Source organism: Oryza brachyantha, chromosome 6 (assembly GCF_000231095.2).
Source record: "Oryza brachyantha chromosome 6, ObraRS2, whole genome shotgun sequence".
Classification (NCBI taxonomy): domain Eukaryota; kingdom Viridiplantae; phylum Streptophyta; class Magnoliopsida; order Poales; family Poaceae; genus Oryza; species Oryza brachyantha.
In genome coordinates, this window is record NC_023168.2 from 17,113,386 (window position 1) to 17,252,129 (window position 138,744).

Genomic DNA, 138,744 nt, shown 5'->3' on the forward strand with positions numbered 1-138,744 from the left:
GTCGATAGAAAGGTGGGGGAGGACCTATCGTCCTTCTGCATGTTGACAGGGAGATGGGAGGGCCTAATCGGCCTTCTGCAGTCGACAGGCCTTCAACAAGCCGCTCCATGTCAAGTGGTGTGCTCAGTCGAACGTTAGGTGTTTGATAGGCCCCCTGTCGCACTTTTGCTGTTTGATAGGGTCCTATCGGATACCCATCGTCCGAAGGCCACTAATTTTACGATTTTCAGCAGACGGCCTTCAATTTTACGATTTTCCGTTAAAACAGTAATATTTCTCAAAAACCCTCTTCGTCCTGTAAATCTCTAGCTTCTCCTCGCTGTGGCAGTTGACGATGCCATGCCATAACCTCACGTACACCCTCGCGCACTGGACAGAGACGCCGTGCCTGCAGGGTTGAACAAGACTGGGATGCAGCAAACGCGGAATTTTTCAGTAGAACGGCAGGAGTTCATCCTGCAAACAATTTCTGAAATATTCTTCCATTTAATTCGTTCTTTCCAAATATTCCACCAGCTGGTAATCAGGCTTCCATATATGACTTCGTCTTTCTCTTGCGCGTGTAAAGATGTGTTTGGTTCGTGGACAAGGTCGGTTAGGTTGGCTCTATCCCTAAATTATAGGATGAGTTGGTTCCATTTTTCTGTTTGGTTGGATGGATGGGTTGGACTCTTTTTTTTGTTTGGTGGAAGGGATGAGATGGGATTGGTTGGATCTGTTTTTTGTTTGGTTGAAGGGACGAGAAAGGATAAAGGTTACCTCTCATATCCAAAATAAAATATTAAATGCTAGGATTAATATATGAATAACCTAAAATAATTGAATGTATATTTATACCAGTAATATATTTTAAATAAATTTAATAAATAAAATGAACACCCCTCTGTGCATCATGGTCGTCCCAGGACGGATCCGTCCCACCGTCCGTTTTGATGGGATGGGTTAGACCTGAATCTGGGAGGAATATTCCTCTCCTTGGTCCAACCCATCCCACCTATCCACCAACTAAACAAGGTCAGAGATAGGTTGACTATGTCCCAACCCATCCCATCCCTAGAACCAAACACATCCTAAGAGTCACCATGCGAGTATGCGACTAGAGGCAGAAGGTGGAGACATGGAGGAGCCTCATGTAGCTCATCGGTGAGCCACACTTGTCACTCGGCCCGTCGGAGCCAAGGCTGGGCATATTTTCGAAAAGAGAATAATTTCTGAATAAACTTTTATATTCATGTTCTTAGCCCGTGCCGCTTTCGGTGTTTGGTAGTTTTGGGGTAAGTTATCCGATGTGAAAAACGTAGTAATAGTTTAGTGCATGATTAATTAATTATTAAATATAAAAAAATTAAAAAAAGATTAATATGGTATTTTAAAACAACTTTTCTATAAAAAATTTTCGTAAAAAAACATACGTTTAGCAGTTTGGGAAGCGTACGCACGAAAAAAGAGAGTAATATGGGTTATTAGTCATACTGTCGAACGCGGCCTTAGCCGTCTAACAACTAAGGCTTAAAAATAAACTATAATGAAAAACCTCAAAATCAACTCTAAATTTAAGGTTAAAAATTTAAATTTTTGCTTATAAGTGTAAGCAAAAAGATAGGATGTGTTTTGTAACCTTTGATAATATAATACTCACTCTGTTTTTTTATTTCTTGTCGTTGAATTTTAAGTTCATGTTTGGCCTTTTATCTTATTAAAAAAGTATAATTATTAATTTTATTATGATTTGATTTATTGCTAAAAAGAACTAATATGGCTTATAATTTTATATGTTTACACAAAAAGTTAAATAAGATAAATAATAAAACGTAGATATTAAAGTTAACTGCTTCAAATAAAAAAGCCCAAAGGTGTACAGAAGAAACTAACAGTGGTCAAAGTTTTTGGTGCTATAGCTTCTCAATGAGTTTAGGACCGGCTGCACTCTCTCTTTATGTAATCACTACTCCACGTAGAGCTGTGCCAACGTGCATCACGCTTTATATAAAAGTTTGCAGTTGAGCTGACGCAGCCAAGATTTCAATTCAAAATTAGCTGATTTTGATAGTTTATTTTTTCAATTGGTTTTTAAGCCGCTAAAATTATATATAAAACTTTTATTTATAATATTTTTTGTTGCTAATAAGCATTATGGCTTATAAAAATTAATTAAGGAGATTTGTTCCAGTATAACAAAAAGTATATTAAGTACTGGTAACTTACAATGCCAAATTATTTCTGATAGTTGAATCTAACCATAACGATACTGCTCAACTGGATCCAATGACGAGAAACGATTTAGTATCATAAGATACCGGTGGCGGAGACAGGAGTAGAGCAACTGGTTTGCAGCCCTACTCCTGATCCTAAATATGTATTGAAATTCTATTTTAAAACTTTAAAAACTAGAAGGTAAAGACAATTTTATATGCTCAACTAATAGCCATGTGTGTGAAAAAATTCTGGTTCCGCCACGATACTTCAAGATATTTTTTGTTGGACTCAAGCAAATATCTGAGAATCGATCATCACGGACTGAGCCATCTCCTCTAATATATAGTGCACACCCACGCAGATGAGCCAGCCGCGCCGCTCAAGCATGGCGAATGACACGAAAATGGCAGGTGCGTCTCGCAGTTACTTGTACCTCAGCATGGCCGTCGTGCCGTTGCTTGTCGTGCTGCTCGCCAGACGCAGGCGCTCGGGCTCGGCCATGGCGCACGGCGGGCTACGGCTGCCTCGCGGGCCGTGGCAGCTGCCGGTGATAGGCAGCCTGCACCACATCGCCGGGAAGCTCCCGCACCGCGCGATGCGCGACCTGGCGCGTCGCCATGGGCCGGTCATGATGCTCCGGCTCGGCGAGGTGCCCACGCTGGTGGTGTCGTCGCCGGACGCGGCGCGGGAGGTGATGAAGACCCACGACGCGGCGTTCGCGACGCGGCCGCTGAGCACCACCGCACGCGCGGGCACCAGGGGCGGCATGGACATCGCCTTCGCGCCGTACGGGGACCGCTGGCGCCGGCTCCGGAGGGTCGCCGCCACGGAGCTCCTCAGCGCGCGCCGCGTCCTCTCCTTCCGCTCCGTCCGCGAGGAGGAGGTCGCCTCGACGCTGCGCGAGGTCGCCGGCGCCGCGGCGGCCGGGCGGCCCGTGGAGATGCACGCGGCGCTCGCCGCGCTCGTGGCCGACTCCATCGTCCCCGCCGTGATCGGCGGCCGGTGCAGGGACCGCGACGCGCTCCTCCGTGAGCTCGAGCGCTCCAACGAGCTCGTGACCGGGTTCAACCTGGTGGACGTCTGGCCGTCGTCGCGTCTGGCCGGCCGTCTCAGCGGCGCCGTGCGCGCGATCGAGGAGAGCGTCGACAGGGTGTTCGGCATCCTCGACGGCATCATCCAGGAGCACATGGAGAAGGCTACCGCCGGCGCCGGCGCCGGCGCCGGAGCCGCCACCGAGGACTTTCTCGACGTGCTGCTGAGGATACACAAGGAGGACGGCCTCGAAATGGACGCCATCAAATTCGTCATTTCGGTAAGTGACCAACTTCCGCATGGGATCGATTCGTTTTTTGTCTTTTATGAAGCTTATTGACGTTAGGTAATTTATGGTCAAAACTGTTATAAATATATTGCTAGATACATTGAAAGAAACTACGATGAAAGTATCTTAAAATCAACACTAAATTTAAATTTTAACTTATAAATGTAAGTATAAGCGTAAAGATACATCGTCACCGATGTGAGCCAGATACAAGAAAAAAAAAGTCAATTCGCCTTTTGTCAAATTTATGACAGATTCATTTAGTTTTTTGAAAATTTTCTTCACAAGTAGACTCAATAAATATATATCTATCATCTTTTCTCTTAATTTTCCATCAAAATTTTTTAATTTGAGTCTTTAAGAAGGAAACCGTCCAAAACTATTATCGTTTCTCGGCGCATGCCTCGATTATCAGGATAATCATGATGATTATCGTGATAAGAAAAACTCTGATTATGACACGTATCACAGCAATAATATATATGAACGAGGCTCAACTGTTCATCTTGTCGTCCTGACTTTGGTTGCGTTATTACGTAAAGACGGAGATAAAGTTTTCTAATTCTTGGATATTATAAATAATAAAACTAATTATTATAAAGTTAAAAAATATACTTTATAAATATAACATAATAAGTTTTTTATATATTTTTATGAAAAGATTCATCATTCAGTAGTTCGATAAAAATATATTCACTCCGCTTCACATTAATTATAAGACTTTCTGGCCTTGGTTAGATTTATATGTGTTAATGAATTTAAACACAAAAACAAAACATATACATTGATACATGAATGATTCTATGCAAACACAGAAAATCTTATAATATGAAACGGAGAAAGTACATCTTTCTCACCTTAACTAGTGTTTGCCTATTTCGTTTGTTACTTACTCATTTATCTTTTAGCACCACTGCTGCCACAAGTAGATTGCCCACCTCTCGTGGTCTCATTCTAAAACAACGCACAATCTTATAGATGACTGTGAGTTGATTCGCGAATATTTAAAATCGACTCTAATTTAATTGTATAAACTAATTTTTAATTTACGGTAAAACTTAGTTTATTTTTGTTACCCTAATTTACTTGTGGTCGACCCGTGCAAGCCATACATTGAGCGCTCATGCTGGCAAGAGGATCCTCGTGGGGGCGTGGGTTAGGCCGACGTGAAGATGATGCCACACTGATTTAATGAGGCTGACGCACGCTTACTCGTTACCCTCTCCGCTCTCTGCTATATTATAAGATTTTTTAAATTTATCTAAATTTATTTATATCTTAATATATATATATTTTATATATGATATAGATTTATTTATTAACAAATAAATCTAAATAAAAATAGAAATCTTATTATATATAACGGAAGCGATACATCGGTGCACTCTGAAACGTCGGTGCACTCTGAATAGTGCAGTTGTCATCTACTCGTCTCGTCTCTTGTTATTTAATTGTGCCACGAGGACGTGACTGGAACGCAATGGGCGAGATTGGAATACCACATCGTGCGCACAAATAGCCACACGTATGCTTGGTTCCAATCTGTTTTTTTTCTCTCCCGTGATGGTCAGCTAAAGAATGATATGATGCAACTTAACAAAAAAAAAATCGCTCCAATCTGTTTGTTTTCCTCATGTGACGTTCAGTCTGTTAGAACCAGCTCAGGAAGACAAGAACAAAACTCTTTTTCTCACACACAAGAAAGGCTAGAGGTTGAAGATGAACAGTGGAGTTGCAACGACGAACGCCACGGAGCCGATTGCTCATGTATCTTGGCTTTATTACTCACTAAAGATTAACTCGGTACTTAATACACAAGGTTTACATGGCCATTTATAGCCCAGCGACGTCGCAGCGTCCACACGGTCCACTACGGCGAGCTTAGCGCGCACGCACGCACCACCCCGGCAGACCCAGCCTCTCTGCGTTGAGCCACAAACTCGGTCTTCACCTTCACTCGCACGCGTCGCCGTGATGCCTTCCACTTTTGACGCTCGCAGCTCCCACGACCACCCCTGCACTAACTAACACGATCAAACTAAACTAATGCGTGCATGCATACAAGATGCAACCAGCAGCTAGCAGAGGCCATGCATGCAGCTAACAGGCAATCCATGCAACAAGCAGCCACGCACACAACACACTGACTCTGCCACGCCGGGTACACACCCATATGACGTGTTTATTTCCAACACAGTCAGCTCACGCAACTTTCACACAAAAAAAAAAAAATGGGTCACATGGCCCATGCAGGACGTGTTCGGCGGCGGCAGCGAGACGCCGAAGACTTTGCTGGAGTGGACGATCGCAGAGCTGATCCGGAACCCGACGGTGATGGCGAAGGCGACGGCGGAGGTGAGGCGCGCCTTCGCCGCGGCCGGCACCGTGTCGGAGGAGGGCGGCGCGCTCGGCGAGCTCCGGTACCTGCGCCTCGTCATCAGGGAGTCGCTCCGGCTGCACCCGCCGGTGCCGCTGCTCCTCCCGCGCGAGTGCCGTGTCCATGGCCTGCAGGTGCTCGGCTACGACGTGCCGCGCGGAACGCAGGTGCTCGTCAACGCCTGGGCGATCGGCCGCGACGAGCGGTGCTGGCCGGCGCCCGAGGAGTTCAGGCCGGAGCGGTTCGGCGACGGCGAGGCGGCCGCTGGGGTGGATTTCAGGGGCGCCGACTTCGAGCTCGTGCCGTTCGGCGCCGGCCGGCGGATGTGCCCCGGGATAGCGTTCGCGCTCGCCGGCCTGCTCTTCCACTTCGACTGGGAGCTGGCACCCGGCGGCGGCGTCGCCCACCCGGCCGAGCTGGACATGACCGAGGTGTTCGGCGTCACCGCGCGCCGGAAGGCTCCCCTCCTGCTTCGCCCCATCCTCTGCATGCCCGTGCCCGGTGTCTAATGCCATATATACCGACTGAAAACACCCTCCGTCCAAAAATAAATAAATAATAATTTCTGACTACGAATTTAAATATAGTCTATGTGATTATGTCTATATTTGTAGCTTGAAATTGATTTTTCTTTAAACAGATCCCAAAACAATATTATATAAGTCATCAATAAAATCACTGTATGTACATATATATATATGCTCATCAAATACAATAAGATTCACTGGTCTGCATCCATGTAGGTGGACACGACAGCCACCAGGGTTACCGAAACCGTTTTTTTGGTGAAAACCGCAACAAATTTGAAAACAAATTTGAAAACAAAAAATTTGAATTCAAAACCGTACGGTAAACACGGTTACCGCGCGGTACGCGGTAACCGCGGTAAATATGTGCTGAAACAGCACACGAGAACGGTGGGAACCGTGGTTTCTCGCGCAGTTTTTGCAGCCGAAACCGTGGTTACCGCGAGAAAACCGCGGTGTGATGTCAAATGCAAAAAAACATTAAAAAATCTTTAAAAATACGTGAAAAATAGAAAAACATTTTGTAACTATATTTGTGAGTTGCGATATAGGAAAAATAGGAAAATAGAACATGTTTTAGGAAAAACAACAAAATTTTCATATGACCTTTTCTAAATTCTTGCTATTGTAACGTACAAACATACACCGTCATATGACTCATATCACCTTCACCAATAATTCATACCAATAACAAGTAACAACTTCATTTTGATTGCTGCGTCACAACTATACCTACTACCAATTATTACTAATGCACACGTATAATTTTTCTCCATACATATTTTTCATATATCCATCGTTGTATATTTGTATTTCAACATTATGTACCCTAGTGTCTAGTGTAAATTAATGATGATTTAACAACAAAATATTCTTAACCATCTTCCTATGAAATATTATTTGCTATAGGCTATTTTTTAATTTTGTTTCCCGAAATTCTCGTTTATGATTTTTAATTACGCCGAAAATACATTTTTTTCATAAATTTCTTTGACAAAACTACACTATATATCAACATATACAACACATATTTTTAATTAAATTTCCTCATTTTTTTTAAATTATCCTCAAATTTAAACTCGGTTACCGCGGCTTACCGAAACCGTGCCTTCACGAAGGGCACGGTTACAGTGGTTACCGTCACGGTAACCGCGGTTTCGGTAACCCTGACAGCCACTGCCTGTTCTAGCTCTGTTGGAATGCGAATATGTGAAGTGAATAAAGGAGAAAAAATGCATACTTCCGCATCCCAAAGTTGGTCTCTGATGAGTTCGCCCGATTGACCGAATGTATGCAAGATGCAACTGTTTGATGTAGAGTCCAGGTCAAGATTGGGTTAATGCCATGCTTCTCTTCTCAGGTCATTCGCTATCAAATCGAGTTATCTGACTTGCTTCAAAAATATAACGGATAAACAATACGATGACTTTCAAGGTATTTTGACTATTTTTAGTCATCCGATTCGCAACAAACGTTTAAGATTAATCACTACGGTAGTGATGAACAATGAATATGCACAATAAAGTTTCCTGTTTGTTACTGTTTTCTATCGTTGCTATAGTGTTTTGCTGCACAATGCTATTGATTAAAACTCGTTTTACTATTCACTTATGTTACTTTTGTAAAGAAAGTTAGAGAATCTGGATTGATTCCCCATGCGTGCCCCTAGCTAAATAGCACCAAGGGCATCTATGCTTAGATAGCACGTCTGACAGCGAGCGGGTTGCTTTGGAAGGTGTTTCCCTTCGCTGGGCATGGGTGCTCCATAAGAGGGTGAGGAATGGAAATTCCTCTCTCGATAGGAGATATCCTGGATTGTTGGAAGCTTGCTATACCGATGTAATAAGGTATGACTTAAAATTGTAATAAATTGTAGATGTGTGGGATAAAAATAGAGTTAGAACTCATTTATATGCTCTCATGTCTCTTAAATACAGAGACAACACTTGTTGCAAACCGAACTACGATAATAGCAGAGACAAGAAAACTACTGGCCCACGGTCTAGCTTGGTTAATAAGGATCGTCGATACCATGATGCATTGTAATTGTATTGGATTAAAGAGAAGCATCCGCCATCAATACCTCAGCCTCAGGGATATAAATTTTGGCTGAACCACGTGAAGAAATATCATGCCTCCGTACTGTTGTCACCATGTTTTGATCGCATACGTTGTTCTTCCGTACTCAGCTATTGAGGTTAACATCAGTGCTAGTTTTATAACAAATGATTATAGTCTTGCCATGAAGACAGATCATCAAAATAGTTATTTCATCCATTCCGTATTATAAAATATTTTGGCACTATTGATTCATTCATAAATCAAAATTCATTACTATACATATGAATCTAGTGAATATCATGATAACTTTTAATTAAGAGTAGGTTACAATGCCAGTCCTTAAACTTGTGACACTGTACCACTTAGGTCTATCAACTTAGAAAATACACGTTTAAGTCCATGAACTTATTTTGATATACCATCCAGGTCCATAAACTTGTTTTAATGTACCATCCAGGTCCATGAACTCGTTCTAATGTATCATCCAAGTCCATGATTTTAGATGTTAAAACGAGTTCATAGACCTAAACGTGCATTTTCTAAGTTTATGGACCTAAGTGATACCGCGCTATAAGTTTAAGTACCGGTCATGTACTTTACTCTTTAATTCATATGAAATAGATCAAGGTAATATTAGGGTAGTAACCCACGTCACGTAGCCTATATATAATACTATCAAGGAGAGGCATTCACACAAGGTGAGACGCGGCAGTGATCAATGGGAGGCCCGGGCTGGTGTTGACTGGGTTGGGCTGAGTCCATTAGGGTTAGGTTTTGGGATAGGCCAGGCCCACTAAGAGAAGGGTTTTGAGAAAAAAAAAACAGTTTCGAAATAGGATCTGAATATGGATTTAGTAATTTGGAAATTGGTTTGCTTCTCAACAAATGCATTAGGTAAATTTATTTGAGGATTTCAATTTGAATGAAATTCTATCACTGGAAACAGAAAAGAAACTCATAAAGAAGCAGTTTTTGAAAGTTTCGAATTATGAGGATGTCGCATTCTCCCTCCACTCTCTCCCCAATCCTCCCAGGCTCCAGCTTTCACGTGTAGCCATTGCTATGGATGAGTCGAGCATGCATTTTAAAGGGGGTGATGAAAAAAACCAAACAATATATTTACAACCAAAAATTAGTTTAGAAATAAATTTTCATATATGCGTTCTTAGCGATATAAAAGTAAAGAATGAAAAATAAATAACAATAAAAATCCCAAAATCAACTTCAAATTAAAATTTTTTAAAAAATTAAATTTGACTTATAAACAAAATCGAAAAGACGAAGGTGAAAATATTTAGTTGATGAGTAGCAATTGTGTTTTCTTTTCAACTATGTTCACACATGTACACTACCCCTAGTTCTTCGATCACTTTAACTACTCCGCAGCCTACTCTGCTACAGAAGCTTAATTTCTACTTGATTTTGATCGTTAATATGGTGAATGCTTTCTAGCTACTTTCTACTTCTCTTGCTCTCGTTCTGTCGTTCTAGAGCTAAACCAACCCTTGCATGTCCATGGTTAAGCTAAGCTGATTCCATTCCTAGCCGCGCTGGTAGTCGGCTGCCTGCTGGTGGTCCAGAACAAGCTGAGGGCGCGGAGGCGGCCGAAGTAGTCGTCGACGGCGACGAAGCAGCGCGCCGCCTGCCTCACCGTCAGCATCTGCCGGAGTGTGTGCAGCGTTCGCAGCCTCAGCTCATCCGCCTGCACATGTGCACACAACGTCGTCAGATCATCAGCTTCAGCTCAGATGAAATCCAGATGAGACGAAGCAAATTAAAGAAAAAGAGAAGAGTATAACGACGTCTAGAAAAGATTATTTACTTGTCGTAGGAAGGTGGGGAGGGAGGCCAGCTTGTCCATGGCGAGCTGCAGGCTGTAGCTGCTTGTGCAGCTCTGCCCCGTGAAGCTGGCGGCCATGGCGGCCGCGGCGGGATGGTGATCATGGTGGTAGTAAATCATCGGCGTCTGCGGCCATGGCGGCGGCGCCGTTGCAGGCGAGTCGGAGGAGACGGCGTCGGCGAGTGACCGGAGCAGCGCCTGCAGGGCGCCGTCGAGCGCGTCCTCCTCTCGCCTCGCCGCTTGCTGCGCGCTGTGCACCGCCGCCAGCTGCTGCTCCGTCAGGGGCTCCACATGCCGGAGCACAACCTGTGTACGTATATATATGCAGTTGATTCAGAAAATTAGTTTACGTAATGAAGCCATATATATTCAGAAAAGTTAATTAGAGGGAACGGAAGCAGTTTTTTAGCACACGGGTGTGTATACATCCGTTGCTTGCATGTCATCTAAATAGTTATAAAAAATTGTGAAAAAATCTAACAAGATAGTTTAATATGAGTTATATCACTTCACCAACATGCAAATTTAAATTCAACTTCTACAAGTTGTAGCAAAAATAACAAAAACAATTATGAATATGCGCATTTGTTTTTTTGCTACAACTTATAGAAGTTAAATTTAAACTTGCATCTTTATGGAGTGATATAAATCATATTAATCTATCTTGTTAAATTTTTTCATATTTTTTAATGATTATTTAGATGACATGCAAGTATACGGGTGTACCTATACCCGTATGCTAAAAATTGTTTCCCTCGAGCGAACGTGTGCCGACGTGAATGGCACCAGCTGATCCTATAATCCGATTTTGAATTTGACTTTAGGGGTAATTGTGAGGAATTTTCTCGTTATTTTCACAGCACAGTGCTCTTTTATGATTGCTAAGAAGATAGAGAAAACTGAGAATTTTTCTGATCCTTCACAAAGTCGCTATTTTTTAATGAAATTTTGGTACTTGAAGTTAGTAATACTCGGAGGTATCTAAATTTTTTACGGTAAAAAAACGTGGTATCTCAAATGGTAAAAAAAAAACTCGAGAAAATAGTATTGCGGATACCTCAATATATGCGAAAACTCTGTAAACCACGCCAAACAGTTACGTAAAATCACATTAAAAAATCATCATGAATGTGAGATAATGATGTACAGTTGTGTAAAATATATGGTCCAGATTCAACTTCATTTATGAGATAAAAACTGACAAATTTAACATAAATCGAGAAGATATTCTATACGTTTGTTCATCAATCATCATCATCATCATTTTATTTTCATGTGGGGGGTTTTGTGTGATTTTTAGATGACTTTTCAATTGTGCTTTACATGAGTTCTCACCTAGGTTGGGTTTTCACCGTAAGTCTTCAATATAATTATGAAACAAGTCATGAAATATTTTAAACATATGTCACTCCATGTATATACAAGTCAAATTCAATTTACATCTATATTAAAGCAATAAAAAGAAGCCTCTACGGTCATATTTAATTTTGCAATCGTGGAGCTGTATTTGTTTGTTTTCATCTGATCAAATTTAACGTTGCATGCATGTAAGCATGTTCCCACGTCCGGAGCGATTGTTTGGTTGTTTGAAAGAAAAAAAAGACAAAGGTACATTTATAAATAAAAAATAATTTACTGGTAAAACTTTTATATACATGTTCCTAGCGATAAAAATAAATATAAAAAAGTAAAATATGATTAAAAACCTCTAAATTTTGCTCTAAATTTAAAATTAAAAAAAATTAAATTTTAGTTTATAAACAGAAACAAATTAAACGGACGGTCCACACGTACAATATGTCCGGGCAACGCAACGTCTTCATCGAGAATGCAACTCGATCTCTCTCCACCTACTCCTCCCTTCCGTGTGCCACCCTTGTGCATGCACACGTCTCGATCGGCTTCTCTATCAACTGTGCCATCATCTACCTACTACTACTTAGTACTTAGGCCATGGTCTATACAGTTTTTTAATTTTATTGGCATGCTTTTTAAGTATTTAAGAGGTATGTTTTGTATAGAAAAATTCTATAAAATTTTCTCTGATCTTTTGAATGCGACATTTTTAACTCTAGAGCAGTAAATTTATTTTTCTATATCTTTAAATAGTTATAGCGAAAATTAGATAATTCAAAGGTCCAAAATCTTCGTAAGAAGCCGTCTTGCTTTGGGTAGCTAATTAAGCACAGGCAATCAATCGAGCAGCCATCCTGCATTCCTGCTCCGGGAGTCCGGGGCATTAGTTCTCCGTGCTCTGAAGATTACTCCTTTTTTTATAAGATTAAGTTCAAATCATTTTAAAATCCTGAAATTTCTCTATTCCAAATGGCTGGGTGTGTTTGTTTCTGCCAAATGACTGAATAGATAATGATTTGTGATAATTATTCGGGGATAGAAATAAATTAACTATTATAAAGTTTAGAAATAACTTAAAACAATATTATAAGAAATACATACATAGAAAGATTTTTTAAAATTGTACCATTTAGCAGTGCATTAGTCCATCAATCCGTTCATTACAAACGAACAGGCATCTATATGGTGATCGACTTTGTGGTGTACGTGTTTATGCTCTCCTCTCACATCCACTGAAGAAAGTCGGGTTAGCATGGTAGTCGGCTAAATACTACGGTGGAGGAGAGATGGAAAAATAGACAGTCGAAGCGGATTGTAAGCTTATAGTTTACTCGGACACAAAAACCAAAAAAGTCTATGAGAGATTAGTGGGCCATATATTAATGATAAATAGTTAACTGCTATATACGTGGATTGAGAAAAGACGGTAAAAAGTCTTACAGCCGGCTTACTGGCTATATTATTAGTCTATAATATGTATTTTTGACACCTACAGTAGTTGTCAGCAAGGCACCTACAGTGCAGTCATGGCGGAAAAAAAGGACCTGGCCGAACTACAGTGATCCCAATATCCAAACTATCACAAATAAATATATTTTACTTGCAAGTAATTATTTTGTTGAAAGCATGCAAGCTTATTTATGCAAAGTTACACCTTTCTTAGCCTTGTATTGGTTAAAGTTAAAAATTTTGCTTCACAAGATTGATATGGACGATTGAGATTCCAAAATTAACAAGATTTTATGAAATTTCAAATTCACGGCAATAATTTTTCTTTCGTTGCTGCTTTCAATCAGGCTTTTGTAACGAGGAAAATATATGGAGGCAAAATATTAGAAAATTTTGACCTTCATCTACAGCATATGACAAGTCCGAAATTTTAAACCCAAGTATGAAATTTTCAAAATTCAGGACCCACCCTTCCCCAACTAACAAGAAATAATTTCATGCGAAAATTATAAAGTTTTTTTTTAAATTTAGCAAAATTTGTTCAATTAAATATGGACAAATTTCAGATATTTTCATCACCCCTGATGTTTATTCTTTATTCTTTTCGCAATATTGAACCCTGAGTTAGTTGAAGTGCAGACAGACCAATGAGCAACATTCCTAAGATATATCAAAAAACACGTTAGATGGTGTGGGAGGTGTGTCCATTTACCTCTTACTAGTATAGACCACCAAACAAGTTGTTTTATAGGATACATGTTATTTTGTATGAATGATGAGCAGATTTGGGCCATCTTAACAAATTACGTAAAATTCTCCCGTTGTTTTATTCTTACTATTTTCAGTTAACCTCCTCCTTCTGTCCTCTCCTTCCAATATCCATACGCAGCACGAGAGATAAAAAAACAAAAATACTCTATTTCTAGTCATAAATTTTAATGGTCGTGCAACCCATTCCCAGTGGTACGAGCTTGTAGCGCACGGACATATTACTATTTACTAAGAAAAAAACTAATGATTCTAGTTTAAAAATATCCAAAATTTAAACCCTTGGAACTTGCAAGAGAGAGCGTGGCCTACCTGGACGAGGTCCGAGGGGCGGAAGCCGCCTATCCAGAGGAAGCAACGCTCCACGGCGCCCTTCCAGGGGCCGGTGAGGAGGTGCAGCGGGTCACCGCCGGCTAGCCTGGCCTTCTGGCCCATCAGCGCCCCGTAGTGCGACAGGGCCTCGTCCACGCGGCGCTGCAGCTCGCCGTCCGGCCGGTGCTCCTCCACGGCGGCGCGGAGCCGGCCGATCACTCCGTGCTGCGCCTCCTGCCACCGCTGGTACTCCAGGCTGAACCACGCGGCGTCTGGATGCCCCTTGCATGATGTATATAAAGGCAAACTTTTAGATTGTAAATAATTTCATAAACGGTTCTGGTCTCAGCTGCATTGAGAGATACAAATGGGAAATAGTTTATTAATAAAAAAATTATATATGTGCTCTTAGCAATCTAAAAGTCAAAGTTGAAAAACAAACCATGATGAAAAAACTCTAAATCAACTCTAAATTTAAGGCTGAAAATTTAAATTTTGGTTTATAAACATAATCAAAAGTGAAAGATGTGGATGACACGTAAGAGCGATCATACTTGAGAAATTAATAAGAGGTATTGCATTTGTTACGTAACATTTAGTATATCCAGTTACTTTATTTTAAATATAAATTTTAGTACATTGGGATATTTTTTCAAATACGGTAAAATTGCCATAGATATGCAGACAATTAATTCTAACGTGAGATGAAGCGGTGCTAATTCTATGGCTAAACCGTGGCTTGGGATCGAGTTTTGACGTACCTGGGCTAGTTCCAGCACCCCAGAGTGCACCCTGCAGAGACGATACAGAAGCTCGTCATAACGCAGAATTATTTGTTCAAGTTGTTTTGTTCTTAATTTGATTAGATTATCTGTAGAAAATTTGGAACTCCTCCACGAATGCCTGTGGTTTATAAATTGCGGAATAACGTTTCTTCAATCCAAATACGTTGTGAGATGATTCAGTTTTTTTTTTCATGTTAATTTTCACCTGAGCTCTAGTGAACTGCATCTCCTGTTCAAGATGCGCCAGCCTGATCCTGCCTGTCTCTAGCTGCTGAATGTAAGCCTGATAGAAAACAAACGATAATATGCAGAGAAAGTATCAGATTCCGTGAAGAAAAACAAATGCAAAGTCCATGCATGTGTCTAACACACACAACTTCCATTAGGTGGCAGGTTAACTTCACTAGCTAGCTGCTTCCACCATCTCTTTGCTTTTCTTGCTCTAAAGACTTAGATGTTTCTTCTTATAGGTTTTGAGGTTCGACTATTTGTTCATTTGCTAACTGATATTAGTCTGAAAGTAGTATTAACTTACAACTCTAGTTCCAAAATACAAGCATTTCTGGTACTAGATTATAAACATTTCTAATACTATTTACCATACTATTTATCCCATCAATCACGTCTCATTTAAAATTCTTCTTATTTTATCTCCACTTATTCTCTTACATCCATTCATTCCTTATTTATTAAATAAGAGACACTACAATATTTTATCTTCAACCTTAACCCCTACTAAATAACATAAAAATCCTTATATCATAGAACAGGGGCAGTAACTATGTTCTTCGTCCTAAAATATAGCTACTTAGTACATAAAGTGACATATCCTATGACTATGAATATCGATAGATGAATTCTATCTCATCTAAGGTAGTTACGTCTTAGGATAGAAAAGAGTAATATGGTTAATTAATTAATTAGTGGATTATATATAGTGTAAGAATTATGCTGGAGGGAGTCTATAGTCAGTGTCCTTAGGGATGTAGTCTTCTGCTAAACTCTGTTACCAAATATCACCCGTCGATATCGTCATTAAGTTTGGATCTTCTATCATGTACAGTAATTTTGTGCATGATTTCTGATGGTGATTTCAGGATCGGTTTTAATAACACATAGTACTAGTGATTAGTAATTAATCACCTTCTTCCTTAGCCTGCTCTTCCTTGCAGCCTCCCTATTCTGGGCCAGCCTTCTCAGCGTCCTGGGGTCAGGCGTCCTGGGCCCCTCGAGCTCTGAACTTGTTGACGCTGCCGTCGCGCCGCCGCCGCCATTGCCACCACCACGGCGGCTGCCTTCTCCCTGCTTGCGATCACAGGTTTCCTTGCCGACGGCGAGTGGCCTGCCTGCCGACGGCGGCGGCGATCGCCTCGAAGACGATCCGGCGACGGGCGGTGCAGACGATGGCGTAGCCTGAAGAGGAGAAGTGGCAAAATGCAGTAGTAAATACTCCATATAGCTGGTTGAGCTAGCTAGCTAGAGATGTAGCAAAACATATGAGCATATATACCGTTGGAGTTGGCTCTCCATGCATTGGCTGAGAGGGGAAGATGTTGAGAGTCTCTGCAAGCACACATGAACAAGTACATTCAGTGATTGAGCCTTAGTTGTTACAGTACAGATGATTTGTAGACAGGAGCATGCATGCATGCATTGCATGGATGCTCATATGTAGCTGATCTCATGTCTCTAATATACCTGTGCTAATTTTCTCTATGTGTGGACAAGATCTTCAAAAATGCAATTTTACTCTATTTTTCTCACTATACTACTCCCTCCGTTTTTTTTTATTTAACGCACTTGATTTTTAAATCTACGTTTAATCATTTGTTTTATTGAAAAAATAATTATTAATTATTTTTTTATTATTTGATTTATTACTTAAAAAAGCTTTAAGTATGACTTATAATTTTACGTATTTGCAAAAGAACTCAAACAAGATGAATAGCCAAACAGATATCTATAAGTCAACGGTCCAAAAAAGAACTAGAAAAGGTATTATAGTAATCAAGGGCTTTGAAGAAGTGGTGATGGGAACGAAATGTTCTTTTGCAACCATATCATGTTTTTTTTTGTTACGTGTCACTCTTCTACAATAGCTAAGAAAATCATGTATGACGACAAAAATGACCATAAGGGATTGACAGGGAATAGAAGATTGATAACCATTCTTAATCTTACGCATCTAGCTATAAGCTAAATCAAGTCAAATCATGTATGCATGGCATCCTTTGTGGTTTTCTTCAAGACATGATTTTAATGTACTATATATGACAAAATACTCTTCACAATAGAATCGACCTTTTACAAAATTAAGTGGCTTGTGGGGCTCTTCTTGACTAGATTGCTTATCTTGTTCCTGGCAACCAAAGTAAAAGAAGAGAGCTTGATCCAAATCAGATGGCATGTCAAATCCTTGAGGGTTCCTTCTGCATTTACACATATGACAGTAATATATATCATTAGTCTCTAATTTGCATTTAGTAGCTCTACTAGGACAAGTTTAAAGCTTAATTTTTAATTAAAAAATAATTAGGTTGATTATTTTAATGTGGTCCATGGAATTAGAAAGGAATAAATTGATGTTGAGAAAGGGGTGCAATAGTTAAACATACTCATTGCTTAAAGTCTCGAATGACAAAAGGGGAAAACAGGTTCGATGTTTTCGTCATGAAAAAAGGTTTTAATCGATCAATAAACAGCTAAAAACAGAGAAGAATTAAACATGTGGGGAAAGGTAAAACTCCTTAAGTGATCTTCACAATCTCAACAATTACATGTATATATAACACCACCTTACTCCAAGAAATCATCGTATGCATGAGCAAACCGAAAAAAAAAAAGCAGATATGGTGAAAAAGGAACTAGATTGATCATAATTAACCCATTTCAGGCTAATCATGATGAAAAGCATCAGCACGGAAACTGATTAATTTTGCAAACAAGAACACACATAACTCCTTTGTTTGGATGAATTAGAGAATAAAAGCCCGGATGAAACTTGAAAGAGATAGTCAGGTAAAAGGCTGAGGGAAGAAATGGTTGGGTTTACATGATGCTGCCATGGAGGGAAGAAGAAGCTTGGATCATGCCAGAGGTGAAAGGGTAAGCCATGCAAACACTTCCTCAAACTAAACAGCTGTGCTTCAGGATTCCTTCTTTAATCACTTCTGACATGATTCACCAAAGCCATCTCCTTTTAATTTCTTCCCCATCTGGTGATCTGCTATGATCCACAGATGAATTTATCAATACCTGCAAACCTGTTTCTTCTCCCAGTCTTGCCTGATGACCTGCTCAAATCAATCCTCTTTGCAAGCAGGGCGTGTGGCTGTTCTTCCTACCAGAAGCTGGAGGAGGACTTTTGGCTAGAGGAGTAGTTGTGCAAGAAATGGAACGGGAACCAGTGGTTATAGAGAACTCGGAAAGCAAAACGTACATATCATCGGACAGGAAAGAGAAAAGAATTGTGATCAAGACCGTGTGAATCAGACAGATTTGGAGCAGTTTTGCATATTAATGTTTTCTAAAAGTGGGTTTGGTTAAAAGAACCACACTTAAAGAATCAGTCTACTACCACTATGTTTGAATGTACTAGAATTACTGGATACAATCGAATTAGGTGTTAATCCAAATTTCTAATGATATATATGAACTTCAATTTATTTAGGTTTTGGAAACAAATAAACAACAAAAAAAAATTCTGCTGATCTACTTAGGTTTCCCATGCTTTACCCATCACTCGAGTTGCACAAATCTTGAAGCACTGGCAACGGGCAAGCAGATAGATCATTAATTATCAGTTTGTGTTTAAAATTTGTGTAATTCTCAAATAATGAAAAGTAAATGGATTTGAGCAATACATAATCAGGAAAATATTTTTTCCCTAAATATGCTTGTGTATTTCTCTAGTAGGACCCATTGTTATGTTACAATATGAGTTGCATTATTCAACCTACTGTTTTGGCCTACATATCTAGGTTAGGTGTTGTGTCATCCTCCAGCAGAGAGATCCATTTCACTCTACCTTAATCGTGTTATGCAATTATATTATTAATTCACAAGATTTGGTCAAGAGAATGAAAAGACCTCCTAGGAGAACGAGAGAATGGATGAAAAGACCACCCTTACTAGCATAACTGAATTACTTGTTTTTATCTGAACAAGCAAGCCAACTAAATTGGATGGTGTCTGCTCAAGTTCAGCATTGCATATCTTGTTGACTAGTCTGAAGTTCCAACCCAGGGAATTAGTCAGGTCATCTTGTAGTCGTCTCCAAACAGCAATGGAAAAATGACCTTCTGGACATATGGAAATTGACTAACTGAATTATGATTAATTTCTGATGCAGTGTAATTGAGTAATGATTGAATTATCTAGATGCACTGCTAAGCTCCGAGTTCACCTTAATTAGAACAAAAAACATTCTTGTTTTAAGGGCTGGCTTTTGCTTACTTCTTGCTTCGATCACAAGGAGAAAAAAGAAGTCCGTCTATTGTGAAGTAATGCGTTTCAATATTTTTGGAACTTTCTTTGTCAATATCAGGACAATATCTTCTCTCCTTGACATTGGGCATTAAAACAGAATTTGTGTCAATGACTGATTTGTTCAAATTGACTGCATATCTATGTCAGTAGTTTAATATCTTATGCACATGACTACAAGAGTGGTGCCATATTTAGTCTCAGCAACTTACAGTCAAGTCTTAGGCCTTAAGTTATTACCATGGTTGAAATCAGTTATCAGTATGTGGTAGAACTTGAACCACAAATGGGCCAGCTTGCCCAGCTAACAAACTAAATAACACACATGACATTTAACTGTGGATTGGCCAGCTTTGCCTGGTTGATTAATGTAACAACTATCAGCACGAAAAACATACCTGTGTGGAGTTTTCAGCTACATCATGTGTGCCATCAACCGTGGAAGGCTAACCGACCCTTTCTGAATTTTTCACCTGCATTCGTACCTGCACTGAAGATAAGGATATGGTCCCTTCATGCACTCTCTAATAAACTAACTAAACTAGATAAAGGAACCTTAGTAACAATTGAAACGAATTATAGAGAAAATGTTACCCTTAACTCTTCTATTCCATCGGTTCCAAAATCTAGCTACCTTTAGAATAATACTAAGTTAAATATTTTAAAATTTTATTATTAGTTAAAAACTTTAAAAAATCGATTACGTAAGAACGATGTTACTAGATTTATCATTAAACAAAATATCGTAAAACTGTCCAGGCAGCTTGTGCCGTCTCAAATTACCAAGATTTTGTAATCTTCATGAGCATCAACAGAAAAAGGACGTAAGCTCCAACTGAACTTAGAAAGTAATTTGTCCAGTATGTATGCTACGCCTTAATTGGGAATCTTATGGTTTGCTTGGCTGGAGACTGGAGTACAGACTAAATAATTTTGTGCAGGTGAAATTATAGATTTGGATGAAATCTTCAGAAATTCTTGAATGGTATTTACTCATTGCTGGAGAAAACAAAAAATGATTGGAGAAATAGAGACTAGAGAGGAAATATCATGGGCACCTCATCGTAAATCCTCAATCCCACTAACACCGCTGACTTGCCATCGCCGTCGCCGTCGCCTCTCTCCCGGACACACTCCGCTCACCCCCTCGCCGGCGCGGCGGCGCCAGCCAACGCCGATAGCGCCCCGCGGCCAAATGAATCTCGTCCGACGGCGACTTCTCCGAGTGCATCAGGGAGGAGGACGACGCGGGGTCGCTGACGCTGGACGCCATCGCCGACCGTGTCGGGCCGCCGCTCGGAGCAACGTGGTGGCCGTGGCTCGCCGAGAGCGGAGGATGCCGGTGCTGCAGGGACGAGGACGGAGAAGATACGAAGCAAGGCCAAATTGATTGGAGACGTGGGCCTAATTCTCTATCGGGCCGAAATCGTCGATGGGTATTAAGTGGGCTAAATTCAGTCGAGGACCGAATTCTTTGATGAGAATGAAGTGGGCTAAATTTACTATTGGGCCGAATTCATTGACGCTGAACAAGTGGGCTAAATTCATGCGAGGGCCGAATAAGTTGACGGGGATTTAGTGGGCTAAATTTATTCTTGGGCCGAATTCATCGACGCCGAACAAGTGGGCCAAATTCAGGCGAGGGCCGAATAATTTGATGGGGATTTGGTAGGCTAAGTTATCGTGTGGGCTGAATTTATTGGTGGTAATTTAGAAGGCCAAATTCATAAGTGGGTCGAAATGGTTTATGGACTTCGGTGGGTTACATCAGGGTCCTAATTTGTAGAGGATAAATAAATCGGTTGAATTGAATTCATCGATGAGAAATTGGTGGGCCGAAAGTTATTTTGGCCCATAATTGTCGGAGCAAATTAGGGCCAAATTCTGGAAGTTAAATGGGCCAAAATTATTGGTTGGGTCAATTTGTTGTTCGAAAATTAAGTAGGCCGAATTCCGTCGTGGACTTTGGTGGGCTAAATTTTGTTGTCGGTGAACTATGGGCCAAATTTATATAGTAGGCCGAATTCGGCTGTGGACTTTGGTGGGCTAAATTTTTTGTCATAAAACTATGGGCCGAATTTATACATGGACTAAATTGAACAGGCTGATTTCACTTTGTGGCCATTGCTGGGCTGAGTTCTTGGACTGGAATGAGGTGGGCCAAATTTATTCGTCGGCCGCACAAGAACGATTCTGATGAGGGGATTTTGACTAGTAACGATTATAATCTGGTGTTTTGTGAAAAGGAATCCCGAGGGGAAAAATTGTGGCCGGACTTATATCGCCGGCGACTCGCCGTCGCTCCCCGACTGGAGCCACGCCCCCCTCACCCACCTCCTCCACAGGGTACAGCGGCCGCTGCTTTCGATCTTGCTCCGCCCATCGAGGTGAGGGGAGGACGGTCGCGCCCAAGCGGCAGCTCTCCTCGCTGCCGCCGGCGAGGGACGTGACTTGGTAGGATTCAACAGCCGTGCTCCCGCTGCAAAGGGCAACGCAGCAGTGTAACTCTGTAAGTATTTCCATTCCATGTCGGTCTGTCTCCGTTTTGTAGGATCTATCTTTGGATGGAATCAAGTTGACGTTGGTGGATTATGGTCAGAAATTTTTTGTTCTTTTCTCCTTTTCTGTAGAACCTAATCAGACAAATCGTTTCAAAATTTGCGATGCACAACAAATATCAAGAACATGGTAGATTATGGTTGCTTTGTACAGGCTATAGTTTCCAAAATTTTCATTAGCTACTGCCTGTTTCTTTCAGCTTAGCTTTGTGTGGCAGAAAACTAATTAAATTAGTACATCTATGTTGTCTTCTGCCCATGGTTATCATGTGAGAGCTTACAGTTATGTACCTGCAACCTGAATTTTGGTTATTGCATATAATTATGTAGTTTTTTTTTGAAGCCCCAAATGGGGTGACTTTATATTGAGGAGGAGTGAAAATAATTACAAGGTGCCGTGGTTGATCCATGGCAGATTACATATGATTATGTAGTGAAAACCTGTTCTGCCTCTTATCTGAGATGTAATATTTGCAAAGGAGGAATCCTATATATGGCTGTCAATTGTTTAGCCTAATTTGATATTTTGATGATAGCCCAAAAAAAGAAAGAAAGAAAGAAAGAAAGAAAGAAAGAAAGAAAAGGCAACGACCAACCATATCTGAACTTGTGCTCTGCTCGTCCCTCGCCGGCGCCAATGCCGATCCCTTCGCCACTGCCTTCGGCGAGAACACCAGGAAGAATAAATGCCATGGACGACACTGACGTGGGTGCGGCGGAAAAGTTCTGGCCCGGTGGCCGGTGCCGATCGTGGTCGGAGTGCCGGTGGTGGCTCGCCGCCTTCGAGTTGCGGAGACGCGCTGTGGGGACGAGGAAGGAGAGCATGAAGGGATCGCCGGCTGCGGGAACGTCGGCGTCGAGGCGGTAGGACGGCGGCGGCAACAGCAGCTCGGCATAAATGTGAGCGTTCTTCGAGTGCATCAGGGAGGACGACGCGGGGTTGCTGAAGCTGGACGCCATCGCCGACCGTGTCGGGCCGCCGCTCGGAGCAACGTGGTGGCCGTGGCTCGCCGGCCGATCGTGGCACGCTGAGAGCGGAGGCCAGTGCTGCAGGGACGAGGGCGAGATGATACGAAGCTGGGCCAAATTGATTAGATACGTGCGCCTAATTCTCCATCGGGCCGAAATCGTCGATGGAAAATAAGTGGGCTAAGTTTGTTCTTGGACCGAATTCATTGACGCCAAATAAGAGCCAAATTCATGCGAGGGCCGAATAAGTTGATGGGAATTTGGTTGGCCTAGTTATCGTTTGGGCTGAATTTGTTAGTGGTAATTTAGAACGCCGAATTCATAAGTAGGCCGAAATGGTTTGTGGGGCTTCGGTGGGTCACATTCAATCTAGGCTGTAATTTTTAGAGGATAAATAAATTGATTGAATTGAATTCATTGATGGGAAATTGGTGGGCCGAAACTTACTTCGGCCTGTAATTGTCGGAGCCAATTAGGGCCAAATTCTGGAGGTTAAATGGGCCAAAACTATTGGTTGGGTCAATTCGTCGTTCGTAATTAAGTAGGCCAAATTCTGTCGTGGACTTTGATGGGCTAAATTTTGTTCTCTATGGGCCGAATTTATATAGTAGGCCGAATTCCGTTGTGTACTTTCGTGGGCTACATTTTGAGCTGGAAAACTATGGGCCGAATTTATATGAGGACCAAATTGAAAAGGCTGATTTTATTTTGGGCTGAATTCTTTGACTGGAATGAGGTGGGCCAAATAGATTCTTCGGCCACAAGAGTTTTATGCGCTGAATTGATAATGATCCTGATGAGTGATGAGGGGAAAAATTGTGGCCGGACTTATATCGCCACCGTCGCCGGCGCCACCGCACTCGCCGTCGCTCCCCGACTGGAGCTCACCCACCTCCTCCACAGGGTACAGCGCCGCTGCTTTCTTGCTCCGCGCCATCGAGGTGAGGGGGGGATGGTGGCACCCAAGCGGCAGCTCTCCTCGCACAGCCCCTCGCTGCCGTACTGCGGCCGCCGCCGCCGCCGCCGGACGTGACTTGGAAGGATTCAACACCGTGCTCCCCCTGCGAAGGGCAATGCGGCAGTGTAAGTAATTTCATGTCTGTCTGTCGCAGTTTCGTAGGATCTAGCTCTGGATGGAATTAGGTTAATTGACGTTCGTGGATTATCAAGACCAGAAATGTTTTGTTCTCTTCTCTTTTTCTGTAGAACATAATCAGACCAACCGTTTCAAAATTTTCGATGCACAGCAGATATCAATAACTTAACACATGGTAGATTATGGTTGCTTTTTACAGGCTACAGTCTAAGAGTTTCGGTTCTGTAGTGTGAGGGTTGATTCATTAGCTGCTGCCTGTTTCTTTCAGCTCTAGTTTTCTGTGGCAGAAAACTAATTAAATTAGTATGTCTCTGTTCTGTTCTGCTTCTGCTTCTGCCCATGGTTATCATGTGAGAACTTACAGTTATGAACCTGCAACCTGAAGTCCTGAATCCTGGTTATTGCATATAATTATGTAGTGAAAACCTGTGCTGTTTAGCCTAATTTTAGTTGCTTTACTTCCACATCTTCCAGGTTCAAGCTGTTAGACTTCACAAAGGAAGATGTGAAAGAAAAAAAAAAGGTTAGACAACAAAAATAAAACATCATCCAGCAAGCGCCATTTGATGATAACCAAAGAAAGAAAGAAAGAAAACGCAACGACCAACCGCATCTGAACTTCTGCTCTGCTCGTCCCATCGCCGGCACCAATCCCGATCCCTTCGGCGAGAACACCAGGAAGGACGGCATGGACGACGCTGACGTCGGTGCAGCCGAAAAGTTCTAGCCCAGTGGCCGGTGCCGGCTCGCCGTCGCCGGAAAAGCCGTTGCGGAGACGCGCTGCGGAGACGAGAAAGGAGAGCATGAAGGATCGCCGGCTGCGGGGACATCGTCGTCCAGGCGGAAGGACGGCGGCGGCAACAGCAGCCCGGCCCCGGCATCGTCGATGGCAATCTCGTGATAAGGTGAGCGCTTTGTGGATGGGCCAAATTAATCGGAGGCCCACTCATGAAATTTAACTGGGCCAATTTCAAGTGTGGTCTCAACTCGTTAATGGGCACTCGGTGGGCCAAATTCTATGGCCCACCGAATTCATGTCTGCGAGTGAAATTGGCCCACATTATATGATGGGCTGAATTTAGGTCTGGTCTGAATTTGTCGTCGAGAATTCAGTGGGCTGAATCTAACGTCTGAGTGCAATTGGCGGGCCAAATCAAAATTAGACCTGAGTCCAAATTACGACGTCGGCCGAATTCACCTACTGGATTTTAGTGGGCCGTAATTTTGTTGATTGGAGTTTCATAGAGCAAATTTATTACTGGGCTGAATCGCACACGGTAAGTAGGACGAATTCATCTGTCGGGAGCGAAAATATGTGGGCCGAACTCGTTCGTTCGCCTGGGTGAGAGATGTGAGTTTAGTGGATTGAATTAATCTGTGGGCTGAATTTTCCGACGTCAATAAAGCAGGCCGAATTCTTTCATGGACGTTGGTGGGCCTAATTCGTGGATTGGGTTGAGATGCGCCGAATTCTTTCATGGGCCAAATTCTACGATAAGAATTAGTGGGCTGAATTAATGTCTCGTTTGATGGGCTGAAATGTTATTGGGAATTTGTTTGGTCCGAATTCATTAGTGGGCCAAATTAGTTGATGTAAATTAAGCAGGCCAAATTTGTATGTGGGTCAAATTTGTTGACTGGTACGATACGGGCTGTATTCCCCTGCGAGCCTTATCTTTCTGACGTAAAATAAGTGCGCTGAATTCATTCGTGGCCGTTGGTGTCCGGAAGATACTGCTTGGTCCGAATTCGTCCATGGACCAAATTTAGCACTGGGCTGAAATGGCTGATCGGAGTTACAAAGGCCGATTTTATTATGGGGTTAAATATACGCACGTTAAATTAGCAGGCCTAATTCTTTCATTGCTGTCGGTGGTCCGAATTCATTAATTTGGTGAGATGCGATGAATTCTTTCGTGGGCCTAATTTGTTTATAAGTACTAAGTAGGCTGAACTCATCCGTCTCGTTTGATGGGCTAAATATGTTAGTGGGAAAAAATTAGGGCGAAATCATAAGTGGGCCGAAATTTTCGATTTAAATCTAGCAGGCCAAATTTATTTGTGGGTCGAATTTAATGATGGGGAGTAGGTGGGCTGGATTCCCTAATGGGCCTTATCTCCTTGCTCAAAATAAGTGGGCTGAATTCATCTGTGGCCGTGGGTTGGCCGAAGCGTCACCTTTTCGGTCACGCACAGCCAGGTGGAGCATTTTGCTGAGCATGACCGTGGGCCCCACGTGTCAGTGGAACACCCTTCCAAATTTACCTGTCAAAAAGTAGTAAAAATAAAAGAAAAAAAAAGGCCAAGAAAAAAAAGGCGAGAGAAAACACGAGACTCGCCGTCCCTTTCACCGTCTCCGCCTTTCCCTCTCAGATCTCTACTCGTCTCTCTCCTGTCGCGCGCGGCAATGGCCGACGAGGCCCTGGGCGCCGCGCCGCCGCCGCCGCCGGCGGCGGAGACGGAGACGAAGGCGGCCACGCCGGTGCTGCTGCGGCCGCGGCGGGAGGCGTTCGAGCACGGGCTCCTGCCGATCCCCAAGCTGGTCTTCCCGGAGGCGGCGCTGACGCAGACCCTGGCCCAGATGAAGGAGCGCCTCGCGTGCGCGCGCGCGGGCGCCCCGGCGCTCGCGGAGGCGCTGCAGATCCCCCTCGACCAGGCGGCGCTGGTGCTCGGGACGCTCGCCGCGGTGCTCCCCGCGGAGGACCCCGCGCTCGGGGAGGACGGCACCGGGGACGCCGACCTCCGCGACGTGCTGCTCTTCCTCTACATCCAGTCCTACAAGCGCCTCGTCCCGCGCGCGCACAAGGACTCGCCCGCGGTCGCCGACGTGTGGCCATCCACCTCCGCCTTCGATGGCTACCTCTCCGCGCTCTCCCCGATCAAGGTTAGGTATCGATCAATCCCTGCTCTCTCCCTCCATCCCTACGGGCTCTCGTTTGTGCATAATGGTTTGTGGCAGCTGATTATGACCAACTTTGGTGGATTTGGGAGCCATCGACTGACTCATTTCATTGTAGTTTAGTGGATTTCCGTGGAGGGATGGTAGATGTTTCTGCAAACTGAGGAATACAATTATGGGATCATAATCTAGATGTGATATATCCATAGTTGAAATGATTGCTTATTTAAAAGATGGGCCAAAAATCTTTAGTCTGAAATGTTCTTTGATTCCTAAAAGATACTGTATTGGCTTCCGTATGAAATTCATCGTATGAACTAATAAAAGCTTCAACCCTCCAATGCTATTGGCACTTCACTTTTAGTGTTAATTTTATTATCCATATCTGTTGGAAGACTTTCCTTTGTTCATTATGTTAAACTAGTAATATTTATCGTACTCTCTCCAGTAAAAATATTTGTCGTTTAGGACAGTATTTGGTCAAACCTTTAAAATTCTAATGATGAATCATTTGTTAAATGCTTAGTTGAAATGCAAAACAAATGATATACATAGATTTTCTCCGAAAGGTAATATCATAAATTTATTTGATTATATAAATTTATTCTAACAAAAAAATGGTTATTGGAATTTTAGAAGTTTGACTAAATCTTATCCTAAATGACAAATATTTTTGACCGGATGGACTAGTACTGTACTGGAAACCAGCGTGTCACTGCTGCGGGTCACAGGGAGTGGGGCATTCGAAATGATTCATTTAATGATCAGGTTGCCTGGAGCTAGATAGCTTGCTGGAGATGATTGGTAATTTTGTAAGCCTTTCCCTGTGGGTGATTCAGAATCTTGCAGTAGTTAGATTGTTCCTAAAAATATTTTTTCCCAAATTATAACTTCAAATATATGATGACGACAACTATTCATATGGACTGCCCTACACTCTAGATACTGAAACAAACAAAATGTTGATGCCTCGCGCATCATGCATGTGTTGGTTAAGTGTTGTACTAGCTGTGAAAAATACTTCAGCACAAAATGTGCACCTAGTGCCACAATTTATTTGTAGTTGTCACTGTTACAAGGTATAATTTTAGATGTGAGAAGCTTGACCCTTGGCGCACCTGTTTCCTTTTCTAATATATCTTAGTATGTACTCTATATTCATCCTCATCCCTGCTTTTAGAAAATCCATTTCACCTTCTGTTCATATTCTCCTTTGAAATAATGTTTACATGTATAATTATATCCTTCTATCATGTCACATAGGTCTAGAGATGCCTCATCTAGGCCTAACAGCTCTTACCCCTGCCATTTCCATTACATGTGCATGGTCCAGTACACTAGCACAGAATCTTACTGTTACTCTTTTTCATTACTGTGAGTTATGCAAGCATCGGGCTATTGACTGTTCAAGTGTCCTCCTTCTCATGATTGCCACTATAACGCTTTTCAATAACTTACTTTACTCTTGCTAGAACAGAGACCAACAATTTCTATATTTGTTACTTGTCAAGGGCCTTTTAGATCTTAACTTTCGTTGTTTATGTTAATATGCAGCTTGTACGCAGTAACAGTCGCCGGTTTATGCCTTCACAAGCAGATGAAGAAACTCATCAATTATCTTATTTGCAAAAGCATATGGTCAACATTCTAAGCCTTTTGGCAGATTCTGTTGATGGAGAGGGTGATGAGTCTATGGTTAGTATATCTATTGTTTGTTCCATAAATGTTAGTTCTCCTGATCTGATGTAGTTGTTTGTGTGAATAGCAATTAAATTTGTACCCTTTATTCCACATATAAGTCTGTTTTGGCTTGCGCACAAGAGTTAAGAAAATAACTATTTGACCTTGTTGCCACATTGATAAATATGAGAAATTTATTTGTGAGACTAGTAACATTTATTTGACAAGGGCTAGAAGCTCTAAATGACTTATATTTATGAAAGAGTTGATAAAACTATTTCGACTTGTATTTGGAATCACATGATGTAATTAGAGGGAGTACAACTCAAAGCTTTATCAAGCAAATAAAGGAATGGAAAAGGTCCATCACTTGAGATAAGATATTAATATGGGAATATGATCAGTTAAAAGTAGATTCTAGGCTAATTTCTGCAATGAAATGCATTTCTATTGGATTAATAGGTTCTTATATTGAAGAGAGTTTGTTCATCTTTTCTACAAATACATTCATAGAACAAAGATCCTGATGTATAGGTCCATGTTTGTGTACTACTTTCGAACTCCCAGGAAAATTTTGGTACTTTCTGTCATGTAGGATTGACTATTCCATTTGAAAATTAGATTTGACTTTGTGGTATTGTTACTCTCAAGATCCCCTGAATCCTTATGTGTGCATTGTTTTGTTGCAGGTATTGACGGCAGAGACTTTTGAGCATCTTGGATTTTTATTGCAGTTTTCTGAAGGAACATGTTTAAGCCAAGTGGCTACATTTTTTGCAAATTCTGATCCAGACATGCCTGCTGCACCTGTTCCTGCTGCTCAGGTCCTTGATTGGATTCTGCAGAATATAGCTGCTTCATTGGACAATATAGCAGAAAAATTGACAGCAAAGGAAAACAGCCAACAGAATGCATCTGATCCTGATGTGACAATGGCTGAGGCTGTGACAAATACAAGAATTCAGAGCAGTTCACCAACTGGAACTGCTGTACCAAACAATCAAGGACACTACAGAAATACAACTTTTCTAGAGGGTTTCTCCAAAACTTCCGTTGTGAAACAAGCATCAGATATAAAAGGGCACTCAATAAAGGTATGCATGTATTAATTTTGTTAGTTAACAATGAACACTAAAAGAGGCAGAATATGACCTTACTTACTGATATCTCCATGTGTTGTTGTTTTTCAAAAACCAGAAGCTATCTGTTTTACACTGAAATGTGAAAGTTGAGACTTTGTCAGCCTACTATTGATACCACCCCTAATTTTTTTTTTGTAGGTTTTGAACTGCCATGATTCTGTTATCTACATATTAGCGCCTGTAAAATATGCCACTGTCTATGGATGTTCTGACACTACTATCGTTCTTGGTGCTGTTGGTAAGGTATGTATGTCATGTATCTTTTTATAACTGTCTATGGATGTTGAGCAAAGGAATCAATATAACATCCATAGAAAAATGTTTATCGTCTAACAACCGACACACTTCTTCATTAGAATTGTGCTCTATCACGGGGCAAGCCAGTTTATGCCACTGATGTCTATTGCTGTGTGGGTGGGCTCTGGGTCCATATATCAGCATCGCAATGACACATTATGGATATAGATACAACTAAGTGGCCTGCACATTCTAGAAAAGGATATCCATCACTTTTCTCTGTTCTGGTTGTAATCCTAACAATTTTCGTGCCATCAGGTGGTAAAAGTGGAGCATTGTGAACGAGTGCAAATCATTGCAGCATCAAAGCGAATTTGTGTCGCCAATTGTCGTGAATGTATATTCTACCTGGGAGTAAATCACCGACCACTTATTGTGGGTGACAACCATAAATTACAAGTGAGTATATCCCTTTGTAATCAACTATTTCTATTTTATGAACAAGTAGTGTATACTGTCATATATACACATATTCTTGTTATAAGATGATAAGTGGTTTTATGGGCAGTTAAAAAGGAAAGTAAGGAACATGGAGACATACAGGACATGGAAGTTTCTTAACAGAAACCTATGTTGAATGTTTGCATATCCTCTAAACTCCTTGTTAACAAATAAGAAACCATGCCATCAATTTCAGACAACTATATCGTTTGACAATAAACCAGTGCATGTTTAACCTATGCCATTATGGTTATTTGGCAAGACTTGCTAGTTGGCAAGGAACCATTGCTAGTGAAGAAACACAAATTTAGTTATCCCTAAAAAATGGCAAGGGTTGAGGCAAACCTTTGAGTTTATAATTTGATTTATTGATTTTGGTTCGCTCACATAGAAAACCCGTTTTCTTTAAAAATATGGAAGTTACACTTCACTGATTCAATGTGAATCTACTTTGTATTTCATCATCCACAGAATTTTTATTTCTTGCTTTATCAGGTTGCTCCATTCAATACTTATTATCCACAATTGGGAGAACATTTGGCGCAAGTTGGTGTGGATCCTAACATCAACAAGTGGGACCAACCTTTTGTGCTGGGAGTTGTTGATCCACATGATTCATTATCTCATCCTGCAGGGGTTTCTGATGTCCAAGCTGAATCTGCTACTTGTCTAGATCCTGATCTATTCACCAACTTTTTGGTATGTGAACTATATGTTACTTCTCAAATTGATTTGCCAACTTTAAAAACACATGGATTTTATGAAAATCTCAGCTTCTTGTACTGAGCAAATGTCAGTCTTTTCATTTGTTGGCCTATGACAACCTTTTGTACATGTCATGTATCCAATGTTGACATGTAGACGTAGCAAGGCAATTGGATGATTAATCAGCCTGTAGGGGCTACTAGCTGTACATGGTTGGAGACTCAGAGGCCTAGCTTGTATAAAGATCAAAAGCTTGGGAGAGAAAAAAAAGTTGGAGACTTGGAGTCACTAAACCCTTCAAATAATCTTTTATGTTCTCATGCTGTACCTGTTTACCTAGTTTTTAGCCTAGCTGTGGTTGACCAGTAGTATTCATTTCACGTTTGACTATTAGAATAAGTTGAATTGGACATGTTTGCCTGAATACCTGGATGTATCTGTATTAAACTTGTCATGTTTATTTTTGGGCCTTCTTTGACTTATCCAAATCATCTTCAGTAAGAATGGGTGAAGCTATTTTTCTACATTTTTCGGTTGTAGCTTATAGGAAATCGAGAAATTTTTCCCTATTGCTCAGCATTTGATGCAGTTCAAAACTTTGAATCCATGTCACATTGTCACTATTTTCTCTCTAACAAAAATGTGATTGGTGCCTAATTTTCCATACAGATTCCGAGTTGGTTTGAGGCACAAGGGCCTACAAATTATAATCCATTTACACTGCCTGAAATTTATTGGGCATCCCAAAGGAAAAAGGTATGCATGCACTGCAATCAAGCAACATAAGTTTCATTTATTTCTAACAGTAGTTTAGTCAGAAAGTGCTTATTTGGTGAAATGCTTGGTAATACTTAGGGTGGTTATCTTGGACGCAACTGTGGACGATAGGTGAATTCAATAAAATCATAAACATATCCATGCATGATTTGCCTATTTTATTTAGCTATATTCATAGAATAAAGTTGTGGTGGATCTTCTGTGATTATAGTTGGATTAGGATTGATCCAAATTATGAAATGTAAGAATAATTTACTGCAGGTTGTAGTTGAAACTAATCCAAACCATTCACTTCATCCTAACCAGCTCACGTACTTGATCGGTGCTTATCTAATTAGCTTGACGAGCAGAAAATGTGAGGTGGATATATGAGCCCTGTTACTGGCCATCTGTCCATCTCTCATTCTCTCTGCAACTGTCTGAACTCTCATCCTCTCTGATAAAATATCAGTATGGTCCTGACTATCATATTTATTTCTGAAGTTGATTCCTTTCTGTACAATTTCAGCATGTCTCGCTGGAAGATATACAAAAGAATATCCGAGAATTGAAGCTTGATGATAACCGGAAAAAAGAATTGGCATCTGCTCTTCATGCCCAATTCAAGGACTGGCTATATGGTAATACTCACCTATTGATACAATTTTATGAGAGAATATAGGTTAATATATAAATAGTCATATGCCTATTTTTTTCAAACTTATTTGTCTTATTAACTTTGACACAGCACATTATATTTACATGGTTTGCCTTTTTTTTTCTTAATCCATAGAATCATGTTTATCAAGTACTTGATGCTCATGTAATCTTGACTTTATCACTCTAATTGGTGGTGTTTGAGCACATGAGTGATATGATGATCTTAAGCTGGGCCAATATGTTAGCAAGCTAGACAAATGTGCCATGTGCCACAAGTGGACCAATTATGGTGCTGGAATTGTTTAGAATGTACTCTTCTCATTTACATCACAGCTACTATTCAATTGATCTTAAGTTCTTGACCACCTGTTAAACAACAAACGTGACCATCACTTCCGCTGCCAAGTGTTAATGCCCAAAAATGGTACTCTGTATTGGAATTCTGGACCCTGTTTGTATTTATGTCTAAATTTGGACAGGACTAATAGTGCAGTGCTTGATTCTTACCATGGTTAGAGGCTTGATGATTAAAATGTTGGATACAATTATTTAATGATCTTCATTGCATGCATAAAAATAGTTTGAGTGAGTTGTACTGGTCGCTTAATTGGTAAACTTGACAGATGATTTCCATGAGAATTTATGTATCCTATTTCACTGTTGACTCAGTCTTGTTCACGCAAAGGGTGGTTTGTTTGATTTTGTAATAAACTATTTGAATACCTAATAACAGTTGTGTATTCCATTTACAGCTTCAGGAAATATCCGCCAGCTATACTGTTTGCAAGGGGAGTGAGCATCTGGCTTTCTTCAATCTTCATTCGCACGTGCTTATTTGCACCTTCAAGATCGTGTACCCTCACCCAACTCCGTCTATCCAACCACATTGTCCGAGCTGACTCTCCAACTGAGCCTGATCCACCTGGTCTTCAAGCTACTACTATTATTTAGGGAAGAATGTAAAGAAAAAAGCGCACTGCCTATTTTTTGCCAATTAATTTTGATTATTTGGTATGTGGTTGGTCGATGGACTGCATCTCTGGGGTTTTTGTTGTGGCTTTATTTATCTCCTCGATAGAATCTACGAGGATGAATAGGGATTATTCCTTTTCTTTTGAAAATAAACATTCTTTTTTGCTGATATGACGAGGCCATATCCTGTATTTTTGTACCCTAAGATCCGGCTAGTGCAACATATGTGCGCCCATAGATGTTTGCCTTAGCTGCAGTGTTACTTTGTTTCTGACAAGGGGTTAAGCCTGTAAATGTAACTTCAAAAGCATCACATGATGATAAACCGAAGGCAAACCTGGTAGAAAACACCCATTTTTCTTGGGCATTTAACTTTTTGCCACTCTTGAAAATGGTACATAATATATTTGCCACTCGTTGTCTATGACATGCATGACATGTGAGCTCTCATGTATTTATGACATGTGGGCCTAGTCAAATATGTTCGCAGTGATAAAAAGTTAATTATTCCTATTTTTCTAGGGCCCTGTTAGATGGTAAGGTACAGACATCAGGTGCTGTTGGACAACATCACTTGAACACTCATTTTGGGGGCCACCATAAATTAAATTGTTTGGATCACTTGAAACACTTGTGATTTGTCATGGATTTGTCCAGATCGCATGCAGTTGGTGTTGCGCAACAGAGCCTGTTCTGTGCCTGTCGCGCTTGTCCGGATATTTGCCAGCCGACAAGTGTTCAAGTGGTGTGCTGGAACTGTCATGCCGAAAGCAGTACACAGTTCGGCGACTGCATCCCATCCTTTTCGCAGCAGCTTCGACAGATGCATGCTTCGAGGACCAATTTGCACGTCCTCTGCAGCTAGCTCCGACGCCATTGCCCCATCTGAGAATGACTGTTACTGTGTAGCGTGCAGGAGTATTGGAGCATCAAATCAACCGACGTAGCTACTTCACCTTATCTTTTCGTTTTTCGTTTATGCTTATGTTTATAAATTAAATTTTGAATTGGAGTTAATTTTAATTTTTTTTTGGTCCTGGTTTACTTTTCAGCTTTGTCTTTTTCGTTTGCAGGTATATATTTTCACTTAATCGTTGAGAAAGCTAAAAGATGGACACCTTGGTCGAGGCCTCCTCGCTGCCTCGGTTTGGAAAAAGTAATTCTACAGGATTTGTTAGGAAACAAATTAATTTCTATGAAATTCGTATAAATTTCTATGTGACAGGTGCCCTCAAATTTTAATGTTTTTTCTCCTGAAATGGTGGTTTTTGATCCATAGCGGAATTTGATCAAATATGTATCTACATTTAGTCGTCATATGGTTATTACCTGAACTCCTGCAGGTAGCAGGTGAGAACAAGACATTTCCTTCTGATTACTATTTTCCTTAGATACTAGTACCATTTTTTGTTTTCAACTTTTTCTCACCCCATTCTCTCCGCTCAATTCCTATCCATCTATATAGTTCCTATGATTTTCCCTCGATTATAGTGTTGCTGATGAGAGACACAAAGGTCCTACTTGGGATAGGAGTGTTGCTCACGACACAACGTTGAGGGCATGTTTGGGATAGATGGATTTCAAAGGAAAATCATTTTTATTAACCTTTGGGGGTGTTTTGGAATGGAGGATTGAACCAAGTATTCCTTTGAAGAACATTTCTAAGTTTCTCTATTGTAGTATTATTCTAGTTCAAATCAAATGAAAGGTCCTGTTAAGGGAAAATTTCCCTTGGGAGTGAGGAAGCTGAATGAGTTGATCTTGAACCTATAAAAAAAATATTAAGGGCTCTTTTGGAATGCATGATTTTAAAAACACAGGAATAGAAAAAAATATATAGGATTGAGATGACATGTATAAGCAAATCTCACACGAATGTAAAGCACAGAAATTTACAAGATAATGTGTTTGATAACTCAGAAAAGTGACACATGAATTTGTGTTGCTTTTAGAGATAGAGAATAAAGATAAAGGGGAAGAAGCATTGAAATTCTCAAAGGAAAATTAAAATGAAGGTGGAGCTCATGGGCAAAGTATACGATTGCAATCCAAAGGAATTTAGCTAGCTCAATCCCATGTTCCAAATAAATCTAGTAAGAAAATTTTCCTTAGGATTTAAATCCTTTGAATGAAAATACTCCATTCCAAAGGAGGCCTAACATATATAATCGTAGATGGCCCTTTATATATCCTTAATAGGTGTGCTGCATGCACCATATTACCATATTTTCGTGTGTGTATATGTATGTATGTATGTATGTATGTATATGTGTATTATATATATACACCCGCCCAACCACACCCACACAGTGCAGGGCTATATAGCTATAAATTAAGTAGGACAGCCTCTTCTCTATAGAGTATGCAACTATGCCTTGTGCACTCCAGTACTACTCCGTAGCTAACTAGCAAGTAAATATATACCGTGTTCCTTGCGAAGATTAAATATTGCCATTGATCACTTGGGCACACAGCAAGATGGCAGCGCCGGCGCGACCACCGCCGTCGTCAGCAGCACTTCTCTCTGCGAACCATGGCTCTGCTTGTCGCTTCACCGCCACCGTCTCGGCGAGCCGGGCGCCGGCCGCCGCCGTTAACGTTGTCCACAGTCGTCGCCGGAGCGGGACCTGCGCCAGACGATGGATCACCGGCGCCCGCCGCCGGGCTACTGAGCTCTCGAGGATAAGGTGTAGCGCCGTCGACGGTGGCCGTGGCGGCGAGGCGACGTCCGCTCTCGCCGCGGTCACCGCCGTGGAGCAGGATCACGCGGCGGTGATCACGATGAAGGCCACGGTGACGGCGAAGGCGCCCGCCGGCGCCCGCGGCTTGCTGTCTCACGTTGGGGTGGACGGCGTGCGTGACGACATTGCTGACTTCACCCAAAGGAGCTTGTTCCTTGAGCTCGTCAGCTCGGAGCTGGAGCCAAGTGAGCATGTGCCTTGTTTTCTTTTTAATTGTTGTATCACACACCATTAGACCAATGCACACGCAAAATAATATCCACATAACCACATACAAATACACACTCTACTAAATACTTAAAACTTAAAAGGAGATAAAGGCTAGCGGCAAATCACCCAACTAACTAAAATACTACTGAAAGCTAATATGAGTGTACGTACTATGTAGATACTCGTCCGATCCAGGATTTAAACTATCGATTTAATCTTTTCACTTCTAATTCTGCTTATAAACTAAAATTAAAACCTTCAACATTAAATTTAAAATTAATTTTAAAGTTTTTTTTATCGTAGTTATTTATCATTATTTACTTTTTGGTCGCTAACAATACACACATATATATGTATATGTATACCTGGCATATATATATATATATATAGGTATATGTATATATATACATATACCTATATATATATATACATATACATATATATACATACATATATATATATACACACACTTCACAGAAAATGCTTGTTTCTACTAATTGCATAGAGCAGAAATAACTAATTGCATGGAGCAGAAATAATTTTTGAGATTGTTCTGGTTGTGATAGAAGAAAGTATGCTTGTTTACGATACCAGAGTCTATATATAAAAGCAGAAAACAGAGATTGTAAGTTATTGCTTGAGCTACGTTTTTTTTCTGTTGCAATCCAAAGAAGCAGCCAACAACGAATTTTTTCTGTTTTTCAAATCCGGAGAAACAACAACGAACTAAAACACGATTTGCTATCTATCCGGAAGCACACTAACGATATTGGATCAAAGAATATTACAAACAAAAATCCAAACCCAATAATAGAGGGGAGTAACTACCTACCTATAATAGTAATATCTAATTTTCATATATATATATATATATATCAAAGTTTTATTTACAAACTATTTTTTGTTTGTAAATATATCGTTTTGCTTTTTTCCTATAGAAAGCAAACGATGACAGCATATAAATATCAGTAGTGGTGGTCTCTCATCACAATCATCACTTTTAAGTACGTCATTACATTAGTACGACATACCTGAATGCTTTGACTACTCTTTGTACTTGTATATACATCTGCAACTCATTTATCTAATTACTGTATTTTTGTTTTTGTTTTTTCAGATGAAAGATTTTTGTGTATTTTTTAAACATTGTATATATAACACACACGATCTTGTTTCAATCAATTAAAATATTTTCCCAATATGACTTATTTTTTCTATTTCAATAACATGTTGCAACATACAAACATTAGGTAGTAGTTGAAGGTTTAAAAAACTTTTGACAGAGTTTTTAGTAATTTTGTTTTGGTGATTGAAATAAGTATAATAAGTGCTTTCATTGTTTTTATTTGACACTTTTAACTTTAAGCATGACTTATAGTTTTACATATTTGAAAGCGTCCATACCGTTGAAGAGATATTCTTTGGACCCAAAAATTTTGAATAAAACGAACAACCAAACATAGATTTAAAAATCAACGATGTCAAATGAAAAAATAAAAAGAAATAATTATTTAAATTATTTAAATAAAACGAAAAAATAAATAGTATCAAATAAAAGAAATTGAGAAAGTACATCACTTCATCCTCCCATAAATCTTTTGAGTTTTGATCAACAATATTATGACACTGCACATATGTTTGTCGTCATCCACACGGTCTGACTGACATGTGGGCCCGTAATTACGCACCGACCCTCGCAGAAACAGGGGAGGAGAAGTCGACCATCTCGGGGTACGCCCACGTCACGCGCCGCGACGGCGCCGGAGCCACGTACGAGGCCACGTTCGCCGTGCCGGCCTCGTTCGGCCCCGTCGGCGCCGTCCTCGTCGAGAACGAGCACCACCGCGAGATGTTCCTCCGGGACATCGTCCTCACCGACGGCGGCTCTTCCTCCTCCTCCGCCGCCGTCTTCGAGTGCAACTCCTGGGTCCATTCCAAGTTCGACGACAGCCGCAAGCGCGCCTTCTTCCCGCTCAAGGTCAAAAAATCACCTCTTTTGCTGCGCTGCGCTGCCCGAAGCAAAGCTTTTAATGGTGTGCGTGTGCACCGTGCAGTCCTACCTGCCGTCGCGGACGCCGCAGGGCGTGGCGAGGCTGCGCAACGACGAGCTCGCCGCCGTCCGCGGCGACGGGCACGGCGAGCGCAGGAGCTTCGAGCGCGTCTACGACTACGACGTGTACAACGACCTTGGCAACCCCGACGCCGACCCGGCCACGAAGCGCCCCGTGCTCGGCGGCAAGGACCACCCCTACCCTCGCCGCTGCCGCACCGGCCGCCCCCGCAGCAAGAAAGGTATACACTAGAGCAAATCCGTGGACGAACACCTGAATGGCGACGGCGAGCTTCGCGCATCCAACCCATGTCGATCACCTACCGGCTACCGTGCAGACCCGTCGTCGGAGAAGAGGAGCAGCAGCGTGTACGTGCCGCGGGACGAGGTGTTCTCGGAGGTGAAGAGCGCGACGTTCAGCGCCATGACGCTGCGGTCGGCGATGCACGCGGTGGTGCCGTCGATCGAGACGGCGCTCGTCGACGCCGCCATGGGCTTCCCCCACTTCGCCGCCATCGACGCGCTCTTCGACGACGGCATCAAGCTGCCGGGGGGCAAGAACGGCCTCGACAGGCTGCTCACCCTCGTCCCTCGCCTCATCAAGGCCGCCGGCGAGGTCTCCGACTTCGTCCTCCGCTTCGAGACGCCGGAGATGATCGACAGTACGACGACGCAGCTCCTGCAGATTAAACATAGTTTTCTCAGATGATTCTTGAACGAATTCTGAAACTGCAGGGGACAAGTTTGCATGGTTCAGAGACGAGGAGTTCGCGAGGCAAACGCTTGCAGGGCTCAACCCACTGAGCATCCAGCTAGTCACTGTTCGTCCGTTTTGATTCAGATTAGCTGCACCTGCACGCATGCTTGCCTTTTTGATCAATGCAGTATGATTGATGCAGGAGTTGCCCATCACCAGCAAGCTGGATGAGGAAATCTATGGCTCGCCGGATTCCCTGATCATCAAGGAGCTCATCGAGGAGCGGATCAACGGAGCCATGACTGCACAGGAGGTGAGCAGATCGAGCACTGAACCACCTCATTATTACAGCATCAAAATGCAGCAAATCTCACAGCAAAATCCCTAGGGAATTGAAAGTCTTTTGAACTCTCAGTTAAAAAATAATCAAATATAACTATAAATATGTACATATTACTTTTAATAATTCCTTCGTAGGAATCAAATATAACTATACTCGATTGATCAGGCACTCGAAAGCAAGAAGCTGTTCATGCTGGACTACCACGACCTGTTCCTGCCGTACGTGAACAAGGTGCGCGAGCTGGACGGCACCACGCTGTACGGCTCGCGCACGCTCTTCTTCCTCACCGGCGACGGCACGCTCAACCCGATCGCCATCGAGCTGACGCGGCCCAAGTCTCCGGCGAGGCCGCAGTGGAGGCAGGTGTTCACCCACCGCTGCGACGCCACGGGCTCATGGCTGTGGAAACTCGCCAAGGCGCACGTCCTGGCCCACGACTCCGGCTACCACCAGCTGGTCAGCCACTGGCTGAGGACGCACTGCTGCGTCGAGCCGTACATCATCGCGGCGAACCGGCGGCTGAGCAGGATGCACCCCGTGCACCGGCTGCTCCGGCCGCACTTCCGGTACACGATGGAGATCAACGCGCTGGCGAGGGAGTTCCTCGTCAGCGCCGGCGGCATCATCGAGAGCTCGTTCTCGCCGGGGAGGTACTCCATGGAGCTCAGCTCCGCCGTCTACGACGCGCTCTGGCGGTTCGACATGGAGGCCCTCCCGGCCGACCTGATCCGGCGGGGGATGGCGGCGGAGGGGGACGACGGCGAGCTGGTGCTGGCCATCGAGGACTACCCGTACGCCAACGACGGGCTGCTCGTCTGGGAGTCCATCAAGGAGTGGGCGTCCGACTACGTTAGGTGCTACTACTCGTCGGCGGAGGAGATCGCCGGCGACGAGGAGCTGCAGGGGTGGTGGACGGAGGTGCGGACCAAGGGCCACGCCGACAAGAAGGACGAGCCGTGGTGGCCGGTGCTGGACTCGCACCAGAGCCTCGTCCAGGTGCTGACCACCATCATGTGGGTCACGTCGGGGCACCACGCCGCCGTGAACTTCGGACAGTACCACTTCGCCGGCTACTTCCCGAACCGGCCGACGATCGCGCGGCGGAACATGCCGGTGGAGGAGGGAGTAGGCGGCCGCGAGATGGAGGCGTTCCTGGCCAGGCCGGAGGAGACGCTGCTGGGGACGTTCCCGTCGCAGATCCAGGCGGCCGTGGTGATGACGGTGCTGGACATCCTGTCGGCGCACTCGCCGGACGAGGAGTACATGGGCGCGCGCGCGGAGGCGGCGTGGGCGGCGGAGCCCATGGCGCTGGCGGCGTTCGAGAGGTTCAGCGGGAGGATGAAGGAGATCGAGGGGATCGTCGACGAGAGGAACGCGAGGGAGGAGCTCAGGAACCGCTGCGGCGCCGGCGTCGTGCCGTACGAGCTGCTCAAGCCCTTCTCCGGCGCCGGCGTCACCGGGAGGGGCATCCCCAACAGCATATCCATTTGAGCTCCAGCACAAATTATCCATTTGGGCGACTATATTATATATATCGTTGATTGCAGAATAAATTTGGCTGCTTAAAGGGTTTTTGATAATTCAGTGGCATGACATACTCTACTAAATGGTTAGATATTTTTCTCCACGGTCTTCGAGATTCGTGTAACATTATGCTAGTAACATCACTATATGCTACGGATTACATAATAAATTGGGCTCCTTGCAGTCATATTCTACTAAATGCCTCGATATTTTTCTATGTTGGCTTGCATTAGTTTACTATGTTGGTGCTATAGATGGTCATATGGGCCGCCCGGCCCTGCATCAGGGGCGAAGCTGTATGTACGAAGGGGTTCAAAAAAAAAATTTAGCTAGAGTTTATCAATTTTTACTGTATATTCATTCCTTCAATCCAAATTTAGTACCCATAGCATTGAAAAATAAATCAGTGGCACCCCTCTATCTCGCTCTAATTTCGTCTTTGCCCGGCATGATCCAGACACGGTCGGATTCGTGCCTAATTCCATCGGGTCGGCACGACCCGGTGTGCTGATTGGCCCGTGCCATGCTAGACCACAGACTGCACCGAGCGCCTAGACACGACCCATTAACACTCAGGCCGTGTTGGACCAGCCCAAAGGCACGATGGCCGATCATGCTTATTCAGTAAATAAGTCTATATTTTCTTCCATAAAGTCTTTGGGATGTGTCTTGGATGGCTAAAATAACTCTATTTTATATGCTTCTTCTTTTTGGGCTAACCCTTATATGACGAAATTAAGTCTATTTTAGATCTTTTAACATTTTTTATTTCTATTAATTAAACCAGGCCATGCCGGGTCAGCCTAGCGTGCCGAGGGAGTAGCCCAGACCCAACAACAGTTAGGTCGTGTCGTGCTTGGGATGGGCCGTGACGCCATGCTATGGGCTGAGGCATTGGGCCTCGGACCTTATGGCTAACTATAGTTGGCGCTCTTCTCACGAATAGGAAGTGTTAATTATTTAGTACATAACACCAAGGTTGCATATTTCTGTTATTTGAATCACAATTAGAATTGATTGAGATAAATTATCCAAAGATGTGAAAGTATTTAGCATTTCCTTTTTTTCTGGAAATTACATAGACTCACTTTAGAAATTTATTTAGTTAATGCTACCATTTTTTTTTGCTAGCCTCACATTTTTATTAATCTTGTGGTACCGCGGTAAATTGTTTTAGTCACAAGTTACTATTGCCTAGGGAAATCTTGCTCCTTATTTCCATCACGAAAATGTCGTTCATGTAATACTTGATTATATTCCACTTACACCCAGTTCCATCGAAGTAATTAATGATCTCTTTTAGTTTCATTTTTGTACAAGTTTAAGTAATGGTACGGTGTGACCAAGGGAAATAGTTTGTCTTTAGCATACGCTAATCATGGGTTTTACCTTGCATGGACTAATGTCTTCTGTCATTTAATTTACTAACAAGAAGGCGACAATTGCAAATAAATGTACCCACAGGAAGTTGGAGCTTTTATCTATTTAAGAATATACATGTTCACTAAATAGGAGACCCTTTCAATGTGGTAGCTAGCCGCTCTTCGTTGCTAACCCATGCTCATAATTTGTATGAGTAATCATTTATTTGGTTAATTCTGCCTCCTAATGTCATCATGAAGCAATTTGTATGAGTAAGATATGTAATGGAATATTTTCATCATGCTCAAGTGCTAAGAAAGTGAAGAAGCTTCAATAAGGTCGCTCCATGTTATTGTCCTGTAGTTTCAATGCAATAGCTATCATTGTAGTTTCCACGCGACAATTAAGCTAATCCTGAAAACATACATAACTAGCATATGAAGGGTTAGTTAGTTATCTGATTAAAAACCAATGGCCTTTTCTTTTCGCTTCTGTCTATACTTATAAATCAGAATTTAATTTTTTAAACTTAAATTTAGAGTTGATTTTAGGGTTTTTTATCGTACTTTATTTTTTAGCATTTGCTTTTAGGTCGCTAGAAACATACGCGTATACAAAATTTTTATTCAGAAATTATTTATTATTTACAAATATATTATTTAACCTTTTCTTTTAAAAAGCCAAGATAACCCGTCTTTATAGGCGGCACGCGAAGCCACGTCTGGGTATCTAGCTAGTTGCAAGAAAAGGGTGAAAGAAAGAAAGGAGACACACCGTCATCGAAACTCAATTAGGGTAGGAATTGGAGGCATCAGGTACACTAGCTGCTACCTCTTCATTGTTAGCAGATGGGTTGTTTTTGGTCACGGCAAGATGGAAACATAGAGCCACCCATTGTCCTGCTGTAGTGTTGATTTCGGCAGCATCTGTGTGGACGAAAGGCTATGAATGTTGGCCCTGATAGGATGACAACTATGGGGCCGTTGAGAGAGGAAAAGGAAAGCTAAGACATCCGGTGTTACAAATTATATACTCTCTCTATTTTATATTATAGGATTTTCTAGGTGTTCAACTAGATTTATCCATATATTAATATATATATATATATTATATGTCTAGATTTAATAGCATACGTATGAATATAATCAATGTCATAAAGTCTTATAATATCAAACGGATGGAATACATGGCTAGAAATATGTGCATGCACAACAATGTGCAGCAATATGTCGTGATGGAAAATTCAAATTTCAAGCTTTTTTTTTCATGCATTTGTACGTTCGATCAATCAAGTTCAAAGAAGTTTGAGCCGTTCTAAAATTTTCATCTAACATGAGAAAAATCTCGAGAGGTTGATATATATAAGGCATAGTGAGTCTCGGCGAGATTTTGACCCTTCGCAGGAGAACTCTACATTGATGATATATTAATGCGGTTGGTGGATAATTTATGTTATAGACCATGATATAGTACATGTCTACCTATCTACGTGAAAAAAAAACATAAATAGCACACACGGACATATATGAGCACTATGAACGAGGCCAACATCAAATTTCATCCTGTCTATGCTACATGAAAAAAGAGAGAGAGGCTGCGTATAAGAAGAGCAGGAGGTTATACACATGACCATGCAAACTGAGTATGATAAGAATTAGAGTGAGAGAGGCTGCGTATAAAAAGAGCAAAGAGGTTATACACATAACCATGCAAACTCTGAGTATGATAAGAATTGGAGTGGTCAGTAAGAATTGGAGTGGTCAGGAACCGGAAATAATAACATGAGAACGTCGTGAGAGCGTCTAACATGTGAACGTCACGGGAGCGAATCAACTGCCTCCCAACTGCTGCACGTGCTACGATGCTCGGTGAGATGGAACAAGCCACAATGCCGGTTATCAGTGCCAATGGTGGCCAGACGATGATGATATCTTTTGATCTCTAAGCCCAAATTATATTTGATTTTAATCTATTTATTATTTGATGATAATAATAAATATATTAGTATAAAGTTTATCTCATTTGCTTACATAAAGTTTATAAGTAGAAAAGATTGGTCTTTTAGTTTAACTATTTCTATATAGAAAATTTGTATGCCAAATGTTGATACGTAAACAGTTTATGTAAAAAAAAATCACCCAATGGACTCTGTTCGTGAAAATGAGATGTGTTCCCTACTCCATAGGTAGTAGGGGTATACCCTGCACTGTATACCCGATATATATCGCTACACATTTATATTTCCAAAACAACTTACATGAATACAAATACAGGTTACTTAATTAGTGCATATATTGAATCATGTTGTTAATTTTATAATTAATACCGATTTGCTAAAATAATTCTTGTGAATTGTATACGATAAATTTTTTGACAGCTTATCCATAACTATAACAGGCCCATCGATGAGAGCAGGCGAGGTGGCTGGCTGCACAGGGCCCCCAATTTTTTGGGGCCCCCTACCCCACCTATTTTTCATTTGTTCTCATGGGTCTGTGCTCATCTCGTCGCTTCGTCTTCGTCGCTTCGTCTGGACTCTGGACTCTAGAGCCTCGTACGCGTCGGCGAGTGGCAATGGCGCGTCACTTCGTCTTGCTGTCTTAATTGGCCGCTTCCTTGCTTCGTCACTTCTGGTTGTTTAGATAGGGCTAAACTTTTTAGCCTCATATCACATCGAATGTTTGAACACTAATTTAAAGTATTAAACATGGACTAATCAAAAAACTAACTTCATAAATAAGAGCTAATCCGCGAGACGAATTTTTTAAGCCTAATTAATCTATAATTAGCAAATGTTTACTGTAGTATCACATATGCTAATCATGGATTAATTAGGTTCATTAGATTCGTCTCGTGAATTAGTCTAGAATTATGAATATGTTTTATTTATAGACTACGTTTATTATTTATAATAAGTGTCCAAACATCCAATATGACTAGAAGGCTAAAATTTAGCCTCTAGAAACAAACATCCCCTTAGTCTTCGCAGGCAGCAACCAGCAAGGCGCAAGCCAGACACTCAGCCAGCAACCAGCAACGCACAGCGGCACACGCACAACGCACACGCAGGTATTACGATGATTGATTATTTGTTTGATTAATAGTGAATTAGTAATTTACTTACAAAATCACAGGATTTTGAATGATAATTGGGTCAGTTATTAAATTAAAAGTAACGTGAATGTTTTCTTTTGTTTACAGAACAGGAAGGAATTTTTTCTTCAATATCAAGGGTATGAAAAAGTTTTTGGTTTCTTGTTTACTTCAGATAGGTTGAGATCCTTGAATGATACAAGTTTGATGGATGATTGTGTTAATCTTGAGGATGCACTTAAGAATGATGAACATAAAGATATTGATGGAAAGGAATTGTTTGGGGAGTTACTTTTTATCCAGGATTTAATTGTGGACTCAATGGGTCCTCTTGATATTCTAAAGTTTTTGAAAGAGCTTCCCTTTTATCCTAATGCTACTGTTGTATACAAAATCTTATTAATTATTCATGTGACTGTTGCATCTGCGGAAACGAGTTTTTCTAAACTCAAGTTGCTGAAATCTTACTTGCGTTCTACTATGACACAAGAAAGACTCAATGGGTTGACGATAATTGCAATTGAAAATAATGTCTTGGATAATATTATTTATGAAGATATAATTGAAGATTTTATTTCAAGAAACAGTTTCCGGATTATGTTTTTCAGCAGGACGTAACTACGTAAGGTCTCAGTGCTATCCTTACTCTTTTAGCATTAATGTTTCATATATATTTTAAAATACTCGTGCAATGCTGTATAAAGTAATATATATTTTAATTTTTAAGAAATATAGTTAACTCAAATTATTCCTCGTTTGTATTGACACATTAATTTTCTATATTAGGGTCCCAACTTGTATTTTGTTCCGGGGCCTCTAAGAATACCCAAATTCTTGGAGACGGGCATGACTAAAATCATAGGTTCGCTAGGCCTGACCCAATCACGCGTGAGGGACACTGGTTGGTACCTCTTTCTCGTTAGCAAACGGGTTATGTTTTATCGTACCGAAATGAGAACATAGAGACACGCAGAGCTCAAATATTCTGGGTCGAGCACCTAGTGTGTTGTTCTTTGCGGAAGGGCTACAATGCTTTGGGACAGGGAACCAAACATCATCGTTTTGCTTTTAACAAACACAAGAGAAATCACTTATTAACAATTAAAAATATTATATATATATATGGCAATTGCATAACTGGTCCTACTTTAGAGGCCAATTGCAGATTTAGCCCTGTTTTTTTCACTTTACAGATTTAGTCTCGGTTTTCAAAATTGAATCTCCTGTTTGGCCCTACTCCGTTAAGTTAGGTTAACGGTGTTAAACGAGGAAAAAGTAGGCGTATTTACCGTTGCACATTTGACCATGTTTTGTTAGTATTATTTGCATATTTAGCCTTATTTTTACATACGTGTGTACTGTAAGAAATATTTGTAGGGCCCTATTTTTACATATGTGTCTATTTATACTACTCACGGTACATTAACAGTAGGGCCAAACGAAAACTTCAATTTTGAAAATAGGGGCCAAATTTGCAAAGTGAAAAAAACAGAGCTAAATCCACAATTAGACTCTAAAATAGGGCTAGTTATGCAATTATCCATATATACATATATATATATATATATATATATATATTCTTAGCGCTCTAAAATCAAACACTAAAAAGAAACAATGATAAGAAACTCTAAAATTAATTTTAAATGGACAATTTGGTATATAAATATAAGTATAAGCGAAAAAAGATAATGACAAAGTTGCCGGTGAGGGGAGAACCATCACTGCTTCAGTTAGCAGATTTTGACGTGGTCGATCGCCGTTAATTTGCAGCAAGCCAGCAACAGTTGGCGGTGGCAAATCTTAGCGCCAACTTATCCTTCGTCCCTTCGTGAGCATATTAATTAGAACTACAATAGAAAAATAATTATAGTTCATTTTTTACAGGTGGATGGAAAATGAACAGGCCGGTGCAGACTTTATACGAATGGCTAATGCCCACCGCTTGCATCCTTACCCAAATAGAACCAAGTTAAACCGGTCTATGTTGACACTAGGAACTCGCCCTGTTTTATATTATAAATTATTTTATATTTATTATAAGTTAAAATATTTCAATTATATCAAATTTATAGAAAAAATATATTAACATACACGGTATTAAGTTAGTTTAATTAGATCCACTATAAAATATATATTTATAATACCTTTAATTTGTATTAGCATGTCGCTAATACTTTTTATAAACTTGATTTTTATCCTACTAGAGAGCTAAAGTAACTTATGATATGAATGGAGGGAGTATAATTTTCTCTAGTGGACATTAATATGTGCACCCAAGCTTTGAGTTTACATACCATACATTAAAAAGAGTGTACATGGCTAGAAATATGCGCATGAAACAACAATGTGCAGCAATATATCGTGATGGAAAATTCAAATTTCAAGCAGGTTTTTTTCATGCATTTGTACTAGTTCGAGCAAAGTTCAATCAAATTCAAAGACGTTTGAGCCCATCAAAAACTTTCATCTAATATGAGAAAAATCTCGAGCGGTTGATATAAGGCATAGCGAGTCTCGGTGAGATTTTGATCCTTTCACATCTCCTGTATCAATTTTATATTAATGCAGTTGATGGATAATTTATATTCTTGACCATGAGATATATATAATACATATCTACCTATCTACATGAAAAAAAAGATAAATAGCACACACGGGCATATATGAACACTATGAACGAGACCATCAAATTTCCTCTCTTATAATACTACATGAAAGAGAGAGGCCATATATAAGAGCGAGAGGTTATACACATGACTATACAAACTCATATATATATATATATATATATATATATATATATATATATATATATATATATATATATATATATATATATATATATATATATATATATATATATATATATATATATATCGGAGTGGTCAGGAACTAGAAATACTAACATGAGAACATCATGTGAGCGTCTCAACTGCCTCTGATTGCTTCTAGGTGCCAAACGATAACGTTTCTGATTTCTAAGCCCAAATTATATTTGATTTAAATCTATTTATTATTTTGTGTTTATACACACACACACACACATATATATATATATATATATATATATATATATATAAGTATAAATTTTTTCTAGTTTACTTGCATAAAGTTTATAAGTAGAAATTAAGTTGTGTTTTTAGTTTAATTATTTCTATATAAAATTTTTTATACCGGATGTTGATATGCAGATAGCGTGTGAAAAAAATACCCAGTGGATATTGTTAATAAAAAGAAAAGGACACATGGTACGTGTTCCCTACTCCCTAGGTAGTAGGGGCGGCGCTACATGTATGCTAGATGGCATACCATGCACTGCATACGTACACATTATATATCGCTATATATTCATATTTCTCTAAAAACTCACTTAAATATGAATACGTGTTACATAGTATATATATTGAATCACGTTGTTAATTTTATAATTATTTACCAAAATGGATTTAGTGAATTATATAAGATAATTTTTTGGCCGGTATATCCTTAACTAAAATTATAGATTTGCTACTGCTAGGTAGGCCTGACCCGATCACGCGTGAGGGACACCGGTTGGTTCCTCTTCCTCGTTAGTAAATGGGTTTTGTTTTATCATAGGGAAATGGGAACATAGAGCCATGTAGAGCTCAAATGTTGTGGGTCGAGCACGTAGCGTGTTCTTCTTTGCTCAGGGGCTACAATTCTTTCGGCCAGGCAACTAAATAACATCATCATTTTGCTTTTAACAAGCACAAGAGAAATCGCTTATTAATAATTAAAAAAAATTATATGTGTTCTTAATGATATAAAAAAAGACAAAACAAATGATAAAAAATTCTAAAATCAGTTTAAAATTTAAAATTTGACATATAAGCATAAATATAAACGAAAAAAATAAGAGCAAAGTTGCCGGCCGGTGAGGCAAGAACCATGACTGCTCCAGTCAAGACATTTTGACGTGGTCGATCGTCGTTAATGTGCAGCAAGCCAGCAACAAGCGGCGTTGCCAAATCTTAGCGCCAACTTATCCTTCATCTATTCATGAGCATATTAATTAGAACAATAATATAATTATAGTTTATTTTTACCGGTGGATGGCAAATGAACAGGCTGGTGCGGACATACTCTTGCCCAACCCGGTTCCGACCTGCCGCCAACCCTAGCGTAGAGAAGTTGTTAAAAGAACATGGAAGGAGGAAATTCATATTATTTTCTGGACTTTTAGAGTGTTCAATATAAACTAGAAAACATCAAGGATTGTCATGTAAAATTGAGACCAATTTTAAACATCTAGGACCATGGCATTATGGGAGAAGCCAATGTTAAACATGTAGCCCTAGCTTGCCTACGTCGACCTAAAGATTCAAGTTTTTGCCTCTTATGAGTGAGTGGTAAATTCTGCTCTCACAAATGTTGTGAGCTCTTGGTAATGAGTGGCAAAAGGTCAGGTCAAAGTAGGATCCAAGACAGTATGGCTTGCATGTTGAAGCCCTAAGGTAGAGAGTGTATACTCACTGCCTAGTGGGACCCACACATCCCTATGTGACCCCACCTGTCACCACTCAGCAGCCATCTCCATCAAACCGAAACAAAGCCACCACCGCCAGCTCCAGAACTTACCACCTACGCACATTGAAGGCAAAACCAGAGAGTTTCGAGTATATCGCATTCTTACATGAAGATAAAAGTGAAATTTTGAACCAAACAGATTAGACCACCTGTAACAAGTCTCAAGTTTTTACTACAATAATACCAATCATGGCAGGTAGCTTAGCATAGTGAAGCTGACAACATCCATAGGATCCATAATCCTCCAAGACAAGTGGATAATGGAGCTGTGCAGCAGATGAGTAAAAAATCTAGCATATGAGCTTTAGCATGGTCAGTCAGCTATCCAGAGGAAAAAGAATTGTATCTATGGCTCCTCGAGGGACTCCTTGATCAGCTTCTCCGTGAGAGATTTTGGAAGTCCCATTACACTGTCGATGGTTCCAACCTTCATAAGGTTTTTCAAATGTCAGGCGGAAATTTTATTTTATTCTTCTGGAATAATGCCAGTGTGTCAAAGGTTTCTATTTTCATTGCTCAACCAAGAAGCAGAATATGGAAGAAATACTCACAATGGCTTCCACAAGAGGTGAAGTCAGTGGGTGCTCTACCAATAGGCCACCGGCAACATAGAAGACATTGCCCTCTTCAATCTGAAATATAAACAGGCGAAAAGATGCTGATTGAGTGAAAGCAATCAAAATCAACAATCTTAGATATATTGCAACAAATAAGAAAAAGTTAAACTTTACGAACAATTGTTACTGACTTACCAAACTCTCAACAACCTCATCAGGTATCTTGTGGAAATAAACCTGATTGGAAACAATTATAGCGGAAAGTTATTATGAGGCTAAAACTCAGGTTTGGAACTCAGATCAATGGCAACATATGGTCTTAACTGGGGTGCAATCATTAGGATTAGTTTGAACTTTAAAGTTGTAAGTTTCTAAACAATTATAGTGTGATCTGATTCTGCATCTAATTTCTACATGGAGACCAAATACCTAGAGCCAAATCAGATGCAAAATAACTGGCGTTTGACCAACTAGTTTAAACTTATACATCAGTCTTCATTTTGGCCCCTCACTTTACAAAGATCACAAGTGACCTGGAATTTGAATGCTTGATACAAGTTAGACCACAATATTTCAGAAGTGATAAACACTAAACAACCCTTAGAACTTGAGGCAATTGGCATGCTAGTTCACTTTAATTTAAGATTAAAAGCTGGGGCAAGTTTAAAGAGTAAGCTAAAATTACACACACTAGAAGAACTGATTTGAATCTGTTACAGTATAGCAATAGAGTTTAAGTTCAAATGAAATCTAATAGTTTGATCCCAAAAAAAAAATCTAATCTCTAAGAGTTTATGCACGACTTTGGTGTTAATACTTAATAAAACATCAAGAAATCAAGGAATTACTTCAGCTTTGTCCCATCCTTCTTTTCTGGCTCCACTCTTCACATTAGTAACAAGCACAGATCCAATTGTCGCTGCATGGCTTTCAGAGTATCCTGTAAAAGAATATTGTCAAGCAGCAACACAGGGCAAGGACTATCTGAACAAAATTTGAGCTTATACACAATCACACAGACCTTTGATGAACTTTCGTGCCTCTTCAGGGGTGCTAGGTTTTTCTCTAATCACACCATCATGAACCACAACCTCCATCAGAAAGGAAAAAAAATGAGAGGATAAAAAAACAAGAACCAAAATGGTCATGCAAATGCATGTGAGTTGAGTTCTATTGAGAATGTATTTTGCTACAGAACCATCCCTAGTTAATTTGGTTAGAACTGGCATATGATAAATATGGTTACCACGAAGCTGAAAATCACTAATGTCAGAATAACGTGCCCTACAAAAACTAGGTTGCCTCCAAAAAAAAAAAGATGAAGGTAATTAGCAATGGCTAAGGAAGGTTCAGTATGCATTACAAATCACAAATTATCTATGAATTGGTGCATAAATACCCAAACATGACATAGAGATCAAAATAACCGTGGTGAGATGCCAAGTATGAATATGTGTTTGCGAAAACAACCACTTATGCCTCTCAAGATGGATCAATAACATTGTACAGACACGTTCAGAGGCCACCCTAAACTATCCTAATAACCAGGGGACTGCTCATATAATCAATAGATATTTTTTATGGTCAATGCTTAATCCTTTGAGCACTATATAAGTTCAAATCAAACAATGGCCTCTATTCTGTAACAGTATTTGAAAGAAAAAACAGTAGCAGCTAAACTAGCACTGTTAAAAACATTAAAATACTAAATCTTGAAATACAATGGTAATATAGTTAACCATGCAGCCAAAGAAACACCTTTAACAATAATTCAGCCTAGACTAGTGATATCCACACAAACCATTTAACAATTGTTCTACCATAATACATTACTGATTATTAAGTTTCCATCTCTACGTCGATGCAAGCCACATACCTGGTCAGCAGTTATCAATAGTGTACTCTCCTGAGAATCAAGAATTTCCTTCATCATCCCATTGTTCTGCAGCTTCTCCATTATAGCATCGGCCTGCGACATTAATAAAGCATAGTAGCATAATAAATAGTCCATGTCTAATCAGAATGCACTGCACAGTGAACTGGAGTCTACACTAAATAACTGAAACAAAATTGTAATCCAGAACCAAGGGAACACAAAACTTTAAACCAGATACAATAAATTAAAAGGCCTTTTGTTGAAAGGACAGGTCTTTTCATGCTCTAACCGCCTAAATTGTTTCTCTGACAGTAAAAGTGAAATGTCCTGCTGATCCACACAACTTTGTAGCTACTGGCTAAAAACTAATATACTGTCCCTCTGAAAATTGATTTGCTATACAACTTTATGCTTACCGATGAATGTACAATTATACTAAATAGTATAAATGGAAATCAGTCTACATTATCATAATCTAAACCAACCAAAATACTTATTTCCTCTATCCATAGCAGAGTTTCTAGTGCTGTAGAGTGAACATGTTACATTTACTTCCTACCTATCTAACAGATCCTTAATAAGAGACTCCCCTCCCCTCTTTTCTATCTCTCAAAATAATTACCTCCCCTCCTTGTGAACAAACTAGATACCCCAGTTATTCAATAATAGGAGGAAAGCAGTTACTTTTGCATGAGCTAGCGCGACCACCAGCTCCTCTGGCTTCTCCTTTCTGATCTCCTTCTCATCAATATCCGCACTCTAATACACCAGAGGAGGGTAGAAGGGAAACAGGATTAGAAAGAACAGAACCATAAGGAAGACAAACTACTCAAGTAAAGCATTCCAGAAAACATGGGGGGAATCACCAACAAGAAGTGTGAATTTGTATCCCATCTCAGAGAGAATCTGGCGGCGTGATGATGACGAGGAGCCCAGGATTAGCTGCATTGTCAACCACCCACACGAATTAGAGAACGTGATAAACAAAGAAAAAAGGATAGATTCAGATGTCATGATTACTCTAAGAGACGATGATGCTGCCATTCTTCCCTGTCTTCTCGAGTCAGCGAGTCCCAGCAAAATCCCAAGAAAGCTGGAAGAAAAGGGGCAATACATTTAAATCATTTGACATAGAAATTATGCATTCTGATCTGCTCAGTTCACCTTCATTGCACTGTTAGTACTAATGATGACCATTTGCTTATATTCAACTAGGCTTATCAAGTCTATTAAGTGTCTGAACAGTTGTAAAGTCTTTTTTCGAAACAAATATTCTCAATCTTCACTTTGTTTTTACGTATACTCGTTTTGGTAAATATCTTTGTAAGCATTTTATAGGAACACAAGGTGAACAGGTTGGCATTTCTCTTATCATAATTCCCAAAAAATAAGTCTTGTTCCCGATTAGATGAATTGCAACCCAAAGTGGAGCACAGAAACTCGCTTGGTTATTCCAACTGTCCTACCTATGCAGCCAAGAGCTAGGGACCAAACAGGTCACCACTCCACTATATATTCACCATGCCTAACACCTTAAGCATCCCAACCACAAACAAAGCTACCAAATCATTCTGGTTCCCAGCCTATGCATTATTTGCAGTTGATACAATCCAACCCAATCCCGCTTATATTCCAGAAGAGAACCTATCTAGGGTTCATGATGCAAATTCCAGAAGAGAAGAAAAAAAGTAGAGCGCGTGGATAGAAAGAGAGGAGAAAAGAGGATGTGGATGGATGGATGCTCACCGAGGACGACAGCGCCCCAGCTCGCGGGAGGAGAAGCCCGCCGTCGGCGGAACGAGCGCGGGCGGAGAGGGGAGCGAGCTCGTCGGAAGATAGGGGCGGAGAGAAGAAAGATGTACTGGGGGCATTTGGGTCTTTTCAGGTGGTGGCAAATTCTTTTCGATTAAGAAAAGCTCGTGCATTTAGAGTTACAACCGAATTTTTGGTATTACCATAACTAATACTATTGTTTTATTTTATATATATGTCGAGCCGTGAAGATATTAATTAACCAACTTTAAAATACAAATAGTGTAGTCATTTGGCTATTCGTCTTATTAAAAATTATTACGAATTATCATGAACCCTTATTTTAATTATAACTTACATTTACGTATATTTGAACAAAATTTTTAAACAAGATAACAAGATGAATGGTCACATGTATGAAAAAAAATTCACCGATGTTATCTATTAAAATATAAAATACTATGTTACCGAGGTAGTATGATTATATGCATCCTGATACTATAAATGAGTTCTCGTTGTGTTGTGATTATGTAGTTTGTTACGATCGTTCCTTGATGTTTCATGGAATGGATACAACACCTTGCTTTTATTTTTCTTTCATGAACAGAGTTCTTGGCGTGCTGATGTAGAGGACAAAAGTGGTGGCCACGGGGAGGACGAGACGAATGCGCTGTCCTGCTGGAGTTGTTCTCCTCAGAGATGCGATCTGATTCTTCGACGCCAACCTCGGTCCACCAGAGTTGTGGCAAGGTGACGACGGTGTTGTATCTGTGACTGGGATGGGGATGGGAAAGCACAGGGGAGGAGGAGGCGATGATGGGGATGTGGCGATGATGGGGATGTGGAGGCGGATGAGGCAGTTGCAGAGGGTCGGACGATGGTGATGGAAGATGTGGTAGTAGTGGACGCGGCGGCAGAGTACGGGCTGCGCGCCTGTGCCCACGCTCTCCCTTTTTCCCTCGCGAGATTTTTTTATATTTTGATCATTTTAATTTTATTAAGTTTTGATGGGTCTAGTTTTAAAATAAAAAATAAAAAAGCTTGAAGAATAATTAAAATTCTTCTTGTGGTGGATTCTATAGATTAGACCTTAAACCTAGTATACGCTATATAGGACAATGATTGCAAATGGTCCTCCACGTGAAATAAAATAGGGGAAAATATATCCCCATCGCCCATCGGGTCCAGTGGAGTGCAAGGATGATCCTCAATCCCTCACCCTTGTTCCCCATGAAGACCCCAAAACAATCAAAATCCTAAAATCAAACTAGATATGTACTGTAATATGTTAGAATAGGAAAGAGAGGCACCAGGAGTTCGAGCTAAAGTTGTTCATAAGGATAGAGGTTCGACATGTTACGAGCCTAGAGCCGTAAGTGAATTGCATGCCGTGAAGTAGCCATATCAGGGTGTGCAGTTCGTACTAATACCACCGATCAACTACTCTGTGCTGATGTATATCTTGCCTGCTATTCTATGGTAGTTACCTTTCTTGATTTCTCATGGTGCACCAGATGTGGATGATGCATTACTCAGAGGCTGAAGGTTTGGAGTTTCTAGACTATCACAATCATCTTTTCATAATCAAATGATTTATTAGCGACTTTGGATAAACCTTTTATATATGTATTTCTAGTGAACTAAAATTAATAGCTGGAAAATACGCCAAGATGGAAAAACTCTAAAATCAACTTCAAATTTAAGTTTTAAAATTTAAATTTTTTGGTTATAAGTATAAACATAAGCGAAAAGATGGGGTTTATATCATTCGAAACCTGGTCCAGACTATATTTTCCGATGAAGCAAATTAAACAAGATCGCAGGTTCGGATAGGCAAACCAAACCACCTCATAATGAATTTGACTACTATCTTGTTTAAAAAGTATCAATGATCAATGCTTGCTTTTTTTTTTTTCTAATTTACCTCTAATACTTTCAAACATGGTGAACAGACCTCTCATGGAATGGAACACACCTATACACGAGTACTGACGACTATCAAGCTAACTTTGATTACAATTTAAAGTTGATTTTGAATTTTAGAAACTTATTTTAAGATTAATTTTAAGTTTTGTCCACAACTTTGATAACAGAGCTCTCTTTTCATAGAACAGGGTTGGAGATAGCTGGTGTGTTTTTTAATGGTGTAGGCCATAAGCTAGTAGACACCAGGCAGTAAATACCACCCACATGTGTATGCGCATTATGAATGACACCAACACGAACCAACACAAAATTCCATCCTATCATATAAGAGCAATTTTACAGTCCAATAAAAAATAACAAAAAGTACCTCGAGCTACCGGTACCTCGTGGTACCAAATCGTTCCTGATCATTGGATCTAACAGCGCACATCTTACTCAGCTAGATCCAATGGTGATAAATAATTTGATACCTCGAGATACTTTTTGTTGGACCAGAGTAAATCTCATCATGTAAAGCTGAAAGAAGAGAGAGAGAAGAAACAGATGAGGATGCAGTTGAGAGAGAGTTTTTACAACCGTGTAAACTTGTGTAGTGTAGGAATTGGAAACATCAGCAATACAAAATGGTTCTCTTCGTTCATGACTGATGAAGACAAAGCCGTATCTGGTGTGACCTTTGCGAAATTGTCATGCTTCTATGTCACCTCACCAACGATGATGCTGTTACGAGAAGAAAGGAGCTGACACCTACAGTAACATAAATTTTAACGGTATATGTCTCAACTCTAGGCAAGTGCAAGAGGAACCATAAGTGTCAAGAAATTGAGCACGCTAGAGTCCTGAACTAGGAGGGAAAGCATTTTTCTGTACAATTTTATTTTTCTACAGAATTCGGTAAGATAGAAGACCATAGATACAGTTAAAAACAACTCAAACCTGAAGTTTGGTGAAAGTTAAGATTTATTTTGGAAAACAAAATAGAAACGTTAGATATTGAACTTCAAATTTCATACTGTGTTTCACATGAAAACTTCAGTGAGAAACGCATGAATGTTTGATGCTAGGAGTAGAGCTCTCAGATTCATTCCTGCCACTGGTAATAGGGATGAAAACGGATCGGAAACGGTCGGAAACCATCTTTACCGTTTCCGTTTCCATATTTTTTTGAATCGAAATCGAAATCGGAAACCTCGGATACAAAAACGAAATTGAATATAATCGAATACGAAAATGGCTTAAATTCGAATCGGAGCGGATACGGTAACGGATATTTATTGTATTGTAAAAACTTTTAAACTGAGGTTTCAATTTTTTCTAAAACAGTAGATTAAATTTCAAACATTAGCAACTAACCACAACATTTTTTACCATTACAACCAAGTTCATAAGTCACCTTGTTAATGATGGTCTAAATACCAAATAAAAGCTATAATTTACAAATTATTATAGTAAATACAAGTCACGTAGATTATTATAAAAATTCACATATCATATTATAAAATAAAATATGTGTCGTACAAGTTGATACAAAGTAAAGTGATTTTATGTTTTTTGATTAAGGACTTAAGGATAAGTTGCTGAAGTGGGCTGGGCCATTTTGGTTGATATTCTGAATTTATGTCATATAGGCCTGCAGAAAAATTCCGAAAAAAAATTCTGGAAAGTTTCCGAGAAAAATTCCGGAAATATTCCGACCGATTCCGATTTCCGGCGGATAGTGCCCTTACCATATCCGTTTCCGTTTCCGAGAAAAATATTCCGAATTCGTTTCCATTTCCGATAAATTCTAAAAAAAATTCCGATCGACGATTTCCATTTCCAAAAACTGGTCCGGAATCCGGAAAGATTCTGAACCGTTTTCATCCCTAACTGGTAATCAGGCTAGGTTAGCAGGTCAATCCTACCTACATTTTTTTGATGCTGCCGATTGGACAGATATGTTTACTTTGCTCACATATCTGGGATGGGGATAGCAGGTGGATTATTTATGTTGTAGGCAACGAGTTAGTACACTATATTTACATGCTCGTCATTTATTTTTTTCCAAAGAATAAGCCAAATGACATATTTAAAAATAAAAATAATTTGAGAATACAAATTTTATATACGTGTTGTAGTGATGTGAAAGCAAATGCTAAAAACAAACTATGATGAAAAAACACAAAAATCGACTCTAAATTTAGGGTTAAAAATTTAAAATTTTAGCTTATAAGTACGTAGAAGCGAAAAGATATGCACTTTCTTATCTACGTCAGGCAATAAGTAGCACCCACATGTATGTGCACATTATCACTGTGAATATTCCACCCTCTCATATAATGTTGCATTGAAAATAGAATAGAGACAGACACATGATATACAACTAAGAGTATGTTGCTGGTGTGTAAATTCAAGTAGGATATATAGAAATTGGAGACATCAGGAATACGGGGTGCTCTTCCATCATGGCGGATGGATTTTCGCTTTGATCTCAACAAGATAGCCATCAGAGAGCCGTGATGCTGCAGAAAACATTGGTGAGCACTCACTTGCTCTCATGTTCTCCCTGGAACTGTGGAAGTGCTATTATTTCGTCCGTGTCGCTGCTGATGCTGCTACGCGGAGAAGAACAGTGCAGGCAGCTAAGTCGGCTGCTACACATGATTTTGACCATATAAATCTCAATACAATTCTGGGTAAGTACAGAGGACCTGGGATCCTTACCATGTGAAGAAACTGAAAATGGTTGAACTGCCAGTCTCTCAAATTGGTACATAGTGAAAACATTTTCGCAGTCAGTTTTTTTTAGAGCACAATTGAAACAACACATGTATAGTTCAAAAAAAAAAAGAACTTGAAGTTTAGCGTAAGTTTATTTTTCTTGTGAGAATTGTTGTGAAAAAATATTGAAATAAAGTAGATATTGACCAACAAATTTCACCTAACAACCTTTTTAGCCACATTAAAGAATGAGAGTTTACTATCTTTCAAATTATACTCAATATTGAAATATGTAATTGTTTTCGTATCTATGTCATTTTTTATGTTTAGTCACTGCTTGCACGTTCCAGTATGGACTAACATTATAAGAGAATGACATTCGTTAATTAGTGATTTATAGTATTTGAGGGGGTACCGATGGAATGCATCATAATTTTTATTGTAATTTTGATACCTATCAATACCTTAGATACCTTAGATCCTAGTAAGTTAAATATAACAGAAATTCTAGTGAACGAAATGCCCGTCCCACCAAGGACATAGTTTATGAGTTCTATTTACTCAATGATAGTTTTTTTTTTCCTAGCATGCAGGGTACTGATTCTTTTACCTGAAGATTATCCTGCATCTAATTGAAGTCCTACAGTTCCTGTATCTTTTATCTACTGGCTTGATGTGCAAACTAATTAAGCTGAGGAACATTAGGCAAGGAGCTGAAAAATGGGGTGATCCTGGCTTTGTGCCATGCATGCGATCACAAAGTACTCCCTCCATATTTTTTTTAGTATGACACCGTTGGCTTTTAGAATCACGTTGGACCATTCGTCTTATTCAAAATTTATATCAAAATATGCAAAATTATAATGCATAATTAACGTTTATATAATAATAAATCATATTATAACAAAATAATTAATAATTATATAATTTTTTTGAATAAGACGAATGGTCAAACGTGGACCTAACAGTCAACGGCATCATATAAAAAAATATGGAGGGAGTATATCGCAATAGGGATGCTTATAGATAGCATATCCATTAGAGCAAAAACTATGTAGAGTTTTCACCACAAGCATGCTACTGAGCGCACCAACGAACTCATTGCAGCTAAACTTGTTTGCATTAGTGTAGTATCACCAAGGGGTTCTACATCCTTCAAGGAATTTTAGCCTAGCTAGTGTTGCAACGTTAATTTGTGGGATCAAGCCATGTTTCAAGCCCCAACAAACAAATAATATCTACTCTTTAAACGGTACCGAGATCTCCTATTAGTTGAGGTGCTAAGAGGTAATCGAATTTTGTAAAAATACCTTTTTAGAGCCATAAAATCAATGTGTGTGTTGTCTCTCTCTCTCTATATATATAAACATTTGTACAATATGAGCAAGCCCAATATTTAACTTTGTTTTGTCTTATAAATTAAATTGTATATGGCGAAAACAACGTGAACGATGGGAGTGCATGGTCAATATAGTACAAACTCCAATAGGAAACATGTGCATCAAGTACTATATTTTTAAACTTAACCTGAGGATAAATCTTACTAGATATACTGATAAACAGTACGAGTATATCTATTTTTATATAGAGGGCCCTAAAAGAGGAAAAAAATAGAACTAAAGTCCAGAAAAATAGCAAATGATGATTTCTCTGAGGGTAGTTGTTTTGTCCCTTTGTCCAATAGGTTGAGTTGTGTTTTTTATACCGATAATTTTTTCCTCTACTTTGTGCACAATATTCCTAAACCACTAAATGATGTGTTTCTGTTTATAAAAAGTTCTTACATATAAGTTCATCATCTCATCTTTTTAAAGTAGATGTTTAACTTTATAGTAGCAAATTTCATTGTTTATATCATTATATAGCTATAAAAATAATAATATAATCTTTCATTTTTCAGGAACAAAAGAACTCAATGGAAGTCCTAGACTCCTAGATTGAGCCTAGAAGTGAAAAAACATCAGAGGCACCAGCATGTTAAACAACACTGTGCTTCGAGCACTCTCTGGGATACCTCGATATATTTTTCACATGCATGATTCAATTATTTTTTCCAGAAAATTGCTTGTGTACCTCTGAAAATTTACCTAATCCATTGTGTACCCCTAAGTTTTGTTTATTCTCTTATATACCCGGAATTTTAGTTTCAATCCCTTCTATACCCTTTCCGTTAATCAATCATGAGTTGACTGTTAAATTCTTCGAAAAATTCCATTTTTCCCTTTGGTATGAAGAAATATATAAATGTATGAAGTATATTTTTGGATTGTAGAATTTTATTATATGAAACTATAGTATCCATGAGTTTGTTCTATGAGATATATTTAGGAAAAAAATATTTTTAGATATCACATAAGAAGTTAATATTAATATTTTAATTATTAAATTTTTTTATGAACCATATCTTTTGATAGTAGTACAACAAATTCTTATATGTCTTTTATACATATATTTATTTTGTATTACTATTTAAAATACTACATACAAAAGTTTTAATGATTAAAAATAAATATTAACTTTTGATGTCATATCTAAAAATTTTTGCCACAAAAATATCTTGCATAAACAAACTAGAAAATAGAATAGTATCATACAATAAATTTCTGCAATGCAACAATACACTCCATAGATTTATATATTTATCCATACCAAAGGGCAAAATGGACTTTTGCATAGAATTTATCGGTCAACTAACTTTTGACTAATGGAACTAAAATTCGAGCGTATATAAGGGAATAAGCAAAACTCAAGGGCACATAAGATATTGAGTAAAATTTTAGGGCTACACAGGGAATTTTCTCCAAAGAGATTGAGAGCAAAGACAGCTCGATCAGATTGAGAGCAAAGATAACTCAACCCCTAGCCTCACTAAATCATGTTGAAAGCATGCCTACATGTGTGTAATATTCCTAAGAACCATAATTTGAAAAAAACATAAAACTTTATTTACTGGGCGAGTAACTTTTTTGTTCTGTTCTATGTTGTTGTAGATATTTTATGGAGTATATATTGTTACCATTTCATTTTGCCACCGAAAGTTTAGTATTCTCTATTCCAAAGTGTAAGTATTTTTGAGATTTAAATCTTATAGCGAAAGATAAGTATATTTGGTGTTATTCATAGTACTACTTGTTATATCAATCACTTCCCACTCAAAATTCTTTTCATTTTATTTTCACTTGTCCTCTCACCTCCATCCATCATTCATTTATAAGGAGCATTGTATTCTTTTCTTTTAAACCTTAATTACTTGTAAATAACCTAGAAATGCTTATATTTTTTTGACGAATGTAGTACTTGAGATTTTGCACAGGGCCTCTGAATTTCACATGACGGCCTTGGTTCCACCCTTGCTTGTGAGACTATGTAAGATCCGCATTATCCCATGTTATTATATATAGTTCCCCAAACAAAACAGCCTCATCTATCATGATTGATTCAAGAAAGATGAGAATGACATCCGGTGCCTCACTTATCCCAGATATGTGCATGATGATATATATTTATATTAGGAAAAGGAAGCACCGGAAGCTTGGTACATAGTCTGCCCTAATTTCATGATGAACTGTCATGGCAGCTATCGCCAGTAATAGAAGGCACATATTGGAGAAGTGTGCTGGAGAGTTTCTGAGCATAGCTTGTCCATGACAACACCGTTCCTCCAGTAGTCATGGATGTTACTGTATAGCTTTCACTTTTACAACTGCATACAACAATACATGCATGGATATGTGGTCAGGTCTGGAGTGGAGGATTGATAAATGATTTTTTTTTGAGGATTCAATTTTCTTAGAACTGTTGCCTATGACAACCATAACACGTGTCCAGTGCTGTTACAAGCTTGTGATGGATGGTAGCTTGCGCCTGAATACGTTTAGTAGGAGGAGCACACAGTGAAACACTGCGTGTCCAGTAAAGTGACCGGAAGTGCTACCGATTAATTATGGTGCTAAACTTTTTTAGTCCCATGTCATATGGATGTTTAGATACTAATTTGAAATATTAAACATAGACTAATAAAAAAACTAATTTTATAAATGAGTGGTAATCCGCGAGACGAATTTTTTAAGCCTAATTAATCCATAATTAGAGCATGTTTACTGAAGCATCATATAGGCTAATTATGAATTAATTATGCTTAATAGATTTGTCTCACGTATTAATCTAAAATTATGGATGATTTTTATTAATAATATATATTTACTATTTATAATAAGCGTCTAAACATTCGATGGGACAAGGACTAAAAATAAGTCCTTTGTTCCAAACACCACCTTAAATCATAAAAAATAATGGTGTTGCTAGCAGCAAAAGAACCGATCCACGATTCAGTAGCTAAAGATTATACGCAACGACATCCTCTGCCAAGTCAGATCGGTGGACGAAATTGAGAGCTCCATGCAAACAGGTGAGACGTAAGATGGTTATGCATATGCGTTGCAAAGCAAAGATGAAGTTGAAAAAAACCGTTATTTTTTTTTCAATAACAACCACAAGCTAGCTACATCCTGACAAACTTGCATGCTTAACAGTGTCATGTAATATACAAACTCAGGTAGGCGTCCAAACTATTAACCATGCATCCCTTGCTCGTAAATCATTTTGCAGAATGGCTATGAGGGCAAGTTATCAAGCACAAATTATTTTCACATGATGCTTATCAAAGCAGGGGATTGAACTAGGCATAGGAAAAAAACTGTCAAGATACACAAAAATCTTCAATACACATATATAACTAATGGAGCAATTTTACGATCCTTGAGTAGGTACTGAGAGTTACTAAAATTTCAGTGTAAAATTTCGTACCTCCTATCTAGTACCTAGGTACCAAAATTTTACACTAAAATTTTAGTACCTTCTGATACATTCTCTCAAAGATCGTAAAATTGCTGTAACTAATGTAACAACATAAACTCTAGTACCCTATTCTAACGGTAATGGAACCGTCTGGGCTGAGAAGGGCGTCGGCACACTGTGCGACTTGGGCCGAGCCTATCTATACCAATCACATGATAACAGAGGATTTCTATAATACCATTCCACCTTAACAAATAAAACGCCTAAAAGACCCATAAAATCAGCTCGTTGTTGGTTTCACTGCACTACTGATATTGCCGGTAAGGGGTACACTAAAAGGGCCCTAAATTAAGTATGTAAAGACCACCAGTCTTATATGTATAGGAGTTGACTCTGGTGCATTCTACTGGTGGTAAAATTTAATCACACCGTTAATCTATTTTTATCGGACCGTTGTGATTAAATTATACTACTAACAATATTAGGTGTACTAGAAATTTAAAAGGGCAATATTGACCTTTTTATTGTGATCTTTATTGCCAAAAAAACAAAATTACAACATATTACTAATCAATTAATTAAAAAATACCAAAATACTCTTTCAAATCAACGGATGAGATTAGTTCTACTGGTAGTGTTGGTGCAGGGTCACCTTACCCCTATTCGCCTAAGCACGTGAGTAGCATGTTGAAGTATTCCACTTAGTTAAGCACGTTGAAATAGCATGTTGGAGTATTGTACCTAGTGACATATTGGAGTATTCTACCTATTAGCATGTTGGAGTATTTGATGGCATATTGGAGTATTCTACCTAGTAGCATGTTAGAATATTCTACTTGCCAGTCATAAGTTGTGGTGTATATACATATTGATATAGGGTCTCATTTACCCTATGCACCCGAATGTGGATTGAATATGCTCGTTTGGCATGTTGAGACAATACGCTCATTTGGCATGTTGGGGCAATACGCTCGTTTGGCATGTTTGACCAAGGTGCCTTGGTATTCGACTATCATGCATCCGTGGCATGTTCGATCAAGATGCCTTGGTATTCGAACATCAAGCTTTCGTGGCATGTTCGACCAAGATGTCTGGGTATTCGAGCAGGACACTTAGTACTACCAGCACCCCTCGGCAATTTGGTCCAAGACGAAGTATGGAGGAAACTTGCTCGTCACGAATTTAAGGAATATTTTCGTCAAGAAACCTGAGGACCAGCACTCAATTGCACTCGAGTACTGAAGACAGCTGGCATTGTGGTTTCCAAAAAGCTAGAGATTTTACCCTAATACCCTTAGACTCTATTAGTAACTACCCACGGGTATTTAGATAATTTTAGAAGAGGTTCTCCAAGGCTATAAAAGCTCGTAGCCCCATCCTATAAAGATCAAGGTTAATGAGATGTACAAAGCCGAGACATTTCGAACATCGTCTACTTGAACTTCTTATGTGTATGTGCGACTGACTTTTTCATAGCTGCATATATGTTTTTGTGTTCGTGATGCAAGGTCACAACAGGTAGTATAATACTACCGGTAAAAATGCACCGGAGAGGGACTCTATGTATATCCATCAGGAAAAAGTGCAGGACAGATGTATTAACTAGCTAGCAATTGTTCCAGTCCTATTAATGCTAATTCCTTTTCTTTTGGCACTATATAGATTTGGTGTTGTAAATTAATTAACCAATCTGCCTATTATAGATCGAATAATGCACATATATAGATGTTAGGTATATGCTCTGAATTTTTCCTAACAATATTTGTGTGCAGTGCTGTTAGTTAGTGGATGCTAACAAACGCTGCCTAAGTTATCATCCAACTGGTGCATATTTGTGTGCAGCCACCCAGCTAGCTACTCGCTGTTATAAATAGCAAGCATATGTTTATATCCACATATATTGCAAAAGAGGCCATGCAAGCAGAGGATATGTGCATGAAGAGCAAGTAATTAACCATGGCCGTGGTAGCCCAGGTACAGTTGGAAATGGAGGCACTGGAAAATTAATCTACCGTTTCATCCACCATTCGTACATTTGTTCTTGATCCTAGCAAGAGAATGTCAGATAAGCACAACGAAGTAGCGGCGAATGAAGTGGGCAAATGGTCTAGTAAGACAGCGGTGTGTTATCACTAGTCACGTGATTTGGTTTTGGAACGTGAAATGCTAATCAACATTGCTAAGCATGGGGCATAGGCTGATTATTGTGTGTCCTCTAAATAGAGCTGAACTGAATGCTTTGATGAGGGGGTTTCTATAGCTAATAATAACATGGACGATCTGGAAGTAGATGAACACTATCTTTCTTCCCATGTTATGTTTGTAGCCTTGTTGTAGTTCTATTTCAGGCTGCTCATAGTTTCATGGTATGGAAGTGCTATGTTTGAGTAGTACCTCTCAATAAAAAAACATCCGTGTTTATCTAACACCATCCCACAACACACAAAAACTACCGTTTCCATAAAAACCAAAAAAGAAAAAATCAAGTGTTTTTTAAATTCTGTTTCTTTTCTCTATTGTCATGTGTTGTCCATCATCAATTATATGGACCTATCACTATATTACTAGTACTAAAAAAGTTTCCCTGCAACTCTTGGTCAGGCTGCTGAAACAAAAACTAAAAAGAGCAGCAGGCTCAGCTCCATATATAAATGAACGTTGTCTTGATGCAAGCACGCCAGAGCGTTTTTCCACTCCATGTATAAATGAGCGTTTTGTATAGACTAACACTGAACACGCTTTGCCATTTCAAAGATCTCAACCAACTAGCAAGCCAGCCAATTTACTTGGTTGTACGTACTTCCCACCAAACAAAACTCGTGCCAATTGATCACCCTCTCTCGTCAAATTCTTCGAACAATGGGCACATGTTTCACTCTGGATGTCCAGTATAGGAAAGGGAGGCACCGGGAGTTTGATGTGGAGTTGCCACCATGCCGCTCAATCAAGATTACGGGAAGCCGGTGCAGTCAGACAGATCAAGCGATATACAACAACAAGCAAAATTTAAATTTTTAATCTAATTTAAAGTTAATTTTAAGATTTTCTCATCATAGTTTATTTTTCAGCCTTTACTTATCAAAATTTTCTTTTACAAAATCAGTATATCTTATATTAGGCATACCATATCTTTTTTCCTATCAAAATTAGCACGTCTCATAATTGGTTACACCACATCTCTCTTTTTTTTCACATCTCACATAGGTACATCATATATCTCAATTCACCTTCTAAAAAATCGAGACATCTCAAATTGGATGCATTAGATGCAATTAATGTGCCCATGAATTATGTATTTATGTATCTCGTACATGTTTTAGATTTTTAACTATCACACGTTGGATTTGAGTAGGGAGGATCGTAAAAGTGAGTACTTGATCGGTGCACTATAGGTAGAAGAAGAAGAAGAAGATTATACTCTTCATAACGCATTTTTAAATTAATCAATTAACTAAAGAGCAGTTTATTTCAACTGAGTGCAAACGAACACAAGGGCAAATAAGGATATTAGTTCTTACCAATAGAAGATGGATATTCTGTTTTTTAAGATAATCCTCTGTTTTCTGTCGCCTGATAACAGTTTATACGAGCTGCATTTGTTGGAAGTTCTACCTGAAACGAGTACAACAGTTTCTGCTGGCTTTCTCTCCCTTCCATCGCGCGCCCACGCGCCGACCGAACCAGATTTTCCAAAGAATAGTGCACCCAATGGTTCAGCACACCAGCAACGTTCTAAAAATAATTATAGAAGGGAACCATAAAATCAAAATTACTAAGAAGAAGAGCAGCATTATGTTCTACCTTGTATGGACCAATAACAAAAATCCTTTAGATTCACACCCCCATCTTTTCGCTCATGTTTACCCACTCCGTTTCATATTATAAGATTTTCTAGATTTGACTAGATTCTTTCATGTATCAATACATATATTTTATACATATGTCTAGATTTATTGGCACATATATGAATCTAGACAAGGTCAGAAAGTCTTATAATATAAAATGGAGGGAATATATTTATAAGCCAAAACTTCAATTTTCAACTTTATTAAATTTGGAGATAATTTTGAGGTTTTTTATAGTATTTTATTTTTCAGGCTTTGTTTTTAGATCAACAAGAACACATGTATAAAAATTTTATTCACAAAATATTTTTTATTTGTAAATGTGCCGCAATCACCCCCTCAGCCAGCCCAATTGTAGTACTGAGACGCTTAGATGTGCAATCACCCATCTAAGCAGGTGAGCCATTGTGCATGCTCTAAAAATCTCTGACTCCCTTCTACCATCTCCTCTTCCACTTGGCTTCCCTAATAAAACCAGCTTCATCAAAAAAAAAAAAACAACGTCTCCTCCTCCTCCTCAAGAAAACCGGCCATGTATTTCCTAAAACCGACCTAAACCAACCTATGGTCTCCAGTCTCCTCCTCCCTAACAAAACCGAGTTACCTAACAACAAACCGTCCTCCTCCCAGCCTTTTCTTATTGGAAGAGAAAATAAAATGAATAAACGGTAACAATAATTGTACTCTATACCTCTCATTCATTACCTATGTGTGTAAACCACCATCAATGTCAATTTCTAATACAAATAACCCTATTTTAAATCATAAGGCATCTACCATGTGTTACGACAGATTATACCTTACGTTACTACATCCCCGCGTGGTAGTAATGGATTTCTTTGTGCGCTTCATCCTTGTCCCAAATAAAATATGCCGTTGGTTGGTACATGATTGGCAGTAACATGCTGTACATAGCTTGTAGAAACACCGGTGTATATATGCAGTAACACATGTGACATGTCACTACTCATCACTTGTGTTACTGTAATTCTGTGATGATGTTACTCGTATGAAGTTGCATGAGAAGACAAAAAGGCAGATGCAAATGAGAGCAAATAGCCACATGCATGTAATCTCGATCGGGTAGGGTAGGATTTGGAGACACTAGGAATACTGACTAGTTCCTAGCATATGATTTTATTATCATAACAGTGCAATAGCCAACATAAAACAATGAATAACCTGATTTGGGTAAGTACTATACAACGGACATGGAGTGCTGTCTTTCAATTCTAGTAATCGTAATTGGAAAGTTACGGAAGGATCAAATCCACCATTTTGCAATGAAAAATACGTAAAATAGTCTGGACAATTTCAAAATCAGGCCAAAGGTCTTAATACATATGCAAAAAATTATTTATTATTGGCCCACAATTGATTAGAAGATTTAACTTGTATGAATAACTATTGATTTGATACGAATAATTGTAGTTGTTTCAGTATATTGATGATACAGATGTATCCACAATAAATTTAGGGTTACTTAATAGCCTATTTCTTATACCATATCTCTATTCCATGAAATTCTCAGGCCGGCTAGCTACATCAGTCAAGATTTTGGTGGGTCATCAACTGTTTGCAACTACAAGGGATGATGAGATTCCTTTTGCACCAAGAAAATGATCGAGTTACCAGGATCCCAAACTAGGACCTGTGTAGCTCTTTTGCGCTCAATTTTTCTCGGACATATGGCATTGGTGAGAAAAAAATGCCACCAGTTGCGAGTTCAACCATGTTGAAATTTTAGAGTATTTTTTTTTGTGAGAATGACTGCAAAAAAACATACAAATGACTTACATATTGAGATTCGTATTTCAGCCTTAGAAGAGTACTACATGAATTGAATTTAATTTAGGCATCATTCTCGTTTGACTACTTCGAAATAAGATAGGCTGAATTTCACTGAAATTCAAACTTTAGGCAATACACATGCATGTATTTATGGATTTCAGTTGTTGTCATTAAGGTAATGATTTTTCACTCCGTACGTCTGCCTTCTTTTAAAGGTGAACTAAGCATTTATAAGGGAGATTTTCTCCGTTCCAAAGAAAAGTAGCTTAATTGAATATTTGAGATCTGTCATGATAGCTCAGAAACCCATATCCCGTATCGTTACTGAGGAACCCATACCTTACGTTACTAAATCGTTTCTCACCATTGGATCTAACTAAGTAGGATCGGTATTGTTAGATTCAACGATCAGGAATAATTTGGTACCATGAGATACCGGTACCTTGAGGTACTTTTTGTTGAACCGGAACAAATCTCTTCATAAGGTTATAGGAATTCAATATTTCCTAGCAGTTAGGGAATTTTTTGGTTTTCAAATTTTATTTATTAAATAATTCACAAAATTGAATTTTTATTTCGAAAAATCACAGATCTAACCTCCTGCTGCCCTCTAGGAGGACGGAAAGCCTACGTGGCACATGGCGCGACGAACGATAGTGAACGCGATGATGGCGCTCGGTGATTTTTATGTGTTTTGCCCCTTTTATGCAAAATTGCAGCTGTGCACGGAAACTTTTCGATTGAACCACGATTTGATACATATATTTATAACGTATGTAATTGATTAACCATGAGTAGTGCCTTAGCTCAATGGTCACCGTTACTCTTTTCTATCTTAGAGGTCGAATCCTCACATGGGCATTATTTTCTTTGATTTTTGCTTGGTTGGCAAAAAATTGCCAAGCGCCATCATCACATTCACTGCCGTCCACTGTGCCATGTGCCATGTAGGCTTTCCGCTCTCCTAGAGGACGGCAGGACCGTTAGATCTGTGATTTTTTTGAAAAAGTCAAGTTTGTGAATTATTTAATAAATAAAATTAAAAATCCAAAAAAAATCAGCAGTTAGTAGTATGGCAACAAAATTGAGGATATTGAGATAGTTGGACGACTGGAGTAGATGTGCTATTGGCTCATGTCTCAGTAAAAATAATGTAGATATTATCTGAGCATGTAGCATATCTATTTCAGTGTTATAGTACCTAAAAACCAATAATCCTGGTATATACTCTCTCCTGTTGAATTCTAGGCAATCAGCCTGCAAATCACAGTAAGGTGACAATGACAAGTACCATTAATTCTAGATGGGGAATATATCTAACCAAACAACTATAAGCAACAACAAACTCATGGCAGGTACATGCAAGACTTAGCTGGTGTTCCGTACGTTGCGGGATATCAAATTAACCATGTTTCTAAACTCAGGGAGGGTTCTTATATATAAGCTTATTCCAATGGGGTTGTACGTTACACTATGCCCTAAATTTATCATCTTTCTCATCTTTGCTGTGATAAATGGCAAGATGCAAGCATATGCACGTGTGTATGTTTTTCCACAGTATGAGCGGGAGGTTAACATTGGAACTTCATTTCACCATATATACGAGTTGAATGAGATGATGCATATGACCAGGGATAACTTGAGTAGGAAATGTAGGCATTGGGAAAAAAATATGGTCGGAACTTCTGATCCTTTGGCTATTTTGAAAGGTAAACTCTAGGTACTATATATCTAAAACTATCAAAAGTTTTGATATAAAGGTACCTATTGGTACTTTCTAAAACAGCGTAAAATTTCTCATTTGAAAATACTAGATTGAGCCCCAGAAGTGACCAAGATAGAGTATTCCACTATAATAAGCAAAGCTGGACTAGCCACCGACCCGCTCAAGAACCTGGTTCACGGGCTCACCGAGCCAACCGCCGGTTTTTTTGGTCCAGTTGCTGCATTACAGGCTTTATTTTGCAACCTGATCAGTTATGGTAATGATGGTCAATCCTTAAGTAAGCAACCGGTGTTCGATTTCCTCCCCTTACCCTTTTTTCACACCAATACGAATAAAAGGTAAGGGGAGGAAATCGAACACTGGTTCTAAAACTGTTCTAATTAGTCAGTTCTAAAACTGTCTAAAACTATTAAATTAGTCTTCCTCACATCGATTTAATTGCATTTCCGGTCTTTCTTGCTAGGACAGTTTTTTCTACCATGCCTTACACGGGTAGAATCACTTCCCTCTCAATCCTCTCATCCTATTTGTTTTTCTCTCCATCTGACGACTACTATCTAGCAAGTTTCCTCCAACGATAAATTAATTGTATTGAGATGGTCGGAATAGCTATGTTTGTGACTTGAAAAAAAGTAGCATCGATACTCATGAGCATAGAGGAGCTGCTATATATATAGCCAGCGTTATATATAGTTCCTCAAAACAGCCAGCCTCATCTCCACCATACTATTGGATTCTACAAAGGTGAGAATGACAACCAATGGCCTCCCTCACTCATTCTAGATATATACATGCATGATGATATATACGTTAGGAAAAGGAAGCACCGGGAGTTTTGTAAAAAATCTTAGCATGATTTCATGATCCATTCCCATGGCAGGTATCACAAGTTCTTGAAACTGTAGATTAGTATAGTGTGCTAGAGAGGGTCTGATCAAAGCTTGTCCGTGGTAACACCGTTCCACAAGTTCTTGAAGATTCTGACTGAGTACAACGTGGGCACATTATGAACCTTGAAGTTTTGAAGCAGCTGCACAGCTCGAAACATTAGAGTGATAGGTCAACGTGCGTAAGTTAGATTGCCGTCAAATGTGGAAAGAGATGTGCTACACATGTGATCTCTAGAGCTCTGGCAATAAAAGTTTAGACTAGACTAACAAATAAAGACGACCAATTCGCATAAACTTAAACAACATTTTTTCAATGTACCCATAAATGATTGTGACCTATCCATTACTTAGGACATTACATGGATAAAAGTAGAATTAAAATATATTATGTCCGTCCCAATATAATTGCATTTGTGATTTTCTTGTCTAGCATTTGATCGTTTGTCTTATTTGAATTTTTTTTTAAAATATCACACATAAAGTACTATACATATATCATCTAATAACAATGAAAGTACTAATCATAAAACTTTTTAAATAAGACGGATAGTCAAACATTATACACAAACAGTGCAAAAATACACTCTTTGTGAGATAGAGGGAGTATAACATTCCAACATACTCCTGTATCAGTTCATATATTAAAATATATGAATCAGTAAATCAATCTCACCAAAGTTTCGAATAAATAGTTTATATACTTACGAAAATCTATAATTATAGTTAAATGTCACTACACTATTAGAAGGCACAGTGACCGTGCCTTAAAGAGGACATCCATAATTATATACATGTTTTTAGCGATCAAAAATCAAAACCAATATAAAATATGACCCATGTGTTAAGTCTCTCATAGAGAACTTATAAAATAGTGAGATCTAGATGTCCTAATAGAAAAAAAAAGAGTCGACGTGAAATATTCTCTCATATGTCTCCAATGCATAGTGCTTAGTAAGGTGCTCCGGGTGAAGCAGTTTCTTATGCGTAGCTTAATTATGTTGTTAAGCACCTCGCTAAACATTAGTATAGCGCTTATCTTAATCATATTGTTAAACACATCACTAAGCACCTGACTAAGCACTAACTTAATCATGTTGTTAAACACCTCACTAAGTATTATGCATTGGAGGTGCTCCAGGTGAAGCAGCATGGCCAATGACCCCGCCAAAATTGGGCGAAGGATGCAGCGGCTAGCAACCCTTCCCCCCTCGGAGTGCACGAAGGGTGGCTGCAGCGAAGGCAAAGGCTGAATCCAGCGTGTTGTAGCGTCAGCGTTGATCCCGTATATAGGAGGCATCTCACAGTAGATGTTTTACATATAGCAGTGATTCCAAGGCCAAGAAGTACTATTAATCAAACATAAATATCAACTGTCGACAATTGATGTCAAAGTTGAAGTCCATCGAATTTCCCTGAAAAGAACCTTAGATCAAAAAAGAAAATAGCGCATCCCCTACTTGGCGTGCCAACTGTCGACGATTGATGTTGTCAATAAAATTATAGGGTGCCTATTAGGCTCAGAACTCGATGGTTAAGATGAAGGAGAATATGATTTACCCAGGTTTAGGCTCTCGGCTAGGCAAGATAATACCTTACTCCTGCTTGGCGATTGTATTGTGTAGATGAATCTCCGTGCCCTTAAGGGGGCGCCACGTTCTCCTTTATATAGCAGGGGGTGGGGTTACATATATGGTAGAGTCATAATCCAATAAGCTAAGATTTATCCCAATTCGGTTACGGCTCGGGTCCAGAATACACGACATACAATCTGGTACGTACTAAACTTCTGGCCGACACCATATAGATACATACTCCTTCCTATTCGGTACCCTATTGACCATATGTATTCGTGTAGTCTATGAATACCCCTAGTATAGGTATCCCACATCAATCGTTTTTCTAATTTAAACCAACAACTTTATTTTCTATTTACTCCATATTTTTTTGTCCGAAGGAGCACATGCTCTGCGCATGTGAGGGAAGGGAGGTGAAGGACGGTTGTTGACTGCGCTTTTAAGTAGTGGAGATAGATGAGTAACACGTTGGTTCATTGTAGAAATATATGGGAGAACAAGGTAAGCAAATTGCACCGGCACATCCCATTATGACTACAAAGTTTAATAGGAGGAGGAGGCATCGGGAGTTGATATACAAGCTATAGTGTGTGTGATTAAGCTTATTTTCTTTGGCCTCTATACTTGGATCTTTTAAGAGAAAGGAACGGATCCTCACCTAGCAGAGGTGGTGATAGTATAGCTGTTCTGCATAAACTGTTTTGCAATTAGCAAATGCATAGATAGAACTCGTGGGCAGCTCACTGTTACACCAGCCTAAACGATCGTGATCGTGTATATGCAAATCACACTTCTACGTTTTAAGTCTTAGAGCCTGAGTTTAGTCACCGTGTTGTGAGGTACATATTGATTTTGTCATCAGCTGTGAAGCAGCAGAGATGCGAATGAAGAAGAAGAGCAAGTTTCCATGGACATTGATCAGTACGTAGGAAACGGAGGCAACAGGAAGTGAAGCTACTGACTGTGGTACCACACGGGCCGCTCCAGTTCTTTACCAGCATGAGAGAACATCATGTAACTACCTATTGGTTAACAAAGTGTTCCAATGATGTAGGTAGACAACATGTGTTGTTGCATAGAGGACCGTGTTGGCTGCCAAAAGGGCGTGAGCGCTCGTTATTTACTTTTCTGGCATATAACTTATTTCCTTTTTTATAAAGTTTATACACGTAAAGTTTATATTATTAAGTTTGTACATATGAAGTTTACATATTTGACTCCAAGTCAACTAGGATTTGATTTCTAATTTTAAATCCATATATATGTATATATATCTATATTAGAAAAATATATGTGGGAAGTTTGAATACTTAAAGTTTATACATGTTAGTTATATAACGTGCTCATGTAGAAAATATCATACGCTAGATAGACTCACCCGTCCGGTGCTGCCAACGATGCAGAAAACGCGCACCAGTTAGGGGGACAAAGCGAGGCATGAATATGCTAAGGATTACGGGTGCGTTCTTTTCCCTTCGTTATTCTCACACACCTATCTTTTCCTACCTATGCTTATAAAACAAAATTTAATTTTTCACCCTAAATTTAGGGGTAATGTCGGAGTTTTCATTATAGTTTAATTTTTAACTTTTGCTTTTATATAGCTAATAACATGTATATGAAATATTTGTTTACAAATTATTTTTCATTTGCCATTTGACTTTTCCCTCGTCTCTAACGCATGCTTCCTGATGGTATTTTTCTTGTAAAATGTTTTTTATACAAGTTTATCATCTCACTTTTCTATAGGATATTTCTTAACTTTTCAGCAGCTAATTCTATAATTTACACTAGTAAATAGGTATTAGAAAAGTTAAATAATATTTTATCTACACAGTGTGTCACCAATTCTTTGTGTCAGAGTGCGGCACATTCCATATATTCTGCACGCTTGATGCATGCATGCTCGGTTCTACAAAAACTAATACAGTCACGTCCATGTTTTTTCACGATTTTCTTTTAATCTGTTTCTTACATTGATACTGCTCTACCATTCAAGCATGGCAACCAACTGCAATATAAAAAAGTATCAGTATCATAGGTGCATAGTCTTATTAAAATTTTTGTGTAAATGTACAGAAAAATGTAAGTTATAATTAAAATATATTTAGCAACAAATATAATCACGACAAAATAAATGATAATTGTGTAAGTTTTTGTAATTTGATAAATAGTCAAAAGTATGCCAAAAATACAATAGTGTCATCTATTAAAATACGCTGAGAGTATTTCATAAGAGAGATTTTATTGTTCTCAAGAAAGTACACACAGGTACCAAAATTTTTACATCTAAGATACCAAATTTTATATTGAAAATATTTTACCTTCCGATACTCTTTCAATATTGTTAGTTACTCATTTCACAAAACTACAACGATAGTGAATGATTTTATAAAATCATGTATCTTTTGTTCCCTTAATAAGTTTGGGCCCGCTTATCATACACACATGTGGTAGACATCAAATTATATATATTTTGGGTAACTAGAGAACGGACTAAAGTTGAGGTTTATTGATAAAATCATTTGCCATCGATGCAATCTTGTGAAATATTGAGTAATCATATAAAACAAAGCGATATTTTTCAACAAATAGTTGTACTGTTCTGAAATTTAGGCAGTATATATCATCGACCCCCCTAGTAAAATTCTTGGAGGAAATGCAGTTGGAGGAGGGGAATGGTAACAGGCCAATGTCTGCAAGTCGCACACACATTTGATATGATCGACCAATCATGTCCAGTAGGAAAAGGAGACACCGAGAGTTCGATGCGGTTGCAACCGTACAGCTCAATCAGACTGTGAAGAACAGACTGCGAGCCAACCAAATGAGATCCAGCGTGGCAAGCATGTGCATCTCTTAATTTGCATCGGTGGCTGATGTAGCAAAATGGAAACGTAGCTTCCTTTAAAATTGACCGTGATTGAAATTAGGGGTGCATAAGGATTATATATATATGTTTATATTTATTGGTATTTATATAGTTTTTTTAAAAATTTTGTGCCGAAGTCATACTGTTAACTATGACTTTTCATAGATAATCTGAAGGTGTTAATGACATGGCTTCCCGCTAGCAAGGTAGCAATCGTTTTTGTGCGTGTTTGATCGCATCAGATTAAATTTTCCATGCTCACCACCGTCAGGTTCATCCGGTAGGGAGCTCAGTCCACAGCCTGTGCCGTTACATCGACGTTTATCATAAAAATGTTTTCTCTTATCCTTGGAGCATCTATATACTACATTCATCCTAAAATAATTTTATTTTTATTTCATCTTGTGAATTTCACAAAGAATTTATTTTAAAATAATTATTGTATTAGAGATTGATAAAATAGAAAACAAATATATCGATATTTTAGAAAGTAGGGACAAACACATTGTGGTTTGAAAAGGTGAACGATATTTTAGTCTCTATAATCTTGTATGGTAGAGACAAGTGCATTGGACAAATATTTTAGCATAAAGTATTTTTAGAACGGAGAGAATACCCCTAATTCTTGAAATGTGCTTATCTATGAACAATCGTGCCAAAACTTATCTTACAGGTTTAAATAGGCTTGGCAAGTCATATTTGATATCCCTAATTCTCTTTTAACTTTTTTCTTACGTTTTATAGAGGTATATAGCACCATGCTAAAACTATGAGGTATTACATCTCTATACCTCATAGGGAACTAAAATACATGCCTCGCCGTTGTCAATTATATAATTGTTCTCTAATCAATTCAACCAATTTAATTAATTTCAATAGTATGTAGTTATATACCTCTCCAAAAGTAGGAGAAAACCTCAATGATAAATAGCAGAGGCAACATTGATCTCATTGTGCATCATACCCTATGCCATCAGTCCATCACTACAGGAGCAAGGACTCTCAAAAAAGGCAATGAAAGTGCCTCTTTCAGATCTAACTAAATTCCACTATGAAATGGAGGCATGGGGAATTCTGCTTCAAGTGATCAGTGCAGCCTTTGATGATCAACACCACAGACCGGTGCTTGACTAGAAGAAACTACCACGAGCAATAGAAGATGTTGATGCATGGGCTTCATTTCGGCGAGCCGCCATGGCCTCGACCACGAGGCTGCGGGCAGCATCTCTCCATAGCAACAACATCATACTTGGGACAGGGCAGATGAAGCAGCGACCCTTATGGAAGAAATCATCACGAGCAGTTGATTGCTAGCGACAACATTGACACCATGTTTGGGTCATGGGCCATCGAATGTATAGACATGTTTATTAATCAATCTAGGCAAATATATGACTTTGTAGATGAATCAATAGAAAGCCAAAACATCTTCTAACATAAAATGCAAGGAGCAGTAGATTGATAAGTGGAACACACAAAATTATTGTGATCAAGTTCAGTGGTTTATTCTGGCCTATTAATCTAATTAAGCCTAACATTTCTACTCTGCAGTCAATCTTTAAATCAAGGAACAGTTAGCAAATTGTCTGTTTAATGTCTATTAGCACCAAATCACATAAGATCCTTGTGTGCAACCTGTAGCGGTACCCGGAATTTATATACAAACTACAGAATGAGAACGGGTGATTAATGTGATTTAGCTTGGCCTCTATATATGCTTGAACCTTGAAGAGAGTGGAACAGATTATCACGTAGCAGAGGTGATTATAGTATAAGTTAGTGAACAGAGCTCTTCTACATCAACTGTTTTGCAGTTTGCAAATCCAATCATAGTCATAGACCTCGTATGTAAAATCATGCTTAGCTTCTTTGCTTATATTTTAGTGCCAATTGGTCATCAATGAAAATCAGGTTTTTTATATTGTACAGTGAAGATATGACCGTGCATCACGATCGTGAGCCAGATATAGATTCATGGGCTGAATTCTTCTTCATAAATGGGGAGAGTCGAATTCATTCATGGCAAGAATTCTTTTCTTGTAGCATCAACGTCAGTTTCTTAGAACCGTAGAGAAATTTTACGGTACTTAACAAAAGATCTGAAGTTAAATTTTTTTAGCGTAAAATTTTGATAATTTGAGCTTGGTATCTAGTTAACTAGAGGTAAAGTTTGAAGGATAGTTAAAAAGCTCGTAACTGACAATGTTAACGACAATATTTTGATTGCCGTTAGTAAATTAGCCATTGTGGGAAGGATATACCAGATTTGGGAAGCTGATGCGTTCACAAGATGGTCTCCAAATCAGAGATATAATTAGTTTTCTTACGGGGCAATTGTATAACTGGTCTTACTTTGGAGTCAAATTATGAATTTAGCCCTGTTTTTTCAGTTTACAGATTTAGCCTCGCTTTTTCAAAATCGAAGCTCACGTTTAGCCCTACCGTCAAATAACTGTGAGCAGTGTAAATAGAAAAAAAGAAAAAACATGTGAAATGACAACAATACCCCCATCTAGTCTAATCCAATAGGCAGGCGGTGATCACACCGGGTGGCGAGGGCGCGCGGCGGCGTGCTGGCCAGGGGGCAGCGACGGCCAGGCGAACACGTCGAACCGCGGCGAACTCCTAGTGAACAACGCCACGCCGACGGTGGACTGGAGCTTCGACATGTATGTGAACTCCGGCTCCCTCACCCAGCTTTCCAGCCACTCCCGCATGGCCGCCTCGTCGAACGACGCCACGGCGCGGTTGAGCAGCCACGCCGTCCACCCGAGGCTCCTCTGCTGGATCTCGCCGGCCGTCGCCTCCGCCTTGCCGAACGCCAGCGCGTTCCCGACATACCCCGGCGGGATGCCGTTCACGCGGCCCCGGCATCCGATCATCACCGTGTACAACGTCACCTGCTCCGGCGGGAGGCGCCGGGCTCCGCAGACGGCTCGGCAGATGTGCGCAAGCACGGCCTGGAGCGAGGAGATGGTGGTCGTCAAAGTGCCTGCCATCTCGTCTTTCGCTCTCGCCTTGGAAAACAAAGACCAATGCAACTTTCAAATTGATATACTGTACACCCATACAGGCTAGACCACAATTTTTTTAAACTTTGTTCAAATTTTAGTCGAATGTATTATAAATCTTAGTCAAATTTATCAAGCTTCAATCAAATAACAATCAAAATCGACTCAAATCTATTAAATACAAGTTAAATATTAAAAATATTTCTTAAAGTACATACATGTGTAAAAACAGGGCCAAATATATAAATAGTACTAACAAAACAAGGTCAATGTGTAAGGGTAAAGACGTCCACTTTTTTTCTCACTTAACACCGTTAATATGACTTAACGGAGTAGGGCCAAAAGTGATCTTCAATTTTAAAAAGCGAGGCTAAATCCGCAAACTGAAAAAAACATGGCTAAATCTGCAATTAGACTCCAAAGTAGGACTAGTTATATAATTGCCCCTTTTCTTATATGTATAGTTTCCTTTTTCCCTTAGAAATAACACTATGGTCAGTTTCCTGTGATCGAGCCAAACTCTATATCGACCCATCAATATAAATGTGTTTGCACGGGGCCTTGTAAACCTAGATTCACACAATACACTTTTGATGCATCGTCATCTTAGGAGTACATAGTGAGAGCTCTCGATTGGGCTGCATTGGTTCGGTTCAATCTCCAACACTTAAGTTCTCATCATACAGTAGTTGAGTAATTTTTTGTCATGTAATAATATAGACAAACAATCAAAAGTGTAGCAAAACACAAACGATGTCATCTATTAAAATATGAATAAAATATGAAGAGAGCAGCAAGAAAATATATATTAGTATCCGCATATATCATAGGCCATACAACACATAACTTCCTCCTCTCTTAAAACTAACTTTGATTATGAGAAAGCAGATATATGAATAAAGAAGATCAAGTAATCATGGACGTGGAAGCTAGGTCGATCAGTACATATGAAATGGAGGCACCAGGAAGTGAGGCCAGTGCCTCTACTACTACTGAAGTTGTTGTTCAGTGCCACCGTAAGAGAGCATCGTATAAGCACAAAGCATTAGGCTGTTTGGTTAGGCCATTTGGCCCGGTATGGTGTTACAGCATAACCCAAGTCCATTAAATATGTTTGTTTTAAGTGAGCCGGTATCGAATACCACGTAATTGGATTTTATCACTAGTGTTGTAGCATGTAATTATAATGAATAGCCCAAATCGAACAGTATTTGGTAATGTTCTATTACCGTGTGTTTGAGGAAAGTGCACCGAAAGCAAAGCACGCCAAGAAGATACTTTGGTTGGCATACTCAACTCGACTAATATTATGATAATATTTAGCTAATTTGATTAAGATTTGGCTAACAAAAAAGTCATTATTTACTGTGTCATTGAAATATGGACTCTAAATATTAAATAAAAAATCTTGTCATAAGTATAGCACAAACGAAATATATATCTAATATTAAAAATAAAATCTTGTCATAAGTATAACATAAACGAAATATATATCTAACTTGGTTCGATTTAGCTAACATGAGTTGTGACAAGATTAGACAAGCTATGATAGCCAACCAAACAACCCTCTGGTCAAGACCTTTGGCCGGTTGAAGAAGTGACTACTGCGACGCGGTTCAGTGCCCTCCATGTCCAGACGGGGGTTCAGAGGCGAAGCGGCCGAGGTTGATATCAAGCACACTGATGCTGCAGACTGGAATTTTTTTATTTTTAAACCCTTTTAATAAATAATTTTATTACTAAAGCCCGGGAGAAAATGTTTTCATCGGATAAACCCGATTGTCACGCCACCAACTGCTACACAGAGTTTTTGGTGTGGTTGGTTTGCCACGCAGTATTGTATTGTCACGTCACTGACATTGGCGTGGCCAAAAGGTTCATACAGTGAAAATATTTTTTCCCGAGGTTTAGTAATAAAATTATTTATTAAAAAAGTTTAAAAAATAAAAAATCGCAGGCAGGTGCCTTCTTTCCATCTCGTGATCAACGAATATTTCTTTTTGCTATAATCTAAAATTTTGAGTTGGTCATGTGCATGAAGAGAGAGAGAGGAGAATCTAATTGTGCTTTTGTTGAATATATTTTGGAATATCATTCAAAACTTCATTTTTTGTTCTTAGACATTTCGAACTGTAAATGCTCTTTTCCCACCTTCAACCTCGTTTCGTTACAGGCTAGCTTAGATACAGCCAACCAAACGATGGAGAAGTGGGTGGTTACCATTAAAGAGAACAACCAACCAAATCAAGTAAATTGATACCCCTCTGTCCCATGATAAATGTATTTTTTAAAAATTATGATTAGTATGTTTATTGTTATTAGATGATAAAACATAAATAATATTTTGTATGTGACTATTTTCTAAAATTTTTTATAATTTTTTCAAATAAAACGAATTGTTAAATATTGGACACAAAAATCAATAAATGCAATTATATTGGATGAGAGGTAGTACCATGTAATCACTTCTCGCTGCATTCATTACCGTTCGGATCTTTTTACAGTACACCGAAGTTACGGCGGACCCCTCCATTCAACCATTATCCAATAGGCAATAATAATCTTACCTAATGGGTGGTAGAATATTTATTATCGTTGAGTGACAACTACAGACTATTATTACCTTATAATAATGAGCAATGAAATGAAGTTTACTTGTAAAATTTTACAAAATTCAAAATATAGTGCAAAACTAAGATAGTTAATTCGAATAATGATTTTATAACTCAATTTTACTGATTTTGATTACAATTTTATATGGAATATGGCAAATATGACAATATAACAAATTTTTAATTATTTGTTTTATATTTTTTAAAAAATACATAAAACATTGATTATTTTATTAATATTTTATGCTCACTTTTAAAAATCTTAAATAAATACTTAAAAATCTCCAAAAATTTAAATGCGATTTCATATGTTTTTGGACCCTAACTCACGGTGCAGCACGTGAGTCGCAACTCAAAGTAGCTAGACTCTCTCTCCCTACATATGTATAGAATATACACTGTTTTTTTGAATTACATATGTTTCATGTTTAATTTAAAACATGACATAAAAATTGTTATTAATTAACTGTTTTCATGTGCGTTATATATTTTTTCTTGGATTGCATGCATAAGAACAATGCATATTTGTACTTTTCTTTATTAGTTTAAGTATTTATGGTAGGAAAGAAAAATAAACTATCAAATTAAATTAATGGCTAGTATTTGTCGTAACATAGGTAAGATGGAGTACCCTAAAAGGGCCATGTTCGTTTCTGTACGCACGCTTTCCGAACAGTTAAACGGTGGATTTTTTATAAAAAAATTTCAATGAAAAAGTTATTTTAAAAACCATATTAATATAATTTATATTTTTTAATAATTAATAATTAATTAATTATGTACTAATATATTACTATGTTTTTCATGCTAACATACCTCCCCTCCCCGCCGAACGCGGCCAAGAACTCTCACACTAAACACCACCCTAGTGGCAAATAAAGCCATCAATGGTCTAGCTAACCAGCGTGTGTTGTTGCCGGAAAGACGAGGGCGATGCCGTTCAGTCCAGTGCTGCCGACCATGCAGACAACGCTCACAAGTCCAAGGGGACGACAAATCGAGACATGCATATGCTCAGGATTACAGGATGATGCCCACCTGAACTTTTAACATTACTGGATTTCAAAAACACCATCACAAATAGACCTTTAGAAAAAACATCAACCAAAAATTAAATCCAACCTTATAGCCACTCTATTATATTTGTTGACTCTAACATGAGCTTATACCTAGTAATTTAGCTTCTACCATTCAGCTTGCTCTACATGAAGCTGTATGAGAACGACATATGCAAATGGTTGTAATCTACCATCCAATAGGAAATGGAGGCACTGGGAACTTCATTTCAGGATGCTTGCCATTTCACAGATCATATCCCTGAACAGAAGCGTGAGAAATTAAATCCACAGCTAGTGGGGAAAGAACAGCCCAAGGCCACAAATGCTTTCAACCTCTCATTTGTTGCACGGCCACCGAGTGTTCTTGCCTGGGGCAGAAACAGCTTCTCAACATGCTGTCCATGCCAGTTAAAGGCAATGATCCACCGCGATGGAAGCCTATGCTGTCGGTCGTGTTCTTTCTCCCCCGGTCGAGATGAGAGCAGCATGGACTGTCAGTGAGATTGCCACTAAAATGTTGCCTTACTGCAGTTGCCATCTAATTGCGTTGTGGTCGAAGATTACCCTTCATTGCATTTTCTATAGCAACTGTGTTTCTAGGTAATCCCAGTGAGTCGGTGAGTAATGGTATTAGACTTTATACACAGTTCTACCATTCATTTGATCTTCACGTTGCCAGAATTACAATGGTTGATCTATTCACATTGTCATGTTCAATAGTCATCTGTGTACAGTATGCTGCAGTACGATTAAAAAAAAACTAAAATCCACACCAAATTTAAGCTTAGAATTTTAAAATTTAGCTTATAAGTATAAGCAAAAACGAACAAATGGAGCTAAACACCTTTGTGGTGCTTCTCAAAGGCTTCGGGTAACGTTGATTTGTGAGAAAATTGATCTCGCTATCTACTCAATCTGTATGCAATATTATATCTATAACTTGCTAATTGCTGATAGTAAATTAATTATTGCTGCTTGTTAGTTGGCTACATTGGCGTTTTTTATGTTCCTATATCAAATTAGGTTTTATCTTTTGTGATCGCACTTTGAAGCGTACATTTGCATAGGTCAATATTTAATACATATTTATAACTTTCTGTTTGTTTTGAGAATTAATCTCATGTTTAAACTAATTATTTTATCATTTGCTTCCAACGGGAACTACATCATCAAGACTCAAGACTGCAAAGTTGAAGGAACCGAGCCATCAACATATATAATTTTGTTGCTTCGGATAACATATTTAGCACTGTTTCGATCAATATAATGGTGATCGCAGTTTGTCCCCTGTGAGGGAAGTACTAAACTTTTGTCCCCAAACCGTTTCTTTTCTTGGTGTTCCGTGTGATCGAGTTAAACAGTTAGCTATATGTTGTTTTAACATCCACAATTCCACATAGGCCGCGATCGGCAATTCATTTTACTGATATATATTCTTTAGTATTATTTTTTTTTGACCAGAGCAAATCTCTTTACATATACGTACTCCCGGAATTGCTAAACGGTAATTTTTTTAAAAAAATATATATAGAAAAGTTGTTTTAAAAATCATATCATTCTATTTTTTAAAAAAAATTTATAACTAATAATTAATTAACCATACACTAAATTGTTGCTATGTTTTCCGCTCCCCTTACCTAACCAACAAAAATCGTGGTCATATTGTGATTATCAGATGTGACAACTTTACATAAGAGCAAGGTCCTTAGATGATTAGTGGATAAATAAACAGAATCATGTTTTTGTGGCAATTGCAGACAACCTATAGACACCTGCTTATTTATGTCCACGTAAATTATTTACACAAGAAAAATGCTTTACATCCCCAATCTCTGTCAAAAGACACACATATATAAGCTGCACATACAACATGAAAGAACAATACAACATGTTCGCTTGCATCAGAAACAGAGAAATATGGGTAAGCAGACATGGCTCTACCAGTTAACACTTAACACCACAAGCTTATGTAGGAACAGGAAGCACCGAGAGCTTAGATTCAGGCTACAGTATGGGTTACAAAATTTTCCAGCAGATCCAGCTGTGATGGAAGCTCTTTTACTGTGCTTGAGGAGACACTAGGGCACCAGCCAAATGGATGCGTTCATCCACAGGTTCGCAAGGCTGAAAATTTTGCAGCGACGGCGCCGACTAAGCAGGTTGAGCACGGTGAGTAGTTCTCGCCTCACCTCGCCGCATCTACCAATGTTGATGCAGCCAGTTTGCTTGCACCCTGCGTTAGACCATTCATCGCCTGCTGCATGCACTTCTTCTCTCCATCAACCAACTGCCCTCCCGATATGAAGCTAATTAATCTCAGAATTCCGATGCTATTAGGGTAGCTGCAGTATGCAGGATGTGTTTCGCTATTTTGGATAAGCAAAGCGCTGGTTGAAAGATTGTGTCATCTCCTCTGAATCTATGCTACAAGCTAGGCTGCACAGTACACGGTTGTGCTACTTGCACACATGCAAAATTCTACACGATGAACCTTTTTTTAATTCTGTAAACATTTTTTATTACCAAATCTCGATGAAAAATATTTTGAACGTATAACCTTTTGCCACGTTAGTATTGGTGGTGTGACATGACAACACTGTCACGCAAGCTAGTAGGCTTGTCATGCTACCAACACTGGCGTGACAGCGTTGTCTTGTTGTAAAGTGTAGGTGGTGTGATTAAAAAGTTTATACGGTAGAAATATTTTTTTTCAAGATTTAGCAATAAAATTATGTATTAAAAAGATTTTTTTTAAGGTACCCTCAAATGATTGTGAGCCATCCATCGCTTAGATCCAATGAATCCGATTTTGTTATACTACACCGCTAATATGTGTAGTACAAATTATATAAGAGTAAAATTTGAACTAAAATATATAACTCTGGGATAAAATTATGTTCCATATATCATTTTAAAATAGATAAATTGATAAACATATCTTACCAAAGTTTAGAATAAAATATTTAATATACTTATAAAAATATTACACTACTACTGTCGTAAGTCAAATGCACGGTAACATTGCCCTATTAAAAATATTTAAAATTGTTTAAAAAAAAACAAACTTGCTACTCTCCTGCTCGAACCTTGAAGTGGTCATCCTCACTCGAAATGATAAGCGAGTACTGTAATAAAAAAAAGTAAATATGTTGAACAAAAGTTATAATTATAGTACATTTAGTAATAAAATTAACAATCACAAGCAAAATAAATAATAATTACATAAGTGCTTTTAAATAAAATGAATGATCAAATGTGTTTTAAAAAGTGAGCTGTGTCATCGCTTAAAATACAGAGTTTTGTATTACGTTTAGTTTAGGGTGCCCTTTAGTATCAAACAGTTATCAGTACGAGTGTCACTTTCTAAATCCATAAAGGGCAGGGCAGGAGGATGGCAATGGGCCAATATGGGTACAATTAAGCTATTCTCACTTGGATGCAAGATCATGTCCAGCGTAGGAAAGGGAGGCAACGGGAGTTGGAAGTGAATTTTCAGCCGATCGAGCCACTCAATCGGTTTCTGCAGCATAAACTGCGAGCCAACGAAACGACGCATGGCAGACAACAAGAGGCACAAGTGCTTGCCAAGCGTGTGCCTCCCTTTGCCTGGGTGTTCAAGCTTTGTCGTTGCACCGACTCATGTGATCGATGATGTCCGGAGTTTGTTTCTGACGTTATAAAGACCGGCCTATATCTATATGGAATGAAATTTGGATTCATCGTGAAAGTGTTGTAAATCTTAGGTATTTGCTTTATTCATTAGGGAAACATACAACAGCAGATGTACACAAAATTTATTACCTAACTTCTATTTATTTTTATAGATAATCTCGTATGGTCAACTATAATATTTTATTATTTCTTACACCTAAAATGTGAGTAACCATATCTTTTCGTTTATGCTTATGCTTATAAGCTAAAATTTAAATTTTTAACTTTAATTTTGGAGTTGATTTTAAAGTTTTTTCTCGAAGTTTATTTTTCAGCATTGGTTTTTATATCACTAAGAATACATACATAAAATTTTTATTAATAAATTAATTTTTATTTGTAAATATACTGTTTTGCTTTTGACATGAAACATCCACACAATTACCACTCACAAGTCTGCTTGCTAGGGAGTAATTGTTCTTCATTGTTTGTTTTTATGTGTCGGAGATTAATGGGATCCTCTGAATTGGAGGTTCTGATTCAGAGGATGAATGCATTAGAAGGAGCTCCCAGCCATCTATAATGAGAGAAACAGACCAACGTCTTAGACTATTTGCTACAATAACACACGTGTTTCAGAAAAAAAAACATCCAGCCATCTTCATATTGTCAGACATAAATATACTCCATCCATTCAAAAATATAGGATTTTCTGTGTATTTTTCAATGATACAGTTGTTCAGCACAGTCAGGTTCCCCTCAATATTGACTTCACTGTATGAGCTCAGTGCACACGTGGCGTAGTTACATTTAGAGCCATGATAAATAGCACACTATGTCTATCGCTGTAAGAGTACTAAAGGAGTAGGACTCTACGGGATGAACAAAATATGGCATGAGGCTCAATATAAATCAAATAATCTGATGAATTTCACTGTGAAAGGGAGGCATCGGGAACTCAGTTTTAAGATGGTGGCGCACTAGGTGTCTTGAGTACATAGAGCAGTACATACCTACCACACTCAATATGTACGTTCTCAATATGTACGTAGCACCATCTTGAGTTCTAGGTGTTATCCACGTGATGTTTCGGGTATTAACCTCCACGCACTTGAGAAAACGCTCAAGGATGGTGAAAATGAGAATCAATCCGCGCATATTGGTGGTGTAATTCGGTTGGAAGTGGAAGATAAAAATAAGAGGTTTCTTCTTGTAATCTCATTGTAGAGCAAAACTAGAATCCAATGTTGTAGGAAAACATTGAACGAAAACGAGAATGCAAAGTGCCATTATACATTAAGTGAAAGCACATTGGGTGTTGGCACTGCAAGCATTCTGTATGCAGCATCAAACTGAGGCTTGGGCGTGCTATCAAATAGAGGACTACCGTACTCCGTGCTTCCAAGCATACAGGCTGACAGATGCAGCCCTGTTCTCGGTGATAGTTGATGAACAAGCGAATTTTTTGAATTATTATGTTTTGAAAAATTGAAAAAATGTTGGTCTGTTGGAATAAATCAAAAAAATAGGCAGAATTGTTAACTAGCTGTCGATGAACTTTTTAATGTCCAAACTTTTTAATTTGTGGCCGTTGGATCATGTTGTTATTCATTTGTGACCCTTGGATCGTCTTCATACTCGTGGAGAGAGGATACAAAATTGACTTGAACGCTCGCGTTGCTAGCCATTAGGCTACACACGTTCTAGTCAATTACATACATCATGAATACTAGCTCAAAATAATATGATCAAATCACATCCAAAAATTTAATTTAATCTTGTTCTTAAATTCTATTATTGTCAATTTTAATAACAAATTTATAGGAGCAAATTTTGATTTCTATTTCACCATTTGAAATTGAAAGTATCAAATATGTCATTGTTCCTTGTTTCTTTCAATGCAAATATATTTTAGATACATTTCATTTTTTCATGGCTTTACACTAACACTTTGTAGGAAAATTTATTGCCTCCTAGTTAGCTGCGAATTCAGTGGAGCCTATTCTCCTACATGCATAACTAAATTGGAAAGGGCAACAATGTGCATTAATGTCTTAATAATTTCAATAATTTCCATTTGTGTTATTTATTAATTGAGAAAAATAAAATATGTTTTATAAAAATAAGTCATGTATTCAAGGGCTGAGATTTACCAATACCTCTTACATCGTTGGAGGTAACATGGAGGACCATAAAAGAGCAATAAATAACATTTTTAATGATCGTAAAATTAATTAAATATACATTCCAAAAGGCTATAGTTGCGTTCAAAAGTTTCTCAACCCAAAAACTGTAATGTTGTATAGTTACTTCCACACAGTACAGTCAGTGAAGGGCAGAGTCAATTATCTGGCTGTGCGTCATATTATAACCCATGTCCATCGCTATACGAGCAGGTCACTCTGCTAAAAGAAGAGATATTTTGTAGTCAATATATATACCCTACAAATTATATATAGGAAATCTAGCTCCCATTGTTGTAGAAAAACTCGAAGGAAAACGAGATGTGACAAGACCTGTTCCTATAGGAAACGGAGGCATTAGGAATCCATATTAGAGGTCTTAGTTGAATAGTAGATCAGCACACCCATGAAGTGTGCCGTGAGAATGAACAGTAACAACCGTAGGTAAGTAGTTACTACTATATGTCTAGACTTAGGATCTTAAGAGTTTTATTGGTATATCTTCATTAAAATTTCCATCTCTCAAAGTAAATTGAGATACCAAACTGTTCTAAATGGAGCAGGATCAACGAGCACATTCCTAGGGCAGCCTCAATTTTGGGCTTCCATAATCATGATCATCCATATTATAGTATATATGTTAGTTAGAGATGTATTAGCATATAATTGATTTATATCAGACCCTTTTGACATATGCAATCCTATCTTCTATTTACCCATTTATTTTCTATATACACCGACTCTCTTGAGGCTTAATACAATAATAATAAGCTATACCTGATACATTTGTCCCTTTGCTCTCCAACAGTGGAGGCTTTAGTATACTGTAGCATGACTGTTTCATTTTACTATACGGTTTCTCTATGGATTTTCACATTTTTGTTTTAATCATATTTACTATGTTATGCCAGATAAAATATTTTTTGGTTACCTTTTTTAACATGAAAAGTATAACATTCAAACTCAACATCATGAAGCAAGCACAACAATCTTTATGAGCACCAGTACTTAAGCTCTACCTGCTGGAGTCACTAACGATAATGCTTCCCATTAAATGATCACCTGCCAAACATGTTCACAAAAGGGCAAAACATAATTAATATGCTAAAGGATTCTAGTTTGCATCATTTGAAACCAAATCCTCATAAATTATTTGTTTCCTTAAATTATGTTTAATTGACAAAAGAATTATTTGTTTCCTTAAATTATGTTTAATTGACAAAAGAAATCGGACCAAATAGTTGCGCTCAATTTACTTTATTCGAACATAACTACTGAGTCCAACTTTTCTTCACATTTGCCATTTGGAAACGTGCGTGTCAACCGAGGCTGCAAGGCGTGATTCTTTTTATTATTTAAACCTCTTTAATAAAATTTTTTAAAACATACCCTCACAGTCATGGCCAAGTGGTACATTTTTTTTTTGGAATAACACCCCTCCCTTTGCTACTGGACATACGGATAAATGTATAATGAACGTCAATATGTTAAAGTGATGGATGAATATACATACTGCAGGATATATGGATAAATGTATATTAAATTGTCGAAATGATAGAGGAATATACATTAACATGTTATGAAAATGACAGAGGATGATTACTTCATATGGTTGCATATTAATATTTAGAATCTAATAAATTGTATGGATATAGGCCCATATTATTTTGTAGTTACGACTTCTTATAAGCGAAAATTTAAGTTTTAAAAATTAACTTTGGACTCGATTTTATGGCTTTTCCATTGTGGTTTAATACTATAGCTTTTGCATTTAAGTCGTTATAGACAAATATATAAAAATTGTACCTGCAAATTATTTTTATTTTGCAAAAACATGATTTTGCTTTTTCTACCAAAACGTGAAATGATGGGAGCCATAGTATCGCTGCATGAACTTTAAATATGATGCATGACATGTTTGCATATTGAGCTTATATAGCACGCTAGTATAAGTTTTAAATATAAAAGTTTCTAGTATGGGGAAGGTTGGTTTTTAAATATTGTTTATGAAAAAGACTTAAATAACAAAAATATTCCAAAAAATGCATGGCTCTATATTTTTTTCTTTCCAGAAATCAACTACAAAGTATAGAGAACAAAAAATACATCCAGCTCACGAGCATGGTTGGTGGAGTTTGGTAATTAGTACGTTGCGATCCTACGTCTCACGATAATAAATATTTTGTTCATGTTGATTTTTATCTATTTTTGACCATCGTCGTATTTAAATTTCTATAGATATATAAAATTATAACTTATTATTGAATTTTGTTTAGTAATAAATCAAATTATAATAAAAAATAGATCGAGTACCATATGTGCATGTGGTGTCTCGTTGCCTGCTGTTATCGAGTTCCATATATATAGAACAAGCTTCTTTGTGATCCATCTCCGATGTGGAACACTGCAAAACAATGCGGCTAGACCAGAAAATCAACATGGTACAAACTCTGGTGTAGATGCTGAGATACTACAAGAACATGATACACTATAGGGCCTGTTTGGCAAATCAAGTCACCCCCAGGCCCCAGAAGCCCTGCAGCATAATTGATGCTTAATTATACATATGGGGAAGATGAGGCATTGGGAATTCAACTTCAACGTTGTTGTTACATTGTTGGCACTAGGTACTTAGAGCATTCAAGGAAGACGATATGACATGCGCGCTATACAATCAAATAAGGCAGCAAGTCATCGCGCCTTCTACAGAATCCTTGGCCTCACCCTAGCTTCAAACCTTAGTGACGGCAGCCAGCCTTGGTTAGTCGACAAGCCTAGAGGTTCCATGAGCAACCAGCTGATCTTCTAATGCCATTGCCTAGCTGAGTAGACTAAGAGGAGAGAAGATTAGCTGATAATGATGTATTCTCGCCCCGGTTACATAGAAGCATTGAAAAAATAACTCATGAATAAAAAATTATATATATTTCTTAGTGATCTAAAAAAATTTAAAAAATAAATTATGATGAAAAAACCTAAAAATCTTTTCAAATCCCCAAATTTTACTTCAAATTTAAGGTTGAAAACTTAAATTTTGGCTTATAAGCGAAAAGATGGGCTGACGGTACTTGTCATTTTGGAAAAGACTAAGTTGAACTTTTGTGTTGTTGTTAATAACATTATTTGGTGTTAATTAGGTAGTATTATGCATTATAGATGCAGAATGTTGAGAGTTGTGAACCCCTGATAAATAGCAAAAAGAAACCATCTCACTCTGTGATCCTTAAATACCATTTTTGCAGTGGTCATGGAGGTGTGTAGAAAACATGATAAATGTGTTTACACCTTCTTAGCAGCCAGTCAAACGCCCGGAAGAGACTAGCCAGACCGGTGACACAACGGTGGTCTAATGGCGGAGGCCCAATGATCTAAGTGATGGCCCAATTGCAAGTCAAATTTAGGTATTTGTTGTGTTTTCTTGATTGAGATTGAGGTTTCTTAAGTCCTAATTGATCTCTTAGCCTAGTAAAACTTCGAGGATGTCCTGTGTGATGTGTCATGGTTGGCGGATTTTGGTAATTAGTATGTTGCCGTCCTCCGTCTCTAAATATTTTAACCAGGTTAACTTTTGGATTTATGTTTTATCGTTATATTATTTAAAACTGTTAGACAAACATACAAAATTATAAGTTACTATTAAAATTCATTTAGAAAGTTGATGCCTGTTTGCCCCAGTTGTGCTTCTCTATTCTTAGCCACTCAATAATTTTATTCAGCTATCTCTCCCAGGTGCCAAGACGAGAGTCCTGAGACAGACAGACAATCTGTCTAACTTCGCTCGTCTATTCTTTCTCATGGTTGAACACATCCGTAAATATATTTTCGCTTCTGCTTATGATTATAAGCCAAAATTTAATTTTTAAACTTAAGTTGATTTTAGGATTTTTTATCGAAGTTTATTTTTCAGGTTTCTCTTTTAGATCAATAAGATTTCTACGACACTGAGAACCGTAGCTAACTGTTGACTAGCTTCAAAAATGGGCCCACCAAAATCTTATGCAGGGATGTGGACATAAAGGGCTTGGACAATTGCACACAAAATCTCTAAAAGTTGGAAGTTCTCCCAAATATCACTCAGCTTTTAAGAATTTAAAATTGCAGAATTCAAAAAACGAATAAGAAACGATGCATAGGAAAATCCAGCTTTTATGTTGTGATTGCATTTTAGGGGAGAACTTTCACCTACGTAGATTACTCATTTTGTTTATGAGAGACCAACAAAGTGAGCTACCAATGGCCATCATACAAGCAATGGTACTTGTGATGGGATCTTATGCTAATGACACCCTATAGTGTATCCACGGATCAGTGATGAAATACATGGCATTAGATCTTTGTCAACTTTATCTACGATGGCTGGAAGCTCAATCTGCTTATTTTGATTTATTAGCACAATTTGGCTATGTTACCTACCATTATAGGTTAGCTGGTTCATGAACACTACTAGCCACTCGTACGAGTGGTCTCACCCAAAAAACTTATGCCATGTGGAATGAGATATCACTGTAAAGATACTCGTGCAATGCAAGCCATATTCTAACTTTTTTAAAATAAAATTATGTGCCTAGATATTATTGTACCCAACCCCATGTAATACTTTTTGTTAATAAATCAATTGAAACATTTGCATTGTACACCTTATAACAACAACAAAACGTCCATAGACACCCTTATTGGCATCACCACCCACTATCAGCCTCTCTCCCTTTTTTTTCTCCCTCTCGTCCTCCCCTGCTCTCTCTCTCTAATTAAGATAAATAGCAATAGGCACTCCCTTGACAAGTTATCGTAGTCCAACTGAGGAAATGGGTCACCATAGTCTAACATCCTAGATGGAATTGGAGGCATCTCGAACATAATTTCACCCTTTTCATACTTTATAGGATTAGCCTACTTATAATTGGTTTACAAGATCTCAAGAAAGAGACCTTGTAGAACATGCCTACAAAGATTGACGAAGACAAATCCTTCATGTTCTTGTTTAAAACCGTAACAAACATGTTTAACTGGATAGAGACTTCCTTGCCGACAAAGCGAGAAGTGATCCCATAGCAGGGTTTGTCTGATTATGTAGATATATTAGTATGGAATCTTTAATTGTGCCATTCGTGTATGACTTTGAATTTCTATAGCTACTCGATCTATCTGTCAATGCTGTTGATCAAGAGTTGTTCGAATTTTGAAAAATTGCCCTCCTGTTTCATTGAATGTTCAGAATGTATTATCATTCTATTTTCAACAGAAGAAGGGTTGGTTGGCCAGTAAGTTTACTACTATTTTTACTCAGTCAATCGTAATTAACTTTTATTTTGACCTTAATGCCACCAAATAAAACATAAATATCTATATTTATATACCAAGGCAGTAGTTATTATTTATTAATTGCAATTATCATTTTCTTCCCGAGACAAATTTTAGATATAACCTCCTGGTCCCAGTCCCAACATTTAACTACAAGTGTTCATAATGTATCTTATTGTACCACATATGTCAAACAAAGTGTTCATCTGGTAATGTTCAGGTTGATCGTATTCATCTAACCTGCTTTCTTTCAGCTGAATAATGGTAGGCTGATAAATTCACTTCTGTTTTAAATCTCTCAAGTGTATTTTAAAACGAAACTAGTGGATTCCCTCACGTAGTTTTGTATGGAGCTAGATTTTTAAAAGTGATTGTACTATATTAATAAAATAATCAATCTGTTATGTATCACTTTTAAAAATCTCGAACAAATACTTAAAAATCTCCAAAAATAAAAAAAATTTTGTATGCTACAAGATTTTGATACAAAGAATCTAATGACACATATAAATCAAAATTTAGAGGTGATTTGATATGTTTTTGGACCCCGACTCACGGAGCAGCCCGTGAGACTTACGGGCTGCTCCGTGTGTCGGGGTCCAAAAACATATCAAATCACCTCTAAATTTCGATTTATATGGCTCACTAGATTCTTCATATCAAGATCTTATAGCACGCAAATCTTTTTCATTTTTGGAATTTTTTAGTATTTTTTTGAGATTTTTAAAAGTGATACATAACACATTGATTATTTTATTAATATAGTACAGTCACTTTTAAAAATCTCAAAAAACTACTTACAGAACTCCAAAAATGAAAAAAATTTGCGTGCTATAAGATTTTGATATGAAGAATCTAGTGAGCCATATAAATCGAAATTTAGAGGTGATTTGATATGTTTTTGGATCCCGACTCACGGAGTAGCCCGTGAGTTGAACTCACCGTAGATAGAATCTGAAATTTGATTTCTATAGATATCATATCACTATATATAAAAATAGTAGGAATTGTGCACTGTTTCGACTGTTTTGTTGTGCTTATATAAATAAATTATGAATGGCAAACGCACCGCCTTTCGTAGTGCTAGAAGATCATGGCAACATAGTGGAATTGTACATTGTTTGCTAAAAAATGTGGAGGTATGAATGGCAAAGGTCATTATAGTGAGTCCCGATCCTCTGCAGTATTACTTCTGCAGTACTGGTCACCAACATATGAGTTCTATGTGCAATTGGATCTATATGTCCATGAGAATCCCATTTGCATCATATAGTATAACGTCCTTGTAGAAAATGGAGGCACCGGGAACCTAATTTCAACCAGATTGTACTTTGAATGATCAGTCAACTCATAATGGGTTTCTAACGTGGCCTCAAAAAGAGCAGTTCATGACACATCGTGTTACATGAACCCCTATCCTGGAGACACTCTAGTTTTCTCAGGGGTCAATGCAAACAAAGCCCTTGCGCTCCAAGTTGAAACTGTGATGAACTAATGATCCCATGCTCTTGTTACTTGGTGAGGAGCACCATTACCCACACAAGAGAGCTCATCCCTCTACTGTGATGCCAGGCCATGGTATTAGTGAGGATATCCCACTTTGTGATGATGACGAGCTGGCTGGAAAACATGTTCAAACTGCACAATTAACTGAATATTTAGTGATCAGTGATCATCTGGGGTGATCAAGGGCTATCGCTAACGATTGGTAACGAGTTTTCAAAAAAAAAAAAGAAAAGAAAAAAATGATTGGTAATCCTTTTGTGTAACGGGTATCCGTGCGTCAGTAGTGATTAATGGTTAGTAACGAGGTGCACTATCTGTAACAGATGAGAACCTGTCAACAATGAGTGATGTCAAATATATGTAACGGGTTGTTGTAATGGCCCGTTACCGATAAGAATTTTCACCGATGACATTTGAAATGCACAGCCGTACTGGATCATACACATGTATGTAATGGTTCAACTCTATATAAATACAGAGAGGGCGCATCATTATAATTAGATTTATTACTAAATATATTTTAAGTAACCTTATAGTTTCGTATATTAGGATGATTTTTTAATACGACGAATGATTAAACATATATTAAAAAGTCAATGGATTTATCTATCAATATACCGAGGGAGTAACTCCAATCTACACTTTCATGTATGAATAGTCCACAATTCTATAGGGTTATATAATTTTTTTCCTAAAATAACATGTTCATTATCACTATTCCATGGACTAAAATTAAGAGACATGATTCGGATACAATGTATCACAAAAATGACATCTCATTTCCAGTCAAAAAAAAAAATCACAAGTCATCTGCTATGGAACATTCCTTTCTCGCTAGCTGAGAATCCATTCATCAGTATGATGAATACTGCCACCCTTGCGTTCATCGACTTTAATTTCTGAAGTTTCCAACCTTTTTTCTGTATGCAAAAAATGATGTTATTTAAAATCGCTGCAGAACCTGCGTCATGCACAAACCGGCCTAGTTTGTTGTGAGAATGGGATGGCAACATGTTTAATTTGTCCGGTTGGTTATAGATAAGCCTTGAAGCTAGGTGGGGCTAACAAAACACCCTGGTCTTTATGCTTTAGCTTATACTTATAAGACAAAATTTAAAATTTTAACTTTAAATTTCAAGTTAATTTTTAGAGTTTATATCGTAGTTTATTTTTAGTCTTGACCATTTTATCCCAAAAACACGAACATAAAAGTTTTATATATAAACTATTATTCGTTCTCAAATACACCGAGTTGCCACGAGTGTCCGAAAATTTCTTTTCTTTTGTCAAGCCCGTGGATGAGTAGCATTTTCTATTACTTTCCCTAATGTCAGGGATGTGGAAAGAGTAGTGTCTTTACAAAAGAAGTTTTTTGAAAGATATGTAAGATTTAGGGATCTGAGGGTTAGCTAGTATTGATATTCGAACAAATAATTGGATGATTGATGTTTCTCTTGATGACGTGGCGCTATGCATTTACATGATTGGATTCATTTTTCACTTTTACCATGGTATTGAGGCGTGTCACTAGCACGCCTATATTGATTTGGCAGCCAGGGCTACAAGTCATCGAACTAGTATTTTCAGAAATGTATGTACATAGATTTGGACATAATTGAGATATGGGCACTTACTACTAGTTGAAATGAAGATAATTTTTTTTATTGTGCTAAGTTATACTAGGTACCAATGCACTTCCATCTATTAGAACGCCAGACAGCTTTCAAGCCAATGATAATAAGCAGTACGGTGATAAATGAGTTTCTGCAACCAGTTGAAAGCCAAACGGCATATTTACAAACCAAAGATAATTTATAAATAAAACATGTTACATATTTAAAAAAAATAATTTATAAATAAAACATTTACATACTTGTTTTTAGCGATCTAAAAGCCAAGGCTAAAATTTATATTATATTTAAAACCTCAAAATCAAGGTTGACAATTTAAAGTTTCGTTTATAAGTATAAGCAGAAGAAAAAGACATGGTGTAAGATAAAGTAATGTATGATTCAATCTGACAGGTATTCTAATCGTTTAAGACATCCACGTCTACTATCTATTTCACTGGGTAGATATTTTGTATTTTTTTCAACAATTATCAGGAATTCTATATATAGACTATGGGAGCAAGTAGGATGGTTGGGAACTTTTTTTTTAGCATTCTATGTATAAATATTAACCAAGGTGCCCACCCATACAAGAGGGCTGCTTACTAGTTGTGCTAGCAAAACACTAAACAAGAAATGAATATCTCAAATACCATACTAAATAAATTTTCCAATAGGAAATGGAGGCATCGTGAATCGATTCTCAAGCTTTGGTGCGTATCTTTGATCAAAGCAAATATGGAGTACCCCGTGATACTGAACAGCAGCGAGCAACCGAAGAATGAGTCTTGGCTAGAATTAACATCTTGGAGGAATTGTGGCGTGTGAATTAGGTCTTGTAAAGTACAGAGGTTCTTCACCCTAGTGGTAGGTTTCACTTCTAGTATCCACTTAAGGTTTGGACCAATGATGGAAGGGAGGAATATGATGCTTCCTTGACTTTACTCACACAAACAACCAAATCAATCGGGCTATCACGTCTAGTTTTATAAAACCCAGCTCCACTCCTGGCCACACCGCATAAATCAGTCGGGCTATCAGGGCCAATTTCATAAAACCCAGCCACACTTCTGGCCACACCGCGTGAGAAAAACAAAACCAATGTATAGGAAGACTTCCTATATGTACCAGTTTTACGTAGTACTCATCACCGAACAGAGCCTATTTGTTCCGGTATTGTCTCACATCCCAAATAAAGGGACGAGAAATCTGGTTGTGCTGGTTCTATGAAGTACTCAACACAAATAGTTATCTCATTTTGGCCAATCTTGTCTCACGTCTGAAAAAGCAGACTGGAAGTTTGTTCGTGCCATTTCTATGAAAATAACCGCTACAGATAGTTACCTTAGACCAGTCCTGTCTCACGTCTGAAAAAAAAAAATAGACCAGAAGTTCGTTTGTGCCATTTCTATGAAATAACCAGCACAAATAGCTATTTCATTTATGTTGGGTGTTGTCCTAACCCGGCAAAAATAACTTACGTTATGCCATTGCTTCCATCTCGGGCTTGTGCAGCGGCAGAAAATGGCAGGAGGCCCTCACTGCAGGTCGGAATGGGATTATGGGGAGATGAAGTTTTGAAAAAAAAATCAAGCTATTAAAGATTTTGTGTCAAAAATTCATTCAAATTGTTTACAGCACATACAGGTGCCGGTCGACCTAGGACACAACTGACACAACTAGACTGATCTATGTTAGCTCAAACAAATACCCAACACTAATGGCCCCCCTAGTTTATTCCGGGTATTGAACCATCCGGAGGGACTCGTAGACTGTACTCATCAGTATCAGGTGTTATATTAACATGGATGATATCCCTTATTAGGGTCTATTTGGTTGGCTGGACATCTCTGATTAGGAGATGTCCGCTTAGTTTTTTTTATGCATTTGATTCATGGGCAGAGCTAATTAGGACGGCACAGAAATGGTATATTCTATAAAGATGTTAGATGGGTCCATCCGGCCAAAGTAGCTAGATGAGCTTATCCACCTTCGCTAACCATGATTATGGGTGCTTGTTTAGTGATAATTATTGCGTTTTTATCATTAATTAGTAATTAACAAGTTTAAATTAGTATTAATCGGTGATGATAAATAGGCTTCACGGTTAATTTATACTAATTTGGATAAGATCTATGTCGATTAATTAATATTATTATTTATTAGTAGTTAAATATGCTCATCACATCCATCCTCATATATCCAACCAAACAAATCTTGGAACATAAATTTGAATTACCATATCCCTAAATATATGAATGTCACATCCCAACTTGACCAATAACCAAACTCACACCTAGTGTCAAAGATTTTGTACTGGTTCATATCCGCATAAATGAGACAATAGAATCGGCATGTAGATTGTTTTTATAGTGGGAAGAGTATGCTTCTTGGACCGTAGGCCAGAATATTGTGAGCGAATTGCGTTGAATTCGTGTAAGCACAATGGGGTTAGCATCCTTCTGATAAACGAGTGAGAAGCTCCTGCCATCAGCCCAACCAAGTACTGCTGCTAGTTCTCGTTTAGGCTTATTCAATTTGGAGGAAAAATAATTGATTGGACTTTTAAAAATTGATACCCAGTAAAACCATTCGATTTGTTGAGATGGAGTACAGGAAGACCAAAAAAAAATTTTCTTTTCTACATGTTGTAGAGACAAATCATAGAAGCGTCTCTATTTTAAAACTCTTGAAAAAAAATTGTGGATTGATATAGGCATGCTTGTCTATTACTTTATTTTTTCTATTTCTGGGGGTTGAAATTCCTGTGAACCGAATAACCATAAAGCAGAGGATCAACGATTGCACCGCTACAGCTAGCACTGAATTTGGACTCGATTTACATGGTGGAGACTTCGATCTTGCGTCTCATTTCTAGCTCCATTATCTATGGTGAAAGCAATTTACTCGATCTTTTGCTCCGAAACAGTCAGCGAGATTAAATCAAACTTAAGCATATACTAGTACATGTTACCAACCGGGTTGACATGTTAGGTCATTCTCAACCCATAACACTAGATATAGTTTCTATAAACTTCCCATCATAAAAAAACTAGTACGCGACACTACTCTGCCTGCAAACACCACTATTTCATACTTCAATTTAATGTTATTTATCTAATATGATATCTTGGATGTTATGTAAAAACCATCTTCCATACAAAACATAGTTTCATTCACTTTTCTTATTTATTCATTTGCTACATCATTTTTCATCCTAACTGATAACTTATTTAATGTTATGAAAACCATCATAGTCATTGTGTTGGGAATGGCCTTCCTGCCTACCAACCTGTAAACATTCAGTAAAGCCGAAACATCTTTAAGGTGGTCCAAAATCATTTGAACCGTCCAGTAGACCTTGATTCAATGATTAATATGATCTATTATCTTACTAGATGTAAGACCTCGTAATAAAGAAAGTAATAAATATCTTTCTGTTACCGTTAGAAGGAATGTCGTCCATAAGGAAGTGGAGTGACTAGTAAAAATGAATTTTATGTTGCAATTTCAAATATGATATATAAATTATATTTTAAACTAAAATGCAAAATTTTGATCGAATTTATTTATAAAAAAAATCAAAACCAAAGCATGAACGGAAAATTTGGAATATGATGAAAATGACATCACTATATATACAATACATATTTTCAATTTGAAGACTCAAAAGAAATTTGTTGTGTTCTATAATATTTGAAGATATTTTGAGTTGTTTCATTCAGTATATCACAAATTTAGATTAACGTGCATGTCTTCATATAAAATAATGTGGCGGCCATATATTACTCCTAACTCTAGCATGTGTGCGTGCGTAGATTCAATTAAGTTGGAACAGTTAATTATGACCGTTTAGCGTTGAGCGTTCATCGTGTTGCATTTTTTCTGCCGGATATTATATTGCAGTAAGCAAATATATATTTTTATTAAGAAAATTATATGAATAATCAACGCCTCAGAAATACAGCACCCTCTTTATTACCAACAGAGAGGTAAGGTGGAGCACCGTAAAACTGCTAATGACAATATATAGGCACATGGGACATGCTGTCAATTTTCATATAAAAAATGCAGCCTGTCACTTTATAATTTCATCAAGCGGCCAACCTGCAAGTACAAAGAAGCAAGACGTACAAATGCAGCCATTAGATATGTTACTTCTCTCCCAAGTCCCAAATAATCCGTGAAAATCACAATTAATTGAAGGTTTTGGGCCTTTTGGCCCGAATTTGCTTTCAATAGAAGCAGGGCAATACCTTGAAAAATGCATGAAAATAGGAGCCAGAAATTAACATGACACAAGAATAACCCAGTCTACATATTGATTTATAAGGAACGGGTGGCCGTTTTATCAGTTTATGTATGATTCTGTTATTATTGACAATCTGGTGGATATACATAGCTTGAGGAGGTTAAGACACTTTTAACTACTATCTCATCAATAAATGTAAGAGATTCTAGAGATAAATATAGCGAAACTTATATTTAAGAGAGAATCTACTGTATACCACTAACTTTCTTTCATTTTCCATATTTTGCCACCGACTTTGTTTAGCTCTATAATATGTCATCGTCCTTTGCTTGACTTCTACAAATTACCATCACCGTCCAGTTAGGTTCTGTTAGTATTGTTCAATTCTGTGTAAATAACCGAAATACCCCTAGTACAAAAACTTTTGAAATTTTTGCAAACATTATGAAATTTCATATTGTAAACACTATGTTGTAAAACATCTGAACTTTGGCAAAAAAAAAGTTAGAATTAGATATTTCAGATTTTTTCTCCAAATTTTGGAAGTTTTTGATCCAAAGATATTTCGGTCATTATATCAAAAACCAAAAGTGCTAACAGAGGATAAATGGATGACGGTGGTAAATCGTAGAAGTTAAAGCAAATGTTAATGGTATATTATAGAACTGGACAAAGTTAGTGGCAAATCATAGAATTGGTCTAAAGTCAGTGGTACAGAATGTATTTTCTATATATTTAAGGACAGAGATAGTATCTGGCGAGCATCATAATTAAATTATTTTGATTTAAAGCATTGTCAACCTGCTGGATACACACAGACGTATATTCATTTTAAAGCAACTTATTTCAAAGGACTATTTCACATGACTTTCACAAAGCATAGTTTCAGCGATTAAGTCGATCGATTAATCATCAGCTTAAGTCTCTTATCTCTTATCCCTATGTTTTCCCTCTCCACACTCCAATACAAAAAGTGGAGTTCTGGAGTACAACCAAGTCGAAGTGAAATAAATATTACAAGTGCTCAGTTGTTACACTGATGTTTTTTTTCTCAGAGATGGTTAATCTATTGAGAATGATGAAGATGAAGATAAGCATGTACTTTGTCTATCCTTATATACATTTAAGAGATTTAAGGTTCTGAAATTTATCTCACAGTGAAAAAAAATTCTACCCAACTACTTGTCTCATCAATTACCTGGAATTCAAATTCCATCCTGTTTTATATGAATCACCGTTCTCTCCCTACATTAATGAGGGGCAGTGTAGTTGTTTTTTTTCGCTATCGTTAATTTGTCTAAAAGAACCAACAAACCCTTATATAAAATGAAAGAGAGAGTATGTTACCATTGACTTCTTTTCATCCATGTCCTCATTTTTCACTTCAACACGCTCAGAAACAAAGAAATATTTTTGTTTGGATCATGTTGGGTGTAAGCTTGGGATGCATTGGGAGATTTATAGGTGCTATGTTATTAGTTATGGCGAGTTGAACTTCGGAATACCGTCGTGTCAAGGGAACAGGATATCAAAGGCATCCGTGCGAGATGGCGATATATCGATCAGCCCTACTACACCATTGGATGTGTGTGAGATTGGATGCTAGAACAGGCCAGCCATGCAAGCAATTCTGCAAATTCCTGCCTATTTTCAGCAGCAAGGATTGCATGGACCACGAACAATGGGAAATCATGGTAGCATCTGCACCACCATGAATTATGTACTACGTGGATTACTCAAAACAACTAACAAGGAAAGTAAGATAATATAAGCAAGAATAAAAAAATATTTGTTGGAATATCGGAATACAAAATAAAAAATGCAAAAATGAAGAAAAAGAAGTGTCTCTATTTGAAGATTTATCTACTTAGATGAAAAAAAATCACACTCTATCTATATTCTTAACGATTATGTATCCCAACCCATCTCGAGGTATTTGTATCAATACATATTCGGTGGAAACCATTTTTTCTGTCCTAGGAACCAGATCATGAACAGCACAAGGAGGAACGGTGTCATTCCATATAACCGACAGCAATTCAGGCAGAAGGTGTGATAGCAGCAGCCATACTGCTGGAAACCCATAGAATTTCACCTTGTGAAATTTGGCGTAACTTTCTTCATAAGACAATTTTATACATTTAAAGGACACTTTTTCGTTTATGCTATCTGCTTCAGGTCTAATTAAGTTCCACATACACTGGAAACAAGAAAAATGGTTTAAGAAAATGAGAAATGGCTTAATTAAAGGACAGCGACAAAAACTGACTATCTCTCTGGAGGGTGGTAGTGGCAGCAGCAGGGCGAAGAACATCATCTTGACCCAAAGGCTATCAGCATGATCTTTTTGTTTTTACTTATGTTTATATATAAGACAAACTTTAAATTTTCAGCCATCAATATGGAATTAATTTTCAGGTTTTTTATTATAGTTTATTTTGTTACTTTTAATTTTAGATCACTATGAACATGTATATAAAACTTGTATTCATAAATTCAAATTACCATAGTTCCCATGAATTTATTTTTGGTTTTTTATTATAGTTTATTCATAAATTAAAATGTTTTACGATATGAAATGGATGTGTAATTTTTTTAAGGATTTTTAATATACCCTACCATAATTGTGAGTCATCCGTTACTTGAGATCCAACGGATCTGATTTTCTTATACTACGTAGCAGTGTAGAAGAAATTTTATAGGGATAATATTTGAACTAAAATATATAACATTGCAATAAAATTATGAATAACATTTCATATTAAAATGAGCATTTTTTCCATCCTTGAGTAGGTACTATGAGGTACCACCGTTTTCTCGAGGATAGGAAAAATGCTCTATTAAAATAGATAAATTGCTAAATATATCTTATTAAAGTTTCAAATAAAAAGTTTAGTATACTTATACAAATATATGATTAAATTTATATTTTACTACACTACTACCCTTCGTACTAAAAGTAGGTATCGTAACAATGCCCTTTTCTAAAGTAAAGACCAAAATAAATCCCACTACAAGGAAAAAAAACAAACACGCTGATATATATATATATATATATATATATATATATATATATATATATATATATATATATATATATATATATATATGTATGTGTGTGTGTGAGAGTGCGCGCGTGCATATATATCTCATTATTAATTTGCTTATTTCGCTCCACATTATATAAATTCACATTGGCAAACTCCTCATGGGCCAAGTTTTGTTTATTTTGTTTCTGGGCCATGCTGGATGTAAGCTTGGGAAGCATTGGGAGAATGGTATGTGCCTTTTCCCTCGACATGTCAAGCTGAGCTCGGCTCAGTTGACGAACGATGGAGGTTCAAGTGACTACAATCACAGATAACACAAGGGCATGGCAGTGCTGAATCGACGGCGAGGCACTGGCCGACGGCTGGAATGGGTCTTTCTCTTCGCAGATTGTTGATGCGAGGGCACAGAAAAACTCGCATCACTCTGATGGATGAGGAGGCATATTGAGGGCTTGATCAAGCTGGTCAGCTAGTGCCCCACGACCAACACGTCAAACAGTATTTGGTACTACCGAGATTACAAGAGTGCACTTTAGAAATTTTTATCAATCAGAACTGACGTCTCGACGAAACCAGTAGTCTGTTAGAGCTATCTTGTTAGGTCTAAGGATCTACCATACTACTACATGATTGTGTAATAGTAGACTTGGCTGTTGGAGTTGGGAGTGCGCCAAGGCCTATATAAAAATTAATTTTTAAAAATTTATAAAAATCCACTCCACAGTATAGCATGTAAGGGGAGTTTAGTACTGAATTGTCTATTTGTAGGAGAGAAACCATGTTAAGAGAGGATGTTTTTCTTGCCACTTGAGACATATTTGGTGAAAAGAACAATAGAAACACACGGGCATGCTGACCTCGGTTGGCCAGGCACTCGTACGCAACATGAGCATGAATGGTCCATCAAAATTGGTTTCTCATCCTTGTGCACATGCAACTTCATTTTGTAATTTTGTTTTTATGTTGCAATTCGGTTTTGTTTTCAGAAACACACCGAATAACCTAGTACATGGAGTGACACGGTGTGGACTTTGGATAAGATACACGTAACCAAAATATATGTTTTTGTTTCGGTTGTTTTGGGTATTAAGCTTGGGATGCATCAGTAGATTTATAGGTGCTATGTTATTAGTTATGGCGAGTTGAGCTTCAGTATGCCATCATGTGAAGGCGACATGACATCTCAGTCATCCATGCGAGCTAACTAAGATGTCTGTCGGCCCTTCTACGCCATATGATGTGTGCAAGATTGGATACCATAACAGGCCAGTCATCCAAACAATTGTGCAAACTCTTACCCATTTTCATTAGCGAGGATTGCAGGAAACATGAACAATGAGAAATCATGATAGCACCCGCACCGTCATGAACTTTGTACCACGTGGGTTACTCAGAACACCTACTAAAATAAGATAAGATAAGCAAGAATAAAAAAAATTATTTGTCGGAATATGAAGAAAAATGAGTGACTCCATTCAGAGATTTATCTACTTAGATAGAAAAAATCACACTCTATCTATATTATTAACGATTATGTATCCCAACCCATCTCGAGGTATTTGTATCCATACATATATATTCGGTGGAAGCCATTTTTTCTGTCCCAGGAACCAGATCATGAACAGCACAAGGAGAAACGGTGTCATTCCATATAGCCGACAGCAATATTCAGGCAGAAGGTGTGCGATAGCAGCAGCCATACTGCTGGAAACCCATAGAATTTCACCTTGTGAAATTTGGCGTAACTTTCTTCACAAAGACAATTTTATACGTACATTTAAAGGACACTTTTTGGTTTATGCTATCTGCTTCAGGTGTAATTAAGTTCCACATACACTGGAAACAAGAAAAATGGTTTAAGAAAATGAGAAATGGCTTAATTAAAGGACAGCGATAAAAACTGACTATCTCTCCTAGAGGGTGGTAGTGGCAGGAGCAGGGTGAAGAACATCATCTTGACCGAAAGGCTATCACCATGATCTTTTTGTTTTTCTTATGTTTATAAGACAAACTTTAAATTTTAATCCATCAATATGGAATTAATTTTAAGGTTTTTTATTAAAGTTTATTTTGTAACTTTTAATTTTAAATCACTACGAACATGTATATAAAACTTTTATTCATAAATTCACATATGCACAGTGCCCATGAATTTATTTTGTTTTTTATTATAGTTTATTCATAAATTAAAATGTACTACGATATGAATTGGATGAGTAGTTTTTTAAGGATTTTTTTAAGATATCCTTCTATAACTGTGAGTTGTGAGTTACTTGAGATCCAACAAATCTGATTTTCTTATACTACGGTGTGGTAGTAGTGTATAGAAATTTTATAGTGGTAATATTTGAACTAAAATATATAAAATTGTAATAAATTTGTGTATAATATTTCATATTAAAATAGATAAATTGCTAAATATATCTTATCAAAATTTCAAATAAAAATTTTATTATACTTATAAAAATATATGCTTAGATTTATATTTTACTATATTACTATCTTTCCTGCTACCGAAAGGTATCGTAACAATGCCTTTTTAAAAGTAAAGATCGGAATAAATTCCGCAGTAAGGAAATAAACAAACACGCTGATATATATAAATCTGTATGTGTGCGGACGCGTGCACATATATATCTCATTATTTGCTTATTTCGCTCCACATTACATAAATTCACATTGGCAAAGTCCTCATGGACCAAGTTTTGTTTATTTTATTTCTGGGCCGTGCTGGATGGATGTAAATTTGGGAAGCATTCGTGTCACGCCCTGAGTTTTAGCCTAGCTAAAACATAATTAAATAATGCATTAAAAATAATTTATTTAATTAAAGTTTAGGAGAAAAACAATGTATAAATTAATTTAATTAATTAGAAGCTTCTCGGAATGTTCTAAAATGTCCCGAGACGGGATTTAAACTTGAATTGCCGACAATAAAATTTGCTCTAATAAACTTAATAAAAATCAGCAAAAATTGGAGGCAATTTTTTTCCCTCCTTCCTTTTTCTTTTCTTTTTCCTTTTTTTTCCTATTTTTCCTTTTTTTTCTCTTTTCCTTTTTTCCCTCCTGGCCGAACTCCCTATCTGCCCTCCTCCCAGTACTATCTCCCCCCCCCCTCCACAACCGTACTCCACCTCCGCCTCCTCTCTGCGCCCCCTCCAACTCCTCCTCCCCTGCCGTGAACAGCCCCACCACCTCCTCTCCTCACGGTAAAACCAATTTTCAATAAATTAGGACTCCAATTTTTATTCTTTTGAAACCTTATCTTTTCCTTTTTAATAGGGGATGAACAACTAGATTTATCTCTAGCTCTCCCCTATAAATACCCTCTAGAGTCTTGCCTCTTTTCTCCGTCTCCCTCTCCCATGCACCTCCAGTCGCCTCCTACTCCCCTGCTGCGTCCCTGTTCACAGCAGTTGTTCGTCGGTTTTCTCCACCAAATCTCAGGTTCGCATATATTTTATTCTTGCGAATCAATCTAAATTCATCTACAGTTTAATTGTTTAGGTTTCTAGCCGAACAGCGAGGAACAACAGCAATCCGTCGCTGATCTCTCCAACCAAATCTCAGGTTCGTATACGTTTTACTCATGCGAATCAATCTATTATTGATTTACCATGTAATTGCTTAGATTTTCTAATCTAATTAGCTAACATGAGATTGATCTACAGTATGGAGTTTAATTTCGTACAGGTAGATTGGTTTTACGTTAAAGTCTAAATCCTATCGTTGTTCCGCTAACAGTTCACGGTTTCGTGTTTCAAATCTGATTCGTGCACGGTTCGGTTTTGTCGGGCGAAGGCGCGTTCTATTCGCAATTCCCCAGGCCACGGCCCAACCGCGCTCGAAGTCCCCTTTACCTCCCTCTCCTCCAGCCAACGGGCCACCGGCCCAGCCACCCAGTCGACTCCCTCCTTTCCTCTTCCTCCTTTCTCCTGGGCTGGCCCAGCTCGCCCCGCTCTCCTCTTCTTCTCTCCCTTTCCCGCCTAGGCCAAGCCAGGCAGCAGCCCACGGCCGCCCGCGCCCGTGGTTCAGGTCACCGACAGGTGGGGCCAACCTATCGGGCCGAACCCCTTCCTCCCGCCGCACGCGACGCTGTCCTCGCGCCACGCCACGCGCACGCCTTGCCGCGTCGCGCCGTGGATGCCGCAACCACCCTTCGCACGCGTGTCGCCCGCGCCTGCCCTGTCGCCGCGCCGCACCGGGCGATCGCCTCACCGCGTCGGTCTCGCCGCTCACCTATGCTCGCCCGCGTGCACGTTGCGCCCAGGACGCGCTGCCGCTAACCACCACCCGCAATACGGGCGCCGCGCCCTCATCCATAAATCCCCTCCACCCGGTGCCGTCGCTCCCCTTCGCTCCTCTCTCGTGATCGCCTCGCGCCGCCACCGAGCTCCTCCATCGCTCGTCGTGGCCGAGCACCGCTCTCGTCAGTCCACCTGCTCGCCGCCGGTCATCGTCGTCGGCCCTCATTCGCCACCCTACGCCGGATGCCGCCGCCGTTGGCCGGCATCGCCACCTCCCCACGCCAGCCGAGTCCGACTCCACCGTGTCGCCGCCGCCGCGCCCAAGTTCTAACGCCGCCAATCGATCTCGCGTGACGCCGCCACGCTCGCCCACCGCCGGCCGTCACCGCGTGTGCCACCGCGTCACCAACGCGCCCCCACCTTCGCCGCCGCCAGTGAGCAACTCCCCTCCCCTCTCCCCCTCTCTTTCCTCTTCGCCGCCATCGCCTGGCTCTCCATGCCGTCGGCAGGTGCCAGGGGCCACGCGCCTTCGCCGTCGGGTTGCCGCCCGACGTCGTCGCCGTCACGCCGTCGTTTTGCTGCCTCGTCTTCCCGCGCCGCAGCGCCGCCCTCGGGTCGCCGTCGCTCCACGTCGTCGTCATCGTCGTCGTTGTCCCCGGTGAGCTGCTCTCCCCCTTCCTTCTCTCTCTCCCTCGGAGCTCGCCGTCGCACGCACACCGTGCGCCGCCATCGCCGTCGCACGCACACTGTGCGCCGCCGTCGCCGTCTAGCCGCGCTGCCACTACCGCTCGCCATTGTCGCCGTGCGCGTGTAGTCGCGTCGCACGCCGTCGCTGTGCTGCCCGGGGCCGTCGCTCGCCGACCCCCTGTCGGCCGTCACCGCCGTCCACCACCCTCTGCCATCACGGTCGCCCTCGTGACGCCGTCGCCGAGCTCCCTCCGCCCACACTCGAGCGCGCCCGCGCCGCCGGCCGACTCGCCGCCACGCTGCCCCTATCCCTCTCCCTCTCGGCCGTGTCTCCACGCCGATGTTCCCCACTTCGCCGCCATCGCCCGCCGTCGGTCACCAACCGCCAACTCTCGTCGCCGCCGACGCCGGCTGCCGCCCACCACCGCCGCTCCCCACTGTTCGCCTGGGTGATCCCCTCCCTCCTATGCTTTCTCTCAATGACCGGTGGGGCCGACCCGCCGGTCACCACCTCTTTTGGACCAGTGGGCCCCACCCGTCATACTCCCTCTCCCTCTCTGGACCGTGGGCCCCGGCCCGTCAGTCCTCCTCACCTCTCTGTCTTGTGGGCCCAGACCATCAGCCCCCTCCCTCTCTCTGATGGCTAGACCCCACCTGTCATTCTCCTGTTCACCACTCTCTCTCTCGAATCGTGGGCCCCTTTATCAGACTCTCCTCCCCTCTACTGTGCCACTGACCAGTGGGTCCCGGCTGTCAGCTTTCCTCTCTCCTCTGATGCTAACGTTATCACCTTCAATTATTGCGCAATAAATCAATAAGGTTTTCCTGTTTAGTTTAAAAACACACTTAAACTTCTAAAATTTATAACTAATTCATCTAGTCTCCATTTAGGTCCATTCAAGTTTTATTAAATCCAAAAAAATGCCAAGAATCCATTAAAAATAGTTTCTTTCTCTGTTTCAGTAGTTTTATAGTCTGATTTTGCTTGTTTTGCCTTATTTGTCGTAGGTTTTGACCCCGTCGCAGAGCCATTCGTTCGCGAAGTCGTCGCCGAATTTCCTCGTGGGTCTGAGCAAGACAGTGGCACCCTTGTTTGATCATGTTGAACCTATGTTTATAAAATTCTCCGCTTTACATTCAAACATGCATTGTTTTATGCAAATTTGTTTATTTTATTTATCTATTGGGCAATTACCATTATACCCGTTGATCCCCACTTACTATTATTGTCATCTCAGGGTTAATTTGACTAGAAATAGGCTTAGGCAATGTTTAGCCATGCTTAGTGCAACTAGCTCACCAATTATAATTTAATTACTGCTAAGACTTGATAGACCTTTAATGGTTGTGATCATGATTAATCTCCCATTGTGGATTAATGACAACAAAAATATTGCTTATAGTGGGCTATGGGTGCATGGTTTCGAGAGTCGTGCCCATGGCAATTAAGGACCGGTTATCGGGAAACTCTAAAAGTCTTACACGTACTAACCACAAGCCAGAATGGGTAACGGTGAGACTCATAGTCTAACTTGTCCCTATTCGACGTACCGAGGCAAGGGTGGGCGTGATGAAGTATGGACGGGACATCGTGGTATGACGATGGCCTCTGCTGCTTCCGAATTCACCTAGGCACAAGAGGGGGCTGCCCGACTTGGTGTAAAGGAGGGGGCGAAACCTGAAGTGTGGTGCGATTGTCTAGAGAAGGTTAGGTGAAAGGTCTTATCATGGTTTCCGTACTGAGGTATCGTGGTGATACGTTGGGGCATGATAACATGCTTGGGAGCCATGTCTTATGGGTAAAGTTGTACACCTCTGCAGAATAAAACTATTCGAATAGCCGTGTCTGCGGTTATTGGGCGAACTGACATATTCACTGGGATTAGTGAACCTTGTAAAAACTTGATGAACTTGAAACTGGTTTGACCCTGCGCAAGGTGGTGTAACGTTAAATAGTGGATGATTATTTTAAATGTTTACTTTACTTTTTATTCAGTCTATTTTATTTACCTGTTTTGCTAAATTACTGTAACTTTGTGTAATTTAACCTTAGTCTATCCTTGATACCCTATTGCATTCATTGTTCTCCTCTCTTGGGTGTTACCTGTTAAGTACAGTGGTTTGTACTCAGCCTTGCTTAATTTTTCCCACCAGAGCAAGCGTCAAAGCCTGTGTCAGAAGAAGGTTGTTCCAAAGGTTAAAGTGAGGTTCAGTCCACTATCGAGAATTCATGTGGTGTGGAGCCATCATCGCCAACTGAAGCTGAAGATTAGATGGTTTAGTTTGTTTTTCTTTTCCGCTGTATTTCGATAGATAATTGTTCTTATTTGTTTTTAAGTCGTGGAACTGTATATTAATTTATGATAGTGTGTACTCGGGTTGATTCCTAGACCGAAATTTAATACATACTATTGTTTAGAAATTGGTGTAAATTTCTGGGCGTGACAATTGGGAGGATGGTACGTGCCTTTTCCTTTGATATGTCAAACTGAGCTCGGCTCGGTTGAAGAACGGAGGAGGTTCAAGCGACTGCGATCAAAGACAACACAAGGGCATGGCAGTGCTCAATCGATGGTGAGGCGCCGGCCAACGGCGAGAATGGCTCATTCCTTTTACAGATTGTTGATGCGAGGGCATAGAAAAACTCGAATCGCTCTGACGGCTGAGGAGACATATTGAGAGCTTGATCCAGCAGGTCAGCTAGTGCCCCTCAACCAGCACGTCAAACAGCATCTGGCACTGTCGAGATTAGAAGAGTGCACTTCAAAAATTTTCATCAATTAGAACTGATGACTCGACGAAACCGGCAGTCCAGTAGAGCTATCTTGTTAGGTGTGAGGACCTATCATACTAATATATGATGGTGTAATAGTAGACTTGGCTGTTGGAATTGGGACGTAGTTCATTTTGTAAAAATTGACAAAAGTCCACTGCACGGTATAGCATGTTAGAGGAGTTTAGTACTAAATTGTCTATCCTAGGAGGATACCTCGATATAAGGGAGGATGTTTTTCTCGCCACTTGAGACATATTTGGTTAAAAGAACAATAGAAACACATGTGTGTGCTTGCCTCGGCTGGACAGGCACTCGTATGCAACATGAGCATGAATGGTCCATCAAAATTGATTTCTCATTCTTGTGCATATGCAACTTCCTTTTCTAATTTTTTTTTGCAATTCGGTTTTGATTTTAGAAACACACGAATAACCTGGTAAAGGAGCAATACGGTGTAGAGTTCAGATAAGTTATATGTGACTGATCTGGTTCAGTTACGTGAAGCAGAGATCATTCAGGTGCCCCAATCATGCATCTTGATATATCTATACAAATCGAGTCGCCGTCGCATTGTAAAATACATATACGAAAAAACAAGAGAAAATCTAAAAAATACCATTGACAAACGTCTAAGTCTAAGAAATGACATTTGATGAATATGAGTTCTAAGAAATGTTATCTTACAAACGAATTTGTCTGAGAAATATCATCGCCGATAGGGTTCCGTCCGTTTCTACCATTAAATACACTGTTCATACTATAGCACTTAACGGAAAATTTTGATGGAACTCTAATGGCGATGACATTTCTCAGACAAATTCGTTTGTATGATCATATTTATGATATTTATTAGAACTCACATTTGTCGATGGCATTTTTTAGAATTAAGTGATTGTCAATGGTATTCGTTAGATTTTGTAAAAAAACAATACAAGCATTGCCTCCTCCTATGCACTGCGTTTAGTCTACTCTATCCCGTTGGTTGGCATATATAGATATATTTCCATAACCATGAATCCATGAAGTCTATGACGATTAGTATAAAGGCAATAAAACCATTTTTGTCGGTAATGATTCAAGACAATATCTCGAAAGACCCGTACAAGTTAATTATGACCATGCATCGTGTTTGCATTTTAATTTCTGCCGGATATTAATTGCAGTAAGAAAATATATTTTTATTATGAAAATTATATGAATAATCAACGGCTCACCTATTCCACACCCTCTTTATTACCTAGATGAAGGCCTTAAGACTTCTAATGAGAATATATAGGCATATGGCACATGCTGTCTATTTTCATATAAAAATCGCAGCCTGTCACTTTATAATTTCATCAAGCGGTCAACCTATCCAAGTCCCAAATAATCCGTGGAAGTCCTAATTAATTGAAGGTTTTGGCCCCGAATTTGCTTTCAACAGAAGCAGGGCAATACCCTTAAAAATGCATGAAAATAGGAGCCAGGAATTAACATGACACAAGAATAATCCAGTCTACATATTGCTTTATAAGGAGCGGATAGCCTTTTTTTTATCAGTTTATGCATTATGCTGTCATTATTGTCAATGTGGTGGATATACTTCCTCCATTTCTAAATGTTTGATGCCATTGATTTTTTTATATAAGTTTGACTATTCGTCTTATTCAAACAATTTACGTAATTATTAATTATTTTTATATCATTGTATTTATTCTTAAATATACTTTTATACATATATATCGCTTTATATATTTTAAAAAAATTAAATAAAACGAACGGTCAAACGTGTGTCAAAAATTCAATGGCGTCAAACATTTTGGGATGGAGGTAGTACATAGCTTGAGGTGGTTAAGACACCTTTAACTACTATCTCGTCGATAAATATAAGAGATTTTGGAAATAAATCTAGTCAAACTTATATTTAAGGATAGAGATACTATCTGACGAGCATCATAATTTAAACTATTGCCAACCTGCTGGATACACAGATATATATTCATTTTAAAGCAACTTATTTCAACGGGCTATTTCACAGAACTTTCACAAAGCATAGTTCTAGCGATTAAGTCGATCGATTAATCATCAGCTTAAGTGTCTTATCCCTATGTATTCCCTTCCCACACTCCGATACATAAAGTGGAGTTCTAGAGTACAACCAAGTATAAGTGAAATAAATATTTCAAGTGCTCACTTGCTACACTGACTTTTTTCTCAGGGATGATTAATATATTGAGAATGATGAAGATGAAGATAAGCATGTACTTTGTCTGTCCTTATGTCTAAGAGATTTAAGGTTCTGAAATTTATCTAACAATGAAAAAAAATTCTACCCAACTACTTGTCTCATCAATTATCTACTATTCAATTTTATTCTATTTTATATGAATCACCATCGTCTTCCTACATTAATGAGGGGCATTGTAGTTGTTTTTTTCGCTATCCTTAATTTGTCTAAAAGAACCAACAAACCCTCATATGAAAGGAAGGATAGAGTATGTTACCATTGGCTTGTTCTCATCCATGTATTCACCTTTCACTTTAACACGCTCACAAACAAAGAAATGTTTTTGTTTCAGTCGTGTTAGGCATTAAGCTTGGGATGCATTGGGAGTTTTATAGATGCTATGTTAGTAGCTATGGCGATTTGACCTTTAGTATGCCATAGGGACAGGACATCTCAGGCATCCATGCGAGATGACTAGATGTCGGTCGGCCCTACTACACCATTCGATGTGTGCAAGAATGGATGTCATAACAAATCAGCCATCCAAACAATGGTAGCACATGCACCACCATGAACTTTGTACCATATGGGTTACTTAGAACAACTAGAAAAATAAGATAAGCAATAATAACAAAATATTTGTCCGAATATCATAATATAAAATAAAGAAATGCAAAAATGAAGAAAAAGAAGTGCCTCAATTTAGAGATTTATGTACTTAGATGAAAAAATCATACTCTGTCTATATTATTAATTAATGATTATGTATCACAGCCCATCTCAAGATATTTGTATCAATACATATTCAGTGGAAATCATTTTTTCTGTGCCAAGAACCAGATTTGAACAGCACTAGGAGGAAGGTTTCATTCCATATAGTCAGCAGCAGTATTCAGGCAGAAGGTGTGATAGCAGCAGCCATACTACTAGAAACCCATAGAATTTCACCTTATGAAATTTGCCATAACTTTCTTCATAAGACAATTTTATACATGTAAAGGACATTTTTTGGTTTATGCTATATGCTTCAGGTCTAATTAAGTTCCACATACACTGGAAACAAGAAAAATGGTTTAAGAAAACGAGAAATGGCTTAATTAAAGGACAGGGTTAAAAACTGACTATCTCTCCTGGAGGGTGGTAGTGGCCAGGGTTTGTCTTATCACGATAATCGTCACAATTATCGTATAATGGAGCATATCACCGAGAAACAATAACGATTTCTGCGATTTCCTATGGGAAATACCGCCCAAATTCAAAAAAAAATGATTGAAAATTAAAAAAAAACAAGGAGATAGATATGTACTTATTGAGCTTAGATGTGAAGAAAATTTTCAAAAAACTCAATGAATCATTCATAATTTTGAGAAAAGATGACTTGACTTGAGTTAATTGGAGTAAAATATGTTTTTTTTGCATTGCGCATCCGGCCCAACTTGGCCCACTGGGGAGAATAACACGCTCCCTGTACGCACGACCAGTCAAATGGTCCAAACTCTCTCTCTCTCTCCCCATTCGTTCACATGGCCAGTGTACTTGACTATGTTTGTATGACAGACTTTATCTTATGGTTCTGAACTTGAGCCTATGGTTGTTGTGAACTTTACTAAATTATTGTTGTCAACATTAATATGTCGTGGTTGACGACTTCGTTATAATATGGATGCTCATTTCGTACCATGAATTGTGATTGTGATTTGTGTTCTTAATTGCTAAATTCTTAAACTGTTAGCAAAGGTCATGCCATTTCTTTCATTTTTACTCTATGACCCAGGCATACTTTCTTTTTTACCGTACGCCTCAACATCATTTTTCCTAACTTTCTCCTTTAATTTAGATGCCTAACGGCCTTCATATATTTTAGCTAAAACGCGTGATTATCACTTATATTGCCATGGTTTTTAGCTAAAAACCACACAATTATTGCTTCAAACCGCGATCGTCATATCATCGCGATAATCGTCTGAAACTGCGCGATTATCACTTCAAACAGTGATCGTCATATCGTCGCAGTAATCGTCTGAAACTGCACGATTATCGCACGAAGCTGCGTGATATGAAGACAAAAACCGTGATGATATTTTTTTCAATTTTCAAATTTAAACTTATGTGATTTTCATGCGATAATCGTGATAATCGTCGATTATCGTGCCTCTGCCCACGAACGGTTTAGGGTGCCTCCGCGATAAATGAAACCCTGGTACTAGCAGCAGCAGGGTGAAGAACATCATCTTGATCCACAGGCTACCAGGATGATCTTTTCGTTTCTGCTTATGTTTATAAAACAAACTTTAAATTTTTAACCATCAATTTGAAATTAATTTATGGTTTTTTATTAGAGTTTATTTTTAACTTGTATCACTATAAACATGTATATAAAACTTTTATTCATAAATTCACATTTGGACAGTCCCCATGAATTGATTTTGGGGGGTTTTTTATTATAGTTGATTCATAAAATTAACGGTTTAATTAGATTCATGCCATTATAAATTTGCTAGTTTTGAAATATGCCATTACTATTCGTCCAATTCTAAAGATACCATTATAATTTCAGAAATATTCAAAATATGCCACTTCATACCCTTTCGATGTATTTTTTTAAAAAAAATTAGACCATATTGCCCATTTGCTGTTACCTGCGCTCTTGGTATGTGCAAAGGGCAAATGGCATATCTGAAATTTTTCTAAAATTATAATGGCATCCTTACAATAGTCGAATAGTAATAGCATATTTCAAAACTAACAAATTTATAATGGCATGAATCTAATTAACCCTAAATTATGATATGAAATGGATGAGTAGTTTTCTAAATGTAAAGACCAGAATAAATTCCTTTGTAAGGAAATATACAAACGCGCTTATATATATCTCACTATTTGCCTATTTTGTTGTATATTACATAAATTCACATTTGCAAAGTCCTCATGGACCAAGTTTTGTTTATTTTGTTTCTGGGCGGGCCATGCTAAATGTAAGCTTGGGAGGCATTGTGAGAATGGTATATGCTTGTTTCTTCCACAAGTCAAGCTGAGCTCGGCTCGGTTGAAGAATGGAGGAGCTTCAAACGGCCACAATCACAGACAACGCGAGGGCATGGCAGAGCTGAATCGACGGCGAGGCGGCGGCCGATGGCTGGAACGGGTCTTTCTGTTCGCAGATTGTTGATGCGAGGGCATAGAAAAACTCGCATCGCTCTGATGGCCGAGGAGGCATATTGAGGGCTTGATCCAGCAGGTCAACTAGCGCCCCTCGACCAGCACGTCAAACAGTATTTGGCACTGCCGAGATTACAAGAGTGCACTTCAGAAATTTTTATCAATTAGAGCTGACGTCTCGATAAAACCAGCAGTCCGGTAGAGCTATCTTGTTAGGTGTGTGGATCTACCATACTACTACATGATTGTGTAATAGTAGACTTGGAGAGTTGGGAGTGCGCCAAGGCCTATATCAAAATTAATCTTTAAAAATTTATAGAAGTCCACTCCGCGTTATAGCATGTAAGGGGAGATTAGTACTGAATTGTCTATTTGTCGGAGAGATACCTCGTTAAGGAAGGATGTTTTTCTTGCCACTTGAGACATATTTGGTGAAAAGAACAATAGAAACACATGCACGTGCTCACCTCGGTTGGCCAGGCACTCATACGCAACATGAGCATGAATGGTACATCAAAATTGGTTTCTCATTCTCGCGCATATGCAACTTCCTTTTGTAATTATGTTTTTATGTTGCAATTTGGTTTTGTTTTCGTAAACACACCGAATAACCTGGTACATGGAGTGACACGGTGTGGAGTTCGGATAAGTTACACGTGACTGAAGGAAATGTTTTTGTTTCGGTCGTGTTGGGTATTAAGCATGGGATGCATCGGTTGATTTATATGTGCTATCTTATTAGTTATGGCAAGTTGAGTTTCTGTATGCCATCATGTGAAGGGGACATAACATCTCAGTCATCCATACAAGCTAACTAGATGTCGGTCAGCCCTTCTACGTCATATGATGTGTGCAAGATTGGATGCCATAACAGGCCAGCCATCCAAACAACTATGCAAACTCGTACCTATTTTCAGTAGTAAGGATTGCAAGAAACATGAACAATAAAAAATCATGATAGCACCCGCACCATCATGAACTTTATACCACGTGGGTTACTCAAAACTCCTAGTAAAGTAAGATAAGATAAGCAAGAGCAAAAACATTATTTGTCAAAATATGAAGAAAAAGAAGTGACTCTATTTAGAGATTTATCTACTTAGATGGAAAAATCATACTCTATCTATATTATTAATGATTATGTATCCCAACCCATCTCGAGGTATTTGTATCAATACATATTCGGTGGAAGCCATTTTTTCTGTCCCAGGAACCAGATCATGAACAGCACAAGGAGGAACGGTGTCATTCCATATAGTCGGAAGCAATATTCAGGCAGAAGGTGTGATAGCAGCAGACATACTGCTAGAAACCCATAGAATCCCACCTTGTGAAATTTGCCACTTTCTTCAGAAGACAATTTTATACATGTAAAGGACACCTTTTGGTTTATGCTATATGCTTCAGGTCTAATTAAGTTACACATACACTGGAAACAATAAAAATGGTTTAAGAAAATGAGAAATGGCTTCATTAAAGGACAGCGTTAAAAACTGACTATCTCTCCTGCAGGGTGGTGGTCCCAGCAGAAGGTTGAAGAACATCATCTTGACCAAAAAGCTACCACCCTCATCTTTTCATTTATACTTATATTTATAAGAAAAACTTTAAATTTTCAACCATTAATTGGGAAGTAGTTTTAAGGTTTTTTATTACAGTTTATTTTTTAACTTTTAATTTTAGATCACTACGAACATGTATATAAAACTTTTATCCATAAATTCATATTTGCACAGTCCCCATGAATTGATTTTGCGGGTTTTATCATAGTTTATTCATAAATTAAAATATCTTATGATATGAAATGGATGAGTAGTTTTTTAAAAGTAAAGACTAGAATAAATTCCATTGTAAGGAAAAAAACAAACTCGCTTATATATATCTCACTATTTGCCTATTTTGCTGTACATTATATAAATTCACATTTGCAAAGTCCTCATGGACCAAGTTTTGTTTACTTTGTTTCTGGGCCGTGCTGGATGTAAGCTTGGGAGGCATTGGGAGAATGGTATATGCTTGTTTCTTCCACAAGTCAAGCTGAGCTCGGCTCGGTTGACGAACGGAGGAGGTTCAAACGGCCACAATCACATACAACGGGAGGGCATGGCAGAGCTGAATCGAAGGTGAGGCGGCGGCCGATGGCTGGAACAGGTCTTTCTGTTGGCAGATTGTTTTTGCAAGGGCATAGAAATATCGCATCGCTCTGATGGCTGAGAAGGCATATTGAGGGCTTGAGGCCTTGATACATGGAGCGATATGATCCTTTTGTAATTTTTTTTAGTTACAGTTCGGTTTTATTTTTAGAAACACACAGTATAACTTGGTATATGGAGCGATATGATGTAGAGTTTAAATAAGTTACAGACTGGCATATGTAGATATCTTTCCGTAACCATGAAGTCTATGATGATTAGTAGAAAGGCAATAAAACCATTTTGGCCGGAAATCTTTGAAGACAATATCTCGGAAGACCCGTACAAGTACTATTAACTGAATTTTGACTCCTGAATTTATAACCATGCAAAGTACATAGCTGAGAGAGCTCATCTTATATATATTTACTGCTCTTCATTTTCTTATTTTAAAACTTTCTAACTTTGTCTAGACTCATTCATAAATGAATGTATGTGTTTTATATACATGTCTAGATTCATAGCATATTTATGAATCTAAGCAAGACTAGACTGTTTTATGATGTGAAACATAAGGAGTACGTACTTCCTCTCTTTCGTATTGTAAATCCTTATAGTCTTATCTAAATTCATCCATAGACAAATATATTTGTTTTATATATGTGTGTCTTCCTATATAGAACAGAGAGAGTAATCAATTAAGGCTCCGAGTCAACATGTTCATGCTTCAGTGATAAATGATATAATTGCAAACATCTTCATGTCCGACCACATATATGTGGAAAATGGCAACAGAAGGATGACAACTGTATCTAGTAAACCATTACAATATTACTATACATCTTGTATTGGTGGTAAATAAGCTATTCAGTTGTCCGATAAGAAAGGGGGGGGGGTCCAGTATGCCTCTCCCAGATATAATAGGCCCAAAAATACATGACTGATTGTACTGTCACTTTGTATAGTGTATCTCAAGCTTTTCGCCATGATGGCTCTTGCCTTCGGTGATCCATGGTGTCACTACGCTCCATGAACAACGGAAATTATACAATAAAGACACATTTTAAATATATTGTGGTGTAAGCATAGAACAGAATAAGGAAATATTGAAGGTGTATACTTTTTTTTCTAAAATAATCTGTGAAACTAAATGACCACTGGATCACCCATTTACCATCCACCTACGACAACCCTACGGGCCATTGCATACATGATAAGTAAAAGAGAAATTTTATGCGACTCGTGATGTGCCGAATTGTTTTATCTATCTCTCATCACCTAATATAATGACATGGACCAAATTGAAGATGTTCATGGATCTGCCTTTAAATTTGCCGATACTTGAGAGTTGAGACAGAGATATGAAATCTAGTCTTAATTTAAAAAGCTAGGAATCCAAATGTGAATGCAAATGAGCTGGAGTACTAATACTCGATCATCATACAATGCAGGAAATTGCATTAGCTTCAAGAAGAAAAAACTCACCCAAAGCTGCACATGTGATATCTACTAGGTTCAAAAGTGGCGTGCAAGGTTGTCCAAATCTCGATTCTATTGTACACAGTTTTCTGATTTTATTTTGATCCTAATTACAGGACCTGAATACATGATTTTAGAATCGCTATGATCTATACTCCTATAAAAAGTAGTAGTGGTGGTGGCAGTGAATCTGTCAACACCACCTGCCCTCACTATAGTTTTACAATTTAGCCCTCAAATTTCTTAATATTAAAAATCAGTTAAATATAGATTAATATCTACATATAAATTCAAATTAAGTTGACTATTTCATATAAGAAAATTTGATAACATATCATAAAATCCGTAGTAAACCACGGGTATTTAACTAGTTTTACAATATTTATGTATACGATGTGGTGCTATTTAGATATCTCCAAGCTCTGTTTCAGGATTCTGCATGGTTTTAACCTTGTTAGCAAGAGTATGAAGCAGGTCTATTGTCCAACTTTTAGACCTTAAAAATATTCAAACAAGTCGACATGCATGTGAACAATACCTGCACTTGCAAAATTTGCTAAGAAAACATGAATTTTGCATTATTTACAAAATGAACTAATTTGGTGCACCGGTGTGTGTTACTTGTGGCTCCATCGTTTCGCCGTTACAGCTGCTTATATGCCAAAATTTAAATTTTAGAACTTAATTTTGAACTTGATTTTATGGTTTTTTTTCATCATGGTTTGTTTTACACATTTCGCTTTTGAGTCACTATGGACATATATATAAAAGTTTTATCTGTAAATTATTTTATGTTTGTAACGCTTATTCCTCCAAAACATGAACGATGGGAGCCTTATCCTTTTAAACCATTTGTTAATTTGACCATCTTAGCTGGTGGAAACCACTCCGGCCCATTCGTTTTATTGGGTTAGTAACCTAGAATCTCTCATTTTCCATACGTACATATCCCAAACTGCTAAAGGGGTATTTTTGTGAAAAAATCTATAGGAAAGTTAGTTTAGAAAATCTTATCAATATATTTTTCAAGGTTTTCATAGTTAATGATTAATTAATGAAATACTAATCCGCTGCTATGGTTTTTGTGTCGGTTATTAAGCCTATTAAAGAAAACAACCTATGTGGGTGCCCATCTTAGAACTCCTTCGAATTGGACGATTTTCCAAAGGAATTTCTTGCAAATTAAAACTAATTCATATGAAATCCTATAAAATTAATCTTGCATCCTAAAGGAGCTCTTATATATACATTTGGACACAAATCCTTGCATGGACTCATCAAATAACCCAAGAGCGGGAGCACGTGATGCTGGCGTAAAATTAATGGACACCAACATCATATTTAGACATTCAAACCTAGGTATAAAGTGACACAACCAGCGGTGATAATAGACCAAGACTGTTGGGTCCTTTCACAACCCTACTTAACCAAAAACTGTAAAAATTTTAGCTCACTCTTTATGAAGCAATCCCTCAAAGTCTGAAGGAAAAAAATTGAGTAAATTACCACCCATAGATACAGTGAGGTCCAATTTGTAGGATTTGATGCAAGCTAAACTACAATTATACTTGTTATACTAGCTCTTATCCTTTTCCAGAAGAGATTTTCTCAAGTCCAACGAAAAGTAACTCAAGGTACTGATACCTCATGGTACCAAAACGTTTCTGATCGTTGGATTTAAAAATGTACATCTTACTCAGCTAGATCTAATGGTGAGAAAGAATTTAGTACCGTGAGATACCGGTATCTTGAGGTATTTTTTATTAGACCGAAGCAAATTTCTTTTCATAAATGGATAGAAAATGAATTGCCAAGTATACGGGCTCTTAATTGTGCGGGATAACATGGCTGCGCGCTTACACCCCTATTGGTATATATATTAGGTGAACGACTGGAACATATATATCTATTCACAAGCTAGCTAGCTTCCAAAGTAATCCAATTTGATTTCATAGAATCAGACTAAAGTGATCAACATTTAGGCTTGTCTTGTCCATGCAAATTCAAATTAGTGTGCAGTAAGATGATTAGTTCGTCTTCTATTTTTAGTTACTACTACAAAAATTAGGAGAAAAAGATTAGTGAGTTACATCACACATAGCTTAGATCCAGCTGCTAGGAAAAGGAGGCTTCAAGAATTCACCTTGAAGGTGCGCGCCAGTGCGCCACTAAATTCACGATGGTGAGATGCAATTGTAGGCAAGAAGAAGGATCCAGCACACCATTATTACTGGTGGAATGTCGAGCTTGGCAGACCCGCAACGAGAAATTATATGTAAAATCAGTGGGCTGGTGCAAAACATCTTCTCTCTAACTCTATGCGGAGGGACCTTCAGGGCAGGGAGGGATTAGGTATTTAGTTAATGATGAACTAATGTTTAATTAGAGTTGTCCCAAAAGTGGATCATTCAACAACAACAATCCAATTTTGTTAGGGGCAAACATCGTAATATGATGAGTAATGCTACAGTTGTGTTATTTTGTTAAGGAAGGATGAAATGGAACGTTATATTATTTTTATAGCTATTTGGTGGTATAGACGATGGAATTAACTAGAACAAAGTTAAAAATCTAACATTTCGATCTACTTTTGACCCTTGGTATTATTAAAAAATTATATAATTATTGATTATTTTGTTATGATTTGATTTTTACTACAGTAACTTGAAGTACGATTTATAATTTACAATATTTAGACAAAATTTTAGAATAAGAAGAAGGGCCAAACGGAAATCCAAAAGTTAACCGCGTTAACTACAAAATCGGCAGGAGTATTTTATAAAAATGAGATGATGAACTTCTATATAGGTTTTTTTAGAAAATATAATGTTTAGTAGTTCGGTAAGCGTGTGTAAAGGAAAAAGGCTAACTATAGGCTGAAGAGAAAAGGAAAAAAAAAGTCCAATATACACTCCTAAACTATTAGGTGACTACGAATTACTTCTTGAACCCAAAAACTAGATATTTGTCACTCTCATCTACCATACCGGACAGAGAACTACCTCAAGCAGTTTTGATGCTGATTTTCATTTGGATTAGTACACGTGGCCATTTGTGGGATATCGTATGTATGGCCACGTGTGTTAATCTAAGTCAAAATTGGACTCAAAGCCGTTCGAGTAGGTTCTATATTATGTATTGCCAGTTTAGGATGAAAAATATCCGGATTTTAGGTTTATAGGGATAATTCGTACTCACCCAATAATTTAGAGTTGTAATTCAGACTTTTTTCAAGAGAAAATATCCCTCTAGCAGTACGGCTGTGATTGAACGTTTGAAATTGCCTGCCACAAAATCCGGTACAACTATTGCAGGTGTTAATTAAATGACTTCCTCAGCTATTGACAGATATAAACGCAGCAAATTCTGAAGTGCTTCATCAATGGGTACACTGTTTTGTAGCATATAGGTTCTTTAAGGAAAAAAAAACATATATATATATATGAGTACAGAGGAGACAGAGACAGAGACAGAGGCAGTGACCAATACTCTCTCTTCTGTGTTACTGTGTAGGCAGGAAAAGGAGGCATCGGGATCCAGTGACCAAGCTACTGTGGCAAAGTTAGAGCAACAAGCCACCAATCCATTTGGAAGATGCTGGACAGGTTGAAGTGTGGCTCTGAGATGTGTGTCATACATTTCCCTGATCTTTGAACTGAATGGTAGGAGCTTTGTCTCTCCCGCTTGAGCCGTGTAGGTTTGCCAGTGCAGTTAGCTTGCAGCGTTCTCCCTATGTTTCCTTTCCTTGTTGCCATAAGGCCTGAGACCTGATGACCTGACCCACGGCATAACCATTTTGCTTGGTCCAAGGACGACACGACATGACTGATGTAGACCTATGCTAGTACGGCCTGACAGTTGAGCCATGCTTGGCCCGATGCCTTCACACGGTGAGCTAGTCTAGCACAGTACGGTTCACCAAAATCTTAAGATCGACTCTAAAGTTAAAGCAGAAAATTCATATTTTGATTTATGAGCAAAACCAAAAGTGAATAGATGTAGCTCTTCCACTGCCATATATGCCCACGAGAGGAAATGCTATGGAACAAGTCCTTAATCTGAAAATGAAAAGGATATTTATATCATTAAAAGTTTTCGTCATCGATATATCTTAATGAAATTTTGTCGGTCTTCTTTGCTCGGAGGACCCGGGTAAAATAATATATCTCATGAAAAGGGTTATATTAGCGCATATATCTCAGCCATCACAGAAGCACAAATGGAAATTAAGGAGCAAAGCATTTCCTGCTCTTCCTTTAACGAATGAAGAACCCACAAAAAAAAACAGATCTGCATATTGCATTAGTAGGAATTGGAAATACTTTCCTCAGTTTATCATTTACTCCGTTGTGCAACGTGAACATATGTTCTTCAGCATGCTAAGATTAGGCCAATATATCATGTCTTGGAAAGAGGAGGTTCAAAGTGATGTCATCAAACAGAGACGGTGCAGATATTACAAGTACTCTGTTTCCGGGTTAAGGGAACGTTTGGTTCCATGAATATTGCTCAGATTATCAGTAATTAAGCTAACTTGGGGTGGTTGTCATGGGATAATCCAGTAATGTTTATTCTAACATAATGTATGTTAATCATGGGGACATGAGACTTGGGTGGGGAAAGCACTTCCTAATTACAATAGAACCTTTAGTAATCAGGATGGTTCCTTATTTGCACTTCAAATTCTCACGATCCCTTGCTTTCTCATGATGAACCAATCACATTTGGGTTGATTTCTTAATTACTGGCAATTCATTGAGGGGATGAGTAAATTTGGATGAGTTGTTGTGCATGCTCTAAGGGAACGGATCAACTTCTAGGATCAAATGAGGATTTTTCTCCAAATTAATTGGCTCTCTTGGAGCATCTCCAAGAGAATGGCTAAATTTTGACTCTCCAAATCAAAATTTAGCTATTTATTTTAGTTTTGGTAACTCGAATTCATATAGCATCTCCAAGAGACTATCTATCCACACTCTTCAAATCCTGGCAATGGGAGTATGACTAGAGGGTCCCACCCATGTGGGAACCGCGGATAGCAATTGTGTTAGTGGAAGAATGAGTTGCTAGATTTGGCTATTGAGGGCTCAAGTTTAGCCATTCAAATAGCATGATAAGTCAAATAGTCATTCTCTTGGAGGGCATTTTTTGTGTAAAATTGCCAAATTTAAGTATGGCAAGTGAAATGGTCATTTTCTTGGAGATGCTCTAGTAGTTATTGGTATCTCTTAATATAATGCAACTTATTGTAGAGGACTATTTCACATGGTTTGTAACTGACATAGTTTAAGACATTCAATCCATCAATGACCTTATGTCTCTTATCCCTATTCTCTTTTTTTCACATTCCAATACACAAAGTGGAGTTGTAGAGTACAGCCAAGTAGGAACGGTTTAAATACTTGCCAGGCTGAATATTATTTATCCAAGATTATAAATACAGTGAGATAGAGATACGAGTGTGACTATGCGCATATATTTCACCATTTGGTTCTTCTTTATTCTAGTTTTCTCTTTTTTTGTGAATAATTGTTTTTTTCTAGTGATGCTGGATGTATGACTGGGAAGCATTGGGAGATGGATATGTGCTCTGTTTTTCTGTGTGTCAAGTGGACTTTCGTCAAGCAGTACGATGAAGGTGGTTAGAGGCTCAGAGTGACATCTACTCAAGATACACTTACGAATATGCTGATGTATGGTGGATGCTATATCTACTGAAATTGACAAGTTCTCCCTTCCCTGAGCAGTCAGTAAGTATGGCATTTGACAAGGATGCGACATCCATACTAGTTGTATAGATCTCGGCTTTACTAGTCAATTCTCTGTCGACGAGGTCAGATGCCCTAACCAACTAGTCATGTAAACCATCTACAACCCCCTGCTTATTTTAGCAACAACGAGAACAGAAAACAAGTTCAAGAGAAAATCATGGTAGCATTGGCACCGTGGGCAAGGCATCGTTGTCCCATGTGAGGTGGTAGTGACTACGATACTAACTGAAACTAAGTGTTAACATCAGATTTTAGCAAATCGCCGCTATGGATTAATCTGTGAATAAAGACCGAATCAGATAAGAAACAGGGCAATCAGATAGGAGACCAGGCAGAATACGACTCGCATTCAGCCAATGGAGTCCGGATTGGATAATAGATAGAGTCCGATTAGGCCTAGAATGTTACAGATAAATTCAGAAATAATCAGAGTCCGTGTAATTTAATTATATCTATTAGTTAGAGTTAGTTTAGATTTTTCATTTACCTCTAAGGGAGTTACAGTCCGATCGGAACTTGTGTGTTAGAGATAGAATCTAAATAAGAGTTTGTTATTTCTTTTTATCTACTATGAGTTGTATGTCGTGTCCAACATGGTCTAGCCTCAACCCGAGGGTATAAATATGTATGCTCGGGGTCATTGTTTTTCATCTACACATCAATTAGATCAACTTTTTTCAGCGCATCGCCACCCTCTTGTCCGAGGTTTTCAACTCCGGCGGAACTTGGCACCTGACGCAGGGCTGTATCGTCTCGATCTCCAGCGGAGGGGTAAGTCCATCGTTCCGCTGGGCCACGGTAATCGTTCGACTAGATTAGGGTTGTCTCGGTTCAGTCTGATCTTCTAATCTAGTTGCGCGATTGCTAGTTATCGTATCAGTTTCAACTTAGATCACTTTCGTGTTTTGAGTTAATCTGGTCGACCACTTTGGGCGATCTATGTTGGTTTGGTATTCGCTATTTGACATATTTAATCTAGTTCTTGGTTAGGTCCGATCTAGTAGATTGCGATTGTCAGATGGTTTATATCATATCGATGTATTTTGTTCATTGTTCTATCGGAGTACCAGCCAATAGGTTACCAGTCATCGATTCATCGGCTTGATAGCAATCTAGATATGTTTAGTATCTATCCTGACATTGATATGTTTAATCTTGAACTGTCTCAGTTTGGTCTGATCTTCTATGATTATTCTTAGTAATCTGAGCTAGTTATTTTATAGATCTTGGTTGTTTGGCCACCGTCTATAGCCGATGATTTTGCCGATCTACATGCTTATCATATTTACATCAATAAAGTAGCTGATTGCTTTACTGCATTATTTCTATACCAATCGGCTTGATTTAGTTAGATCGGTAGTTATTTATGTTGCATCGGCTTGTGAGAATTACATGCAAATTGGTTGTAGTCGATCGTAACATATGATTATTGTTTATTCCAAGTAATTCGTTGGTTTATTTATTAGCCTTATCGATCTTCATGTTTTCTATAATCATATTGTGCTCGACTACATACTGTCTTGGTTAAGTCCAATCTCTGCATATCTAGTTCGATTTGGTTATAGGGCTTGTCCGATCGACTAAGATTAATAAGTGAATTGGCAGGTTATGTTGGTCTAATATTTATTTCAAGTTTATTTTGATCAAGTTTCTAGCCGATCCAAGCTTTTTACAGCCGATTGCTCTGCCTATCGGCTAACCGTTGCAGCATCAACATCCGATCGGCTGGATTATTAGTTACCTATCGGCTCGATAGCCGATCGGCTTGTTTTATTATTTATCTTGTCAGTTGCAGGATCAAACTAACTGACACGCCCACGCATCATTCTAAGAATTTAGATCCTGCACTGGAGCTGTGTAAGATTCACTCCCAGGCCTACATGTGTGACACGTCAGATCACATTTTTGACGTCAACACTAAGATAACTACGTTGATAAGCTAGTGCGATCCTTTTCAAAATATGAATTCATACAGCATCCACGAGGCACGATTTCAATTTTAAGTAATCTTATTTGCTTCATGTCTAAGTTTGGCTACTCGTACGCTAAAAATTAAACATTGAATAAAAACATATGGTTCAATAAAAATGGCAATGACTTTATAGTCATGATTGAAAATTAAGTCTATGGACGAGTAGATAACTATGAGAAGTGTGCAATATAAGATGGTTGTCGACCACCATGAGGCACCATTGCTATAGGCATCCAACACATTGATGTCCATCACCACCTCTGCCGAAGCAACGGACCGTTCACCAAACGTGCCTGCAGATTGCATGTTGTCCACCTACAAATCACCATCCTCTCAAGCCACTCACAATGAATCACTCAATCGAGGTGCCCCCTTAAGAAAGTGCATGCCACATAGGACGAGAACACTCTCAAGCTACTAGCTCTATAGTGTAGACCACTCTAAAATACCTTTATCGTTTTAGCTCTTGATCATCTCTATGTCAGCCCTTGTAGTATTTTTGTTAATAAATTAATTAGAAACTTCATATTTGGACCCTACAATAGTAAAAAAGGGATTACATACATATCCCTAACCTCATGGCGATCTCACATGTCAGTCATGTACAATCCCTCCATTTCCTCTCTGATCCCCTTACTCTCCACGGGTGGAATCATTTGAACACAGACTTCTTCGCCGCCACGCCACTACTCTCGCCGGCGGTCGGCCGCCGGCCACTCTCCCTCAACTCTTCTCCTCATCCTCACACTCCCATGTGGATCGAAGGGATAATAGCGGAGAATGGACGAGCTCCTCCCTCTTCGGTCACCGCTGTTGTCTCAACCTCTTCAGCAGCCCGGGGATCGCAACATCGATGTTATCGGTCGAACAAAAAAAAAACACGCAACCATGTTGGACATTGATTTGCATCATGGAAGTAGCTTGGTAGGCAGGCCGGCGAGGGAAGGGGAAGATCTTGAAGCATATATCCAAGTGACGAGCTTATTCCACAATCATCCGTAAAAATATCTTTTCACAGTATTTTTTTACATTTTTGTAAATTTGACACTCGAAGTGTATGACATGTGGGTCCATCTATGTCTATAAAATATGGGTCCAGTGGTAAACTTGCGAAACACTACTATTGGAGGCCTATTTTTACATTTTTTTTTCTTGTCCCTGAAAACGTACTTCCAAATTGCAAATGTTTTGAATTTCGGCAGTCAGAAGCCTCTCTACACGTAGTCTTCTTACCCTGTCACCTATGAAGTACTTCCTTGTTTTTTTTTACTTCACCCCTCAAAAACTTATGAGGCGTGTATTTGATATTCTAGGATTCTTCACATTAAGATATCATTAACTACAAAGTTGTAGATTTTACCGAGTTTGTCAACTTCGATATAAATCATGTCTCAATCCAATATAATTTAAAAAATAAAACTAGACAAATAAACAATATATTTGAGAGCTTGTAACAAATATTTGGGCCCATAAAAGATCCCAAATGAAAAAAAAATCAACTATAGAATTGTAGATCTTATAAGATCTATAACTTCGACATAACATTTGCCCTTTGTCTAACTTCATTATGAAATTTACGCAAAATTTCCTTTCAGGACTCTAGATTTGTTGCATTGACAATAATACACTATTTTTGTGGATTTACCTTAAGACATCTCAGTTTTATGGTTGTTTGCTAAAGGATAGTTCTATCATAATTTTTTAATACCCTGAGGCGATCTTGCAAAGTTTAAATGTGAAAAAAATTTGTCTAAATTTGAAAATATTTTGAAAAATTACAACGTGTACCTAATTGAAGACAAAAATAAAATTTACAGAAAATTGTTTGAAATGAGCTATTCTTGGCTCTTTTTTTTTGCAATTCTCATATCAGCAATTTGGGAGAAGTTTGGAATCTTACAAATTTTGTTTAAACTTAGCTAAAGCTTATCCCTATTTATACTTCCCACACTCCACAAATACATAAAGTGGAGATGTAGAGTACAACCATGCAAACTGAGATATATGATAAGAAGGGTAAGAAGGGTGCATATTTATCTCACCTTTTGCGCCTTTTAATTTTTTTTATTTTTTTTAGTGGAGCGCCTTTTATTTTCTATCTAGATTTCACTTCTTATATCACCGGGTGCATATTTGTTGAATAGTTTTCACTTTCTTTTTAACCAAATTATATCCAGGTTTCACTTCACCATATGCTCACAAACCAAGAATCGTTTCTGTTTTTGTCATGCTGGATTTTAGGGGTCAGACAACCCTGATGAAATTCCTAAAGCCTCTAAAAAACGCTATTTTGATTAGTATGCTATACAATGGAGATTATTCCGGTGATATTTTTGACGAGCTTGGCCACTATTGGATGTAAGCTTGGGAAGCGTTGGGATATTGGTTTCCTCTAACTTCTCTGAAGTGTCAAACTCTGCTCAGTCTGGTTGTCCAATGAGGGATGTTCGTGTTACATCAACCACTGGTATACCTAGCAATGTAAATATTTTTTTAAGATGTCACCATGCAATAATAGATATATTGGTTTATTTATACATATTTTTAGGTTGTATATATATTAGAAATAATACACAATCAATATAATATTCATAAATAAAGATCAGTTAGTTCGACCGGTGAACTGGCAGTTCGACTCAGTGGGTCAACCCCAATCCGGCCGGTATTTGTAGTTTTGTACTATGCTCATTGCTCAGATGTCAGTGCCGGGTATATAGACGTATGGGGTTTGATTCAAAAATATTCCAATTATCCATCTTGTTAAGAATGAAACTTTCACTAAACATTCAAGTGTTTATAAGTAAATTTTGTGGACGGCTTTGGCACATTCGTGTAGGAGTCAGACCAGAATATGTGCAACTCAGAATTTTTTTCAAAAAAAAGGAAAGAATGAAGGAAGAGAGGAGATTATTACAACCGAAATGACAATCTAAAGGTGCAATGTGTATATCATTTGTAGCAACATGCTTCTTCCAGGGTTGTTTGGATCCATGTATTTTTTTTTAAAATTCTTATCACATCGGATGTGTGGACATTAATTAGGAGTATTAAATATAGACTGATAATAAAACTAATTGCATAAATAAAGGCTATTTCATTAGATAAAATTTTTAAGCCTAATTATAATCCACGATTAGTAAATATTTACTATAGCATCACATTCGTTAATCATAGACTAATTACGCTCAATAGATTCGTCTCGCGAAATAGTTCAGAATATGAGATAGGTTTTATTAATAGTCTATATTTAATAGTTCTAATTAGTGTCCAAACATTCGATGTGATGGAGACAAAAAAAAAGTCGTTGGGAACAAACATGATCAATTAATTAAATGTTACCTGTGGTACATTGGGGCAATTAGGGCCACGTTCGTCCCGGACGTTAGTTATCTTATCCCTCTCGTTTTCCGCGTCCATGCTTCCTGAACTACTAAACGGTGTATTTTTTGTAAAAATTTTCTATAGGAAAGTTACATATTAATATATTTTATATTTTTAATAAGTAATTAATCATGTATTAATCTATTACTTCATTTTTCGCGCGGGGTAAGTTAAGTTACCCACCTCATCAACTAACGCGGCCTAGGTATGGGTACAAGTGATGATCCATCCATTTCAGATACATCTTAAAATTGGATTGCTAGGATCTTTACAATATTGTAAGGAACTAACGTTCGGCTGGAGTAAAAAGAGGTGTTTTTTATGTGGCGCGGAAAACGTGCTAATGGATTACCACATGATTATTTAATTATTAATTATAAAAGAAATGCAATATATATTAATATGATTTTTAAATCAATTTTTTTATAAAAACTTTTATAAAAAATACACCGTTTAACCGTTTAAAAAACGTACTCGCTGGAACGTGAGGCTAGGAAGGGAGGAGCCGATTGCGGCCTAAAACTGCAATACCAATTGTCCAGAGTCCTCGCAGGACAAAAAAACGTAGTATAGCGACAGTAGAAAAGGGACTAAGAAGGCCCCAACGTTTTTTGTCATATTAATATACCGTCGCTCTGAAATGGAGAGAAAGCTTTTCAAACGTTTCCCCTCGCTTGCCTGCGCCCAAAATTTTCAGGCGGTTTGGGGATTTCACATCCAACATTTCAGCCCACCTAATACTCCCTCCTTTTTTCAATGTTTGATGTCGTTGACTTTTTTTATAAATGTTTGACTATTTGTCTTATTTAAAAAAATTACATAATTATTAATTATTTTAATCATTTCATTTATTGTTAATATACTTTTATGCATATATATAGCTTTATATATTTGACGAAAAAATTTGAATAAGTCGAATAGTCAAATGTTTATAAAAAATCAACGGTGTCAAATATTTAGGGACGGAGGTAGCACTAATCAACGAGTTCGGCCAGAATTTGGGCCCACCTACAACACATCAACGAATTTAGCCCATGTATTTATTTGGCCCACTTAGTTTCCCTCGACGGATTTGGTCCATGATTAAATACAGCCCACCTAATTCCCTTAAACGATTTCGGTCCCACCAAAGAATTCGGCCCACGTATGTCCTGTCAATGAATTCAGCCCACCAATTATACCAATAAATTCAGCCCGAGGGCCCAAATTAATTCGGCCCACTTAATTCTTGTATGCGAGTTTGCCCACCGATGAATTTGGCCCACTTAATATTAGCCATCGAATGTGGCCCATGATGATATCTTGCCCACTTACTGCCCATCAACGAGCAACAAAGTCGGCCCACTTATACCCATCTACGAAATCCGCCATTTGGCCCACTTATACCCATCAACAGATGCCCACAGATAAATTTGGCCCATCAACAGAGTTGGCCCAAATAAATGGAATTTGCCCCACAAATAAATTTGGCCCATTAACGGAGTCGGCCCAAAGATAAATTTGGCCCACTTATATCCATCAATGGATTAGGCCCGTCCCACAGATAAATTTGGCCCATCACGGAGTCGGCCCAAAGATAAATGGAATTTGTCCCAGAGATAAATTTGGCCCACTTATACACATCAACGAAGTCCGCCCACAGTAGAAAAGTGTGTTGAGACTTGAGAGCCATTGCTCTACCATGCGTGGCTGTTTGACGAACTTCACACAGCTTGGCTCGGTTGAACAAGATATTTGGGACTTCGACGAGGCAAAAACAAGAGAAATTGTTTCTTTCTCGTCTTGTGTTGTGGGTGTTACTGAGTTACTCAAACAGCGTGAACACGGAAGAACACAGCCTCTCATGTGATGCTGCCTTCGTACTCGTATTTTCGCTTCTGCGTTAGCTTATAAGCTAAAATTTAAATTTCCAAACTTAAACTTGGAGTTGATTTTGAGATTTTTTTTAACATAATTTTTAGCCTTGCTTTTAGATCAATAAGAACATGTATATAAAAGTTTATTTATAAATTATTTTTTAGGTAAATATGTCGTTTGGTTTTTTCCTTCGAGAAGCCGAAAAATCGCCCTTTTGTTTTGAGAAAAATACATGTTTTACGTAAACAGAGGTCGTGTGTATGTTTCATTTAGAAGCTCAAAAGGTATCGGGGAAAACATGATCTTGACGCATCCAGTGTGTAAAAGGAATTGGAATGACACGGAAAAAATATTATGTCATGAAAACTAATAAATTTAAGCATGCCTATGTTTATCAGAATTTGTTTCTCATAGCAAAGCCATTTCGATAGTTGATTGATCTTGTTACTAACAACAATGAGAGTGTTTTAGGGCCGTTGTTCTGTTTTTTACTAACAAAACGCAAACAACATATTTACAAACTAAAAATAATATGTGAATAAAACTTTTATGTATATGTTCTTAGCGATCTAAAAGTTAATAAAAAATAAATCATGATTAAAAAAATTAAAATCAACTCTAAATTTAAGATTAAAAATTTAATTTTTGGTTTAAAAGCATAAGAAAAGCAAAAAAAGATGGGCCGTTTGACTCCACGTTTGTGTGAAACAGACTTGTTTCCATTGAAACACGCCTTGTTCAGTTTGCAAAAACATCACATTAGATATACTGACACACATTTGAAGTATTAAATGTAGTCTAATTATAAAATAAATTATAGATTCCAAAAAAGAAACTGCGAGACGAATCTTTTGAAACTAATTAATCCGTTATTAACACATGTAGGTTACTGTAGCACTTGTGGCTAATCACGTACTAATTAGGCTCAAAAGATTCATCTCACAATTTCCTCCATAACCGTGTAATTAGTTTTAATGTTCATATATATTTAATGCTCCATTTAACTGTCTAAAAATTCGATGTGATGTTTTTGGAAAAAACTTTTTGAGAACGAAACTGGGCCTAAATCTCCTTACCACCCCTACTTTTCTGTTTCAGTACTCAAATTAATAAGCAGATTATAGTTGTAGAGTACTGAGGACGCGTTTGCCGTATAGCTAAGTTAACTTAGCTCTCTCTTTTTTCACGCATACGCTTCTCGAACTGCTAAGCAGTGTATTTTTTGTAAAAATAATTATATAGGAAAGTTGTTTTAAAAAATCATATTAATCTATTTTGTATTTTCTTAATATTAATAATTAATTAATCATGTATTAATCTATTACTCCGTTTTTCGCGCTAGGTAACTTAACTTACCGTCTCCCGCCGAACGCGGCCTAAATACACGCATGTGCTCACTTACAAGACTAAATGTTTTCGTCCGAGATCATAAAAGACATTGAGACTTTGAGAGTACATGAATATGTGCTGTGCATGCCTGTTTATCTCGCCATTTTTTTCTTTCTTCATTCTAGGTTACACTTGACCATCTTAGAAACCAAGATTTTCCCTTTCTTTTTTCTCCTCATGTTGTATCTAAGCTTGAGAAGCATTGGGAGATTAGGGTGTGCTATCTTCTTTGAAGTCTTAACCTAACCTATGAAGCCACGGGCGGTGGAATGGAGAGCAAGTTCAAGCAACATCAAAGTGAGCCGTCAAGAGATCAAGCTAATGGCGGCTGCTGGATCTAGAACTGGTGGATTCCCTTTTTAAGAGTAGGTATTTTGTGGTGCTAGTAAAATACTTTTTCTACTTTAGTTGGTAGTAAAATTTCAAATCAATGATCAAGATTCTTATAACCATAATTATAGTGGTAGTAGAATATTAACAGTAGAGAGCCTCGCAGCGAAGCTCTCAAGAGCAGTTCGCAGGCTGAGCTGAACCTCAAATGTGCCATATGGCACTCCAGCGTGCAAAGCACTGTCTAGTACTGATGCGTTACCTCCAGCTGCGAAGAACATGGACATCTGCCACAACAGTAAATCGCGGTTGCACCGGATCAGACAAAATTCATACATGTTCGAGACATAGTTTTAGTTTCTGCTATATATCAGATTCACATCTAAGTTTGGCTTCTAAAATTGAAAAACGAGGCAGGTCAAATTATTACTTCCAACTTTTCACTTCTCCTTCGTGCTTATAAGCCAAAGTTCAAATTTTTAACTTTAAAATTAGAGTTGGTTTTGGAGTTTTTTTTCACCGATGTTTATTTTTCAACCTTAACATTTTTATCGTTAAAAATAAATATATAAAAGTTTTATTCATAAATTATTTTTTATTTATAAATATGTCATTTGGTTTTTTTTCATAAAATTAAAGACAAACAATCATCTCTATATTGGTGCTGGCTCCAAATAGCACGGCTGAGAATTGACGATATACATTAAGCCTAATTAGTCCATGATTAGCCATAAGTGCTACGGTAACCAACATGTGCTAATGACGGCTTAATTAGGCTCAAAAAATTCGTCTCGCGATTTCCAGCCGAGCTGTGAAATTCGTTTTTTCATTCGTGTCCGAAAACCCCTTCCGACATTCGGTCAAACATTCGATGTGATGTTTTTATCAAAAAATTTTGGCAACTAAACACCACTTTAAATCCATTGAACGAATGAGTGTATGTAGACTTGATTACTTGTCATTATGTTCCTATCCCACTATGACTATATATGCCGAAAAGATAGCGACATCAGACAGTAGCTGCTAGCTAGTAACCATCATATATCGCCTCTGTCCTCGTGCCGATAAATGTTGATGTGCAATAGGAAATGGAGGCAAAGGGATTTGAAATTCAAGGATTGCATAAATTCTTACCAACATGTTCTTATATGTCTCTCCCCGAAATTACGAGGGCACGCCTTGTTAAACATCTTATATTAGATGATGACATTGTTATCAAGTCGTCGACGTAGACACTAACTAGTAGGGCATTTCCTCCACTGCCTTGTCGGTAGATGTCTACCTCGTGCGGGCTTTGCTCGAAACCCATCCTCTTGAGTTTAGAATCCAACTTAGCATTACATGTCCTTGGTGTCTTCCACAAGCTGTAGAGTGCTTATGTAGGCGGAGCACCTTGCCATCCTTGTCGCGAATCGTAAATCCCGACAACTGGTACACGGGATCTACTCCTTCAAGTCATCGTTACACATATCAGATAGGTCGGCAGTGTACTGCCAACCTCATACTAACAGTTGGGCCGTTGTTCCTTTTTTAAGAAAAAATTAATGACATATTTATAAATAAAAATAATTTATAAATAATATTTTGTATATGTGTGTTCTTAGCATTCTAAAAGAAAAGGCTGAAAAATAAACTATAATAAAAAAATCTATAATAATTCTTAATTTAAAGTGAAAAAAATTTTAGTTTTTCAATATAAGCAAAAGCAAAAAAATGAGCCTACGTGACTTTCTGGGCTGCAACATAGACTCAATGACAACATCGCCAGTGATCCGTGGTCTCCCTGTGCTTCATGAGCAACATGCATGGTGTGAACTTAAACTGGGATAAGGCAATTTTGTAGGTCATCATTTTACTCTAACGCATGGAGCCTTGAAATTAAATATGACCTCTGAATACTCTTGCACTTCTACGAGCCATTGCATATATACACGATAGACCAAAGTGCTCTTACACCCATATAAAATTACTTCTTAAAAACTATGAAAAAAAATTGCACATGTCGACCAAATGATACGCTGAGTATTTGGGTAACCTCGACATTGCAAAAAGTTCTAGAAAAAAATTGGAGCTTGCAGATGGGTGAACAGTATGTCTGTATCTGCACCTACAAAAATTGGTGAGTAAATATGCATTTTCGCATGCAGGGCAAAACGAACATGATTGATGACTCACCTCTTGAAGAAGAGGTTGTGCATTATCAATTTTAAGTTATATGTTTGTTTGACAATTTATTTGGCCAACCAAAACAAGAAAACCAACATTCAGGAACATTCAGGTCCGGTTGAGAAATGGTATTCCTGGGGAGATATCACTGTTCGTTGCAGTTATCTGTCGTCAAGGCCAAATCAGATTCCAGGTCCCATCTTTTCTCTCTTGTTTATGTTTATAAAGCAAATTTTAAATTTTTAACCCATAGGCCATTAAGTTTTTTCCCTAAAAAACTGAACAATCAACCCCCAACCCTGAGTCAACAGTGTGGTTGGAACGAACATACAAGGCACGCTCATCAGGTCGAGCCCAACCAAACTACTGAAACGAAAAGCAAAAATATACCGACGAACTATGCTAAAAATAAAAGCTAAGTTCAGGATTCGA

At 38.4% G+C, this 138,744-nt stretch overlaps 6 protein-coding genes across 7 annotated transcripts; 3 read left to right on the forward strand and 3 right to left on the reverse strand.

Moving 5' to 3' along the window:
• The first annotated feature begins 2,581 nt into the window (after positions 1-2,581).
• On the forward strand, positions 2,582-6,534 carry LOC102719970 (zealexin A1 synthase-like). Its single transcript, XM_006657069.3, has 2 exons — positions 2,582-3,508; positions 5,771-6,534. The coding sequence occupies exons 1-2, from the start codon at positions 2,582-2,584 to the stop codon at positions 6,401-6,403; spliced, it is 1,560 nt and encodes a 519-aa protein (XP_006657132.2). The 3' UTR covers positions 6,404-6,534.
• A 3,232-nt stretch (positions 6,535-9,766) lies between these two features.
• On the reverse strand, positions 9,767-20,679 carry LOC102720252 (transcription factor TGAL8-like). Of its 2 annotated transcripts, XM_015838363.2 has the most exons (10): positions 20,536-20,679; positions 19,876-19,962; positions 17,294-17,421; positions 16,503-16,555; positions 16,136-16,405; positions 15,198-15,275; positions 14,969-14,999; positions 14,208-14,479; positions 10,305-10,628; positions 9,767-10,184 (listed from the first exon to the last, which is right to left on the reverse strand). In XM_015838363.2, exons 3-10 carry the CDS (start codon positions 17,397-17,399, stop codon positions 10,002-10,004), a joined length of 1,317 nt encoding a protein of 438 aa, XP_015693849.2. In that variant the 5' UTR covers positions 17,400-17,421; positions 19,876-19,962; positions 20,536-20,679; the 3' UTR covers positions 9,767-10,001. The 2 variants fall into 2 exon arrangements, with proteins under 2 accessions (XP_015693849.2, XP_006657133.2); XM_006657070.3 differs by lacking the exons at positions 19,876-19,962; positions 20,536-20,679 and adding an exon at positions 18,045-18,381.
• A 5,722-nt stretch (positions 20,680-26,401) lies between these two features.
• On the forward strand, positions 26,402-34,019 carry LOC102720534 (TBCC domain-containing protein 1-like). Its single transcript, XM_040525275.1, has 9 exons — positions 26,402-26,984; positions 28,554-28,694; positions 29,369-29,773; positions 29,960-30,064; positions 30,377-30,517; positions 31,055-31,258; positions 31,934-32,020; positions 32,550-32,661; positions 33,433-34,019. Exons 1-9 carry the CDS (start codon positions 26,508-26,510, stop codon positions 33,474-33,476), a joined length of 1,716 nt encoding a protein of 571 aa, XP_040381209.1. The 5' UTR covers positions 26,402-26,507; the 3' UTR covers positions 33,477-34,019.
• Positions 34,020-35,980: 1,961 nt separating this feature from the next.
• LOC102720810 (lipoxygenase 2.3, chloroplastic-like) lies at positions 35,981-41,589 on the forward strand. The gene is made up of 7 exons (XM_006657072.3): positions 35,981-36,578; positions 38,304-38,581; positions 38,658-38,895; positions 38,992-39,315; positions 39,389-39,474; positions 39,553-39,663; positions 39,859-41,589. Exons 1-7 carry the CDS (start codon positions 36,131-36,133, stop codon positions 41,182-41,184), a joined length of 2,811 nt encoding a protein of 936 aa, XP_006657135.2. The 5' UTR covers positions 35,981-36,130; the 3' UTR covers positions 41,185-41,589.
• An 8,281-nt stretch (positions 41,590-49,870) lies between these two features.
• LOC102699414 (7-methyl-GTP pyrophosphatase-like) lies at positions 49,871-54,532 on the reverse strand. The gene is made up of 10 exons (XM_006656188.3): positions 54,400-54,532; positions 53,674-53,746; positions 53,524-53,595; positions 53,338-53,412; positions 52,654-52,746; positions 51,799-51,868; positions 51,626-51,717; positions 50,973-51,014; positions 50,772-50,852; positions 49,871-50,647 (listed from the first exon to the last, which is right to left on the reverse strand). Exons 1-10 carry the CDS (start codon positions 54,522-54,524, stop codon positions 50,567-50,569), a joined length of 804 nt encoding a protein of 267 aa, XP_006656251.2. The 5' UTR covers positions 54,525-54,532; the 3' UTR covers positions 49,871-50,566.
• A 24,534-nt stretch (positions 54,533-79,066) lies between these two features.
• Positions 79,067-79,525, reverse strand: LOC107304364 (rosmarinate synthase-like). The gene has a single exon (XM_015838151.1). The coding sequence runs from the start codon at positions 79,523-79,525 to the stop codon at positions 79,067-79,069; it is 459 nt and encodes a 152-aa protein (XP_015693637.1).
• Positions 79,526-138,744: the final 59,219 nt, after the last annotated feature.

What these genes read in the sequence shown, in the direction of transcription:
- LOC102719970 (XM_006657069.3), top strand. Translation starts at nt 2,582, where the DNA reads ATGGCGAATGACACGAAAATGGCAGGTGCGTCTCGCAGTTACTTGTAC. An exon ending in CCATCAAATTCGTCATTTCG is followed by an intron (nt 3,509 to 5,770) that starts GTAAGTGACCAA and finishes TGGCCCATGCAG; the next exon opens with GACGTGTTCGGCGGCGGCAG.
- LOC102720252 (XM_006657070.3), bottom strand. Translation starts at nt 18,106, where the DNA reads ATGGCTTACCCTTTCACCTCTGGCATGATCCAAGCTTCTTCTTCCCTC. An exon ending in GCCACTTAATTTTGTAAAAG is followed by an intron (nt 16,556 to 17,293) that starts GTCGATTCTATT and finishes GTGTGCTTGCAG; the next exon opens with AGACTCTCAACATCTTCCCC. An exon ending in GGGTGCTGGAACTAGCCCAG is followed by an intron (nt 14,480 to 14,968) that starts GTACGTCAAAAC and finishes AGGGGCATCCAG; the next exon opens with ACGCCGCGTGGTTCAGCCTG.
- LOC102720534 (XM_040525275.1), top strand. Translation starts at nt 26,508, where the DNA reads ATGGCCGACGAGGCCCTGGGCGCCGCGCCGCCGCCGCCGCCGGCGGCG. An exon ending in TTCTTGGTGCTGTTGGTAAG is followed by an intron (nt 30,065 to 30,376) that starts GTATGTATGTCA and finishes TCGTGCCATCAG; the next exon opens with GTGGTAAAAGTGGAGCATTG. An exon ending in GTGACAACCATAAATTACAA is followed by an intron (nt 30,518 to 31,054) that starts GTGAGTATATCC and finishes TTGCTTTATCAG; the next exon opens with GTTGCTCCATTCAATACTTA.
- LOC102720810 (XM_006657072.3), top strand. Translation starts at nt 36,131, where the DNA reads ATGGCAGCGCCGGCGCGACCACCGCCGTCGTCAGCAGCACTTCTCTCT. An exon ending in CCGCCCCCGCAGCAAGAAAG is followed by an intron (nt 38,896 to 38,991) that starts GTATACACTAGA and finishes GCTACCGTGCAG; the next exon opens with ACCCGTCGTCGGAGAAGAGG. An exon ending in TGAGCATCCAGCTAGTCACT is followed by an intron (nt 39,475 to 39,552) that starts GTTCGTCCGTTT and finishes TGATTGATGCAG; the next exon opens with GAGTTGCCCATCACCAGCAA.
- LOC102699414 (XM_006656188.3), bottom strand. Translation starts at nt 54,524, where the DNA reads ATGCCCCCAGTACATCTTTCTTCTCTCCGCCCCTATCTTCCGACGAGC. An exon ending in CAGCATCATCGTCTCTTAGA is followed by an intron (nt 53,596 to 53,673) that starts GTAATCATGACA and finishes TTGACAATGCAG; the next exon opens with CTAATCCTGGGCTCCTCGTC. An exon ending in GGCACGAAAGTTCATCAAAG is followed by an intron (nt 51,718 to 51,798) that starts GTCTGTGTGATT and finishes ATTCTTTTACAG; the next exon opens with GATACTCTGAAAGCCATGCA.
- LOC107304364 (XM_015838151.1), bottom strand. Translation starts at nt 79,525, where the DNA reads ATGGCAGGCACTTTGACGACCACCATCTCCTCGCTCCAGGCCGTGCTT.